General features: G+C 38.1%; 1 protein-coding gene across 1 annotated transcript; it reads left to right on the forward strand.

Annotated features, from left to right (window-relative positions):
• Positions 1-4,966: 4,966 nt before the first annotated feature.
• On the forward strand, positions 4,967-118,718 carry MET (MET proto-oncogene, receptor tyrosine kinase). The gene is made up of 21 exons (XM_043589318.1): positions 4,967-5,770; positions 31,752-32,968; positions 59,068-59,259; positions 70,744-70,878; positions 71,904-72,077; positions 77,235-77,395; positions 79,178-79,280; positions 79,391-79,527; positions 80,220-80,381; positions 81,412-81,511; positions 85,076-85,294; positions 90,962-91,108; positions 93,164-93,320; positions 93,523-93,663; positions 96,862-97,092; positions 99,019-99,099; positions 100,696-100,877; positions 105,808-105,917; positions 107,091-107,256; positions 116,272-116,408; positions 116,517-118,718. Exons 2-21 carry the CDS (start codon positions 31,766-31,768, stop codon positions 116,725-116,727), a joined length of 4,149 nt encoding a protein of 1,382 aa, XP_043445253.1. The 5' UTR covers positions 4,967-5,770; positions 31,752-31,765; the 3' UTR covers positions 116,728-118,718.
• The last annotated feature ends 25,461 nt before the right edge of the window (positions 118,719-144,179 follow it).

Consider the following 144,179-nt stretch of genomic DNA (forward strand, 5'->3'; position numbering starts at 1 on the left):
CCCAAGAAGAGCTAATCCATTTCTATTAGTGCCAAACAGTTTAAATTGAGAGGAAATGGATAGGCTCATTGAGAAATAATGCTATACAATGCTATATAAAAATGAAAGATTTTCCCCATTTTCTTTACCAAAATGCTTTTTTTTAACCAATTTGCCACAAGGTAAAAGACAAAAGAAAAAAAAATTAATACAACTTCTGGGAGGGAAGTATTGATAGCAGAAAGAATTGTAAGAGCCTTCTGGGACTTTCTTCTAAAAGCCTTTGCCTTTATTTTTCATCTCTTGAGAAGACAGTAACTCTCTAAAACACCTTCTTTTATTAAGACTCCTGACTCTATCATTTGATGCTTTGCTTCCTCTCTCACATTCCGTAGGTCCCCAAAGGAGGGCTCAAGGGTTGTAAAAACAGAAACATTGGGGAAAGAGCATTACAATTCCTTTTCACACTTGGGAGGTTTCAGTCCTGTACCTACAGCCGACCACCTGGGCCACCTTGACTGCTGGGGACGCTTGCTCCACCCAGCCTGTGCAGTGCTTTACAGATGGAACACCATAGGTGGTGCCAGCACCTTTCTTCTCATGGCAATATCCAGTCCTCAAAGTGAAGCAAACAGAGGGGTACCTATGTCTTAAGTTGCAGCTGACTTTGTGTACAGAGAAGAAAGGAAAATAGGAGGAAGCTTTAAGTTCGGCTGTTCCATGTTAAATGACCACATCATTCACCAGAGGCCCTGAGACAATTTATAATAGTTGCAATGGGAAGTGCAAGAGCTCTGCAAAGAGACAGCCTTACTTAGGTCAGTGGTATGACCCTGTCTAAGTTACCTGATCTCTCTGAGCCTCATTTCCCTGGATGTAAACTGAGAAGGATGATACCTCTCCTGGAGTTTTGTTAGGAGGACATAAGCAGAACTCAAACACATGATTGATACATGGTAGACATTTAATATGAGAGATAAATACATTATGCCTTTACTTGATTTTAGGAGAGAGGCAATAGGCTGGATGTGAAAATGAGCCAAATCTGTAACAAAACTGCAGCATCCTGTTGGAGATGGCAGATTTTTTTCATTTTTTCTGTGTCCAATTTCCTAAGCTTCTGAGTAAAACCATACTTGTAGCTTCAAGAGCCTAGCAGTTGTGTACTTGTCCTCAATATTGAATATGCTTAGTCGTATTTTTAGATAACTTAACATTGCCTGTTTTATTTTTAGAGAGCCCAGCCACAAACAAATGACCAATACAAATTGACATAAAAGCAGTTCATATTGAAAGTGCCCTGTTCTAACCCTTCGTATCTGGCATTTCCTTTTTTTTTTTTTTTTTTTAAGAGAGAGGTGGGTACATGTGCATGCAAGCAAGGGAGGGGGGAGAGGGAGAGACAGAATCTTAAACACCCCTAGCAAGGAGCCTGAGCTGGGTCCCCACACAAGCCTACGCAGGATGGATCTCACAACTGTGAGATCATGACCTGAGCTGAAATCAAGAGTCTTATGCTTAACCAGATGAGCCACCCAAGCACTCCTGGCATTTCCTTTCTTTAAGGCAAGGTTTCCAACAGTGTATTCCCTATTATCAATTTTACAGAAAACTGTTACTAAAGATGTTAAGAGGAAGAAAGCATGTCTTTGTTTTTGTTTTCTTCTGTTGTGGTTTTCCACATGAGTCCTCAGAATCTTCGATATTCTATTGTACATGAAGTATCTCTAAAAAGTAAGAGGAGTCCTACATCCCCAAATTGTATTTGTCTACAAAAATGAGTTGAGGAACTGTCACCTGAATTCTTCTTGTCCTTTTGTGGGGACATTTTCCATAGGCACAATAACAGGGGCAACGGGGCTGGGGAAGGAGGGAGAGCAGAGTGAGTGAATCCAAGAATAAATACTCTAAAACAGAAGTCACAAATCCTAATGCCTATAGGAGAAAGTGACCTCAAGATCAGAGGTAGGCTGGATGCATTACAAGACAAGATGGTAAGATGATGGCAAACTGCAAAACATATGTTCTGTCTACCACAATTCAAACTGCTAAAAAATATTCTGTGGGCCTGTGCATGTCTGTGGTTCCTACCCTCCACAGGTTGCCAGTGTGAAGCCTTGCTCTAAGAAAACTGCTTTCATTTTTATTTCAAATACAGTATCATGTGAATGAACTTAAAGAGAACCTTTGAAGATCCACATTTTAATGTTTTGAAGGGAGAGCAGAAAGGATGTGGCATGTTTAGAGCAGGACATCACTGTTCCTCTCAGTCTTGTCCATGGCTACCATTAGGCCCATCTCGGAGTTAAGAGATGGGGTCCTGTTTATAGTTTAGCACTGTGTGTTATCCACGAATATGTGGGTAGGGATGGCTCAGGCCTTTCAAGAATTTATATTTCATCAGACACTATTCCATGTGCTTTACTTAATAGCTCTTCATTTCATCCTCACAAACCCTATTACTATCCTCATTTTACAGATAAGGCACAGTTTAAGCCACCAGCCTATAGTTAGACAGGTATCAAGCAGCAGAACTGAGACTGAAATCCAAGGCTTTCTGACTCTAGAATCCACACTCTTTTTTTTTTTTTTTTTTAAGTAGGCTCCACTCAAACTCACCACCCTGAGATCAAGAGTCACATGCTCTACTAACTAAGCCAACCAGGCACCCCCTAAAACCCACACTCTTAACTACTATTCCAAACTCAGTCTTGGAGATGTCTTGTTCCCCATTTGAGAATATATCAGTTTTGAATGCTTTGGACTCCAGGTGTTGGAAATCCTGGCTAACAGTGTCTGGAACAAGCGTTTTCCCCAAAAAATAACAAATCTGGAAGCAGGGGTCTACTGGTATTAGTGCTATAGCTCAGCAATGCCAGAGCCAACTTCTCATGGTCACAAGATGACTACTTCTCGGCTGGGCATTATATATGAAATCAAGAAAGCAAGAAGTGGGAAGGGGTGGCAAGCTTATCAGATCTCTTTAATCGGGAAATTAAACTCTTTCCCAGAAGTCCCCAACAGACTTTAGCGTAATTTCATTACCAGAATGATATCATATGGCCATGTCTGGCTGCAAAGGAGTCTGGGAAAGCAAGTATTTCTCCTTTCTAACCCCAGGAGTGGAGGCAGGCAAAGGAATATCTGGTTGGGAACAGGTGCTGGCTTAGCCAGCCAACAGTATTGGCCACAGGAGTTTGGTTTGATTAGGAAAATACCAAAAGAACTCCATCATACAGTGTGTCACCCATGCCATGGACCCAAGGAAAGTTAAACAGCAACAAGTGAAGTTAGCCACAAAACGAAAATTGAACTTTAGAACTCTTATTGCCTTTTAAAAGTATCTGCTTCTGTCCATTTCCAAATATGTGAAATGACTTCTAACCCTTCCCCTGATCGAAACTCTCTGGGTAGTATGTAAAAACTAATTTTATTTTCACACACTCAGATACTTTTATGATGCTATTCCTAGTAAATGTTATTTTTATAAAATGTTATCTCCTTACTCATGATTAATAAATCAAAATGACAATTTTCAATACAGTTTCAAAAGTGGATTGAAATTTGTCAGTAACTAGGAACTAGGAAACTTTGGTGCTGAAGATACATAATACATTACTTAGGTTTATAATCTATTTTCTATTTTTTCTACTAATTTAATTGTAATTTTTTTCTCTTGTGTTTTTATCATGGTACACAAACTCAGAAAACCTGTTCAGGCAACTATATAATGCAATCTAAATATCCAGTTAACATATTGCTATGGAAACCAGGAAACAGAAACGACACTCTAGTCATTTCTTTGGACAACTATGGCTAATTGTGTGTGTGTGTGTGTGTGTGTGTGTGTGTGTGTGTGTGAATCCATTAGTTTATTCCTCTTTTATTGAAAGTCGGTACTGAACCCCAAATCTATAACTGAACTGTCCATAAATGGGACCAGTGCCCTGTGACCTATAGGTTAGCCTTTAATAACCATATAACCAATATGGTTATATAACCAATAACCATAGTCATACTTAAATTGCGCCTTGTGATATCAGGAAATCTTCAGTAAGCTTGCCAGGCTTCGGCCTTTTGGCATGCTGTGAAGAACACCTGACTGGGATTTGAGGGCTGGGTTCTAACCTCACCTCTTTTACTAACCAGATATGTGACCCTCAGGAACTTAGGCATTCAGGTTCCTCATCTGCAAAATGGTTCAATGCAGAGCTCTAGTATGACGTAATAGGAAAGTCCTTTTTCCATAAAATTGGGGAATCGTGAGGTAATTACTTTTGGGGATTGAAACTGCTTCTGCAGTCCCTGATAAAGTGCCTGGCACATAGTAAGCTCTCAGGAAAATGACAACTATTCTTATTTTACTTTTCTGTTTTTCATTCTGTAGTAAATGATTCCTGAGCCTGCACAGTGAATGTTGTTTAGTGCCGTGACTCAGTAATTAACAGATGCCATTATATGACAAGCCCTTAGGCCAGTCAGAAAGGAGACCTACTAAGACCTAACAGGCAATGCTGTTCCTTAGATTCTGTTACCTTTGCGTGTTTATTCTCTTGAAGGTTAATGTCAATTTTGGTAGTCAGGCATATGAAGTATAAAAACTTGCCCTAACACATTCCTAATACAATTCACCAGGCCTCACAAACCTTTTTTTTTTTTTTTTAATCATAAGATTTCAACGTTCAAGAATTAAACTTTTGTTCCGTTTTGCTTGTTCATTGCTGTTTGCCTAGTTATTTAATCAGCCTGTTTCCTGCTATGAAAAAAAAAAAAAAGTGAAAGAAGTTGAAGTTTCCTCAGGGCTAAACTCCTGTGTTGTTCTTCCTCCCAGAGAGCCAAGTTATTATATAGTAGGGGATAAACGTTGCATAACGAAATCATTGGGACAATTCTCCATCCACTCCTACCTCCGTCGCTAACAATGAATTCCTTGTCTCTGTGGTGTCCAACTCTTTCTCTACCCCGCTCAGCGCCCAGCGGCTGACGGAGCCGTGGGAGAGTCTGGCAACAGAGCGTCGCGCTTCTCCCGCCGGCAGCGCGCGGGGTGGGGTGCGTGGAGTGTGCGCGGAGTGGGCGCGCCGGGCGTTCCGCGCGTCGGCTGACGCTCGCCGCGCGAGCACCAGGAGGGGGAGACTCGGACTCGCTTATCTCCCGCTGTGCTAACTTCAAACTGCCCGAGCTGGCGGAGTTGAGATCTCGCGGCCAGGGCGAGAAAACTTCTCCTCCACCTAGAAAGTTTCACCTTGGCGGGGGCGGGGGAGGAGTGGGAGGAAACGCGACCCCCGCGGGGCCAGGCGCAGCGCGCGGGCGGCAGGAAGGGCGGGGGCCGATTTCCCCCTCTGGGTGGTGCCAGTCCCCACCTCAGCGGTCCTAGGACCGGCGGACCGGGCGGACGACCCCGCTCGAGGTAGACGGACACGTGCTGGGGCGGGCAGGCGGGCGAGCGCTTGGGTCGGGTCGCCTGCCCGTGCTTCCCGCCGGGACGCGCCCGGGGCAGCCGCGGGCCGCGCGCGCCACTGCCCGGCTGAGTCACCGGCTCGGTTGCGCGCGGGTGAGAAGGGGCGGAGGGAGCTCGGCTGGCTGGCAGACCGGGCGTTCGGCTCGGCCGCGCCGCAGGTGACCCGGACGCTCTCGCTGCCTGCAGCGCCCCGAGCGCTTTGTGACCAGATGCGGAACCCAGCGGAGGGCGCCAGCCAGATGCGGGGCGACAGCTGACCTGCAGCCGGGAGGCGCGGAGCACGCGGGTGGTCTCTGTGCGACTGACTTCTCCTCGGTTCTTGGACGCCTCGAGGTAAAGCTACAGCCCACTCCAGACCCCGCACCCCACCCCTCGGCCCCAGCGTTCTGCTCTTTGTTCCCCTTAAGAGACCTGAGTGCTGTTCCACGGGGCAAGACCAGGGAGGTGAGCAAGAGTTTAGGGGTTTCAGAAACTGAAGGGACGTGGCGGGGTAGAGGTGTAGAGTGGAGCTTTTCGTTTTAAGGGGTTGTTTCTGACGGCCACCTGTATGACTCAGGGGAGAGAGGGGCGCTGGAGTAAGGGGTGATGTATGACTGTTATGGCCGGGCAAGTTTCAAGGCGGTGACCTGACTCAGCCCTTAGAAAAGAGATTTGGTCACCATGTCCCAGAGTGATGCGGCAGGCGAGATTCGAGCCAAGTGCTTTTCTTGTTCCCAGCCCTGCTTTATCTATAACGCTTGAGGATCCTTTCAAGGGGCAGGTGTGTTTGTGAAAATCTGAATTCTTCATTTCTGGCAAACACATAGGGCTTGTGATCCATCATTTTCAATCGTACCTTACTTATCTCTTTGCCGGGGCTATATGGAGGGCATCTATCTTATTCGGGGAAATAGATTATAACCGGAGGTCGGGGAGTCTAGCTAGTACTGGTACTGATCCAATAATTTAAGTTCCAGTGAAAGTATTTTCACCGACTATGGATTGGTTTCCCATTTCATACCTTCTATGTTTTAAAAGGGCCATTTACTAATTTGGCAGTTGGAGAGAGTTCCAGTGGCTCACGCATGAATAGTTGCCCAGTGTATTTTACCTTATCACAGTTTTATGTTCAAAGGAGCTCTAGGGCTGAATGAAATATTGTCAGCCCTCTTAAGCAACATAATCAGGATACTATAATTGTCGGGTTAAGATGGGCGATGAACGTGAGAGGATTGTAAAAACTCACATTGCAGAGAATATAGACTATATGGACCCTCTACTGAATTTTAAGAAGAATGTTCACATTTTGTAGAGTTGGGTGGTTTATTCTGCCGTTTTCATCAGCCAGACATATGGACATTGCCATGCAAATGGATCCAGAAAAACATTATTTTCCTTTATAGCTGAACTATTATAGCTGACTAATGCATTTTTTCTGCATGAAGATGGTCTGAAAATGCTGTACATCATGTTTCTCTGTGCTACTGGGACATAAATTGTGTTTTTATGTAAACTGTTAAGTGGTGCTTGGATTACTTACATGTACGTAGCTTTCCTTTCAAGTTCTAAGCATATTGGGATTTGTTTTCACATGTAAACTTCTGTAATAGAACAGAAGTAAGGTGCTGTGGCTCCACTCATACACTGCAAGACTGTGGCGTATTCGAAGTTCATTCTTTTTAAACTGCTGAATAATACCAGTAACATTTATATTATTCCTAAGACATTTTTGTAGTGTAGACACAAAATGTGTCTTGAGTGCCTATAAAATACACTGGTGTTTTGGAAAATCTGTTCAAGTCTCAAACTTAATGGTGCATAAGTCTATAATTATTAACCTAAATATGTTTTGATTTTAACATGATGGACTGTATGGCATATAAAAGATGATCTGCTGAGTATTACTTTTTCAAAGATTGCTTTGTTCTTAATACATCACAGGAGGGGTTTACATTATATATACACTCCATGCCTTCAGAATTAATGGGTGAGGTTTATTTGAATGCTAAAGATATACAAGATTAACCGTAGCCAGTCAGTATGAAAGCTGGTAATATTTTCATGACTTTTAAAATTACAATAAAAGGAAATTGACCCTTTTCTAAGCAGGAGACATATACTTATTTTATAAATTCCCATTTAAGTATATGTCCCACTATAATCTTGAAATTTTTAAAATTTGTTTTAATGTGGGTTAGACTAAGAAATACATTTGAAAAGTCAATTTTCTTAGCCGTTGGTTAAAAAAATAATAATTCAAAATAGCATTGGTCTAATTTTCCTTTTACAAATCTATATAGTAGCCTCAAATAAACTTGTTCTCAAATGTAATCATCTCAAAAGAAAGTGAATAACTCAAAAGAATTATTCCTTTCGGACACAACACCTTTCTCTAGGTGGTTGCACCAGTGCCTATGGCCACACACCCATGAGGAATACACAGCTCTGTACACTCTGAGAGCACCTCCCATCTTTCTGTCCCTTTCTCCTCACCCCTTCTCCTGGGTTTGGTCAGAGTTGCTTCCAAACCCTCTGTACCCCCATTTTTCCACTCTGATTTCATGGTTTCTTCTTTGCTGTCATTAGGCGCACCAGAGCCAGCAATGCTGTCTTTTCCCCATCATCCCTAATACTTCCTCAGGCTGCTGTGCTTGTTAATGGGATACCAAATTTCCTAATTGTGCTGCCTTAAGGGAAGAAAATTTGAAGAATCTCACGTACCAGGAAATTAACCTCCTTTTACCTCCCTGGTGTATGTTGAAACTGGTATCTTTGACATAGAGCCCTCAGGGCAGTTTCCTCAAGGGCTTTGCTCTATGCAAAATAAATAGTAACCTCTTAGTAATGGATGATAAATATACTGACTAATGTCAATTTAGGATCACTTTGATTCTCTTTTCTTAACAGGCACTGAATTGCTGCCAGGCTTACATTTGCCTCACCAAAAATAGCTAAGAACTATATGTTGAGCGTCGTATGTGTTTGATACTAAAGAAACATTTTTTCAAAGGGAGAAATGAAATCTCTGCCCTTGAAGAGTTTATAATCTAGATATTCAGATAAATAACATATAAAATGGAACCAAGATCCATAATTATTAAGGGGACATAACATGAAAATGACATTAGAAATCATCCCATTTACTACTAAATAATAGACTTCTTTAAAAAAAAACCAAAAGATTGGAATTTAAAGACTTCTTAGAATTTTCAACCTATTTCTGAGCATGTTCTCTTTTTGAGACTACAACAACCTTACAAAATAGACGAGGCTGATATCAACATACTAACCTCTCTTTGCTATAGGCAAGGACACTGTGTTTGAGCCTAGCCTCCATGCTATCCTGACTGCACCACATAGCTTCTGCCCAGCCATCATTAAGGTTAACTGTTTGAAGCATTTTCCACTGAAGCATAGTTTAGGATTCTTAGGTTAGTGATAAGTGATGAATGTAACATTTCTAATTTCTGGAGTTTTTCTCACCTTCTATTTCTCAAATGCTCTTTTTTGCTCTTTCTCTTTTTGTAGTAAAGATACCAGAAAAAGCCTTCATTCATATGTGTGGGGCGTTCTGCTCCTGTTATCAGATAAAGAGCTGTGAGTAATTTTGTAATCTGTCCTACTATCAGAAAGCCCATTCTCAGATATCTCTTCAGCTGTGTTTAACAGTTTAGTATATTCCCCTTGGGATTTGTTTCAATAAAAACATCCAGTAAAATCTTACTACAGATCCTTTGCTTTTCGGAGAACAAAATGAAGAAAGTGTTTTTATAAGCTGTAAAATGTAATTGAGAGAAAAATCACACGTGTAGCATTTGTAGCAGGAGGTGTGAGAACAGTGGGGAAAAAAACCCCAGCTAACTGACTAATTGCATATCCAGGTATACATATTTCTTCTATGATTGTGTAAATTTGCACAAGTATATTTATGCAGGTTACTTATGTAGTTTTTAATTTCTGTAATAAATTATGTAGCTATAGGGAACCATAGAATTCATATTAAGGGCCTGTAGGGGCACCTCACTGGCTTAGTCGATAGAGCATGTAACTCTTGATTTGAGGGTTGTGAGTTCATACCCCATGTTGGGTATAGAAAGTCAGGTTCCTACACTCTAAGAATGTGATTGAGGACTTAGACATTCAGGATAATTTACTGAGCGCCTACCAGCCATAATTCAAGACTCTGGCATAGCAGTAGAGAATAAAACAGACTAAGATCTCTAACAGTATAATACTCTGTTCTATATTGAGGAAGGCAAACAATAAATAAAATACATAAATAAAAATGTGGTGTTTGTGATGTGGTGATAAGAGCTGCAAGGAAGCGGAGTGGGGACTGTCAAGCATAAGGGGATGGAGTGGTAATTGAAAAATTCAGTAGTAGAGTTAGAGAAGGCTTCACTTTGAAGATGACCTTTGAACTAGAACCTGAAGGAGATAAGAGAATGAGCCATGTGAAAATCTGGAGCATGGCTTCTGCTTTGCACTTCTTGGGAACGCTATTTTCATTTTGTTGTCTCTGGAATTGTGCAGTGCATAGCCCGCACAGCTATACTTGGAGTCCCTCATTTTTTATGGGAAGTACTTGGACAGTGCCTGCCATAGTTCATTGCAGTCTCAAAGGGGACGGTGAAGGAGTGGCCCACATCCCTTGGTTTATGGTGTATGGAAGAAGCAAACCCATGGTATTTTCCTGCATTCAGTTGGTCCCATGTCCACGTGCCATCCTTGATCAAGGTTCTTGCTCCATTCAGACAATTTTCCTTCTTATTTTCTACACTGTAAGCCTGGCCCAAAAGGATTTGTTGAGAGTAATACCCACAGCCTTTGTCTCAGATCCCTTCCATAGTAAATATTTGGAGACAGCAAAGGAGACAGTTGCTCATGGTATGCAGCCTCTGTTTGCTGAACACTTTTTTCTTGTCTCTCTCCTTTCTTTTCCCTTTCCAATGTTAAACCACTGTGTTGGATTTTCTTCTTCTTTTCTTCCTGCCCCTTTAAGCCCTGTCTATATCCTGTATCAAGATTTGCAAACAGGAAAAAAAAAAAAAAAAAAAGGGAGGGGACCTGTCTGGCTTAGTCAGTGGAGCATGCAACTCAATCTCGGGGTTGTGAGTTTAATCCCCATGTGGGACGTAGAGATTATTAAAATAAAAAAAATAAAAAATTAAAAAAAGATTTGCAAACAGGCAACCTAAATGAATGAAACTAACCATTTCACTAGGAATGACAACATGCTTAGAAAAAGCTGCACCTGAAAGGAGGCAGCCAGCATTTGGCATCATCAGAGTTGCTGTGGATCCCAATATGTGTCATGGACCCATGTGGTGGTGTCTTTCAAATTTTCAAGAGAAACTAGAAACCTTGCAACTTTAAAGTGTTGACTCAGCATCTTTAAAACACTGTGCAGGATACAGAGACAACAAGTCTGTGTGCCAGATTTGGACTCTGGTGGTTCTGTTTACAATCCTTAGCCATGACTATACCCGCCAAGTGGTCCACTGTATCACCTTCAGGTGTTATATTCAGCAGCATGCATGGCCGAAGAGTCCCAGAGCCACTTGTGCCAAGTATTTTATCTTCTAGAGTTCTCAGATTTGTCCTCCCTCTGGAAAATTAGTTTAGCAATTAAAAAAAAAAAAAAAAGGATAAGGGCACCTGGGTGGCTCAGTCAGTTGAGCATCCGACTTCGGCTCAGGTCATGATCTTGCAATTTGTGAGTTCAGGCCCTGCGTCAGGCTCTGTGCTGACAGCTCAGAGCCTGGAGCCTGTTTCGGAATCTGTGTCTCTCTGTCTCTCTGACATTCCCCTGCTCACACTCTGTCTCTCTCTCTTTCAAAAATAAACATTAAAAATTTTTTAAATAAAAAAAGATATAATTTATCACCTATTGACACATACTTAATTTTGTAAACTCATTAACCAGTATGCTTTCTATCAAGCTATGTATATTTGTAAACTAAAGGGCACTCTACTTTTTTCATTCTTAAAGTGAAACAATCTTTTTCTGAAACCTCAGTTCATCGTAACTGTATGTATAGATTTCATTTCCAAGTTCTCATTCAGGATAAACTCCCTCTTTGGAATACTGGTGCTTTTGCTTTGTTTTGTTTTTTTATATCTGCCTGAACTTCACTAGTTGTTATTTCTCTACCATTGAAATTCAAAATTTGCACTGCATTAGTTTCGAGTGCCCTTTAAAAGCCATCAGATCACTATTGCAATCTATTTTTCCAAAGGAATGAAAGCTCACAGGTTGTCCACTAACTTGTTTCCTTTAATCCTAAAATCTCAGTGAAATGCCCAGGCTAGTGGCCTTCAGGAAGGCCATTGTGTTAGAACGGAAGATTATGTACTGTATTTCTTCCTACTATTTTAAATGCAAATATAATATATCGTGAAACAGTGCACATATTAATATCAGTGGCTTTTTCCTGTTTTGAAGTGATCCTATATTCCCTGATAGTTGGATCTAAAATCCCAGTCCAATTTTGAAGTTGCACATAAGAAAACAGAATTGACTTGGAGGAACTGGAAAGTACTGCAATTGTTTCATAAGACCATGGGTTGTTTGTGATTTTTTAACATTTTATTGAAAATACCGAAAAGCATTCAGAGCTGGAGACCTTTGAAATATAGTTGACCCTTGAACAACACAGGGGTTAGGGGCACTGACCCCCTGCACAGTCAAAAATCTGTGTATCTTTTGACTCCCCCAGAACTTAACTACTAATAGCCTACTGTTGACTGGAAGCCTTACCAATAACAGTTGGTTAACACATTATGTTACATTTACTATATACTGTATTCTTAAAGTGAAGAAATGTTATTAAGAAAATGTTATTAAGAAAATGGTAAGGAAGAGGAAATACATTTACAGTACTGTGTTGTATAAGTGGACCTGTGCATTCCCAACTCATGTTATTGGAGGGTCAACTGTAATGTAGTTTTCACAAGGCAGAGAGAGAGGTAGAGTAAATTTGTTTAACAGAAGGCAGGTTGTCTCCTTTGAAGTCTAATCATGTGAGAAAGGAAAATCCAGCCAAGTTTGGGGTCCACAAGACAATTCAAACTATCTTCCAAAATAAGTTTTGCCTTTTCTTGAGACCACTATGTGTTTAGACCAATATTTTAGCTCTTAAAATTTAAACCTAGGAGTCTTTTAAAGGAAATTTAATCCATGTGTTTTTGATTCACTAAATCCTAAATCATTACCCATAAACTGTATGTCTCTCTAAGCTCTTTGATGTCTAAGAAATCTTTGAAGCCATGTAAGGCCTTTTTTGTTCCAGAAGAATAGGAAGTTGGTTTTTGCTAAGGGTCAGTAAACAGCATCTTCAAATATCTGAATTAGGTCTAAAATCTCATAACCGTAACAGAATGAATATTTGAACGAGTGCTAATACAGTTTTCTGATGCAATGTGAAAAATGTAAGTACTTTTAAAGACCCAGTAGTATTCAGTTGTAATCCTTACTAACCCCAAGGAAAATATTTTGCCAGCACTCCTCTTTCTATTGTAAAAAAAAAAAAGTAAGGTCCAAATATTTATTATTTTATCCTAACACACAGTAGGTACTCAGTAACACTTTTGTTGAATGTTAACTGAATGACGTTTTCTTCTGTGTAGAACCTTCCAGCTAATGTCAATCTTTCTATTCAGTATCAGTATCCATCTGTCATGTCTCAGAATAAATCTATTCTGAGTCAGTGACCTGGTTCGACAAATTTTTAAAATAAGCCATCAAACTAAATATATGACATTTATTGAAATTCATTCTGTACCATGAAGCAACTGCCTTGCAAAGAGTGCTGAAAATAGGAAGGCATTTCTAGGCTAATTAGATTAAATATTCAGTTGTTACCATATGCTTTCTGAAAATTGATTTTTTTTTCCCCCTTTTACTGTTCCTGCCATTCTTCCTCCCACCTTGACATGCTTACTGACTGAAAACTATGCATAGAAAAGGGCAGGTCATTTGTATCTATAAGCAAGTTCAAACAGGTTTAGAAAATGTAATGCTATAATCCTAAGTTGCCGTAACGTAGAAGGGAAGAGTTTTTCAACAATAATGAGGGTGTTAGGTTTTGCTCCAGATTATATAGATGACACATATTTAAACTCTATTGTGTGGAGAAAAACACCTCTTACTGTACTTAGACTTCCTGTTTTTGAGTGTATATTTTCTAGTAACTAGACTTCCCATATGGACTCAGCACAGATATGTAGCTTTACGTGAAGTTGAAAGGCACATGATTAGAGTACTGATGGCTGTGGAGACAGCAAGTCCTTCTCTCTAAAAGAAAGAAAGTAGTATTTAGAAGAAGGCAGAGTACTGAAACATGGGCACTGAGATCTTTCTTGATACCATGTTGTGAATTTCTAACTACTCCTCACATTTTGTCCTCAGAAAACATTGGGGTGACAGCATTTGGTGATTTCTTGTATCTTGGTGGAGAGAAAAAGGAAAATTGTGCTATTATGGTCTTTACATAGAGGTTCTTTTAGGTGAACCTGAAGGTTTACTGAATGCATATTCATTCCATCATTAAACTTGTTTTGAAACTTAATTATGGATAGTACTATATAAGGAGTAATTTATTTATATGGCTTATATGGTCATATATATAGAAAGAGACATGCTTAATTTCTATTTCAATGGTTGATCAAACCATTAGTAATAATCGTATATCAATATGTGCACGTTCATTTTTAGATGCTCTTTAAAACTCTACAAGTTCTCATAATTTGATAAGCCTTTATATTTGTATACTTGGGAAACTGTAGTTCAAGTTAAGAAGGTTTTTGTGATAACTCTCATGCAACAGATAGAGAAAAGAAATAATGAAGGAGAAGAGCTGGAAGTTTATTATTTTTGTTTTGTTTTGTTTTGTTTTGTTTTGTTTTGTTTTGTTTTGTTTTGAGAGAGAGAGAGACAGCACCAGTGGGGGAAGAGCAGAGAGAGAGGGAAAGAATCCCAAGCAGGCTCAGCACTGTCAGCATGGAGTCCAATGCAGGGCTCCAACTCATGAACCCATGAGATCATGACCTGAGCTGAAACCAAGAGTCAGATGTTTAACCCACTGAGCCACCCAGGTGCCCCCAAACCTGGAAGTTTTAATGGGTGTTGAATCAGTGAGGTTACAAGAGGGGAGAGATGGGTGGATACACTGCTGGGTCACGGGCTTGGGTGCAATGCTGGTTGTGAGGAGAGTGTCACATTAGGAATCAGGCTGCTGCCTTCTGAATAGGAAAAAGGCTGGGCACAACTGAGTGGGGAATCCAGGAATACTCACAGTAAAATGGTAGGACATGTGATAGGTAAGCAAAGTCTGAACTTCCTCTGTCACATGTGGTTTGATTCTAGGAGAAGTGAGGCTATCATTTGCCAGTCCTAGATCAGAACTCTTATTCAGTTCTACCCTCAGATACCAATAAGAATAGCAAGGATACGTAGCAGGAAATAGAAGGAACTTTTATTCTGAGTGTTGGAGACATGCTCTAAGCATTCTATTAGCTACTTGCAGACACTACAAATGAAATTCTGTATTCTCAGAAGAATTCATAGTTTTAAAACCAAATTTACAAGTATTTTACATGATGTTCATGACCAGAATTTTCTAGCATATCAGCTCATTATAATGCATCAGTTACTCTTGGGATCAAAGCTTATGGCCTTCGAAATTATATCCATAACTATTCTCCCTTGGAATACCATCTGCTGTGGATATATATTAGCTTTACTTTCAGATATTATCTTGAGGCCATTTCTTTGGGCTTTGATTACACAGAGTTCATGCTGGAGTGTATGTAATAATTACATTTGTTATGTTCTAAACACGAACTCAGACAGTGGTCTAAAGATTTGAGGAAAGCTCCTATCAAGGTCTGCCTTCACTTTTTGTCTTTTTCCTCCTCTGAGAGACTGAAGTGAGTAGATGTCACCTTACTCTGGTCTCATATTCAGACAGAACCCCTTCAGCTGCTGCTACACTGTCCAAGGTGAGTTAATGGACTGACCATTGTCTAGTTAAGATAGAGACACCAGACAAATAGAATCGTTTAGGGCCTACATGAACCTTTGGGCTTAAAATATTATTACCCTAGCTGTTTTTTTTTTTTAAGTGCTATTGAATTATATAAAGAAGCACCCAAAGTAAAGCTTGTTGACAGAAAAAGCGTCTTCCTAAAAGAAATAAATACACATTTTGGACTTTTCAGAAATTCACTTTCTGTCATGTCAAAATTAAGATACTTCTAAACTGTACTTCAGTTTTACTAACACATACTTGGATTATTCATTGAAATCTATGTCAGAATTCAATTGTTTTAAACATTCTTCTGCTCTTCAAAAAGCTTACAAAAAAGATTGTTCTTTAAATCACCAGAAGAGTGCAGATAAAACCCCAGTTTCACTAACGACAATGAAATGTGACAGCCCTTGAGTCTATGTCATAAGTTGATTAATTACTTTCCAAATGTTATTAAAGATTCTGAATGAGTAACTAGAGTGGTATTTAAGATCAAGCCTCCCTCACAATTCCTAAATGGGTTTTAATTTTCACAGTTAGATGATCATTATATCTGATTCATTTCTTTAACATCTTCAGATTGTTGGTTTTATTGAAAAGAGAGCAGAGTATCTGTTTCAGTGTGTTTTCTTTTCTCTGAAATTATTCCTTGTAGATTTTAATAAAACTGGTTTTGAAATAAAAATAATCAAATGCTAGCATTGCCCTTTAATAAAGGCCCATATATCTGATGAGTTATATAAACATTATAAGAATTCACTACCAACGTCATGATTATGGAACCATTTAATTCCCAAATCTATCTTGCTGACTGCTTGGACACTCAACTGAAATCAGCATTGTGCATTAGGATTAGTATCACCTCAAGAGAACTTTTGTTTTGGTCATTGCCCATTTTCCCCCATTCCCACAATGATTCCAAACTTTCTTTTGCTTCCTTTACTCTCAGTGTAATATCTCCCTTTATGGTTTGGAGAGTAAACAGAAGCCCAGATGGTTTCCATATACCCGTTATTACCTCCCTGTTTCTGTCTCAAATGATAAAATGGTCTTTTCACCCTGTGGTCTTGATTCTATTCTCCCACATCTTGGAGCACCTTGCTTCATCTGTCCCACCCTCCCTGCCCACCCCTACCATCTTTTAAAATCTCCCTCACTGTTTTCATTCAGCCCTTACTCAACTTGCTGCTGCTTCTAGAAAAAAAAAAAATCCAGACATTCTGATAGGGTTTTTACTATACATTTACCTTAAATATTTATCATAAGTATTCACTTCTATTTCTGCCTTATCCTTTAAATAAAAAATTCTTGAAAATAATTTCTAACTCATTGTCTCTATTCTCATTCATTAATTCATTCCACTCAAGCAGTCTGTTCCCATCCACCAAGAAGATGTCTTCACTCTAATAACCAGCAACTTCCTCATAGTGAAATCTGATGGACACTTGTTTTTATCCCAGTTGACCCCCCTGTGAGATTTGACACCATACATATTGCTCCTCCTTTTTGAAATTTCTAGCTTCTGAAATACCACTCAAACTTTTCTTTTTAGAGTTTAGATTTCAACTTTATATCTAAAGCTTGAATTCCTTCTTTCTGCATACTGAACATGCCTATATGTGATCTTACTTACCTCCATTACTTCAAATACACTGATGGACCAATGATTCACAATTGTCATGTCTGACTCTCTCTGCCCTAGACCACCATGCCCATTTATTAGCTACCTTATAGACACTTGCACTTGAATGACCAACAGATACCTCAGAGTTATTAACTGAACTGTTTTTTTGCCCCATAACTTTTCTCTGCCTATTTATCTTACCTTTGTTTTTGACACCAAGATAGATATTTTTTAGTCATCCCTGACTTCTGATTCTTCCCCTATGATCAAAATCCATGTTAGATCATTGTCACATAAATTTTATCTCTTTAATATCTTTCTAATCTAGTCTTCTTTTTTTCTGTTATATCCATACTGCCAGAGTCTTTGTACAGGGTCATTCTTTACTAATTCATTTCATTATCCATTCTTCAACAAATCCTTGCCAAGTGCTGTGTACTGCTAGGGGATAAAATGGAGCTTTTAGTCTAGTGGGAGTTACAAACAAGTAAATTACAACTCAACATAATAAAGTGTAACTAAGGATAAAGCAGGTTTGATATGTGAGCACATGGAACAGTTTCTACTCTTTCTAGAGGGTGAGAGAGGCAACAGAGAAGGCTTCCTGAAAGAAGTGTCACCTACAATGAGACTTGAAGAGAGAGTTAGTTAATCAGGTGAAGGTGAGGACAAAAGTGTTCCATAGAGAGGGATCCATATGTGCTGAGACCCAGAGTGGGAGAGCTCATGGCCTACTTCAGCAACTTGCAGAAGGGGAAAATAGCTAGAGCCTAGATTTCTAGGGGGACAATGGCAAAAGGCAAGGCTGGAGAGTTAAGCAGAAGCCAAATCATGAATGGTTTTTAACATGTGCTAAGGAGTTGAACTGCTTTTTTTTTTAAGTTATTTATTTTGAGAGAGAGTACACACACACACACACACACACACACACACGGGTAAGAGGGACAGAGGGAGAGGGAGAGGGAGAGAGAGAATCCCAAGCAGGCTCCACACTGTCAGCACAGAGCCCTACATGGGGCTCAAACTCACAAACTGTAAGATCATGATCTAAGCCGAGAGCAAGAGTTTGACGCTTAACCAACTGAGCCACCCAGAGCCCCAGGAGTCGAACTGTTTTTTTTAATTGTTTATTTTTCTTAATGTTTATTTTTCAGAGGGGTGGGGGAGGAGCATAGAGAAAGAGGGAGACACAGAATCCAAAGAGGGCTTCAGGCTCTGACCTGTCAGCACAGAGCTCGACATAGGGCTCGAACCCACAGACTGTGAGATCATGACCTGAGCCAAAGTCGGATGCTAAACCAGCTGAGCCACCCAGCCGCCACAAGTTGAACTGTTTTTAAACAGCAAAGTGACATAATCAGATTGTCATTTTATTTTTATTTATTTATTTTTTTAATTTTTTTTTCAACGTTCATTTATTTTTGGGACAGAGAGAGACAGAGCATGAACGGGGGAGGGGCAGAGAGAGAGGGAGACACAGAATCGGAAACAGGCTCCAGGCTCTGAGCCATCAGCCCAGAGCCTGACGCGGGGCTCGAACTCACGGACCGCGAGATCGTGACCTGGCTGAAGTCGGACGCTTAACCGACTGCGCCACCCAGGCGCCCCCAGATTGTCATTTTAGAAAGATATCTCTGGTACATTGGGTAATGGATGATCAGGGGCAAGAATAGAACAGGAATACCAGGTAGGAAGCTGTTGTAATCCAGGCAAGAAGTGATACCACCTTAAACTGTGAGTGGAAGCAGATGAACATGTTTAAAACACCTATGGAGTCAAGGGTGATGTCCTGGAAAAGTGGGAATGTTAGGCATTGAGATAGGATTTGAAGTGGTAAAATAAGTTTTCATGGGAAGAACATCTGACTGTTTCTTCTTAGTCTACTTTTCTCATTCACCTTCTTCTCCTCAGCCTCCTGGTTTGGTGTGCCTCAGCAGACAGGCTTCCTCTGCATTCTCTACACTCCTTTCCTTGGTGGTCTCATTCAATCTCATGGCTTTTCATACCACCATCGTTACACAGACAATTTCCCAATTTAAATCTCTAGTACAGACCTTTCTTCCCTAAAAAGTATCTCAAACATGAACAGAACTAAACTGCCTGATTGTCATACATTTCTGCCAGGCTTGGTCCACCCACCAGCTTCTTACTCCATGGCAGTAAGTGGTAAAATCATTGTCCCTGTTACAAAAACCAAAATATTTGGAGTATTCATGATTCCTTTTTTCTTGCACACTTTATCTCCAACTCCTTTACCAAATCTTCATAGCTCTGTCTTCAAAATATAACCAGAATTCAGCTACCTCTCATCACTCACTCCTTCCTCTCTAGCCCAAGCTACCGCCATCACTCACCCGGACTACTACAACAGTCTCCCAACTGATTTCATTTCTCCATTTTTGCCCTATCCCATCCCCCTGCCACCACCAGTCTTCTTACACACACACACAGTCAAGGTGATTCCATTCAAATATATTTACTGCCTTGCTCAACACCCACATTCACTCCAGTAAAAGACCCAGTCTCACAGTGGCCTACAAGGCCCTGTATGGTCTGATTCTTTGTCCACTCTGATCTCATCTCCCCATCACCAGAGTCCAGTGTTATTAACAAATAAGACACATCAGGCATGCTTTCAGTTTGGTCCCTCTTGCCTCTGCAAGAAAAAAAGAAATCTCTTCACATCTCAGATGGCTAATTCCTGTCCTTCAACTCTTTCCTTAAAAGCTACCTCCTCACTGGGGCGCCTGGGTGGCTCAGTCGGTTAAGCGTCCGACTTCAGCTCAGGTCACGATCTCGCGGTCCGTGAGTTCGAGCCCCGCGTCAGGCTCTGGGCTGATGGCTCAGAGCCTGGAGCCTGCTTCCGATTCTGTGTCTCCCTCTCTCTCTGCCCCTCCCCCGTTCATGCTCTGTCTCTCTCTGTCTCAAAAATAAATAAACGTTTAAAAAAAAAAAAAAAGCTACCTCCTCAATTTTTCAAAGCCACAGACCTTTCCCACCACCTTCCTTCTCTCTCTCTCTCTCTCTGTCTTTCCAGTAGTGCTCAACACTCCTCACGTTGTAACACACTACATGTATAATTTGTTTTCTGTATCTAACTGCTAGAAAGTAAGTTTCATAAAAGCAGGATTGTTTATTTTGTTTACTGATGTACCCCCACCCCACCCTAAGTACCTCACACATATTAAGGCCTTAATTAATATTTGTCAGATTTAAATAGCTTAAATCTGTCTTAAATAGCTGTTGGACATAACAAAACTCATGCTTGAGAGATGGATTTATGGACTCTGGAGATAAAGAGATGAAGATACAGATCAGGGAATCTTCACTGTTGTCAGTCTTTATCTTCAATTGCCTGGACAGATGCAGTGACCTTCTGTTGTGTCTTCTGGCATCTAGCTTTTTTCCACTCCAATCCACTCACCACATTGTTACCAAAATTGTCTAATATGTGTAATTACAAGTACTGTGCTCATTTCCATCTCCTGCTTAAAACCTTCCAGTGACTCTCTACTACAGATAAACTACAGATCCCTCAACAGGATGTATAAGACTTTCTATGATGTGGCCCTGGACTAATCTTTCAGTTTCGTCCATACCCAGCCCAGCCCACATAGTCTCTGTGCCAACTTCCTGAACAGCCCTGCACATTCTCCTCTAGGTGCCTGTGTGTGTGTGTCCTGCCTGTCCCCTGCCTCCACTGTGCCTAAGCAACTCCTAACTTGCAAGACCCAGCTCAAGTATTATCTCCATGCTAACATACTCCTTGGCTCAGCCTCTCGGCTACAATTAGCTGTTTATCCCTCTGTGTTCCTTTAGCAATGTGCACCTGTCTTCATAGCACTTTATAGCACAGTGGGGTGGGAGGCTGGGACTGCCAGTCAGTGAGCAACACTGATATGGTTGAAATGTTTTTGTTTTTGTTTTTGTTTTGTCTTGTCCTCTCCTTTCTCTTTCTGTTTCTTTCTCCCTCAAACACACACACACAACTCCCCCTTACACACAAACACAAATGCCCTGGATTATTTTTCCTTGAATTGATTAGTTATATAAACACAATCCTGAGCACAGTTGTTTTTAAGTTGTCCTAATGTCCTCACCTTTTGGTTTATTGATTTTTCAAGGATCCAAAGTATTTACTGAGTTTTAGAAATTGAGTTTTGTACCTACGTACTTATTTTCTGTACTGTTCTGTTTTTTACAAGGATAGCTTTTGCTTGACATTCTCTATCCCTTTAAAAGTATTTTAAGATTTTTATAGAAAGTTTATTTGGCTCTTTTATTCTCTGATTATATATTGAACTCAATGTAGTGATATTTATATGCTTTTAATTTTTCTCCCAACATTGTTAATTGCATTATGTTCAGCCAAGGAATCCACATCTATATAAAATGTGATAGGTTTGGCTATTCCTTCCATTCATAGTATTTTTATGATTTCTAAAAGTTTTTTCTGCTTTTCCTGAAAAAGACTATGTTATATACTGACAAAATTTATCTTGAAAAAGGTCCCTAGTTCATTCCCCTGGGAGAGAATCTACTTGCTAACTTTGATTTCCAAGAAAAGTACTCAGGTATGAGCAAAATAAAATTCAGACCTACCCGAAGAACTTAGTGAAATTAGTGTTACAGAGTAATGCCCACATCACGTGGATTTGACTGTATATTTCCAGTTTAGGCACCCCCATGCCTCTCCCATTGTCTCTCTTTCCCTAGGTGCTGGTTCCTCTTTACCTGACAGCCACCAGGACACAAATGGGATCTACTCACCACCACCATTTCTCACAACCATTTGATTTCTGCTTTAGGTAACACCACAGGAGGTTTCATCAGTTATATAGACCCAATTCTGAGCACAACTCCCCACACTTGGAATTCACCATGCCTTATGCTGGGGACATTTTCAAACACTGAGGAAGGGAAATATGTCTGATTCATTAATGAGTAATGTACCAGCTTCCTTTCTAACTGGTCTCCCTTTAGTGCTTCACATTCTGACTATTCAGTCAGGTTTATCGTATTCCAACCCTGTGCTTGAATACAACTGGAAAAAGTTGCTAAGCTTACTTTATTTTAACTTACATGCTTAGGAAGATGTTTCTCAAGTGAGATTTGTACTTTCTCATTATTCACTGTCTCCGGATTAATTGAAGAAAACCTGGTAGCACTTCTGCACAATCTAAACTATAAAATTACACCTATCCATTAGGCCAAAAATTATTTTTAAGTACTTTTATAGGATTTCAAGCTTCTTAGCACTTTCTTAACAGTGAAAGTTCAGTGTTCACATTTTCAAGGGTAATGAAACGTTCTTGTCTGACCTACAACTTATTAATGAGACAAAAGCCTTTCCAATCATTCAGAACTCTGACAATTCAATGTATTTTCTCAATAGGACTTTTTATAGTATGTACAATGTTAAAACAAATGTCCATTTATTCTTCTTTCCCAGAACTTGAATACTTTCAGCAATTCTTAAAAGGACAAAGATGTTTACTAACAGATTATGAATGTATGAAGGATAATCTTGAGAATATAATGAAATTCTATTCTTTTATCTGTATTCTTACCAGATCAGATTTGGACAATGGTCTCAGTCATATGTTACAACTAGAAAATGCACAGTTGGCTTTTTCTAACGCTATAATTCTATGATTTTCAACTTTAAAAATGTTTTTTGGAAGAAGAAAGGATGCAGTATTGGATAAGGATCTGAATAAAAGCACTATTTAGGTCTTTTTCAAAGAAATAACATTTGTGTAGTAATCAAGCCTCAATGTTTAGAGGAGCCCCTAAAACATTAATTAATTATAACGTGTGAAAATTATTATTGCACCAAGTTTAGTCTAACTTGTTTTCTCCTATAGCCACCTATATGTGATTTTTAGTAAGCTTTTTTGTTATAAATTAAGTATACAAATCAATCTAAAGATACTTTCTTTGTTCTAGAAATTTTGTGTCAATGACAGATTGCCTTATATAGTATAACTTTTCTCCACAAGCACACAAATCTTTTCCTTGATTTTAATTAAAAAAAAAAGAATTTTTACTCCCTTTCACATAATTATATCTTCACATGATATTTAAAATCACCCATTAGGAGCAGTTTACTGTGTAAAGTTTACTGTACAAATAAAGTTTATTGTGTACAGATAATCACTTTGAAAATAGCATGTTTTAGACACATAGCAACAAAACAACAGAAACAAAATAATCATATGCAGTTATGCAACATATATGTGCTATAAAAACCTTAAAAATACTGTTCTACTCCAATAGATAAATATGTTTGGCCAAAATCTTTTCAATCTGAATTCTGCTAGTAAAAAGGGTAGTTGTTCCCTGATTTTTCTCCATTTGCTTACAACTAGGATTGTCACATAAAATATATTCATGGAGGGGTGCCTGGGTGGCTCAGTCAGTTGAGTGTCCGACTTTGGCTCAGGTCATGATCTCATGGTTCTTGGGTTCAAGCCCTGCATTGGGGTCTGTGCTGACAGCTCAGACAGAGCCTGGAGCCTGCTTCAGATTCTGTCTCTCTCTCTCTCTCTCTCTCAAAAATAAACATTAAAAAAATTTTTTTAAATATATTCATGGGACTTATTTATACTAAAAAGTATTCATTATTATCTGAAATTCAAATTTAACTGGGAATCCTGTATCTTTATTTGCTAAAACTTCAGTGATGGTGTGGGTTTACTCTTCTTTAAAGTGGTAAAGTAATTTTTCCTTTTTTGTTGTTCTTCCTTAGAGTGGAAGACTTTACCATGGTCTTTGTCTTGGAGGGCAACTTAAGAGCGACTTCAGGAACTTGACAGGTTTAGAGAAAAACCACAAATGGCCAAAGTGTGGGAAAATAAGAAATAACAGTATTTAAACTGAGAGGATTAAGGTGATGAAATAGTCACCAAGCATTTGGAGTGGGCTCACCCACTAGACTGTGCCAAGTTCCTCATTTTTGATGAAGGCAGGCAAAAACTGGCTAAAACACAACTTAGGATAAGCATGATAGCCACATTTATTGAATGCCAATGTATGCTGCATGAGTGAATGCCAGTGTCTCATGATTTATCTTTAACCTTCATGGCCAACCCACAAGATGTGTATCATTATCCCGATGCTTTAGATAGAAACTGACACTTACAGTCGTAAGGTATGTAAGTGGTAAAGCCCAGATTCACATCACATCAAATTCTGACACCAAAGCCCATACTCTCTCCACTACACTTCACCTCTTTTCTAGTAGGTTTTATGAACTGTTGGGAAGACTGTTGTCAAACAAAAGAGTTTGTAAATATCAGACATAGGATTGACCCCTGAGTATTCAGATCATTTAAATGTGGTCATATTATAGAGAAATTGGATAGGCTGAAAAATCCTCAAGATTTCTTCTGTCCTCAACTTACTGTTAAAAATCATTGTCAAAGTAGTATCTGACTACATTAGATGGGATTTTTGACATGGCATATTGTTTTATCTTTCTAAAGTCAATTTAGGCTTTTTTGATGCTCATAACACTAGTAAATTTTTAGGTATAAGAATCCAATATTCAACAAAGAATGTTTTAAAATTTGCTTGCTCAACAGCCTGGTAGATCCATTCTTTTCAATTTCTTTTCAATTTAGGTTATACACTTAGATTTTTAGCATTTATCTTTCTGTCTTCAAGTCCACAGACTGTATACTTTTTTGAGAGTGGGAACTCTCAGTATCTAGATAAGTGCATGGTGTCCAATGGATGTTGACAAACATTTGACTAATATTGTGTGATATAATATGATTCATATACAGTGAATGTTTATAAATACAATATTTTAAATGACATCAGGAATCTCCTATTAGAATCTCTTAACTTTGCTTTTATGGGCCTACTTTTAAAGTTAATAGAAATAATATAAGTGTGGAGAAGGCTAAGAATTTTTCTTAGGATTTCACTCTGGCAAGTCCTCCTGGAGATTTAGCTATGACTGTTTTTTATGGCTGCAATTTCCTTAATATGGGGCCTCGGCCATTTTCCATCATCGTAAATCCCTTTTATATACTTAAAAGCAGGATTGAAATGTTTTCTGCTTTTTATATCTTGCCTCTTCACTTAGATACATTATTTCTGTCTTGAGGTTATATTATGTAAATATAGAAAAAATTTGGAGTTATATGGCAGGAAAAAACTAGTATACCACCTCAGAAATTTTAACTAATAAATGTGTTTCTAAATCCAAAGTGAAATATTTAAATTTTTTAAACGTTTATTTACTTTTGAGAGAGAGCCAGTGCACCAGTGGGGGAGGGGCAGAGAGGGGGAGACACAGAATCTGAAGCAGGCTGCAGGCTCTAATCTGTCAGCACTGAGCCTGATGCAGGGCTGGAACCCACAGACCATGAGATCATGACCTGAACTGAAGTTGGACACTTAACCAACTGAGCCACCCAGATGCCCCATCAGAGTGAAATATTTAATTATTCAAGTAAATAAGGAAACCATCTTTGTTCTTTGTTCTAATTACTGTAATATTTTACTTAAAATTGCTTTTATGCACTTGGCTTTGTGTTTGAATTCAGAGGTTTGTAGTATTTTCAACTGGACATTGTTTGGTGAGGACTTATTTAGGAGCAAGGAATAAAAGAATCGCAATGAAACTGCTGATGGAAAAAAAGAGAGAGAGAAAGGAAGGAAGAAAGATTTCACTGGTTTCCATTAGTTTTACACATGGTGGGCACAGAGGCTTGAACAATAACATCGAGAACTTCCCTTTCTCCATGTCTGGGTTCTCCTGTCACATGGGTCAGTTTCATGTTCAGTCAGGCTTTCTCCACATAATGGATGCCAAAGTTGGGCATTAGATGCTCTAAGTTAACATCATTTTTAGTGCTTGTGATCTTTGAAAGAGAGAGGTCCTCTCCCAGTATCTGTATTAAATCTTAAAAAGACTCTGATTGGTCTTGCTTTGGTCATGTGCTTATCCTGACCAAGCTCTGCATCAAAGGAAAAGTTCATTGAAAGGCCAGCTTGGTCTGCAAGCTCACCTTGTGGTAAGGAGGTAAGCCATATGATGACAGCCCCATTAGATAGAAGGGGGAGGGTTTTCAAACGAGTTGCCAGTAGTAGAGACATTGAGAACTGGGTAGGTAAAAACAAATGTTTACCAAAATATTGTGCTTTTGAATAAAAATATTTTCTAGGAAATGCAAATAATTTAAAACAGCTCAAATAAGCACGATACATGTTTTAAAAAATTAGAAACAAGAACTATGTTGCATGTTTAGTACATTTTACATAATATTTTATCTTCTATGAATCTCAGTTTCATTATCTGAAAACACAGGAATAATGCTTACCTTATAATTATGCAGACTCGAGGTGGGATGTAACTGACTGTACTGTAAACTATATAGTGCTATTTATGTAATTGTAAATTATTACGATTTTAAGAAAATCAGTTCCTAAAGAAAGCAAAGTTATCTCTGTCAAAGTCTAGAAATGTATTCCATTACACCTGTGGTATTTTTTCCTGAGATATCAGTGCTTGAATACAACACACATGTGCTTTGTGATCGGTTTTTGTTGATGAGGAGGACAGTAATGACAACAGCAGTAATAGTGATAGGCACAGGTGGCAACTCAATAAATTCTTCGAGAATTAAATATATTTCTGGGGAATGAAAAACCAATGTAAGTTAGTTTAATGAGAAAACTAGAGGCAGATAGATAGCAGACATAGTGGAGTAGTTTGTCTTAAGTTTAGGCTGAGCTGATATTCCTAGCTAACAGAGTAATCTCTTTAGAGGAAATACTCCTAAATACCAAGAGTTTAATAGCCAAGGTGCCATTCAGATAATTACTCCCAGGAAATGTTTTGCCAGTGAGATTATCTTAACTATCAACTGAAAAGAAATAAAGAAATGTTTTTTGGATGATTCATTTTCACCTGCTATGTGTACAATATGGTAACAGAATGAATTAGTCAATCTGTTTGAATCATCTTTACGTGTTCCTTTTAGTAAGGAGCTCAAAGTTGGTTAGATGGCTAGCACTATTTCAGAAAGAAAGAATAAACAGAAACAGTAAAAAAGTCATTCTATATTGAAAGCCTGATCCAGGCACATCACAGGAATAAATGTATCAAGACAAAAATGTATGAAAAATGAAAGTATTTCTGGAATCACTACCAATATAAATATTAAAATTGCTCACACATCCCGATCTGGCAGATTATATAGATAGAAAAGAAAAAGCAATATATGCCAATGCAATAGCATTGAAGTAGAATGTAATTGTAAAAAAACAATCTCAGAGTTGAAAATTATTACAGTTAGAAAATAACTTTTGGAGGTCATTAGTTCAGCCCAGGAGTGTGCTTATAAATATTTCATAATCTTCAGGGAAGGAAAAAAGCCCTGATTTGTAATGTTTGCCAATTTCTGTGGTGTAAATACTCCACCCAAGGTGGATTTCAAGATAGGTCACTGAACTCAGAGTTGGGAAGAGATGCACGCAATAGGCTGTCATGAGACAGAGGGCTCCAGCACATGAGGAGTTCAACACTATCATTTTGCAAATAAGAAAGCAGCTGAGGCCAAAGAAGTTGGGTGACTGGCTTTGGGTCATACAACTATTTGGCTGCACTGTGACAAGCAAAACTTAGTTTCTCCCCCAGGCTACACCTCAGGATTCTGGATGTGTTATGAGGAAAAGACCATGATTGATTGATGCCTGCCTGACTCCCCAAGCCTGGTTAAGCTCCCCTTCAGGGACCCTCATAGACCGTTCCACATTGAGTTTAAACTGCAGTCTATTTGTCTGTCTCCCCTACTAGTCTGAGATTCACTGATAATTACAATCACTCCCATATCTCAGATGAGTAAACAGAGGCTCAGAGAAGTTATTTGCCCAAGGGCCACACAGACAGCAAATGGTTTTAAACTTCGCAGTCTGTCTCCAGAGCCTGTGCACTTGACTATTCAACTGCCACTTATTTAACCAGCAGTGTCATCAGGCTACATAGCTCAGCAAGAAATAGTTCCAGAAGAAGGTGTCCCTCCTGCATTCCTTATGAAAGACAGACATTTCCTGGAGAAGATCTAGTCTAACCAACATACACCTTTGTTAATGGGGAGGAGACTTAATTAATTGAAATGATCAAGGAAATGGGATGTTTAAGTGTTCTCATTATCTGAGGATTAAACAGAAACCTGTATTTTAATTAAAAGTCCTATTGTTGACAATGGGCTCTAGCCCTGGTTATTTGCTTTAATTTAAAAAAAAATAACCTTTCTTTGATTTCTCAGTCTGAAATATGGCTTCACTGCTTGCTATCAAAAGAATGTAAAGAAGATGAAGAAGACTGGGTTAGCTAACTCCAGGGATATTCTGCAATGTTTTTTTCCCCCCTTAAACAGAAAAAATATCCTCCTTCCCTACTGGTTTTCTTATGATTTGCCTTCTCATCAAGTGAGATAACAACAAAGCCCATTAGTATATTTGTACATTTTCTTGGATTCTAGTTAATTGAGGTTTAGTACTTACTGTGAGTGACTTCTATACCAACTTTAAGATATGGACCTTATTTTTAAAACATAATTTAATACCTCAGATTAAAAACAAAAAAAGTTCGTTTTGAAGGCTCCTTCAGAAAGCCTAAAGGAAAAAGTCATTCACCCTCCACATTGCATTAATGGATATCAACTAAGGTACAAATTGGTTGTAATGCTTTTTTTTTCTTTTGTTAGTAATGGTTCATTTATTTTCTTTCTTTACTATATTTCCTAAAGAAAATACAGTGATAAATTATGTAGTAGGCTAATGTTCCCAATTTTAGAAGATAGACTAATACCATATCAAGAAGTTCATTTAATTTTCCCCCATAATATATTCTAGAAGTTTTAGACACATATTTATAGTTTGTTTGGAATTTAATTTTGTCTTCTCAGAGGAAAAATTGTTTTAAACCCTTCTTTTCCTCTACTTCTTGTCATTCCCCCCACTATTGCCAAAAATTTTCTAGTACGTTTCAAAACAATGAGAATTACATATGTAAATACCAAATACAACACCCTGCATTTATATATACACTGTATAACGGCCAAAGCTTTCAAAGATGAGATCTCTTTTTCATACTTAAAACAATTGTGTGAAGATATTGCACTCCAGGATCGAGAGGTGGATGAACTATCCAGAGTACTACAGCTAGGGAGGGAAGGGCAAGACCCAGGGCTCTGATTGTCTAACTTCTGCTCCAGTGCACCCTCTTCTTAGCTCAGGAAGCTGCTTCAGTACTAGTGAAGCATTTAAGAGCCTGGACAGATTCCTGTCAGGCAGACATGGGACTGAATTTGGTTCTGTGTGACTTTTGGCTAGTTTACTCATCTGGAAGAGGAGAATAATAATACTTTCTACTTCAAAGGGTGTTTATAGGGGCGCCTGGGTGGCTCAGTCAGTTAAGCCTCTGACTCAGTTTCAATTCAGGTCATGATTTCATGGGTCATGGGTGAGAGCCCTGCTTCGGGCTCGGAGCTGACAGTATGGAGCCAGCTTGGGATTCTCTCTCTCTCTCCGTCTCTCTCTCTCTGACCCTTCCCTGCTTGTGCTCTCCATTTTCTCTCTCTCCCCCTTTCTCTCTCTCTTCCTCTTCCTCTTTCTCTCTCTCTCTCTCTCTCTCTCTCTCTCTCTCTCTCTGTCTCTCTCTGTCTCTCAAATAAATAAACCTAAAAAGAAAAGGGTGTTTATAAAGAGTAAATCAGAGGGTTTAGCAGAATGCCTGGCACATGGTAAGCATTCAGTACATGTTATTGTTATTATTATATGGCTTATACCTCTTTCACTTCTTCACCTTAATGACACTTTGCTTTGCCCTCTGGTCCAACTAGAACTCTTTCTACTTGAAGAGAAAGCCACAACACATTGTGTTTTGTCTTAGGAGCTATTAAGCAATCCTTACTTTCATTTCCTGCTGACCTCTTTTTGCATGCCTTATTGTAGCTATTCTAAACCTCTTTCTCCAATCTGAAGAACCTAGTCCCTCTTCTGTAACCATTACTTTCAGTGATGGTCATATACCCTAATTTATTTTTAGAATGTTGAGGTCATATTCCCTGAACTCCCTCAGTGTCTATACTTATCTTCATCTGACTTATCCTCACCTGCTGTCTCAGAAAGAGTGATCTCTCTTATGTTCTATGCTCTTGAAAGTGCCTCTTTTTACTCTTTTTGGAATATTGCTCCAACAATTTTTATCTCCCCCATTTGCTTTCCTTGGGCTTCTCTGGGCTTACTACATGCAGTTCTCTGGGCCCTCTGGGCAGTTCTTCTGGCCATGCCATATTCTCTTTCCTGCCTCTGTATCTTTGCACACACTGCTCATAACCATAATAATTCTTAGTACGAATTATTCCCCCCTCTCTTAATGCTTTTAGCTTTGGTTAGTGCTATGCAGGGTATTATAATGCTGTGCATTCTTGTTATTTTTGTATGTGTGCTGTCTCTCAACCACACTGTAGGTTTACTGAAGAGTAAGTACCACATCCCATTTCCATAGTACAAGCACAGAGCCATGCACATACTAGTTGTTAGATTTTGTAGACCTAGGGTTAGTCTTTAGCATAGTTATAATGCCTAGTAAGTTTTTAAAGGTTCCTTTTGTCCTGTCAGAATTATGCACCAAAAAATGAGGGGAAAGAGTAATAGCTATTTGGTTTCTATTCCTTCTAAGTCCTCTCCTTTCTAACCTACCGCCTTGCCTTCAACTTTTATAGTTAGAACTAACAAGGTTTGTAACGTGTACCTTAAGTTTTTCAAAACTGAAAAAAAAAATACACTCGTTGAAAACTAGAAATACTTTCCATGTGCATACAATGGAATGTTAAGATAATGTGGGGTTTTTTTTGTTTTTTTTTTTGTTTTTTTTTTTTACTAAATAGCTTTTGACTTGGTAATAAACAATATGTTGTTTTTCTCTGCGAAATAATTCTAGGACTTTAGCCCTGAACATTTTATTTTATACATTTTCAGTTTGCTGTTTTTATGTTTCTAGTGATCTCACATTAAGTTAAGCATTTGTCTATCCAAAACAATAGGTCTGCTATAGCCAAATTATAACCATACCTTTCCTCTGCACACAAAATCCTATAAACAGCATGTGATCATATTGCTTCTAGAATTTATGATTGTTTTCTTCCAAAAGGAAGCTAAATTTAGACTAGTAATTCTACATGCTCCCAAGAAAACAATGCCTGCTGTGATTTCTAGAATAAATGAATCTGAACCACAGTTCCTTTACTTGACTAACTGAGAAGGCTTAAATATCAACCTAGTCATTAACCACAGATATTAAACCACATTAAACAACCAGCAAGCGGTTAAGAAAGAAACTTGCTGTTTCTGACTTTATTGCTAAATGAGTCTAACTTAGTTGCTGTATTGTCTTAATACAGAACATTGTTTGCATCTCATAATGGTTCTCTAAAATTACTCGTTCTGGCTTGAGTTCTAAAATTAAACTATGTGGAGTCATGTCCATCTGTACAATGCATCTTTATGTGAAACCAGCTAGAGTTTTTTGTTTTCACTTGATGTAAAAATTCCAGTTAGGAAGCTTTGTTTCTAATAGTTTAACTGGTATAGTTCTTTCAGTTTCTTTGTTTCTAATGACAACTAAACTGCTCTCGCCTTGAACATGTTTTGGCAGATAAGCTTCTCACCATGAAGGCTCCTGCTGTGCTTGCACCTGGCATCCTTGTGCTTCTGTTTACCTTGGTGCAGAAGAGCTATGGGGAGTGCAGAGAGGCACTAGTAAAGTCTGAGATGAATGTGAACATGAAGTATCAGCTTCCCAACTTCACTGCAGAAACACCCATCCAGAATGTTGTTTTACACAAGCATCATATTTACCTTGGTGCAGTTAACTATATTTACGTTTTAAATGACAAAGACCTTCAGAAGGTTGCTGAGTACAAGACTGGGCCCGTGCTGGAACACCCAGATTGTTTCCCATGTCAGGACTGCAGCCACAAAGCCAATTTATCAGGTGGTGTTTGGAAAGATAACATCAACATGGCTCTACTTATTGACACGTACTATGACGACCAACTCATTAGCTGTGGCAGTGTCCACAGAGGGACCTGCCAGCGACATGTCCTTCCACCCAGCAATACTGCTGACATACTGTCAAAAGTTCATTGCATGTACTCCCCACAGGCAGACGAAGAGTCCAGCCACTGTCCTGACTGTGTGGTGAGTGCCCTGGGAACCAAAGTCCTAATATCTGAAAAGGGCCGGTTCATCAACTTCTTCGTGGGCAATACCATAAATTCCTCTTACCTAACAGATCATTCATTACATTCAATATCAGTGAGAAGGCTAAAGGAAACTCAAGATGGCTTTAAGTTTTTAACAGACCAGTCTTATATTGATGTTCTCCCTGAATTCAGAGATTCCTACCCTATTAAATACATCCATGCCTTTGAAAGCAACCGTTTTATTTACTTTTTGACAGTCCAGCGAGAAACTCTAGATGCTCAGACTTTTCACACAAGAATAATCAGGTTCTGTTCTGTAGACTCTGGATTGCATTCCTACATGGAAATGCCTCTGGAATGTATCCTCACAGAAAAGAGAAGAAAGAGATCCACAAGGGAGGAAGTGTTTAATATTCTCCAAGCTGCATATGTCAGTAAGCCTGGGGCCCACCTTGCTAAGCAAATAGGTGCCAACCTGAATGATGACATTCTCTATGGAGTATTCGCACAAAGCAAGCCGGATTCTTCTGAACCAATGAATCGCTCTGCCGTCTGTGCATTCCCTATCAAATATGTCAATGAATTCTTCAACAAGATTGTAAACAAAAACAACGTGAGATGTCTTCAACATTTTTATGGACCCAACCACGAACACTGCTTTAATAGGGTAAGTCACGTTAATTTTCCACTTATAAATTATAAGGTATAAGTAGAGTAAGTAGCAGTCTGAAAAGAATATCAAGGGCTTTTTGGTGCTTGGTAAATGATCTTTTTCCAAAATATTTGTACATTCTTTCCAAGAAAATTTAAATATTGAATATTCATTTAATTGTAAAATCATAGCTTGAGAAAAAGTTAATGTTCTAAAAGAAAATATATTTTACAGTTTGGGTTTACATGTTTGTCAACACTTCATATTGTTTTTTTTTTAATGTTTATTTATTTATGAGAGAGAGAACACAAGGGGGAGGGGCAGAGAGAGAGAGAGAGAGAGACAGACAGACAGAGAATCCAAAGCAGGGTCCAGGCTCTGAGCTGTCAGCGCAGAGCCCCATATGGGGCTTGAACTCACAAACTGCGAGATCATGACCTGAGCCAAAGTCAGATGCTTAACCAACTGAGGCACTCAGGTGCTCCAACACTTCAGATTATTAAACTTATTTCTCATAGAAGTTTTAATAGTTCTAATCAAATTTACATAAACTGTAACACAATAACAGTTAAACACAATTGCTGAGATCCCAATGCAGTCTTTACAACATTTAGAATAAGAAGCTCAAGTTAATTTGTGGATTTTTGAAGGCATTTTCCTTATAAAGCCCCATTCACTCACTGATATACAAATAAATGCTTTATATTCTAGGCATTACATGAAAATTAACCAAAAACAAACAAAATAAATCTCTTCTAAAATGTTGATAAATAAAATATTTTTAAATGTGTGAATACACTTCTCTGAATAACTTAGAAAACTAGACAAAAGTTTTGCTCTCACTTCCTTCCTTTGGAACACGTATGGACTTTCTACTTGAATAGACATGTGTCTACCACCTTCTAGTTAGGTACTTTTACCTGGATGGTGTTTGATATTTATAAATATAAATGTTTTAATCAACGCTTGTTTAAGCCTACATGAAATGATACTTTCACAGGAGGTGTTGGGGACAGTCTCTGTTGCTTTGATTTAGATGTAGTAAAAACTACCAGCTATACTAGAGGTTTATCCTAGTAGCCATCAGATCACTCGGTACTAGAAGTAGAGCGCCAAAACAGGAGTTCATTATGGCCTTGGGCTTTTTGGTTTGGGCCCAGATTTGAACATATGAACCTGGCTACTCCTAACATAATGACCCATGGTGATCATAATTGGATGAACAAATAGTGTAGCTTTTCTATAGATGGTTTGACTTTGGAAATCCAAATCTCTCTACTCTAAAAGTTTTTAGCCTCAGAAAGAAGGTTGAAATTGTAAGCAGGAAGGACATTAAGCATCTCCTTGATGAAACAGAGTATATAATTTGCTGAAGGGTACCAAGGACATAGGAATTCAGAAACATTTGGTTCACTTTTGCTGAAATGTCTGAGATACTTCCCCAAATGGAAACTACAAACAACTTCTTATAAAGGTAGAAAATGCTGAGAAAATGAATTCATGTTTCAGTGAACTAAAGACATACCTTCCCTCCTTCCCCCTCCAAAGTCTAGGAATAAAAAATAATATGCATGCATAAATCCCTAGTAGGACTTATTTCTCCCTGCATCCATATCATATATGTCAGAAACTCTGTAAGAAGCAATAAAGATTCCTCATGAGGCTGCCCCTTTTCTTCACTAGAAAATACAGAAGAATGAAGGAAACAAAAGGACTTTCATAAACCTGAAATTAGGGGGGGGAAATGTAATATTAATAGCATTCCAGAGAAAATACTTTTTTGTATCCAATAAATTACATCAGAAACACGAGTTTTAAAAGATTCTATTAGAAGTTCCTCCAGGGCCTCTAAAGCACATGACTTTGCTATTTAAATCTTGTTCTGTTAAAAATTAAAAAGAGACTTTACCTTATGAGGGAATATTGATATCTCATTTTCTTATTTTGTACATTTTAGCCCCCCCGCTGTGTAAAATACTTATCAATTCTAGAAATTCTCAAAATAAATTTGAACTTTTTTTTTTATCCCTTTCACTCCTTTAGTATTTTCCAAGGGAAACAAAAAGTCAGGATTATCCAATGAAATTCAGGTCAGTTTTAGCATGCAGGAAAAAAATGCCCCAAATGCACCATTTGCACCTGAAATCATTATCATTCCCATTGCAAAATTCTTGTGGAAAACAAATGGGGCTTGCCAACATAGTCTTCCTACCAGGGAAGCCAAGTTTTGCACTGGCCAAATTCCATAAAGACAAATACCTTCCAACTTCTTCTACTTATTTGCCTGTTTATCTTCTCTGGTTACTAAATATCAAAATTCTTCTGAGAATGAAACTACCTACATTGTCAGTTTTCATACACCAATCCACAGAAAGAACTCAGATTCCCCCAATAATCAGCATACAGTCATTTTCTAGCTTCATCTTAAAATAAGGTCACCTAGAGAGCCTTTACTCACACAAAACAAAATGATTTACAAAATCAAACCTGTTTGGAAAGACCAAGCAATAAGATGACTCCATTTTGTCTTGGCAACTTTTCTTGGCAAGATATCAGGTGACCCTTCTAACAATTTCTTGGAACTGAGCTTTGGTTTTGGCATAAAGGTTGGTGAATAAACACATATATTATAGTTTTGTTATTAACATCTCTAATCCATCAGATCTTTATGGAGGGACTATTGTGTGCTCTGTAGACGAGGAAAACTGCAGTGGTAACCTTGTGCTAAGGCTTCTGCCCAGTCCTCAGTGTGTGAACAAAGCCATGGCAGGGGTTTTCTGGCCCTCTTTGAGCTTCCGCCATGTACAAAAAGAGTTTCTATCACAGGATCAGACAGAGAGAGTGCCAAGAAAGGGTCTTTTAAGTTGTAGGGGTCCAGCCAGTATATAAGCCTGACTTGGCTTATTTCAGATCACATATTAGGTTGCTTTTCCCACTCGCATTTTATGAAACAGGTCTATACTTCTCATATTGGTGACATCTCTAAAGCCCTCTTTTGAGTCATTTGATAGTTTCCAGAACACATCATCTTCACATCTAAGTTGTCTGTGCTTCAGAACTCTTTGATTCTGCATATGATGTTGTTTCTGGAAACTTATCCTAAGTCATATATGTACCCATTCATGTAATATTAGAATTGATTGTATCAGTTCTATAAAAATAAATTCTTGATCTTCACAATGTAACCATTTTCTATGTTGCTTTTGAGAATGATTCTTAAAGGATAGATACGTTTACAGTGATTTCTAGCACTTAGAATTATGAGATTAAATACCCACAAATAGGGGCGCCTGGGTGGCGCAGTCGGTTAAGCGTCCGACTTCAGCCAGGTCACGATCTCGCGGTCCATGAGTTCGAGCCCCGCATCGGGCTCTGGGCTGATGGCTCAGAGCCTGGAGCCTGTTTCCGATTCTGTGCCTCCCTCTCTCTCTGCTCCTCCCCCGTTCATGCTCTGTCTCTCTCTGTCCCAAAAATAAATAAACGTTGAAAAAAAAATTTTAAATACCCACAAATAATTACTAAATCTTTAGTCTTAAATATGTTACCACCTTTTTACTCATTCATCATTTGACCTCTGTAAACATCTTAAACTGGTATTTGATTAAAGTTGTTTTAGTCTAATGCATATTTCCTAGACAGCACATTATTATTCAAAATAAAATAATTGAGAAAATGTCCCATAATATGGAGAGTTTATAAATCAAATTTGGGTATAAACAGTATTAAAAATTCAGTTCATTTTAGATGGGATGTATACACAGTGGAATATTACTCAGGAATCAAGAAGAGTGAAATCTTGCCATTTGCAACAGCATGAATGGAACCTGAGTGTATTATGCTAAGCGAAATAAGTCAGTCAGAGAAAGGCAAATATTATGATTTCACTCATGTGTAATTTAAGAAACAAAACAGACGAACATAGAGGAAGGGACGCAAAAATAAGATAAAAACAGAGAGGGAGACAACCCATAAGAGATTGTTAAATACTGAGAACAAATGGAGGGTTGCTGGCAGGGTGTTGAGTGGGGGGGATGGGCTAAATGGGTGATGGGCATTAAGGAGGACACTGGTTGGGATGAGTACTGGACTGGGTGTTATATGTAAGTGGTGAATCACTAAATTCTATTCCTGAAAAACAATAATAAAATAAAATAAAAATTTTTAAAAATTCAGTTCATTTTAAGCACATTGATGGGACTCTTCAACAGTATTATATAAGGGATTTACTAGCATGACATTTACTCTGGTAGAAAACTAGAATCAATACACATTGACCCAGTTCCTTAAAAATGGGATCAATATTGAATAAAAGAATTTTCTTAATCCCCAATTCTCTAAAGATCCTATTCCCTAAATTATACTTACTAAGAGAATTGGATTAATACATTTTGGAAAGATTTTTAATCAGAGTTGAAATTAGAAAAAGAGTTCTTGTAATATCTCTTACCTAACCAGAAAATAACAATTACTACATTATACTTTTTCTTGCAATCCCATTTCAAAGTTTTGCTCCATATATAAGCATTTGGAAGAGTAAGAGTAGGCTTGTAGTAAAAAATATTTTCACCAACATCTTAATGACCAGTGATTGATCAGTTGAGGGGGAAAAGCATGCAGTTTGGTGCCAGACACCCCTGGATAGAAGTCCCAGCTTATTGCATATCAACTGTGTGACTTTTGCTGCATGACTTAACTCCTCAGAGCCTCAGTCTTCTTGTTTGTAACATGCAGAGAACAAAACCTACTTCACACGGTTTTGTAAAAATTGGGAATAATACATAGAGAGTACCTGGCACAGTTAAGATGACCATAAATTCAGGGCACCTGGGTGGCTCAGTCGGTTGAGTGTCCCACTCTTGATTTCAGCTCAGGTCATCATCCCAGGGTCTCAGGATCAAGCCCCATGTTGGGCTCTGTGCTGAGCGTGGAGCCTGATTAAGATTCTCTCTCTCTCTCTCTCTCTCTCTCTCTCTCTCTTTCTCTCTCTCTGTGTGTGTGTGTGTGTCTCTCTCTCTCTCTCTGTCTCTCTCTCTCTCTCTCTCTGTCCCTCCCTCTGCCCTGCTTTTACTCCCTCACTCTCTCTCTCTCTGTCTCTAAAATATTTTTTTTAAAAAAAGGAACCATAAATGTAGCTCTTTGGGAGACAACAGCATGGTCTAAAGGAACAAGACTGAAGTCAAAGAGATCTGGTCTGTACCTGATCATTTTATACCTGTCTGGTCACAAGAGCATTATTTAAATTCTCTGAACTCACTTTCTTCCATGCAATACCATTGGGAAGACAAGTGCAAAAATGTTTGCAAAAGACCCGAACTTAGTCCTTGGCACCTAACAAATAGCAATTATTATTGTAAGGAATATTGTAAGGAATTCTTTATGTAAAGAAAGGCAAATATAGATTATTGGATTTTCTGGAAGGGGTAAACTCTGGTTCTACTGCTCATGAAAGTCTTTCACTTACCTTCCTACCTGTTATGAGTGACCTACCTCCATAATACTTAATTCGTGTAAGTCCTTCTTAAAACTTGATTGTTCAAAAAAGAGAAAGGGAGAAAGAGAGAGGGAGAGAGGTGGGGAGTGGTGGTAGTTTGGAGAGGAGAGCCAGGCTAGAAGTTATAAGGTGTGCCCGTGTTCCCACTTTCAATTCTGACTGTCCATGGCACTATAAGATACTAAGCTTATGTAATTTAAATTATACTCTGCATTCAAGAATTTTCAGATAATGCTGTTTTAGAAAAAGTCAACTTCACAGGTTGTTTGTGTCAGGCTTCCTTGTTTTTTAAATATCATTTATACTCAAATTCAAAGAGTAGCCAACCACTTCCCAAAATAAAGGAAACTTAAAGTAGTAATTTTCCATCTCCGTTTCAAGGAGTGCCAAAGTTAAAGGGTCACCACTCAGAGCCATCTGAGGAAGAAAGCAAAATGATTAGAACAATTTTGAATGAAAACAAAATCGAAACAAGATGCAAACAAGGAATAATAGGAATAGGCAGAAAAATAAACATACAGTGATGTTTCTTTATTACTATTATAAAAATGATAGATGAGTAAAATTGGGTTACATTTAAGTTGTAATGGAAGAAAATAATTGCAGCTTTCCATCAGGAAACCACAAGGACCATTATTGATCTGTCATCCTCAGGGCATGTCTCGAAATATTTAATAAAATAAACAAAGATTTATAACTCTTTATAGGCCATGTATCTGTAATCTCCCACACACCGCACCATTTGAACTGGGAATGTGGAGTCAGTGTTACAAATAACATCCATGTAATTATACTGGTTTGGCATGTCTTATTTAAACAATCTAGCACTCTCAAGAGAGTATTTTTGTATTAAGGATGAAAAATGTGAAGTCGGATTTCAGGGTTTTCTTACTTTCTATGCTACGAAATGAGAGAATGTTATCCTATATGAAAAATGTTTTTGAGGATTCTTCATTCTAAACACTAGATACCTTGGCCTTAAGCCAAACGTAATAGCTACCAAAGCAAAATCTTGCAAAAAAGAAAATCCTTGAGGTATAATGATTCAGTATACTGTTTTAAAAATCTGAGTAGAAATTTGTTAATTTTACACTTGATTCCTCTCCTCCCATTAACTCGTTTATTCTCACCCAGGCTCAGGGAGTTGCTGCTCCCTAACTTACTTATTTGAATTCTATATGCTAACGTCCCATGAAAAGTAGCATATTGCATTATTTTATTAAAAATAATTTAAAATAATTTTCTTTCCAGAATTTTGTGATACTCTGTGAGATCACAGGGCACACCCAGAGGGTATTGAAAATGTGTTACAGTGAGCCATTAATATCTTCTACTCTCTCTCTTCCTCCTGCTAACCTTTCTTTAAACCATTTGGTAGCTTATTCATAGGTCCACCCCAGGAAAGAATGAAAAAGCAAGGGCATGACATTTTTATAAGATAACAGCAAAGAAATACAGTTAATGCTGAAACCATTATCAAAAACGTAGGTAGGCTTTACCTGTGGATTATATTGATCCATGATGTGATGAATGCATTTTAAATTAATTCTTTATTCTCAGTGCCTTTTGAAGCAGGTGGTATGATCTGTATTTTATTTAAGTAGTTGAGTTCTACATGGAGATTCACTTGGTAAAACTAATAATGTAGCAAACAATAAGGCATTCATGCAAAAAATAAGTCTTAAAGTTGGTTTTTGAAAAGCTGAAGTGTTAACAAGACAGTTCTAATACACAATATTTTCGTTGTCATACTGCTACATACTGTTATACTACTACTGATTAGAGGCAAATGAAAACATGTGGAATCCTGCATTTTGATAAAAATATTAACCTCCTTGAGTAATAATGGATTTTTTTTACTCAGAATAATATATCGAATTTTGTGTGTTACACCTTTACTTCATACTTCTGTCTTATCAGTCGTCATCCCACCCTGCCCTGTTATCTCCTCTAATAAGAAAAAAGAGGATCTGTTAGAATTTGGATGGAATACCCATGAGGAATTTCTCCCGTTGCTTATTCATGGATTGGCACAGATACCGAGTCAGTGGGCACACAGAGTCCAGAATGACTCAGTGCCCAGATAAGTGCTGTAAGTCACATCTCCAGCAGCCAGGGAGGGCTGTAAAGGGCTTCTATATCAAGGGAATAAAACCAAGGGCTCAGCTACTCTTGAAATCTTTAAGATTCCCTCAGTGTGTTTTGGGGTGTTTTGTTTGTTTGTTTTTGTTGGTGTGTGTGTGTGTTTAATAATAGTGAATGTGGTAAGTGATTCTGGGATCCTGGATACAGTCCAATTTGCTAATTATATATTTTTTCTAACTAAAATGTTCCAAGCTGGTTCATTTGCATATGAATTGCTTGCTGAGCAGTGTTGACTTCCTTTCTTAAAAGCCTTGGGGAAGAAGTTTACTGCACATCACCCTAAACCTAGGCTAATTTAGAACAGATGAAGTGTGTCTACCTTCTATATTTCAAAAATATTCTCTAGTTTTTCAACAAGAGGACAGAAAAACGTCTTACAAATTCATGCTGATATAGAATAAAGGCTATTTTCACCACTCTGTGCTCGCAAGTAAGGGGAAATGCCTTATGAATAGTGTAGCTGGAAAACAAAAATTAAAATTGTGAGTTCAGACTAAAGTCTGACCTCAGTTGTCTTATTTGGGCAAATCAGCAAAATGTTCATCAATCAGAGGACATTAAAATGGTAGGTGACATTTCAAATCATGCTCTAGGTAAAAAGGGTGAATTTAGGTCAGTTTTGATTTGTTAAGCACTCTTTTCTAGAGCTGATTTTATGAAAATTAAGTTTGCTAAATTGCCATGTCAAAATATATGGATTATTCATGATTTGCTTTAATTTGTGTCCATGTACCAGAAAAGTGTAAATTTGTATAATATTAAATTTTCCAGTGACATTTTTAATTTAAAATCTGATTAACACTTGCATGTAGCAACTGCTCTACTAACTTAACTATAGGTGAGGTGGTGCTCAGCAAGTGGGAAAAATGCAAAGATTAAATTGGTCTGTTAGCTTAGCGAATCAATAGTATTTAGTGCTAATGCATTAAGCAGATACAAGCACTAATGCAGTGGCAGTCAATAGCAAAAGCAAATATCTCTAAAAATTATCTTGACAGTAAAATGTGCAAATTTTTCCATTTTTGAAAGCTGCTTACATTACATGCTTGTTCTTTCATCTTACTTGTTTAAGCCAATTCTAGAAACCTAATCATTTTATTTAGTGCATAAAATGACCAAAAACTTGTGATCATTGTTTTCAGCAAAAGACAGAAAAAAGGTTTTATTCATGCAACCAAGATTCAACAAGAAATTCAGTAGATATGGAGTGCCTGACCTTTCAGATCTTATAGTGATGAATGAGATAGCCATGGTTCTTGTCTTTTTGAAGTGAACACACTAGGGGAGGGATGTCAATAAGAAGCCAGTCACACCAATAAACATATCATGATATTTTATGAAATATAGTGTGAGGGACATAAAAATCTGTGAATGTAAGCTAGGAGGAATATGTAAACGTAATAGCGTAGTCACAAAAGACCACCCTGAGGAGGTGAAAGTTAACTTTTACATAAAGCCCAAAATTTTAGAAGAAGCCATATGTCCTTAGTACAAGGCCAACTACTTATTTAATTAACTTATAATTATTACCTATTTCATAAACTTGAGGTCTTAACTACATGGTGCTGCTTTTAACCAGCTTTTTAAAGTGAGTTCTGGATATGAGTACATATTGTTTTACACTTAGAAAAACATATCGCAAGAGGTAGAACTGTGCCAGAGATTTTAACTTCTTTAACAGTTTGTTTTTTAAAAAGTTGTTACTGTATATAAAGTTTGTCTTTTCTTTGATTTCTAAGGGAATTAAGTTACTTTTCATTAAGTAATTCTTAGTATGAGGAAGATAATATGTAGATTTCTAGAAGCTAATGACATAATGTAGGTAACACTTACCTCCTCTCCTAGCCTGTCACCTTAATCAGCTTTGAAAAATAGAGGTTTCTTGTATCTCTCCACGTTGTTTCTTTCTTGTCCCTCTCACCTTTCTTCTGTGGCCAGCACTTGGGATCCTATGCAACAGAAGAATTTGCATTTCCTGGGGATGGAAGGGATTGTCCTGTCACCAGTAAATCCTATGACAAAGTGAATCATAATTCCAAAAACACACAAAGTAAGCTCTTTTGAAACTATCAAAATTATAAAAATTGATGGAATTTAAGGGAATGTGGTGCTGAGATGGGCCCCAATCATATTGTCTTTCTACAATCATATACCGTTCTCTGCACAACTGTCTTATTTCAGACCATTTCCTTCTCATGTGAATCATGTGCCCTACAGGGCTGAGGAACAAGTGCTCCTGGGACTCACAAGGATGTCATGAGCACCTACTGAATGTACGGGGGCATGTCCTCTAGTTAGTGCTGCCTTTATGTTGTTCTAATGCATTCCCTAACTGCAGACATTTTGCCTTTCTCTTTCATTTTAATCATATTGATTTATATATACATTATCGTGCAAATATCTAAATAAGTTTAAGGTCTTAGAGGGCAGGCAGTTTGTCATGGTTCTTTGTACCTAGGTATATATGCCTTGCAGACAACAGACAATAGTGTTGATTTTATTTGACAAAATAATTTGTCTTCCAAAAGAAATCTGTAAACTTATACAGTAAATAGAGACCATCTAAATTGCTGCAGTGTTTGGATAAAAGCCCTTGATAGAAATACACATATTTTTATGAGGGTCGTAAAAGGCACTGTTTTTGCCTTCCCCACAAGCCATGAAGATTTGAAATCCAAGTACAAAAAATACATGTGAGGAATCCAAAGGCATACTCACCTTTTTCTTGCTCACTTTGTTCACTTTTGTTTTGCTAAGAAAGAAGTGGAGTCTCCCATTGGAAAAGATGAGGGAACAGGAGGCATTTAATCCTCAGGGCTCGTTCCTGTGCCTGCAAGTCAGAGAGGTCATTGGCTTGCCCCTTCCTGAAGACTATAATTATGGCAAAGGGCTATATTTACTTTCCAGTAAAGTAACCAGAATCTTGAATGTAAGAGATAGTTTATAGGAGTACCGTTGGGGGGGGGGGGGGTGGGAGGGTGGATATACAAAACCTTAGGAAAGATAATGGGTGAGATTATTTTTCTTCATATATTCATTAATATGAGAAGGTCCAAGACTCTGGAAATGTTCTGAAGTGCAGTAATAGAGGTGAATATGAGGTCAAATTAGGTGATCCTGGTACTTAAGGAACTGAATTAAATAAATAAAGAAGAGGAATTTACAATAGAATATATCTGATGATTCATTATAATGTATCTGAGGATTCATTAATGTAAACTTATTTGTGGCTCCAACATCATGGTAAACAAGAATCAGTAAATGTATTAGTAAGAGTAATTGAGAAATATTTCTAATTTGAAAATACCAGTTACATTGGGTCTATCTAGAGCTGATAGGGAAAAAAAATGGGCAGTGTTTCTTACTCTCAACTAAACTCACTCTGGTTTCTGAGGAGTCATAACAAATGTATTGATTCCAAGTACAACTGGGCAGCCAAAACACAAGATCAATTCTGTTATTGGCCCAATATTAAGAATATTAGTCAGTGTTTGCAAAATAATGAGTAATATATAAATGGTAGTTTAACAATAGTACATATAACCTGTAATTAACACTTAAAGGTCAGGTTTTTGACATGCACAAAGAAGACTAAAATATGTGCCTGATTTAAAAAATACGTATTATGATGAATTGTGGCGATGATTATGGTATTTTATTTTTTTTTAATTTTTTAATGTTTTTTATTTATTTTTGAGAGAGAGAGAGAGAGAGACAGAGTGCGAAGAGTGGGACAGAGAGAGAAGGAGACAGAATCCGAAGCAGGCTCCAAGCTCTGAGCTGTCAGCACAGAGCACAACACAGGGCTCGAACTCTCAAACTGTGAGATCATGACTTGAGCCAATGTTGGACGCTTAACTAACTGAGCCCCCCAGGCGCCCCTATGGTATTTTCTATGTAGATACTTTTTTAAGAAAACAAAAGCATTAATTTCAGATTTTTAGGCAAACAGTGTTTTTTGTGATCCTGGGTATGTGGTATGGTGGCACCGTTGAAAATTTGAAGTTCACCATTTGTGGCACAGTTATAGATCACAGAAAAATAAACACCAGGACTTTACCACGCCTAACAAGAAAGCTCTTTTTAAAAAAAAAATCTTCAGGATCTAGACTAGTCATGGTGTAAACTATGTGATATTGAGTATCTTATGACCCTAATGATAAGATAACAATCCAAGTGAATGCAGATGAACTCCTAGAAAAGGAGAGATTATTAAATATTTGAAAAGTAAACATCTAAATTTTCATAAGTAAATATTAATTTAGTATTTGTGTGAACTGTAGATATTAAAGCTTTTCCTTCATTTTCTGGGCCTTTAGAACCAGCTGTTATAACTCCCAGTGCTTTTTTAAATACTCTATATGCCGAATATTCACAAACTGGCTAAGAAATAGTCAAATTTTTTATTTTCATTGCAGAAATATAATAAAATCTCTGTTCCAGTGAATAGCTGGATAATTATTTTAATAATGATATTGACATCACTTCATTTTATCTTTCTTGCTACTAGCAAGAAAGATAGCTTTTATTTTATACTCTGAACTCTGGCTAAATCACAAGTTAAACTGAACTATTGTTTGTTTAATGCTCTATTTCCTTCTAACCTTATTTTTGTCTCTCAACCTCAGCCCAGATCCCCAGTGGCTCAGGAAACCCTCAACTAGGATTAAGTAATAGTTTACACAACCTCTCTCATTCATTAACCCAAGTTGACATTCTTATTCTGTGTACCAGCCTTATTTAAGACTTTCTAAGCACCTTATCCTGGTTTTGGGTGCAACTAACAACACCTATTTAATCAAGGAACTTAATATTTCCAGAGAATCTTTCAGCCTATCTCAGCCTTCTCCATCAGCATGATCTAATTCAGCCTGCTTCTTCTATTCCTTCTTCCGAATAAAATTTGGTCTCATTTATAGTAAATGTGAAGTTTCAAAATCTTTACTTATTCTTTCTTTCTTTCTGCAGATACACAAAGGAGAAACAAAATTGTATGTTATCATTCCAGATAGATTTTGTTCTTTAGTATGCTGAAACGGTGCCAGTAAGATAAAACTAGATCTCCCTGGCTCCATTCTCATCTCCAACCAATCTAGTTGTCTCCAGACTGCTGCTGGAGTAACTAATCTTTCTTGAAAGCAAACCCATTTGTCTTACTGTGTCCCTTAAAATAATTTGAGGACTCCCCAATGGTTTTAGAGTAAATCCATACTCTTTAGTATGTATTCAAGAAGTGTCCTACCTTGGCCTTGACTATTTCCTGGTCCTCAAACTCACTAGTGTGCTGGATGTCTAATTCTCAGGGAAGAGGGGAGTAGAAGCCCCGATCTGTAGTGCTTGCCAATTTGTGTGGTGTAAACACTCCCACCAAGTCAATTTCAAGCTGCCAAGGTAAGTCACTGAACAGGATGAAATTAGGAAGAAATGTTCACAGTTGGGTCTGTAAGCTGGTACAAGATGGCTCAAGCACAGCACTGCCACCCTACCCTACCTTCAGCCTATCATCCTTTTTACAAATAACAAAAACAAAAACAAAAAACTGTCTTTGCAAATTTCAGCTATATAATTCAGTATTGTCAACTATGGTCACCATGTTATACATTAGATATTAAGACTTTTTTTTATTTTTTAACTGAAAGTTTGTACCATTTTACCAATGTCTCCCTATTTCTGCTGCCCTCTCCACCCGTCACCCCCATCACCCCCAACTGCTGCCCCAGCCCCTGGCAGCCAGTTTTCTACTTATTTCTAGAAACACAACCTTTTTTCCCCTTAGATTTCACATAAAACTGATGCAGTATTTGTCTTTCTCTGTCTGGCTTATTTCAGTTAGCATAATGCCCTCCAGGTTCATCCATATTGTGGCAAATGACATGATTTCCTTTTTTTTTTTTTTTTTTAAAGTCTGAATAGACATATACCACATCTTCCTGATCCATTCATCCATTGGTAGATACTTAGGTTGTTTCCATGTGTTGGCTGTTGTGTATAGTGCTGCCATTAATGTGGAAGTACAGATATCTCCTAGTGCTCCTTTTTTCCCCCCCTTGGATAAATACCCAGAAGTGGGATTGCTGGATCATATGGTAGTTCTATTTTTAATTTCTTGAGAATATCCATACTGTTTACTGGCTGTACTAGTTTACATTCCCACCAACACTGTACAAGGGTTCCCTTAATGTCCTTACCAACATTTGTTATCTCTTGTCTTTTGGGTAATAGCCATTCTAACAGGGTGTGAGGTGATACCTCATAGTAGTTTTGATTTGCATTTCCCTGATTAGTGATGTTAAGCACCTTTTCATGTTCTTCTTGGCCATTTGTATCTTTTCTTTAGAAAAATGTCTATTTAGTTTCTTTGCCCATTTTTTTTCTTTTTTTGCTACTACTGAGTTGTTTGAGTTCCTTGCATATTTTGGATAGTAAGTGCAATGTGAGTCAACCTGTGCGTTTATCAGATGTGTGTCAGCCTATCATTCTTGTAGTTCCCAGAATCCATTAGTGTCTCTCACAACCTTGCCTTAACACATATTATTTCATCTGCCTCAAATTCCCTTTAACATTGATTTTGTCAGGTTCACATTTTCTCCCAGTTCTTTACAATTCTACTCAGGCATTTCCTTCCCCAGGAAATCTTCTCTAGCTTTCCCCTAACCCTCCATTCTGGATAAGCTCCCTTTCCTGAGTACTCCAGTAGCACCCTTTGCTTATTTCTACCATATCTCTTACCACACTCTGTGGTAATATGTTCACTGGTTTCCTCATTAGCCCCTGAAGATATGAACTGTGGCTTTTATCTCCACATCCTCAGTACCTAACAAAATTGCTTGAACAAAATATCTGTTTATCAAATGAGCAAATAGTTATGGCACAGCCTCGTATGTCAAGTAATGTAATGAAATGCTGATTAGTAAAAATTATTTTTAGATAAAACAGTTTTTCATTTCCTCCCCCAAATCTCTAAAAACTAATTTATAGAATTGAGGAGTTTCCAAAAGTTAAAATAGCATGAAAGAAATTCTGGGAAGTGTTGGTCCCTTCCTTACACACACACACACACACACACACACACACCCACACACACACACCTTCCTTCATACACCAGTGTGGAATGAAGATGGATCAAAAAACAAGGAGAACAATGAAAGGAGAAGAAAAGATGATAGGGAGAGTAAATAGAAATTCCAGAGCTTTGTACTTAATCAAAATTGGGAAAACATAATTAGAGCAATTAAAAGGAGAAAGGTAGATTAACTTCTCTGCTCCATAATGCTTTTTTGAGCCTTTCAACAGTGTCCCTTTTAAGTGGGTGATGTTGTCTGAATGAGAGACTTTAGGCAAAATCTTCTAGTAGACATTGCTTGAGCAGTGGTACTAGTAGAGGTGACTTCCCATGAAGGTTGCTTTTTGAATTCATAGATTTTTCACTAACCACCAGTCTATGATTTCAAGTTGAAAATAATTTGTGGGTTAAGAAAAAGGAGTTAAGAGTGAAGGTCTTTTTCAATACCACCTTTACTGTGGCCATAATGGCGTCACTGCATATGTACCAAATAGATGCTTGGTGCATAGCATGAGCTTGGCCTTGATGTAGATGCAGAAAGATTAGAAGAGAGTTTGGTAGGGGCTTGTAGACTTTGGTCAGTGAGAAGGGTTACCCACAGATTGAGGTTTCTGATACACAGTTCTGGTTGGGAACAAGGGAAGAAGATGAGTAAAGAGGCCCACTGCACAATGGTAAGATGGAAAGAAGGATAAGAGGTGATGACAGTCATGGCAGGTTAGGATATAGACATGGGTTTAAACAAAATACTGGGGCACAATTGAGGAACTGTGGTTTCATCCATCTTTCACCTCAACTGGCCATCCTCTAAGACATTCATCAGCCTGTTTTCTATTGAGCGTGACACTGTTAGGCACATCAACAGACTACAGCTCTTATACTCTACAGAAAGAACTGCTTCTGTCTTATTACTTAGTGCAGGGTAACTAGTGTTCTGTGTTTTGAGTATCTCTTACAATTCAATGAGTAAGCACATTAAAATTTGTTTTCTATTAACTAAATAGAGAAAAGGAGAAAAATTCTATACACTAAGCATTAAAATTTGCTTCACTTGGAACAGCTTTCTTTATGAATCATTCTGTCACTCCTGGCTGTGACTGAAGTGAGGTATGAAGGCTGCTAAGCCAAACCACATGGACTTGGTCTGTTTTAGATCTGATTCACCTTGGGAAATGATGATAAAGAAGGAAACATTTTAACACGTAGAATTCCAGAACCCCTATCATATTAGAATTCAGAGTCTTTTGAATCCTGGGGATACCTCGAGAGGAAGGTGGATATGTTTTTATTTCATTTATATGTAAATGCATTTTTATACATGTGTATACACATGTACATAAAATACATTCTGCTCCAAATATTTCTTCCCTCTTCACTAATCCACCTTCTGTCAAGACCTGTGTCAGCTTTGGCCTCTGCCATGAGCAAAGCTGTTTAAGCCCATACTTGATCTTATCTTTTTCCTAATCTTCTAGCATTACCACCTGTACCAGTGTTTTCAGAATGTATCTATCAGTGATGTTCTTTGTGCTTTGCATTATTAGTTATTTTGTGTGTCTGCCTCTGGCACGACTCATTTCACTTAAACCTCAAAGCAATTCTGTTAGATAGATGTGCATTTTTCCATTTTACCAGTGAAGAAGTGAGGCTTGGTGATCTAAGTATTCTCTCTAAGTTTGCACAGCAGGTAAGGGCAAGGCCACTCCTGAGCCCATGCTCTTCTCCACTAGGCTAGGGTGGTTACCACTGGATATGACTAAGAAGGTGTTTGGGGAACCTTACTCTAAAAAGTTATGAAAGTGGAATTGAACAAAGACATTCTGGAATCAAGGAAATTAGATTGTGGGACACCAAGTGAGAGATTTCCTTTAACTCTATAGAAACATTTTTAAGAATTGATAGATGGATGTAAACAATAAAATAAAAGGAAAAGTCAAAGATGACTGAGACGTCCTGAAGGGAGAGGGTGGCTATTGATGCCATATAGAAATAGGAAGCCAGAAGAGGGAATTAGTTTGGAAAGAAAAGCAGTGAGTTCAAATGTCATTAATGGCACATTCAAACTTGGCCTAAAGGCAGTTGCAGAGACAGGGCTAGTCCTCAGAAGAGAGAATGCCGCTGGGTGTGTGAAGTTAGATCATCCACGAGGCAGCCTCCATCACCTCGTGAATCACTACTGTCGAGCCAGCAGCCTGTTGGCCAGATGCATGGTTGTATTGCATTCAGGGCCATCTGAACACACAGGGCCAGAGATGATGCCCTTTCTCCCTTCCTGGAGACAAATCAGCTCTTCTTTAACTGCCCCCCCCCCCAGCTTTGCTCCCCTGCTTGAGGTCTCTGGTTGTAATGAACTCCATGGCTGTTGAAGCAGTGCAGTAGGATTACTTCATCAAGGGGAGTTTGTGGCAGCACAAGTATTAAGGAAGCATCTTTCTTTTAAAACTGTGGCTGAGCACAACATGAAGTTGAGTTATCTTTGTAGCACAAAACGGTCACATTCTTAACGTTCAACCACACCACCCTAACAGTCTGGCCTTGCATTAAGGACCCCAAAGAAAAGGTCCTGCTCTGGCAGAGAGCTGACTTTTCTGCATTTTACAGACAATCAGGCTTCATGTTGACATCTTAGATATTTGAGTACAGACTCATAGAATTTAAATATGTCTGAAAGCAACATAAGCAGACACTGAAGTTCAAAGCTCTGTGCCTCTGCCTGCAGTCCACAGCACCTCCTTCCCAGTCCCACAGAAGAGAGAACAGAAGGAGAGAAGATGAATAAACAGAAGAGAGAACATGAATGAAATTTAGAGAAATAAGTTATGTGGAATTCCTGAAATTAAAGCAGTTGAGTATTTAACCAGCTATATGAAAAGTTCTACGCAAAGAGGGACTATCTATTCTGAAATACATATCCCCCAGAAAACCACTATTATATGTCAATAGAATTTGTAGAAAAGGTGATTATTAGGCGCCTGGGTGACTCAGTTGGTTGAGCATCCGACTTCGCCTCAGGTCAGGATCTCGCAGTTTGAGTTCAAGCCCTGCATTGGGCTCTGTGCTGACAGCTCAGAGCCTGGAGCCTGTTTCAGATTCTGTGTCTCCCTCTCTCTGCCCCTTCTCCACTCATGCTCTGTCTCTCTCTGTCTCTCAAAAATGAATAAACCTTAAAAAAATTTTTTTTAAAAGATGATTATGAATAAAATTTATATTAAAATGCTTCCGTTAGTTTCATCATGTACAAGAAGGAGAGAGGGCTGGTATGAGTGAACTGGCAAAGATTTTATAAAATAGTACGTTTTTTTAAATCTAGCCACAAGACTGATTTAAATTATCTATAGATGAGCTAAATCTGTCCTATAGATGAATTAAAGGAATCTCTATTTTAAGTATATCACATCCTTAATTATACAGAATTAAATGTAATTGCATATTCACTGCATGCATCATAATGTTAGTTAGGGAAAACAGTTTGAATCAAATACACTGAGGTATATAGCACTTCAGTGTTCATTTTATAAAAAAAATAGTATACGTCTGAGTCAGGTAAAAAAAACATTTGGCCAAGTATTCATGAAAAGGTAAAGAAAGAATAAATTATTGTTTCAAGACTTACAAATTGTAGAGTGGTTCCTAATATTTAACCCTATGACAGTATATAAGCCCTTGAGTTAAGGAAGCAGGTTTGTAATAAGTTTTTTTTTTTTTTTAAAGCAGAACAGGATGTTTACCATTGGTTCTCAGAGTGGATTTCATATTATTATTTTAGAAAAGGATGAACCTTGAGCAAGTAAATGCTTTTCAAACTTCTTAAAAAATGGGCATATGTATCCAGAATCTTTTCATGTGTTGGAGTAGCCTAAGATGATTGGGTGACTGTTTACTCATGACATCCTAAATATCCTGAGCAGTCCTTTGTTCCAGCAGCAGGCCAATGGCAGCTTGGTAATTCCAAGCCTAGAGGAAGCTTTGGAAAGCCATCCACAGACCCACAGCATGGTAGAGCCAGAAGAGAACTTTGGATTAATTCCCTCAACCCCTTCCTTTACAGACAAACCTAGGTAGGGGGTGAAGACACTGCTGCTGTGTGACCTAAGTTTAATCCTTGCCCTGCAGCTGCTGGTCTTTTGACCATGCAGTGCCTCAGTTTCCTCCTAGGATTGTTATGAATTAATATTTGGAAAGTGCTTAGAACAGTGTCTGAGGCATTATAAACACTCTGGACAAATGTTTTTTATATCAGTAAAGTAAAGCTCAGACTCAGAGAGATCAAGCTATTTGCCTAAGGTCATGCAACTCATCAAATCCAGCTGGGTAGAACCAGTCCTGTGCTGTAGGCATGCACATTCTTTTTCAGTGTCCTTAGACCATCCCTAGAATGTGAGTTTGTCTCAGAAATACTGTAGGAGCCTATAAGTAAGGAGTATGATGCAGTTGGATTTGGATTTGAAATCAACAGCTAGGGTTCAAGCTCTGATATTTACTGACAACTCTGTAAACTTTAGTTTCTTCATCTGTAGAAATGTAATGATCATAACAAATCCAATTTACAGACCTACTAAGAGGATCAGATGAGATAATGTACTTGGAAAACCATAACCTACTATGCAGATGATATTTAACATTACTGTGAGCTCCTGTGAGATGACAAAAGCCATGAGAATGTTTCAAATCTGCTTAGGATGTCAGAAAATTGGGGTGGGAGAGTTTGTAGTAGGCTGTCTCCACTTTTTCACTTCGCATTTATTCATTGGTAATTCCAATGAATTAAATTACCAATTAAATGAATTCATTGGTAATTCATTTAAAATTTATTTTTGTTATATTCATATATGCAAAAGACTCATGTTCTCTTTATGTGTGTGTGTTGTGTGTGTGTGTGTGTGTGTGTGTGTGCGCGCGCGCGTGTGTGCATGTGTGCAGTAAAACAAATACTGAGTTCTCTACCACCAGGCTTAAAAAAGAGAATATCACCAAAGCCTCTAAGTCCCCTGTATGTCCCACCCCAGTCATATCCCTCTCCTTCCCAGAAAAGTAGGTAAACAATGATTGCGAATTGTCTTTTCCTTGTCATTAGTTGCACTACATGTGTGTATATGCCTAAACAATGTATTAAGTGAATTTTTTTTCCTGTTTCTTTTTCCCTCTTGACTCAGATATCTCAAGCTTTATGGTATCTACTTATACCCATATACTGTCCATCTTATTCTTTGTCACTATCTCCCTCCCAGTCCACTAAAACATAACTTCTGTCCTTCAACAGACTTCGCAAGGAGAGACTTTAGAAAAGAGCCAGGCTTTAGGTTCACATGGCCAAGCAGTAGGTATCACTGACTAGCAGAAGCTGAGACATCAGCTGCTGAAGCAAATGCAAGAATCCAAGAATGGGAAGGGTCTTGTGTCAGGATAGCCACTCTTAGATTCATTTGGTGTCCTAGATGTCACTTGACGTTTCACTTTAATGGAAAAAAGACTTAAGAACAAACTAAGGCAGGTGTGGATACCATAGTAGGGAGTGCAGGCTTTTCCTGCAATCCTTTGGGAAGCAACTAAGGTTTTGAAGAAGAGAGTGACAGCTCATAACTGCTTCAAGGCAGATGAGATGGAGGACAGGAAGGCCAATGAGGAAACACTAGCCTAGGGCAGGGGTGCAGGAGTGGCTGGAGGGCTGTAGCCAGAGGTCAGAGGAATTGAGCAACTAGTTGGATGTGAGAAATGCTCAAGAGAGAGGCGTTGGTGATGACTGAAATTTTAGAATTACCTGGGTGGAAACATGTTAATGTTCATAAACCAAAATAGGCAATAGAGAGGAAGATTTGAGAGCCAAGCTGATTAGAACAGCCCAAAATGCTAGTGGTCATCTTTATGCCACTATCCAGAAAAAAATAATTAATTCCAGCCTTTCTCTCAGAAAAGCAATCAGGCGTGAGTGAATCCACATTTCCTACTTTGAAGGGTTGTAGGTTTTTTACATGCTGATTGATAACTTTTGTTGAATGATTCCAACTTTTTGAGAGGTACAATTTCCCTGACTTTGAGTTTCTCATATTTAAAATGAGGAGCTGGGGTAAGATGGTCTCTAAGGCCCTTTCCATTTTTGTAATTGTGCAATTCTTGCAACTTTGCCCAGAATAGTAAACAGTAGCAGAAGAAATTCATGAGGTTGAGAATCACAGAGAACTGAATTCTAATGACTGTTTCAGTTCTGATGCCAGTTCCAGCGTGAATCGGCCACTGTGGCCGCACCCTTGGCTGCTCTGAGTCTCCTGCTCCTGAAAACTGAAAACCTTACAGGGCTGTGCATCTGCTTGCACGTAAAAATGCCCAACTCAGTGCCTGGCACAGTGTAGGTAGGTGCAGGGTAAAGACAGATATCCCCCGTCCCTTCCTTTCTTCCTCCTTCCTTCCTTTGTTACCAAAAAGAGAGTTAGTCTGACTCCCCAACTAGTGCTGGGCTGAAACCTTTGTAGACTCTTCCTTGGTGCCCCAAAGCAGCTTTTACTAGAGAACTGCCTTCCACAAGCTATGCTCAGTTTTACCCCAAAGCACAGGGCCTCTTGGCTTTGAGGGAAACACGAGTGGCAAGGAGACCCCTGGAAGTAGATCTGTAGGTCTCCCAATCTCCACCCAATCACTCCAAATGCTGTACCCAGGAACTGTATGTAAAGTTGTGAGAAGAAGCCTCCCCATCTTCCCTGCACAAATGAGCAGCAAATACATTTCCTTTAAGGCACATAGTGACTCAGACAGATTTATGAGTAGAGAGCATTTTCCTACATTTGCAATGCTGAGAGCTTAAACCAGGGTTCCCTGAGAGTTAAAATTCTGTTCAAACTCAAAGACAACATGGGGCTCTGTAAGCTAGTTCCTGCCACCCTGACCCCAATCATTGAGTTTGTCAAGTTTCTCAGAAGGAAGAGACAAGGAGTAGTCCCCTCTCCTGCAGTGAATGCTGGAATGTTACTTTCTCCTAGAAGCTTGTGGCCCCAGTCCTTTCCTGCAGATCTCTGCTATGGAGAAAAATGAAAAAGAAAAAGGTTAGGAATCTGTGATTTATAAAATCTGAATGTCATTTGGATCTGACATGATATTTGCTTTTTAGCTCCAAATTACATAATTTTTCAAGATCAAGGAGTTCTGTAGATCCTATTCCAGCATTGTGCAATGTTTTTATACTTAGGAATTTATTTGGGGGAGGGGGTAGAGACATAATACAGTCAGTCCTTGAGGAGGTACCATTTAGAGACCTTACTATTTCCTAAAGGAGAAATCTAAAAGTGTAAATATACGTGAATATACATAAATGTGAATTGAGTCAGGTGCAGAGTTCTACATTTATGCCTTACATGTGAGGAAACAGACATACAATTCAGAGTTCTGGTTGTGTTACTTTCCCTCCATTTAAAAAAGATTGAGGACTTCTTGCAGGTTTGCAGACACTCCGAGGCCCATCTCACTTCCGTTCTCCCACTGGCCCAGTTCAGCAAGCAGACAACAAAGCAAGCTGGGTAGGCAGATGGACTTATCTCTGGGTACCTTGCAGATGCATTAATTTTTAAGGAAGCTATTATTAAATGCCTACTGTGTGCTGGGCACAATACAGGGCGGGATGATAAAAGATGAATGAGACCGTTTAGGGCCTCTTGTTGGTAGAAGCCTGCTACTAGTTTACAATCTAAGACTCTACTCCACATGCAGCAAATTGTTTTCATATTCCAATGAATCCATCATATCTCCACTAGGTCAAATTCGAGGCTTTACGTTCCCAGGATGCCGTCTAGACATAGAAAAAAAGTAAGAACAAGCAAGAAAAGGAACAAAACAACCACAGATACTGACCCTGAAGAGCAGTCACTTCTGAAATGGAATACTTGAAATGCTCTTTGATTTAAAACTAGTCTTTGCTTCTTTAAGCAGTGTCCCTTGGTTCTGACTATATCTGCAAAATGGATGATTGATCACCAATGGAAACTTAATTACCAATTAATCGGTTACTATTGAATTGCTGGTATGTCTCAGTTATCTGCTATTCCTCAGAGCAATCTATAGTACTTTAGTGAAGAAAAGCTTCTAATTAAATAGTGAAATAGTACTCATTAATATATCAAAATAAATGTCTAGAACCAGTACATTTCATTAATTATAAGAGTCAGCAGGTTTTGCATCTCTGAGACTCTTTGTTTGCTAATTTATTGCCACTTAAAATGAAGAAATATTTGTTGCTATATAAAACAGCATTGTAGATTATTTTTAACCATAAAAGTTAATAGATGTAAGAACTCAGTATTCCGTATGACTGACAGAAATTTGACATTGAGGAGTAAGGCTATTTTGCATAAGGATAACTGAATTTTTTATTTCACTTTGTTCTTAAACACTAAGTTGGTCTGAAATCTACTCTGACAGCTTTCTAATTATTATAAATATAATAGGACAATAATAGAGAATTCCTGATCTTCAAATAATTTTCCTTAACTTGAAACTACATACAAAAATCTGTAAAAATGAACTTTTTCTCTTTTTCTAACAAGTTAGACTTCATTTTCCTTGTTTATCCTCCTGCTTCCTGTTATCTGCCCTCCATTTACTAATTCCCAGATGTCTTATCAGTACAGTCAGGAGCCAGACACTCTATTCATTTCTCTTTTTTTTTTTAATTTTTTTAACTTTTTTAATTTTTTTAACGTTTTTTAATTTTTTTTAACGTTTATTCATTTTTGAGAGACAGAGACAGAGCATGAGTGGGGGAGGGGTAGAGAGAGAGAGAGGGAGGGAGACAGAATCTGAAGCAGGCTCCAGGGCCTGAGCTGCTAGCACAGAGCCGGTTGCAGGGCTCGAACTCACAGACCATGAGATCATGACCTGAGCCGAAGTCGGATACTTAACCGACTAAGCCACCCAGGCACCCAGCCTTGTTTTTTTTTAGCTTTTTTTTTCTAATGTTTATCTCTATTCATTTCTTATAAACTCTTTCCTGTACCTATTACTGAAAGAAAAAAAAAGCTTTAGTAATATTAGTTTACGTCTCCACACTCATTCCCTCTCTACTTATAATTGATTCATTTACTCATTCATTCACTTAATATTTATTAAAGATCTCTGTGTGATATTTCATCTACTACTAGCAATACCTTGGTGAACAAGCAGAGTCTCTGATGGCAGGGACTTCAGTCATAATCCACAAGCAAATAGTTACAGCTGTGAGTGCTATGACAAATAGGTAAAATGTATTATGACAGTCTGTAATAGAAGCATTTGACCTAGATATTAAGGTCAGGATAGGCCTCCTAAGGAAATGATGACGCACTAAGATCTGAAGGAGGCATAGCAGTTAATAAAATGAATGAAGGTGGAAGGATCACTCCAGGAAGAGGGAACAATATGTGCAAAGGCCCTGTAATGAGAGGACATATGGCATATTTGGAGAACTGACCAAAGGCCGGCTCCCTGGAGTACAGAGTGCAAAGGAGAACACAATGAGAATAATTCTGGAAAGTTCAGTAGGATCCAGATGATGAAGGGCTCATCAGACCATGTTAAAATTTTTGTCTTTTATCCTAAGAACAGTAGGGGGACATTCAGTGTTTTAAACAGAGTGATATGATGAGATTTGTGTTTTATGGGGGGAAAAAATCTGGCTGCAGTGTAGAGAATGGACCTGGAAAGAGATTGGGTGAGATCAGATGTGGCAGGTCCAATTTGGAAGCCATTGTAGTAGTTCAGGAAAGGGAGGGCATAGCTTGAATAAGGGTTGAAGTATGGAGGCAGAGAAAACTGGATGGATCCAGGAGATATTTAGAAACTGCAACTGATGAAAATAAGTGATCGACTGTACATGGGGAGGAATCAGAGATGACACCTAGATTTATGACTTGTGCATCTGGAGGAATGATAGAACCATCCACTAGGGTGTGTGGTATCATCAGATCAGGCATGAGGGAAAATGATGGTTTCTACTTTGATTGTGTTGAACCTGAGGTCTTGGAGACATCTGAGTGTGTATTTCATAGGCAATTTGATATATGCATGGTCAGCTCAGAGGAGAGGATAGGGTGGAGGTACAAATGTGTGTCAGCTAAATGGCAATAGACATCATGGGAGAGACAGAGGTTGCCTACAGAGAGTGTGAAGAGTGAGGAGAGGAGCAGCCTTAGGATGGATCTTTGAGAAACCCTGACGTAGATGGCCCTACACCAGAGACCAAATGTTGCAGTGTAAGAAGTAGAAGGAAAATCAGGACACTGAAGTGTCAAGGTGAAGGAAGGGATCCACAGTGCTTAACTGACATATATAATTGAACAATATTTTTAAAATTTTGCACTTGAGCCTAAAAGATAAATACCTGATTGAGTGGTAATTGCCTTTTAGTAAGTTAACTATTGCAGCATTTGATGTATGGTTTCTACATTTTTTTGAGCCTTTCACCATAATAATGACAAATACTTCAGTGGGATTTTCTGGGTGCTGGGTTCTATGGTAAAAGTTGTCTGTAAATTAGCTCATTTAACTTTTATAACAGCTATGCAAGGTAGGTACATTTCTATAAGTCTTTTGATTTTCCTGGGAGACTGAAATGAATAACCTGAATTTCACAAACACATAGAGGCTATAGGGTCTGTGTAAGGTAAATAAGCATGACAGACTAGGATTTGATGCAGAACTTGAGTCTGGGGTCTGTGTTCCGCTGCCTCCTGGTGAATTATCTATCAGCCACCACCCCCCGACCACCTCACTGCACACAAAGGTACACATTTTAAATTTTATTTTAAAATTGTATTTTAAAATATATAATGTATTATGTATGACTCTAACATTTATTATTATTCCAGTTGAAATCCATCTCATTGGACTTGCCTGCTAGAAGCACTGCCTTTTTATTTTTTTAATATTTATTTATTTTTGAGAGAGACAGAGTCTGAGCTGGGGAAGGACAGAGAGAGATGGAGACACAGGATCCAAAGTAGGCTCCAGACTCTGAGCGTTCAGCACAGAGCCTGACGCGGGGCTTGAACCCACAAACCGTGAGAACATGATCTGAGCTGAAGTCGGACACTTAACCAACTGAGCCACCCAGGCTAGAAGCAATACCTTTATGCCCAGGACTGGGACATCTATAGTTTTGTTTTTCTTTTATTAGCACCACTAAGTTCCATTTTTATGTATGTACATATTCAACCATGGTGCAAAGTGTGATAGTAAGGTTTACCCCAGTTAAAGTCTAGATACACATAGCAGCACCTACCAGTACTGGAGCCATGTAGGTCACTAGAATAATTTCTGCCTGTCTGGGGCTCTTTGTTTATTTGCATGGTTGTCCTTGCTATTCTACTCTGAGCTCTGAAAAGACACACTGAAAAGTTTCTTACCAGCTTGTTCGCATCTGACTCACATTAATTCTATGACCATATTTTATTCCAGACACTTTTGAGAAATTCATCAGGCTGTGAAGTGCGCAGTGATGAATATCGAACGGAGTTTACCACAGCTTTGCAGCGAGTTGACTTATTCATGGGCCAATTCAACCAAGTCCTCTTAACATCTATATCCACCTTCATTAAAGGAGACCTCACCATTGCTAATCTTGGGACGTCAGAGGGTCGCTTTATGCAGGTAAATGTTTTCTGAGAGTGGCTGTGGCTGTTTTACTTGGTATTGTTCAATTAGTTTGGTTTTGTTTTTACAGAAGGTATTTACAGATATTGTAAAGTGAAAATTACAGTAAAAGCTAGAGACACAGACTGAAAGCCAGACAATGAAGCCTGGTCCACTCTTTATGAAGTGTATAGCCTGTTTTTTTGTTAAGTTCTTGAAGCTTTCAGTTTAAATGTGGTTGCTTTAATTTTCTTGCCCAGAATGGTTTAGAATTTTGTTTGCTGTTGTTTTTTTTTTTTCCATTCATGATTTCTGTCACATGATTGGAAAATAAAATGAAACAATTAAAGCACTTCCAGGCGATGTTTTCCTATTTCAAGGGAAGCTACGGATCAAAGGAGAGCTATTGTGTGAACCGTGTGTCTCCATGAGAAGAAACATTCACATCATTGAGAAATATTGGCAGGAGTTAGGAAGGGACGTTATCATCAGGATCCCATTGTAACTCCAGCTCTCCTGATTCTGCAAAAGGATGGGGTCAAACACAAAGAAGTTCATATACTGGGGGGAGAAAAATCTGGACTTTATTAATAAATGATTTTAATGGATAGCAACAGTATTTCTATAAGTGAAAATTCACATTTCAGACTTGCAATTATTGTGTTTCCAGAATGCAAGAATCATAGCACTTTGCAGAAATTAAAATGCTCTTGTGTTGAATCTGTTTTCTTTAATAGTAATTGAGTAGTGCTTTCAACATGAGTTCTTAGTAGGATCTTGATTAATGCAGAATGACCAGGGTATCTATGGAAATGTTGACTTTTTACAAAGAGTAGAAATTTCTTCTAAAGAGAGATTCTTATTTCATAATAATCTGATGTAATTAACATCCTAATCAGACAGTGACTTCTGGTAAGCCAATTGAGGACAATGATGTTTTCCTATGACTTGCCCATCTGTACATCTTCTATCTGTATTCTTTTACAAAATATATCTTTTAAAATTACCATTGTGTTTATAGTGGTATGGATATCGGTCATTGCCATATTTTAAATCATGTTTTTCTTACACTAGTTGGATATATTGGAATTTTTTCAAAGTCATAAAATGTAAATAAAACCTTCCTAGCTCAAAACTAATCATATAGATCCCCTTATCTAAATGTTTCCACACTTGGTCTCCCCTCCTCCCACTGCTTCTAATTACTATACTTTTTCTCCCCTCCCCTTTCTCTCAGCCCAGTGTTCTTATTTACCCACCTCAGATCAGTTAGTTCTGTCTTAACTCCTCAAAATCTGAAGAGTGTAATCTCAGTCCCCTTCTGCATGCACTCTGAAGTATTTGAGTTATGGTCATATCTATTATCCTTGTAAAATATGTAATTCTGTGTTTAAATGTGTTTTTATTTGACACTGATATTATTGTGCAGAATTCCAAAAAAAAATTGAAGGAGGATGAAAGAATCTTGCATCTGTTGAATTCCTAAGGTGTTCACTATGTTGATTTGTTATCTTTATTTTTTTCTTTCTTTTTGTTCTGAATTGTTTATTACCTCATTCATCCAGTTTCATATTAATAAGCTTTCTATAGTCACTTTAGGTCTGATACTTTTTTACATCAAAAGGTTCCTGGCCTATTTCCAGATTCTAAAGTTCTAATAAAATCCCATTTTTAGATAGATCACTTTAATAACTGAGTAAATTCTGCTGTGTGACAGATTTTACCACCTAAGTGATATGTCATACATCAGTCTCATTGTGACAGAAATGCTGTGACACGTGTTTTATTCTTATCTCCCAGCATTTTCATAAAAGAAGCAATATTATCCCCATTATCTGTGCATCCAAAACATTAAAGAGGAAAATAAGTAAGTAGATACTTATTTTATGGAAAGTGCTGATATCACTGATTTTTTTTAAACCGTGTGGTTCTTAATTCATCAGATATCCACTGAGAACTTACTAACTTTGCTCTACTAGGCAAATAAGTGAAGCAAAGGAAGCAGTGACACAGAACCTGCCTTTAAGGAACTAAAATTTTAGTATGGGAGATAAGAACACGTACCTGATATCAAGACAGCAAGACAAAGACATACAGACAAAGGGCTATTGAGACCCACATATAGGATTCATTTCTCTGACACTTGTCCAAGAGAATTCCAGTCCCTTAAATTTTATGTAAATAAACCTAAAGCATTTGAAGGATCAAACAGTCAACATCACTGAAATCCAGTTTGTTTACAGCAAATAATGTTGGGGGAGGAGTCCAGTGGCAGCAAAGACCTAGGGAACTTCTAGCTTAAGCTAGCCAAGGAGTAACTGCGGACCAAGTTATGTAAATGTTTTGACTGCGTTAAAGTGCTAAATCTCTGGCCAGGCCTAATTTTCCTACAACTTGTGTTTTAGTAATACTGTGGAGTTTCTGTTATAAAATAGAATGGACATAATTTTTTTTCCAAAGGCAAGTGCCATATATGAAAAGGAACAGAAAAATGACTTTTACTTCCTTCCTATCCTGAAGCCTAAAGGCAGAGTTGCTTTGCAAATGTTTTCTCTCATGAATTTGCAGCTGTTTCTGCCTTTCCTATTGTGCTTATGTTCAGCTCTGGCTGGGAATACAAGCTTCAGCCCCAGCTGTTGGGTGCAAAGTGAATCAGGTATTTCACAGTGGTTATTTGGTTAGAAAGAATTATATTGTTTAGCTAACAATATTATATGTATGGAAGAGAGGACATGTTTGACATGTTTCTAACATTTAAACATGTGTAACTTATCTCATACAGGTGCAGATATATCTAAATATACTGATGTGCACATGTATTAGAGTCTTTCTGTAGCACCAATTCAACATAGATACAAATTTCTAAAACAGTTTTTATTTGTGTGATCACCCTCTTGGGATACTTAGAAGTAAAATAGTATGATAAGTATTATTCAAGATAGTATAAGTGAACAGGGAGAATGGGGCTTCTTACAAATTTTAGATGGGGAAGGGATGTTGAAAAGAACAAGGCTTGAGAACATTAGCACAATGTGCAGGGCTACGTGGGAGAGGGAGGACCGTTACTCATGAAGATCACAGGACTATTCACAGGGATTGCCCACGTCTCCCCTTCTGAGCTCCTCATCTAATCAGCTTGCAAAAATAATGCTTGCTTGATATATATATATAATTTTTTTAAAGCTCTCATATAAGGCCTTTAATCTCTAGATGCAAGGCATTGCTATTAAAATATTTGTGCCTGACTGTCAGGCCAGAGAGAGTGAGTATATCGGGTGGGTTGGGGGGAGGAAGGCACTTTCAATACTTTATAAGTTCAGTTCCACAAACATTCACTGGGCAGCTACCTTGTCTGTATACCGTGGCCACTGCCTGGGCACTGTCACAGCTGTCCCTGGGTTCTTTGGCATCATCCTTGCTCTTCTCCCATCCCCTTTTCCCCTCTCCCTGATTCTATGAGGCTGTTCCCACTCATCACCCCTATTCTCTTGTGCCTCTTAACTGGACTAGTTGGATCATAAGCAAGAAAGTTAAAAAGACAGAGGGATCACCTAAAAAGACATACTTTGCTTGTGATCATTACTTATGATCATTACTTAAAGGATTATGTTAGTAATCAGTAAACTTAAAAATAATTACACACTTCCAGTAAGAAGAATCAATTCATCTATTGACATCCTGTCTTCAAATTCTTTCAGTTCCTGTACCACCATCATGGTATGTCAATGCTTTTTGTTGGAAGCCTGTAGCATACATTATCTTTGGGATTACTGTTATTTTAGAATAACAAATGAATGATATGAGCATCCAGCAGAGACCCAGGCAAATAAACAACATTTCTCTTTAGGGATTGTTGATTTACTGGTCTCCTTTATAAAATGCTCAGATAAAATATCATCTGTCCTTGTTTTTAATGTGTACATCATTGATTTAATTATATCCCTAAAGAATGGTAGATTTGGTATATTTCTTTTTATTAAATGTTTATTCATTTATTTTGAGAGAGAGCACGAGCTGGGGAGGGGGAGAGAGAGAGGGAGATAAAGAATCCCAAGCAGGCTCCATGCTGTCAGTACAGAGCCCAATGCAGGGCTTAATCCCACAAACCATGAGATCATTACCTGAAATGAAATCAAGAATCAGGTGCTTAACTGACTGAGCCACCCAGGCGCCCCTGATTTGGTATATTTCTTTAGGAGAAAATATATTCATGAATTGTGAGACTCCTTTTGTTTGAAAAAGAACCCATTATAAATAATAATTTCAGACTTCTATCTATAACTAAAATTTAAACCTAGGGCATGTATATCTCCTAAAATGAATTCATGCATGCTCTTGAAATACATATATCTTATACACTATTATATGCATAGAAAATTAAAACATAAATATTTGAAACCCTGAGAAAATGGTAAGCTTTTGTTTGTTTTGTTTTTTGGTAGTAAGAAATAACTAGGATTTCTTGTTTGGGTGCTTTATTGACAGAGTAGAAACACATTTTAAAACATGAAGTATACGAATCAGTAGTTTTTTTTTTAACTTTTATCACTTCTAAAATTCAAAAACAGATATACTCTGTGTATAGATTGACAGATCCTACAATTACTGTATTTGGAGTATTGATTTGAAAGTACTAGGGGCGCCTGGGTGGCGCAGTCGGTTAAGCATCCGGCTTCAGCCAGGTCACGATCTTGTGGTCCGTGAGTTCGAGCCCCGCGTCGGGCTCTGGGCTGATGGCTCGGAGCCTGGAGCCTGTTTCCGATTCTGTGTCTCCCTCTCTCTCTGCCCCTCCCCCGTTCATGCTCTGTCGTCTCTCTCTGTCCCAAAAATAAATAAACGTTAAAAAAAATTTTTTTTTAAAAAAAGAAAGTACTGATTAATTTTTTTTTATATTTTCTAGTCTTTTTGGTTTTTAGTTGCTTGATATTTTTTTGCAGAAGTCTCAATCTGGTTTTGACTCATTTCAACTCATAATGATTCATTTTAAAAAATTTAAACACACACCCACATCAGTAGTGCAGCAATAAGGAAAATTATTGTGCTGTTTGTGTATACCTGGCTTTTGTAGTATCAAGTTGGTGTAGAAGCACTCATGCCCATTTACCAAAAAGAATAAAGGAAAGAAAGAACACAGTAAAGCTTCATTTAATTCGTCTCTTATCACCTGGTACTTTGTCTTACGACTTTTATTTCTTGAGCTGTCAGCACCAATCAGCAATTTCTGTTTCTCGTGTTGTTGTTGTTTGTTGGGTTTTTTTTTTTTCCATTCCAGAAAACTAGATGTTTACCTTGATTGAAATAAATGGTTCCACTCTTCATATCTGATTTCTTGCTATAGAAACACCAATTCTTCTCACATACTGAAGAAGATAGTAAACCTAAAGCAGGTGTCTGAACCAGTTCAGGCTACTTTAACAAATTTCCCATAGACCTGGTGGCTTAAACAGCAAATATTTATCTCTTACAGTTCAGGAGGCTAGGAAGTTCCAGGTCAAGATACAGCAGATCTGGTTTCTGGTGAGAATCTGATTCCTGGTTCATAAATGGCTGTTCTTGCTGTATCTTCACATGGTGGAAAGAGGGAAAGAGAGCTCTCTGAGGTCCCTTTTATAAGGACACTAATCTGGTTTGTGAGGACTCTGTCCTAATGACCTAATTGCCTCCCAAAGGCCCCACCTACTTACACCATCACATTGGAGGTTAAGATTTCAACATCTGAATTTTAGGTGGGCACAAACATTCAGTCTGTTGCAGTAAGCAAGACGCAAGAGGCATTAGAAGCCATACGTTGAAAATGCAAATTGAACTGTTGGAGGTTATGTAAATATCTGAAACGTCTAAAAACCTTACCCCTTCATCAAGACTTAAGTGAGTTTCTTATTTCAGGCCATTCATATATTTAGGCAATAGATATACCTTTAGGACCTACTATGTGCCCAATCCTGTGTTGGGAACTACAGTTAAAGCAGACCCACTCTAGATCCATAAGGTCACACCCAGTTACAACCCAGGCTGTTTATTAATGGTGTCATCTCCTCTCACATTTTTTTTCTTTCAATTCACATTTTTTTCTCATTGAGTTTCAAACTCCAGCAATTTGCATCATCTTTCATGACAAATGAAGTTTTCCTCATTCCCTAACAAAAGTTCTCTATTTTTCTTTGTTTTTAAATTAGAAATCAGTCTAGATGCTATCACAGGTTCCATTCAGTTCTATTTGCCTAGAAATTGAACTGTATATATTCTGTTCTTACAAAAGGAAAATTTACTTTGATCCTCAATTAGTATATGTGCTGCCAAAGCGAGCTCTACTTTGATCTTCAAAAAGCAGTGGGGCCCAGGGTGCCTGGATGTCTCAGTTGGTTAAGTGTCCAACTCTTGATTTCAGCTCAGGTCATGATCTCACTGTTCGTGAGTTCAAGCCCTGTATCAGGCTCTGCACTGATAGTGTGGAACCTGCTTGGGATTCTCTCTCTTTCTCTTTCTCTCTCTCTCTCTCTCTCTCTCTCTCTCTCTCTCTGCCCATCTCCTGCTTGTGTGCATGCTCTCTCTCTCTCAAAATAAAATAAACTTTAAAAAAAAGGCAATAGGGTCCAGGGAGTGTGCTGCATCTCCCACTCTGTTCTTCTAGTGAAAATCCACTTTTATTCCATTTTTTACCCCTTTCCCATCTCCAGCCTCTCTAGGACCTTGTTGTACAGAAGTCCAGTCTTATCCTGAGGGGATATTTAGGACACAGGTTGGGAGGCTAAGCAAGTGATACCCAGGTTCTCAGTCTTGGGTAGGAGGAATGGATGGGAGACTGTACATCTCGAGAAGTAAGCTTGCCTTTTACTTAATTTAAGCACACATTTGGCAGAGAAATGCAAACCAAAATCACAATGAAGGATGACTTCACACAACTATGGGTTGGCTATAAATAATCAAGAAAATGGAAAATAACAAATGTCAGTGAAGTTGTGGAAAAATTAAAACCCTCATACATTGTTGGTGGGAATGTAGAATTGTGCACACCTATGGAAAATGGTATGGCAGTTCTTCAAAAAGTTAAATATAGAGTTATTGTAAATCTGACATTTCTGCTCCTAAGTATATACCTGAGAAATGAAAATATATGTTCTCACAAGAAGTTGTATATGAATGTTGATAGTAGCATTATTCACAATAGCCGAAAATGGAAACAGCCCAAATGTCCCATCAGCTGCAAATGCATAAATAAAACATTCCTTAGGGAATATCCATATAATGGAATATTATTCAGCAATAAAAAGGAATGAAGTACTGATACGTGTTCTAACATAATGAACCTTGAAAATATTATGCTAAGTTAAAGAAACCAGTCACAAAAAAATCACATATTGTAGGATTCAGTTCATTTAAATGTCCCGAATAGGGAAATCTATAGAGATAGAAGGTAGATTCATGGTTGCAAGAAACTGGAGGGTGTGATAAAGAAGATGATAGCTAAGAGGTGTTGGGTTTCTGTTTGAGATAATGACAATGTTCCAAAATTGGTTGTGGTGATGGTTGCACAAACCTGTGACTATACCAAAAACCATTGAACTGTCCACTTTAAAAAAATGAAGAGAAAGCGACATACAAATATCCCATGTTGAATTGTATTCATAATTCTTAAGGAAAATTAAATTTTGAAACAGTTTAATCAAAAATAAAGCTCTATTAGCACCTGCGTGGCTCAGTTGGTTAAGTGTCCAGTTTCGGCTCAGGTCATGATCTGGCAATTCACAAGTTCAAGCCCCACATCAGGCTGTGTACTGACAGCTCAGAGCCTGGAGTCTGCTTCAGATTCTGTGTCTCCCTCTCTCTCTGTACCCCTCCCCTGCTCACACTCTGTCTCTTTTTCTGAAAAATAAATAAACAGTAAAGATTTAAAATAAATAAATAAATAAAGATTTTAAAATAAATAAATAAATAGAACTCTGTGCATGGGTAAGGGAATCTGGCCCTTACGTATTTGAAGATACATCATGCAGAATTATTTTACTGAGGTTTATGGATTTTGGAGCCTAACCACAAAGGTTTTATTTTATTTGTACATATGTTTCTTCCCCATGTCTTCTCCCATATCATTTGAGATCACAACCACAACAATCAAGTACATTTAGATTCCTCCCTAGTCCCTCACACCCAAACATATTAGTCTTATATTTTCAGGAGCATTAAAGAAAAAGGCGGGTATTTTTTGAGATAAACATTAAAAATTAGTTGTCAACGTAGTAGAAACTCAAAGATAATTGCCATTCTTCTATTTTATACTTACCCTAAGATTGCCAAGCGATTTGTCCTAAGAATTAAATTTAAATGCCAGATTTAGTTCTGTCCTTAAAACTATCTCCATGATGACCAAAAGGAACTTCTCATTTCTTAAAAGCATTGCTTCAGGGGTATTTTGAAGTTAAAGTGGTTATTCCATTATTTGGAATTCTAGCAATAAGATAAAGTGAGAAATTAATGATAGAAAAGCGTTCTTGGCATGTTACAGCAGTAGGTGTACCTGTAGAGAAAGAGCTAATGATCAACAAAAAGGTATTTACATCTGTGATATGACCTCTGCTTAAAATTCCAGGTATCTCACTTTTCCACACAGCCTTCCCATCTTCTCTGGTTCATCTCATTTTCTGTATGAAGCCCCACTCATCCTAGCTCATGCTCAAAAGTAGAGCTCACTGGCTCTACTAAATAACATTTCCTCTGTACCATCAAAAACTATTCAGACGTAGAGTCTTTCTCCTTAGGCACACTTAACTTGTGCAGCCAAGATTGCTGAAACAAGGAGGATTGGCAAGGCAAATATATTGGGAAATTTGTTTTAATGCTTTGACTCACAAGTGGCTCTTGAGAGCTCAGAGTTGAAGCTTTTTATTGGTATTTATTCTGGTGCTCCAAGAGTGTAGCAGTTGAGTGTTTAAGAAGAGGTCAAGCAGTCAGATTCTAGCATTAGATAAAGCTCCTTGGAAACCTGACTCTTGTACTTCCTAGCTAAAATTCTGTCTTATTTTCTTTATGGAAAATATTAGTACCTACCTTGTACGATTATTGTGAGAAGTAAACAAAATGTCCATTTAAAGCTCTTAGCAAAATGACTGGCTCAGTTACCATATATATGGTGCTCTCCAGACAAGAAGTCTTAGGGAATACACTAAATCAATTCCAGTTCCAGAGGTGCAAAGAGCTTCTTTATGAAAAGAGAGATAAAGGTTAATCCTTTCTGGGAAATGAACATTTGGATGGACTTCAGATATTTGATAAAGTCAAAGATGATGACCTCGTAATTAGGAAGGAATTGCTTATTATAGATGTGGGAAATGATATTAAAGAGAGCAAAAAACATAGGAGAAAAAAAGGGTACTAAGAGTTGATTGTTATATAGCAGGTCTGAATAGAATGGAAGCACAAGACAAAGAGAGGCAAAATGGAAATATTCGTAGGAAGTTCAGGGGGATGAATAATCTTCAGTGAAGTGGAAAGCACAGAATGAGGCAGAGAACAGAGTCTGGTTATTAAGAGAGGCTGGGGTTTTGTTTTGTTTTTGACATGTGTGAAAGATTTTTTTTTTCACCTTTGTAGTTGAAAGTGATTGGCAACAATCAGGGATATATGGAAAAAAAAATGAGGGTTGACAGATAGGAAAAACAAGTGGTGAGCACCAGAAGTGAGTCAAAATTGAAAAATTATATAACTGAAATATGGATAATTTGGGATGGAGGCTCTAGAAGTCTAATGTCCTGATAATTCTGCTTGTAACCTGCACCCAGCAGGAGGTAAGACTGGTAATCAAACTTCTTTTTACTTTGGCTACAAAAGTCACAAATAACTATTTGGCCTACATTTAGGAATAACGGTTCCCATCCTTTCCCATCCTGATCAAATGACCTGTGATCCATCATTTACTTCTGTGCAAAAATAGCCACCCTGCTTAATGGAGATGTTTTGAAAGTATTGCATGTTTGGAATAGAACATGTGTTAGAAAAAAAATGTCATGATGTTTAACTTTTATGACTGTATGTGAATTTGGTTAGTTTCTCTATCAACAACCCACTCTCTGGAAGCAAATTAGGTACTTTGGAAATCTTCCCAAATTGTTTCAAGCTACTTGACTCCCTGTGCTGAGGAAAAAATTTACTGCTAGCTCTCTAGGACATTTATATGTTGTATGTGAGTTTGTTAGAGTACTAAGCAGTTAATTTTCATTCCCATTTTACAGATAAGAAAGGTGAGGTAGAGGGAATGGTTATTTAATCATAACCTCACAGATGCCCATGTTTGTCCTGTGATTTCATACCCACAACAAATAAATACACTTTCAATGAAACAAAAAAGGATATTTGGGATGTCAGGCAATTTCACAAAGTCAGTTTCAAGCCCAGAGCTGCATGCAATAAGCCTCCTGCACCTCATGTAGATGCAAATCCACGGCCTATTAAGAATGAAAATCTTTCTGACCACTCTTTTTATTTTCTAATGTTTATTTCTTTTTGAGAGAGAGACAGAGTGTGAATGGGGGAGGGTCAGAGAGAGAGGGAGACACAGAATCCAAAGCAGGCTCCAGGCTTTGAGCTGTCAGCACAGACCCCGGAGTGGGGCTTGAACTCACAAACTGCGAGATCATGACCTGAGCTGAAGTCTGCCACTTAACCGACTGAGCCACCCAGGTGCCCTTCTGAGCACTCTTAAATACTCCTGAAGTCTGAGTGTTCATCTCAGATTGTCATTTGGATTTTATCCCTGGACTTCATTATTACTGGGTTCTTGCAGTAGAGAAGATGGTAATTATATAGCCTGAGAAACATCCCAAATTAGAAATACCTGAAAGCAAGAATGACACAAGTCCTCAAACTCCATTTCCAAGGCATTGTTAAAACCATCAGGCCTTATTGTAAAACCAGGCCAAGAAGAACTTTATAATCCAAGAAATAACATCTGATAGGACGATGGTTTATAAAAATGACATTAAAGTACCTGAAGGCCTATTTTGATCTCAGAAGATCTATAAATATGGCTTAAGAGTTAGCAAAGCTGGAACTAGATTCGGGTCTCCAGACTCCCTGTCTGCTAACCTTTCCATTACATCAAGGGAAGCTGCCCAGTGAGGAGGGGAAGGAAGATAGATTTAAAAAATAATCTGAAATCCTTGTAGCATAAGTGAGATCTTCTGTTTTGGAGAGAGTTTTGGCTCTTCCAGTTCCCCATACAATTGTGAGGATTTGTCTGCATGTGCTGGCTGATTGACTGAAAGATCTCCTTCTCAATAAACCGTTAAAAGATCATATGCAAAAGTCTGTCTTGGGGGTTCAGATGAACTGTCTTCACAGCAGGAGATTAGGAGATGTTGTATTGATTTACAATGAGATAAACTGTTGGGCCTTCACTTCAGATACCCACAAGCTCTCCTAATCTGTTATTAACATTATCATCCACATTTTCCACTTATATTTAAACTGAACTCATTGGACTAAGGGTGTTTGTGTTTTGTTTCTCAGGTTGTGGTTTCTCGATCAGGATCATCAACACCTCATGTGAATTTTCGCCTGGATTCCCACCCTGTGTCTTCAGAAGCAATTGTGGAGCACCCATTAAACCAAAATGGCTACACACTGGTTGTTACTGGAAAGAAGGTAAGCCCTGTTCCCACAGGGAGGTTCCAGGGCTGTAGTTTTTCCTGAGTGGATATTTAAAGCATGTATCATATGACCCTTTTTAAGTTTTGTTTTGGTCTTGGATTCACCTCTCCTTTCTCAGGTTATTTCTTGAGTATTCCAGAGATCTTCTGAAGCCAAGTTAAATTTTTATTTAGGAAGACTGGACCAAAGGGAGGTCCTCCTTGTAATGTGTACTACTCCTTTTGTCCTGTATTTCTCAATGAGAAAAACAAACATGCAGAATGAGAATTACAGTCCTAAGGGCAGACTCTAGTGCAGGCTGGTAAGTCCTGAAATGTACATTGGAACCTGACACCAGCCAGCAATCCCTCTTCCCTGAGAGGAGATGCATCTTGATGCTGAATGATGTGTAAACTTACTTAGAATTTCCCAGGGGTCAAGTGTGTTTTCCAGCAGCTTATATTAAACTCTCTTATGTTTTAAGGGGCGCCTGGGTGGCTTGGTCGGTTAAGCGTCCAACTTCGGCTCAGGTCATGATCTCACGGCCCGTGAGTTCGAGCCCCGCGTCGGGCTCTGTGCTGACTGCTCAGAGCCTGCAGCCTGTTTCAGATTCTGTGTCTCCCTCTGTCTCTGCCCCTCCCCTGTTCATGCTCTGTCTCTCTCTGTCTCAAAAATAAATAAACATTGAAAAAAAATTAAATAAATAAATAAACTCTCTTATGTTTTAAAATCACACTTCAGATAGAGCAGAATGTCCCTACTAAATAAAACTTCTAACATTGCATGACAGTACTTATGTTCCCTGGACAGTAATGGTAATGTTTATCACATATGTGCCAACAATAGAAGAAAGGAAGGAATTTGGTTTTTTGATTTAAATCACTTAACCATTATTATATTACATGTTTTTTACACATTGGTGCTATCTCTAATAGACTCTATACGATTATAGTTACATATATCTTTGGGGTATTTACTTTTCATTTAACAAACCGATAAAAAACCTCTCTGGAAGCTCTTTCCAACACTTTTCTTCACAGATCACAAAGATCCCACTGAATGGCTTAGGCTGTGAACATTTCCAGTCCTGCAGTCAGTGTCTTTCTGCCCCTCCCTTTGTGCAGTGTGGCTGGTGCCACGATAAATGTGTGCAACTGGAGGAATGCCCCAGTGGAACATGGACTCAAGAGATCTGTCTGCCTACAATCTATGAGGTAGGAATCTGTCAGCTCTCATGTATGTTTTTTGGTAAACATAAATCCCATTGATGAAAAAATTTCGAACTCAGTTTATTCATTTGGCTGTGAGACACCAGTGAAAACACCATCTCCCTCCAAGGTTTTCCTTCAAGGTGGTATTTGGGCACATCACCATGAGACCTGTACCTGAAGTGCTTGCTTCACACTCCCTAAGTAGTTCTCTCCTTGAGCAGTTGCTGTCCTTTAGTGCTTTGTGAATAAAAGAATGGTGGCTAGTGAGCAGCATGGCTCCCCATTTCCTTACCCTGGGACTTTTCCCTCCTGACTCATTTGACTCAGTGGTTTCCTCACCACCTACTTAATCTACCAGGTGTCCAGAAATGAGCCTCCATCACACACAGAGATCTGCTCATAGAATAACCCAGAACCTTAAGCTGAACCATGCAAGCTAGGGATGCCAGCCATGCAGGAGCAGATAGGACAGAAAGTTTCTTCCTGTCTGATGCATAGATGGTGGCCTTGTCTCACCACACATAAGACTGAAGGTTACCGGGGTGCCTGGTGGCTCAGTCAGTTAAGTAACCATAACTCTTGATTTCCACTCAGGTCATGATCTCACAGTTTGGGGGATTGAGCCCTGCATGGGGGTCTGTGCTGACAGCACGGAGCCTGCTTCAGATTCTCTCTCCCTCTGTCTCTTCCCCTCCCCCGCTCGTGCTCGCTCTCTTTCTCTCTCTCTCTGTCTCTGTCTCTCTCTCTCTTTCTCTCAAAGTAAATAAACTTAAAAACAAAAGACTAGAGGTTACCCCCAGGACAATATGGGAGGCAAGTAGTCATTGAACACTCATGGGTAGCTAACTCTCTCAAAGTTCCTAGAAGAACAGTATAGGTACAGCTGATGACTATACTAACATCTATACTCTGTGAGCCATTTCATTCGTTACTTCATTCCAAAAATATTTATTGAATACAAACCATTCTTCTAGACATTAAGGAGGCACTCTTCTAGACATTAAGGAAATGTAGTTGAACAAAAGTGCCTCCTCGAAAACTTAGCTTCTACTGATGAACTCAATTGACATTGTAGCCATGCTCTCTAGCTCTTTGCTGCCTTGTTTAAGCATATGTTTGGCACTATGAAAATCATCATGGCATTTTTTTAAATGTCTTGGTCCAAATATATTTTGCTTGAAAATAATTTTCTGGTGAGGACCCGATATGTATTTTCCCTGTCCACATATAGAACAGTTGAACTTTAGTAAATGATTCTTGTGAAAGATTCAAGTTAAAGGTCTCGGTCTCCTGGTGCTAAGCCCAAGTAAACAAAGTGTGCAAGTCAGAACGAGAACCGCCCCCCCCCCCCCCCCCCCCCCCCCGCCGAAGTGCATGGCTGTTTTCATTTAGTTACGGTTTGGGGCAAGATTTGTGCAGGGTGACTGGGTTTTAAACCAAATTATTTTCTGTTAGGTGAGACACAGTTATTAAGATTTAGTTTGATCAGTCAGGAATAAACTAGAAGATAGTAAGAAAACAAACTTAAATCTACATGCACTCTTTCTGTTGTCATTGTTTAGTATATTTGTAAAACCACATGCAATGTTATACTTTTTTAAACACACAGCCTTGGCAATTTGAGACACTAGAAATCTGAACTCAGCAACTCCATGAAAGAGATATGAGAAGAGTATATGTGATGTGTGTGTGTGTGTGTGTGTGTGTGTTTGCACGTGTGTACATGCAACTGAATTACACCAATTTCATTTCTTCAAAAGTAGCCAAACTGGTGTTTTAAATACAGAACATGGAGAACCTGTATAAGTAGAACATTTAATTTTGACCAATGTTCTTCCTTTTATGACTCATGAAAGCCATATTAAAATGGTGTTTTAAAATGACTAAATATCTTAGAATTTTCTGGAACCAGAGAATCTCTGACAGTGTTTAAATCTCCCTCCTCTCTCTCCTTTCCTAACTCCACCTTTCTGTAGTTGGTGATTTTTAAAAGGTTGCATTGCATCATGCACAAGTCAGTGAGGCTTGGGCTGTATGGTTAGGAGGAAAGTAGTGCAGCTGAGTCCATAAATCCTTTTCAGTTCATAGTTGTTAGGAAGATTTCATGCTGCACTAGACCGTGACAGTTAGCATTCTTACTGCAAAAAATAAGACAGATTATTCATCTATTTCTTATCTGTCTTAAATACTATGGACACAAAACCCAACTAGTGTATTGTTTTACTTTCCAATAAATGTAAGTTAACCTGCTTTTCAAGGTACGTGATGTTCAGTGGCTGAAATTCTTTGCACTGCCACATATGAGAGATTTCAGGATTGCAAACCCATTATTTTGTTTCACACATGTTATCTGATCTCATACTTAAAGAGCAAAGAGAAATGTTTCAGAAAAGGAAAAGCACTTTCCAATGTATTCTGAATTTATTAAGATAAAATTGTCATATCTTATAGGATTGAATTCAATCCCAGTGAGACAATAAAACTATTTATTAATTGATCAGAAGATTCAGATAAGAAGCAACAGCAATATCTTATGGGGCAGGGGGGTCATTCAGGCAAAACACTACCACCACTGTATTTGTGACTTTTTAAGTACTAAAGAGGCAAATTCTAATTTTCCAGGAAGGGTTTGTTGTTGTTTTAGTGTTCTCTTGTATTATCTTGATAGGTTTTGAAAATGTGATCATTTAAATCATTTCCACCTGTTGAAAGGGCACCAGCTGCTTTTGTGGCTCTTTCTCCCCTGTCCAGACAGGTGGGAGATCTGCATCTGTGGCTTTATGCTGGACACTCCTTTCCTTCCCACAGAGTTTCCCTGCCCTTTAGGATAACTCAGAGTTTGCCAGCTCATTGTTGGTTCTGTCCAAGGGTGTGTTGTCCAAAACCACTTCCTTCCTTTCCCCCTGGAAGATTGAACATTACCCCATAAACTAAGGGGGAAATGCTCGCATACTCCACTCTAGCATCTCAGCCCAGGGAAGAAAGCTAAGTTCAGCTGGCCTTTCAAATCCTGATCTACCATCTAGCAGACATTTTTATAATATTCATTTCTGTTTGCCAGTACACCAGCTGAACAACTCTCATTGTGTTTTCTCAAATCATCACCCATTCCATTCCAAGTGATGATGTATGTAGATGACAGAGTTCAGTTTTTACATAGAAAGGGGGGATCTGGGCAGCAGGATCAGGCCAACATCAGCCTTAGACAGCTGTTTTCTATGGGGAAGCCTCCTCCTTAAACAAGGGAAAGGCAGCTGTGTGGCTGCTTCAGGCTGAAGAGAGTCCGGAAGGGTTAGGTGTCTTGTTCTCTCCTACTGGATTTCTAACATAATAATAAATTTTTTTCTAGCAGTTCTTATTTGACTAGACATGGACGAGGTAAGTTTTCATGAAAGGCACAACTGTGTAATGGATTTTATGGGTAAAATAGCTATCATAAAAGCATTAAGCTAAGACTTTAAAGAGGTTTGGTAACAAGGGTAAGTTAAGACTTTGGTTTGCGATTATTTACTTGGGATGAATGGGAATGTTTGCAAATTTGAATTTTGCTAAAAGCCCTTCTAAATTGTGAAAGAATCACTTTTAGACTTTTACTAACTGGTCTTTAGCAAACACTTTTACTGGTTTTTGAGTTGTCTCTATGGTGGTGCTATGTTTTCCCACCATTGTACTTTTCCAGCACAATTTACAATATGTCCTCCCCAAAAGAGCATTTCCTTTCTCAATTGTAACAAAGCTGCTGAGGAGAAGCTTATTTTTAACTTAGAAATTTGTTTTGTTTTAATAGTTTTAGCCTAAGAACAGTTGTCTTGTAGACTTCATAAGCACCTACTGCTATCTTATATCGCAGTTGCCAAAGTTTCGATAATGAACTCATGTTTTACTTTCAACACACCAAAAGTGAGCCTGCAATAATAAAATGATGTATGTATTTAACATAGAACATGGGAGAGAAAAAAAGTCAGCTCTAGAAATGAGATGTAAAATAATGCCAAGAGAGATAATTAGAAACATTGCTACAATACAGATTACATTTGGGGCTCTCTCTAGTTTTTTTTTTTTTTTTTTATCTGTTTCTAATAGAAATAATATATTTATTTAAAATTATATCATTTTTTTAAATTTTTTTTTCAACGTTTATTTATTTTTGGGACAGAGAGAGACAGAGCATGAACGGGGGAGGGGCAGAGAGAGAGGGAGACACAGAATCCGAAACAGGCTCCAGGCCCTGAGCCATCAGCCCAGAGCCCGACACGGGGCTCGAACTCACGGACCGCGAGATCGTGACCTGGCTGAAGTTGGACGCCCAACCGACTGCGCCACCCAGGCACCCCAAAATTATATCATTTTTTAAAAGCTGGGTGTGTCAACTAACCAGCTTGTCTATAGAAAATAGTGACCATATTTAAAGGAGAAAAGAAAAATTCCAAATCAGTAATAAATGTGAGTTAACAAGTATAAAGAAATAGATTCACCTATTCATTTGTTAGTGCTTGGCACATAGCAAATAATTTATAATGAATAATGAATGAGTGAATGCCAGATATATATTGAATACCATCTTTGTGTTTGGTCTTATGATAGCTGCTGGATGCAATTATGAAAACACTGGACACCAAGAGGTGTTTTTACTGTGTGAATTTCTTCTCTGGGTGGGGAGTACCATAGCACAAGACTATAGCAAACACCCAGCTGGTGCATGGAGCAAGGCACTTATTGGTGCTTGGCTTCTAGGGCACATGAAGGATTTTTGATCAGAGTTTGATCTGGAGGCCCATGAAGGAGTTATAATGAGAGTTACAAACATGTAAAAGTCTGGGCCCAAACTGTGTCTATTCCAACCTGGAAGATTACTAGATAAATTCACTTCAGGGTGACCCACAAAGACCCTTCATTTCCACCCAGGCTGAATCTGCTTTCTGTCCCATCTCTGGATCTCCTGAAAACAGCTTTTATTCATCAGCATGTTAGGTAATTTTCATATTTGTTCCAGATTCCGTGAAACTTGTGACACTTTTTCAGTTTTGTTTTTTTGTTTTGTTTTTTTAGATAGTGGCAGGATAGAAGAATTTTAGACTGAGGATATATATTTTGTTTGTTTTGCACACAAATGAAGGATAATGTCTTGAATTTTTTTTAAGTTTTTGGTTGTCCTTTTAGGTTTTCCCAACCAGTGCACCCCTGGAAGGAGGAACGATGCTCACTGTGTGTGGCTGGGACTTTGGATTCAGGAGGAATAATAAATTTGATTTAAAGAAAACTAGAGTTTTCCTTGGAAATGAGAGCTGCACTTTGACCTTAAGTGAGAGCACAACAAATATGTAAGGATCTTAAAATGTTTTTCTGGGGTGTGGTTGGAAAACAGGTTGTGTTTCAGGATGAATGCTTGTAAAATTATCCCAAAAATCCATGTCTTGAGTTAAAAAAGGGTCTTGGCCTTGTAACATCCCTAGTGGAACTGTTTTGTTTTTAATCCTATTTACTTACCAGGATTAATAAAGAAGAAAGGTGACATTACCTAGTAAAGAAAAGAAGAATCCAGCATCTGGGAGTTTTGAAACCATTTTTGTTACATTTCTTCAGAAATTGTTTGGGTAGATTTGAAAGAACAGCACTGGCTAGTGTTGCTCCATCTTTAAAGTCTTCAAATATAGAGTCTCTGATGGCTTTTTCTATAAAAATCAGTAAACAGCTCAATATAGACCCTCTCTTCTAAATTCACTTTCTAAACCCCAGAAATGTAGTGAAGCAGCTCAGTCATATTTTTGAGAATTCTTTCTTTCTTTCTTTCTTTTTTTGATGCATTTAAATTTATCTTCAGTTGATATTTATTGGTACTGTAATGGAAAGGTATCTCATTTAGCTATTCCCAAATCCCAGGAGATAGCAATACCAGACCTGTTTTACAAAGGTGGGACCTGAAGTTCAGAAAGGTGGAGTGTAGTTTAGCAGAGGCAATCCAGAGAATAAGAGCTTAATAGACCTTCTAACTCAACTCTCCTGATCCAAGATACATCCTTCTTCTGCCATTTTCTACATGTACCTTCTATCAAATGTAAATCCCATAATGAACAGAGAATCCAGAAGTTTTTAGTTATCATTTAGTAATAACAATCAAACATTTCAAGTTTTATGGTTGAAACTATCCTATCAAGTGATTATTTTATACCTTGTAGAATTTCTTCCAGGGCACAGAGGTCTAAGTCTACTCATTTACTGAAACCAAAACGTCAAGTAATGTCATACTTGTTAATGGAAAAACAAATCCATTCTAGAAATCTTCCTTGTAAGTTCTTACTCCTTGCATTATATATTATAACCTGTAAAAGTGAAACATAACTCATTTTTCTTCTTTGAATAGTTGTTTAACAAAAAAAAATCATATTTATACTTTTTCAAGACTATAACATTATTAATTCAAAAAGAATTTTATGGAGAGGCACCTAGGTGGCTCAGTCAGTTAAGTATCCAACTCTTGATTTTGGCTCAGGTCATGAGATCATGGTTTGTGAGATCATGCCAGCACAGAGACTGCTTGGGATTCTCTCTCTGCCTCTCCCCTGCTTGTGCACTCTTTCTCTCTCTCTCTCAAAATAAATAAATGTTTTATTTTATTTTATTTTTTTAATACTTAAAAAAATAATTCTATGGAAAGTCTGTCACAATTTCATTATTTTTTAAATAATTTAAATACACACATGATACATGTAATTACAGAAATGTGCCTGTTGACATTCTTTAATGAAGAGATTTGGTTTATTTATTATTATCCCATTGTTTCATATGCTGTTGAAATATTTATCTTAAGAATACCAAACATTATGCCTACAATTTTAGAGGATTACACTTAGATTATTATGAATTTTTCAGTTTGTGAGGTCTGCACAGATGAGATTTAACTGTTGCTGTTTTGTCTGTGTGAAGTGTAATAGTACAGAACTAGAAATATACAATTTTTAGCCCTAATGCTTACCACAAAACTCTACTTGCTATTCAGAGTATCCAGCTCATCATAATTTAGAGCTAATGTTCCTTCATATAAAACAGCCAAACCAGAAAAAGCCTTTGGATTTGCAACATATTAAACTTTGGGTTTTTTTCAGGTTGAAATGCACAGTTGGTCCTGCAGTGAATGAGCATTTCAATATATCCATAATTATTTCAAATGGGCGAGGGACAGCACAATACAGTACATTTTCCTATGTGGTAAGTCTAAGCACTACAGTTCTCATGAACTAGGATATTTGGTACCAAATTTGTTTAGTTATAAAGTCAACAAGTTACTTTGTTTTGTTTTGTTTTTATTTCCCATCCAGGATCCTGTAATAACAAGTATTTTTCCAAGTTATGGTCCTAAGACCGGTGGCACCTTGCTTACTTTAACTGGAAAGTACCTTAACAGTGGGAATTCTAGACACATTTCAATTGGTGGAAAAACGTGTACTTTAAAAAGGTGTTGTGAATTTACTTTTTGTTGTATCAGTTAAGTAGGATTAGTATCTGTACCTAACAAATCAAGAAGAGATTGTTTTGTTTTGGTTTTTTTTGTGGAGGAAAATCAAGATGCATATTATTTACTCCCATACTGACAAAATTTCTTTTCCCATATCCATCTACCTTTTTGCTGACTTTTTTACCCTTCCATTATGTTTATTAATTCCACTTTTAAGTTTCATCTTCCCATCTACCTTCTCTACTGTTACATTACATCTTAGTATCCTAGCTATGCTGTGAGCTGTGAGATTCTGGTAATTGACAGTAAATTAAAATAAACATTTCCATCAATATTTACAATTAGATTAAATCACTTTGGAGAGGTGAGAAACATGGGGGAGATTGGGTTTAGAAAGAAGTTATGTTTCTGATTCTTAGAGGTGAAAGAGCTCAGTTTAATCAAGTACCAAAAAGATACTTTAAAAATTGCTTAAAATCCCAAATGTTCTGAAGTCAAAGATGGCTTGTCTATAACAAGGCTGAGTTTGGGATCCAGTCAAATGTAAATAGGCTGCATTAGAAAGAACTTTTTTCTAGACACATCTGGAAATTCTCATTTAGGAGCCAGTGAGTGATATACTTTTGTGCATATAATTCTAAAATATGTATATCTAATAGCTAAGGTCAATTGTCTTAATTTTTTTTGTTCAGTGTGTCAGATAGTATTCTCGAATGTTATACCCCAGCTCAAACCATTCCAACTGAGTTTCCTATTAAATTGAAAATTGACTTAGCCAACCGAGAGATGAACAGTTTCAGTTACCAGGAAGACCCCATTGTCTATGCAATTCATCCAACCAAATCTTTTATTAGGTAAGTAAAAGCTTCTGATGGGTGTAAGAAAATAATGAACATATGGATGATTTGTCTGTCAAATAGTCAAGAGGAACTGCAGTTCTATCTCTGGCTTTGATGCGGTTGCATTTCTTTTAAAGGCTGCCTTTCCAATTCAGGAGTGAACACTACATTCAGGTTCTGAGTACAATTTAATTTTATCATTGCTAGGTTCATGCCAAGAAACATTTTATCCTACTCTATTACGTTTTAAATGGATTTCAGTGAAATAGTTCAATGTGGCACCATAGTATTTATGCACTTATATACATGTCAATTCTGTACTAACTTCAGTGCCCAAAAGTAGAATTACCTATTTTTCCTTCCATTCTTCAGTGTTTTTTGCTCTGCCTACTTTAGATATAGCTTTTCCCTACACTAGATTACCTTTGAATCAGTATCTCATTGGATCCAGTTCAGTCTGCCTTGTTTCCATTAATTCTGCCAGTCTAACACAATAAAGTTCGTTTCTCTTTGATTTATTTTTAAGAGAGAGAAAAAATATTTCTTTTGCATACTTTGTGGCTAAAAAGAAAAATGCATTTCTTCAACTGATGAAATAGGAATTTTTAAAAATATTTTCAAGTTAAATAAGTTGTTTCCAAAGAAGAGTTACCACTGAACCTCTATTTGACTTTGGTTCTGACTATATCTTGCAATCACTACATGTGATTTAATTTAACTTATTTCTTAAAATATTTGGTAGAGAAAGAACCTCTCCTTATTGCTGTGTTTATTTTATTTATTTATTTATTTATTTATTTATTTATTTATTTATCTATTTATTTTGAGAAAGAGTGTGAGTGCTTACATGTAAGCAGAGGAAGGGCAGAGAGAAAAAAAGAGAATCTTGAGAGGTTCCACACTCTCAAGTGTGGATCCCAACACGGGGCTTGATCTCACGAACCATGATATTACAACCTGAGCTGAAACCAAGAGTTGGAATGCTTAACTGACTGAGCTACCCAGGTACCCCTCAATATTGCTGTTTTTCTACTTTATTTTTCAGTGGTGGGAGCACCATAACAGCTGTTGGGAAAAACCTGAATTCAGTTAGTGTCCTAAGGATGGTAATAAGTGTACATGAAACAAGAAGGAACTTTACAGTGGTAAGTCCTTTGAGTGATGGTTGTGCTTAAAGCTGTGCATCTCTTCCTTTACCACTGGTTTTCAGTGTGCAGAGGACATTTGGGTTTTGCTTCTGATTGCTAGTTCCCTTCCTTGCAGCACAGGTCAAATAGTATATTTTATTCAACAACTAAAATTATCTTGTCTCAGCCTAACATTGTAAAATGCACATATACATACAAAATGCTTAGACACAAATGATGAGAACCAACTTGAGGCAGTGTTTTTAAAGATAGTACAGATGGAAACTACGTCATTCCCTGTCTTAGTTCAGGTGCTACAATAAAAACCCCATAGACTGGGTGGCTTAAACAACAAACATTTATTTCTCGCAGTTCCAAAGGCTAGAAAATCCAAGATCAAGGTGTCTGGTAAGGGCACTGTTTCTGATTTGCAGAAGACCATCTTCTCATTGTATCCTCACATGGCAGAGAGTGAAAGAGGAAGCAAGCTCTCTGTGTCTCTTCTTATAAGGGCGCTAACTCCTTCATAAGAACTCCACTAATTACCTTCCTGAGGCCCCATCTCCAACTACCATCGTGCTGAGGATTAGGATTACAACATGTGAATTTGGGAGGGGCATAAACAGTCCATAGAATTCCTCTATCTCCCCCTTTTTTTAATGCAGCAGAGGACATTACCCCTATTATCCCTTTTGCTGTAATCTTGCAGCAGCATCCTTGTCTAAGTGGCAGGCACACGTATGTATGTTCTTACATCCCAGTGTAAGAACGGTGTTCTTACTGTTCTTCTTGTCCCTTTGATAGCATGTTATCAAGTAATGAGAAGGACCATTAGACTGATGTCCTAGACCATTTGTTGCTTGGTATTTCTCCACCTTCCCTCCTTTTATTTGCAAGGTCAGTCAAAATTTAACTGAATGCCTCCTTCAAAGTGACCTATTTTGTGGTCTAACAATTTATATAGATCATATTAAAGTGGCAGTTTTCATTTAGACTTTAGGAAGGTTGGAGTTATTTACAAAGATTTCATTTTTTTGTTGACATTTTTCTCTAATGTCAGATACCATAATCTAGTTGGACTTGTGCACTCAACTAAAAATGAAAGTTCTAAGTGCCCTCTCTCAAGCAGGGTCTTGATTGGGCAGGTGATAGATTGAATTATAGCACTTTCTTTTCTATTCACCATCCAATATTTCTTGAAGACTAAGGCCACAGTGTTCTTTAATTACAAAAACCAATTTGGGGCTAAAAATGTCAAGCCAAATCACCAAACAATAGGGTCACCTCCAATGAGATTTTTCTTGACCTTCTCAATCAGCCACATTGCATCACCTCTAAAGAGTATTATTAGATTTTTATCATATTCCTGAGAGATTGTACTCCAGGGAGTCACTGTATGAAGTAGAGAGCTTTAAAACCAATCCCCACACATGGCCACAAACAAAGTTAGAATACCACTGCTATTAATTTAAGGAACATCACTTCTTCACAGCCAAACAGAACAATTTTTCATTAACCAAATAAGAATACCCTTTTTTGGTGTTGGCATGGGACTCTTTAGAAATCTGAGAAATGATTAGCAATATCTAATTTATGGTGAGCCTAGGTTATTAAAATAATGGCTAAATTTCCTCCTCCCTCACCAGCATTATCATGACATGTAGAAAACCTTTTGGCTTTATTCATTCATTTGTAATCAACTTTTTAATTTATTTAAAAATCTCCTAGGCATGAGACATAAGAGTTCCATAACCCAAGGAAGATTCAAATAATGGTAGAAGATAAAAATCTTATCTCTACATATCTGAAAATATAAACTTCTATTGTTTTAGCCACAAACATATTAGCACAATAGAACTCTGCATTAGAATTGGACAAGAATGAAGAATTCTACTTGACTGTTGTTTATTGAGAACTACTTCATAAAGAAATGTGTGTTCTTCTGTGTTCCTTGGTGCTTATAGAATTTGAAGCTGAGCATGATGAATTGAACCCATTTATTATTTAACAAATAAAAACTCTTGGCCAGGTCTGATTTCAGTATACTGATCTAGCCATGATAATTTTTAAGTTCAACACACTCTAATCTTTTAAAATAAAAATACTAACCACCTCCTTAACAAAATTAATATTAATACACATTATATCCCAGAAGCCAGCAGTTTATTATATAGTTTTCAAATTTCTTGTTGTTAATAGAGAATTATTGTACTGGCAGTAACACTGTTCATTTCCATTTTTCAAGACGATAGGAATAAATAGCTTTTGGCATTATAATATGAATTTGATATAAAACTAACATTTTATTTCTATTATATCTATGTATCTGTTTTCTTTATCTGCTTACAGCATACATTTTAAAATATAGGATAATTTTTTTTCATTATTTTTAAAAGAAAATATCAAACACTAAATTTTGCTTGTGCTTTTTATGTATATCCTGAGTCCTTTTTCTATTGTGGGCATAAGTAATTGTTTTATCTCCAACTCTACTTGTCAAAGAAAAGGAAATCTAAGGATGTTGTTGCTTGTTTGTCTTTTCCTTGGGGAAAAAATACAACCATTTAACCTCATATGTGCCACTTTGTGTTGCTGGTTTAGTCTAAGCACAATCAAGAGGAAACCACATTTTCCAAACTTCCATAAATCAGAATTCCAAAGGGGAAGATTTGAAATGAGAGATGAAAGCACATGAAATAATAATAGCAGAGACTTTGTAAAATAGTGTAGGAAAAAATCTACCAATATAGAATACATAGAGAGAGAGAGCAAGAAGCCATATCGCATGGGAATTAAGTCAGTGAAGTTGAGCCAGTGTCCTAGGACTTATGTTCCCACTTTGCCCCTCAGAGTTGTGTGACCTCGTCTAATGACACTAGCCCAAAAGCTTAGTTTCTTCATCTTGTAAACTGTGGGTAATCATAGCACCTCTCAGAACCGTGAGAATTAAATGAGACCTGCCTGTAAAGTATTTTGCATAGAACCTGACACTCAGAAATTGAGGCTTAAAACACATCAAACAGATGACCCGACTACATAGCTAATTATAATGTCAGCAGTATGGTGCTTGGTAGTTGACGACAACATACTTTATACCATGTAGTATCACACACTTTAATTTCAATTCTTACTTCAGAAAACTGAGTCTCCTAGCAAGGGCTTTGCCCTGATTCTCATGGCTTAGTTTAAAGGTCTGATGTGAATCAAGGACTTCTCACCACACAAAGTCCAGCTCTCACTGTCCCATAGCTGTTTCATAAATGAAGAGGCAGTCCCTTCAGATGACTGTCTTGTCATCTTAAGGAAAATAAAAGTGACAGAGGGAGAGCCAGCTTCAGATCCATATAGCTTATTCAAGGCAAATGAAGTTCTGCATTCCTTTAAAGACGGTGTTATTTGGATAATATTGCATCTATCATACTTTCCGAAATGTGTTCTTTAACATTAGGAAGTTAAATGCGGGTTTTTTTTTCAAAAATTACATATTTTCAATTGATTGTCTAAAACAATGAAATGTGGAAGTTGCTATTGATGTTGTTTGGCTGTATTCTGTCTACAGTGGATAATTGTGTCTTACTATAGGCATGTCACCATCGCTCTAATTCAGAGATAATCTGCTGTACAACTCCTTCACTGCAACAGCTGAATCTGCAACTCCCTCTGAAAACCAAAGCCTTTTTCATGTTAGATGGGATCCATTCCAAATACTTTGATCTCATTTATGTACATAATCCTGTGTTTAAGCCTTTTGAAAAGCCAGTGATGATCTCAATAGGCAATGAAAATGTACTGGAAATTAAGGTAAGAAATGCTTAAAGATATTCTCTTAAATCATCAGCTTGAACTTAATTGACTTCATAGCTATATGAATAGAATTTTTGTACTAGGTCATTATCTTATACTACATCAGCAAATATCTAAACTCTGAAAAACAAATTTTTTTGGCATTAAGACTAAAAGGTAAGTGTAATCGTGGACTGCTTTTTAATGAAGCATTTAAAAATTGTTTCTTGTGTGTGTATTAAAAAGTAGCAAATGTGGGACACGATCTGTTAAATAGGCTGCCTGTAATGCATTATCTTGCTGATGTTATACATTTCCCTGGACACCTAAATGTGCTCATTATAATATAAAAGGTAAGAGCTATGAAAGTAAATGCATCAATTGTAGTTCTGTAGTTCCTTAGAATACTGGGAATTTTGTATCTGGGTATGGTCCTCTCTAAACTGATTTCTAAATGAGCTGGATTTCCTCTACCTTAGGAATATATTAGCCTCCAAATGTAATTTAATTGGAGAATAACAGATCGTTGTTTCTAACCCAGCCTGTTGCAACAAAGAACACTAAAGCCCAGAGAGTTTAAGTGGTTTGACAGGTGATGGAACAGTAGCAAAACAGACTAGAGTACAGCCCTCTTACATCACTTCAATCATTTTTACTTCAAGTAGTAAGTAATAAAATGGGCAAAATGATCAAGACTTTATCAATAGCCCCAGTCACATTTATCCTTCAACATATTGTTTTAGACATTCAGACTTTTTTTCCCTGAAAGATAGCCTGAATGCAAATATGAACAAACACAAAGTAATAGGATAGTTCTTGTTTACATGTAATGTAAGTTACTATAGATCATCTCACCCAAGTAATAATGTATTTCTACCAAAATTTTTCTGCTTTTTCAAAAAGATTTTATCCACAGCCAAATTCATGCACACGTTCATAGTCATGTAAGTTTACTAACCTTGAATTGTGTTTTATACAATAATTAAGCAAGCCCAGCATGAAATTAAATGGAAGCCTGCTTCAGTGAACAGCATGTTTACCACAGCAAAGTTCTTTCATCTGCTTCTTTAATTAGTTTTAGAGAAGGAGAAAGAGCTTTTATCACTTTTTTTTTTCAATAAAACTAATCTAGTGTGACCTTTTGCTTTCAACAATTACTGTGTTTGCCATTTGAAAGATTCCATTTGGTTTTTCTTGATGAAAACAAAGGTTTATTTGCAAATGTTTTTACACCCAGATAAAGACTATTTTTCTGTTCCTGTATCTCTGATGGAAGGATTAGAGATAAATGGTTCTTTATCTGCCCTTCCAAGCATGGTCCTATATGGAAGAGAAAACTTATTTTTCTGTAAATTAAATACCCATTATTCAATGTCCTACAAAATTGTTGGACCTAGAAAAACATGATTTGACATCATCCTCAGCCTTTCAGGGCTATTCCCAACATGGCCCAAGGGATCTCTGCAAATAGACGCAAAACACTTTCTTTTTTTGCTTACATACAGAATGATTCTTTTCTCTAACAAGTGTATAACATCTGTCATGTCACAGAATGGTAGTCTGGGGAGAGAAGGGGTGGTTAGAAGGGATTATTTAGGTATCATCATTCAGTCTTCTTCCATACTCCATTTTCCTTATATATAAGAGGAAATCTAAGATGGAAGATTTGTGTGACAGCTGTTTAACCCTTTATCAGTTTCTCAAGTAAATCACATTATACCTCTGTCTCTCTTGGGACAGAAACAAAGGAAAGCAAAGCATGAGAAAAGAAAGAAAAGGCCCTTCTGGACATGCAGTAGACTGTTTTTATCAAAAGAAAGGATGGCATTTTATTTCATGTTGTGTTTGTCCAATTACCATTCAAAACGTAAGTGTAAAGTAGATTCATATTCCATCAGTGAAAGCTATGGAGAGAATTATGTGTTTAGAGAGAGATTTGCTCCTTATTGCCAGGGAGAGTTCATGCTCCTCAAGCAGCCATACATACAAGAATTCCTTGCTAAAAAGAGATTGTGATAGTCTCCAGCCCTACTTGTGGGAACTGCCTCAGTCAGCAACTGGCCAAATGAGTACACCATGACCAAGAGGGTCAGCCAAGTGTGGATCAATAGAATGTAAGAGAGACCAAGGATCAATCACTCCTAAGAATGAACCAGAAATCCCATCGACGTGGGAAGTAGTTTAGGGCCAAGGTTTCAAGTTAGCCAGGACCAGTTGTGGACAGTGGTCATCAAAAGTAGACCTGTCTCCTTTGGAATACATACCAGGGCACAACATTTATGTCAACAGTAACTCACAAACTTAGTGAAAGATTAATTAATACATTACTTTGACATATATTATTTCATTTCAGAGTCACATAGACCTGTGAGGTTTAGAGGTCCAGTGACGATTATCCCCATTTATAGATAAGTAAACATAGGTTTAGAAGATTAGGTGATTTGTTGTGGGCCACCTAAGGAGCAAATAGCAGAACTAGGATTCACACTCAAGTCTCTTGATTTCAAATTTCGTCTTTCCACTAGATTTCAATGCTTTTCACATCAACTTTCATTTAATGTATACCAACATACCTTTCATAATAGAGAAACTTTTCTATTATATGGTTTGTAGATATCTATACAGTTCCTAAGATGAAATAACCCTAGACTCTTCAAACAGAATTGATTTTTTACATATTTGTGAAGAAATTCTATATTTTCCCTAATTATCTTATTACACGACTTTTTGTGCAAAAGTATATTTTATGGAAAGTCGAGAAGCGCAGTATGTAATGCTGGAACAAAGTCTGTCTGACACTGACCTGAGGATTTATGTTATTTTGGAGCATATTGATATATATGGCCATAGGGATGCTTCAGAAGTCCAGTCTGGAGAAGCCAGCTAAAACAGGAAAAGGAGGACAGGAAGATCAGAGGTTTTACAGTGCCCCAACTAGCTAACGAAGAAACCATTTTAATTTTGGTTCGTGCAGCTTTCCCCAAATGATCAGGAACCTTCTTCTGCAAATGTCTGTTAACATCCTCTGGAACTCAGTTTTTAAGCCTCTATCAAGGTTCTTTGGCCTCGTCCCTAAGCTGAGGGACTCCTATCCTCTGGATGAAGGAGGGATGAAATCTCTCCCTTCCTACCCCTATCTCCCCCAGTTCACTGATTTTCTCTTGCCAAGCTTCCTGGATCATTGCCTCTCGGGGCCCAGCCTGCACCTCACTGCTTTAGCTGTCTTTCCCAGACTCAATCTTGTGGCCACCTGGATGTGTGAAATCTTGTAAGATCCCTCCTGCTACAATGCTATTTTTCAAGTTTTACATACTGCTGCTCCCATCTGTTGTGTTCTGTAACCAGCTCAGACATGGATCCTGAGGCCTGAATCCTAGATGGAAACACTGTGTCACACCTGGCCAGAGTTGAAGAGGAAAGAAATAAGGAACATCCTAATATAACACATTAGGAGTAATTACTTTTCACTTTAGAAATGTATTTATTTTAACATTACAGTGAAAAGAAAAACTTCTTGTTTATCTTTATATTCTCAGTAACTGGACATGTGTCTAACACACAGCAGATGATAGGTAGAATTTGTATCAAATGGAATTGATTTGCTTCATAACCTAGTCCCTTCTTGAACCTTAGATCTCAATATGTAAAGCTAGAATGACAATAACACCTACCTCAGTGGGGCTGTCTTTACAAGATAAAGTGAGATAATTATAATTCTAAATTGTTCTATGTGTATAGGGAATTAAAAACCAGAAAGTTTTTTCCTGTGCTGCTTTATTTAAAAGAATATATTACCATTTTAATGACTGAAGACCTGGGCCAAATTTATAAATATGTTCTTCTATTTCATAATAGTTAGTATTAAATAATAAAAAGCAAATAATAAAAGTTCTAAACATATGCATTTTTCCCATAACTCCATAAAGCTATGTTTATTTTAAATGACAAAAAGTACCCTATACCTTTTTTTTTTTTCTGACTTGGGCCCATCTGCATATAGTAGTGGACTGCCAGTATCACTTTTCTTGGATTATAGACTTTTAAAACAATTGCACATACAGAGCTGATAATAATTACTTGTATGTCACTATTTATTGTATGTTCCTTACTAGGCACAAATGGAAAGGGGTTCAGTGTTTAGCTGAATGGTCTGTTTTTGTTTTAGAGAAACCTTTATGCAACATCCAAGGAGAGCCTGTGCCTAAAAGGAGCATTTGGAGTTCAAATGTAGTGTGTTCATCCCTTCCCCCAGCCTTCATTATTATCTAAGCAAGCAAGACACATTTTAGTCATTCCCTCATAAATCAAGCCCTTCAGCTCTTTAATCTCTTTTCTTTGTCATTCCCTGAATTCCCTCCAATATGTGAGTGAGTGCCTTACCCCTCCTCAGACCTAACCAACAAGTTGTCATTTGAAGCCCCAAAGTGACCTGTTAGATTTATGTGCTTTTATGTTGAATTGCCCTGTGTGGCTGACCTGGTTCAATGGCATACACACACTGCCTCTAGAAATATCTAGAAAATAGAAGCATACAGTTTGTCTCTATCCCATTTTATCTTAGAATCCAGATTTATGTTAGAAAAAAGTATTTCCTTCCATCTTCTTTTCCCAGAATGATTTCTGACCTACCAATCTATTGAGATCCATGTAAGACAATGTACATAAAAGCAGTTTGCCAAGTATTAAAGATCACATAAAACAAAGTAGCAGCACTGTAGTTATTACTGGCTGCTGTTTGTCCATGTTTTGATATATCTCCTTTTTCACTTTTTAGTAAATAACTGCACTTATTAAGTCTTGATATGAGAAGTTGTACCTATGTTTTCACTTCTTTTCCAAGGCTAACAATTGGTTTCTTCAACAAAATGTTGGTATTTTTTAAATGCTTTCAGTTAACTAAATATGTCAAGTTTCATATTTTTTTTAAATCCCCATGTAACTATAATTGGTCAGAATAATGTAATCATGCTCTCAAATCATAATGAGGGTCATACAGCATCTCACGGGACATTCTGTAAAAATGAATTTATTTATGTATAAGATTCAGCTGTGAAGAAAGGATGAAAAGAAACCACCCAACTCAAACACAAAAGGAATATATTAACATAGATCAATTAAATCAGAATCTCTGGAGATGGGACCCAGGCATCAGTTATTTTGTAAAGCTCTCAATGTGATTCTAAAAGTGAAGCCAAGGTTCAGTGTCACTCCATGAGGCAGTGTTAGCACAACTGAATCTCTAAATTACCTCCTTTATGCCAACCATTGATACCCACTAGACTTTAATAAGGTAAATTTGGTTGGAAAGGTGTGAAATAAGAATCTCTCCTTTGCTCTAAAATCCAATTTGATGGGAAAGCTGTAGGGGCTCAGTTCCTAGGGCATGTGACTCTTGATCTCGGGGTTGTAAGTTTGAGGCCCACATTGGGTGTAGAAATTACTTAAAAATAAAATCTTAAAAAACAAAACAAAACAAAAAGACTATAATGCTTTGAATCCTAATTAGTGCCCCAAAATGGTCATGCTTTCTTGCAACTATCCAATTCCCATGAAAAGGAATATCACAAAATTACGTGCCTTGGCAAACAACATGGCCTGTGTTTGCAGTATATTTATGTTCTTGCACAATTGTTAGCATTCCTACCAAACTGTGAAGTGTTAACCACCTCCTTTTTTCTCTTTCAGGGAAATGATATTGACCCTGAAGCAGTTAAAGGTGAAGTGTTAAAAGTTGGAAATAAGAGCTGTGAGACTATATACTCAGATTTTGAAGCTGTTTTATGCAAGGTCCCCAATGACCTGCTGAAATTGAACAACGAGCTAAATATAGAGGTGGGATTCCTGCATTCCTCTCATGATGTAAATAAAAATGCCAGTATAATTATGTCACTTGCATGCTTAAAAGAAATCATTAAAGCTCATTTGTGTGTTGGCTTTAGCTCATCAGCTCAGCCTTGATTCTTAGTTGTTATTTTAGAATTAGTGAGTTTTTGTTGCACTGTTTCCTTCCAAGCCTTCAGTGGGTGGATCTCAAAAGTCCTGTCTAGGGGTGCCTGGGTGGCCCAGTCAGTTAAGCATCTAACTTTGGCTCAGATCATAATCTCATGATCTGTGAGTTCGAGCCCCACATCGGGCTCTGTGCTGACAGCTCAGAGCCTGGAGCCTACTTCAGATTCTGTGTCTCCCTCTCTCTGACCCTCCCCCGTTCATGTTCTGTCTCTGTCTCAAAAATAAATAAACTTCATTTAAAAAAATTTTTTTTTTAACGTTTATTTATTTTTGAGACAGAGAGAGACAGAGCATGAATGGTGGAAGGGCAGGGAAAGAGGGAGACACAGAATCGGAAGCAGGCTCCAGGCTCTGAGCCATCAGCCCAGACCCCGATGCGGGGCTCGAACTCACGGACCGCGAGATCGTGACCCGGGTGAAGTCGGACGCTTAACCGACTGAGCCACCCAGGCGCCCCAAATAAACTTTATTTAAAAAAAAAAAAAAAAAAAAAGTCCTGCCTAGCCGTAGTCCCTCTCCATCATGCCCCACTTTTGCCAAAATTTATTGTAACTCTCAGGAAGAATAAGAGCACATCCAAGAGTGCTCTACCCCCACTTCTTAGCACCAGGAAGCAAGAGCCAACATCTAGCTGTTCTCCACAGTGATCTCAAATGCATGGACAAAGTAAAATAGGAAATAAACTAACTTCTTTCATGTTGCACCATGCAGCTCACACATTTAAAGTGTACAGTTCAGTGGTTTGGGGTGTATTACATTAATTTTTAAAATTGTGGCCACATGCATGTATCATTTTAACTATTGTTTAGTGTACAACTCAGTGGCATTAATTACATTCACAACATTGTGCAACCATCACCACTGTCTAATTCCAAAACTTTTCCGTCACCCCAAACAGAAACCCTAGAACCATTAAACAGTACCATCACACTCCCTCCTCTTCCCCAGCCCCTGGTAACCTCTAATCTATTTTCTGTCTTTATGAATTTGTCTATTCTAGATATTTTACTTATAAGTGGAATCATACAGTATTTGGTCTTTTGTGGCTGGTTTATTTTATTTAGCATGTTTTCACAATTCATCCATGTTGTAGTATGTGTCAGAACGTCATTACTCTTTAAGGCTGAATATTCCATTGTATAAATATATCACATTTTGTTTATCCAAGAATGAATGATTTTTAAAGCATTCCTGAAGTCTTCTAAAAAGTTATGAAATGGTCAGAAAGTTATAAAATGGGAAAGTACCAAAAAATTAGAAAATTTAAAGCTAAATCATGATATCGGAGTTTGAAATTAAAAAGGACCATAAATCCTAAAAATCATACCATGTTAGAGCCAGAAGGATCCTCAAAGGTTTCTTCAGGGTATCAAAACTGAAATAAAAATTTATACAACTTTATTATTCCATATGATTATTTATGTCTTAAGGAGAGTCTTCTCTGCCCTCTACCCAACCCATCAGGACAGAATCAGTGTCCTGTTGTCTCTGTTTCTTACTGTTTATTCATATTTCCAGGGTATATTTCACATTATATTATCACTTACCTATGTATTTGTTTCCCTTTCTGGAATTCAGTTCCTCAAGATCAAACTCTTTTTTTATTTATTTTTTTATCCCTAATATCTAGTTATAAGTGTAAACAGCTAAGCATCATATAAGTACTTTAGGAATCAGTAGCCCCTAATTATTTGAACAGAATTATTATCTAAAACAGAATTGAGGAATATCTTATTGCTCTGAAGGTAATTATGCCACTTGTAGAACACTAATAACCAGGTGGTGCTTTGGGTCCAAGGAGACTGTGAGTCAACCTGTGTAGTATATTTTGTATTTATCATTACTAAATTCTGACTTTTCTGTATTTGTCATTTTTAGTGGAAGCAAGCAGTTTCTTCAACCATCCTTGGAAAAGTAATAGTTCAACCAGATCAGAATTTCACAGGATTGATTGTTGGTGTTATCTCAATATCAATAATACTCTTACTATTACTTGGGGTTTTCCTGTGGCTGAAAAAGAGAAAGCAAATTAAAGGTGCATTTTTGTTGTTATTCCTATTTTCTTTAAGAGGTTACCTGAAGTATACAGTCATTACAGTTTAAAATTGCCGTAGATTCATGTGTGTTGTCTTATGTCCAATCCACAAAACCCATGAGTTCTGGTCACTGGGTCAAGGTCTACTGGGACCCATGATAGCCAAATCTTTAACAAGCTCTTTCTCTCTCTCTGTTTTAAGATCTGGGCAGTGAATTAGTTCGCTATGATGCAAGAGTACACACTCCTCATTTGGATAGGCTTGTAAGTGCCCGAAGTGTAAGCCCAACTACAGAAATGGTTTCAAATGAATCTGTAGACTACCGAGCTACTTTTCCAGAAGGTATATTTCAGTTTATCATTCTAAGAAATACCTATACGTATACCTCAGTGGGTTGTGGCATTGTTGTTTATTTTTGCTTTTCCCTTTATATTTTTATTTAAAAAAAAAAAGAAGCATTTACACCTTCTTTGGCCAGAGAATTAAGTTTAATTTGACATAGAATTATATGACTCTTATTTTTAAATGGACTCACTTATATATTACATTAGAGTTTGAGTCTTTAAACTTTCTTCTCACAAAAAGGTTAATTTTAAAATCATTTGAGCAAAGGTAAGTTCTTTATCAGAGTTCAATGAGAAGAAATTGTGAAGCTTTCTTTAACAACCCAGGAAGAGTTAAGATACAAACTTTTGTTTATGTAAGTGGGCACCGATGCATTTTTTTTACCTCTTAATCCTCAAACATTTAAATTATACCTCTCATATTCCTTTAAAGATTCCTTTAAAGGATTCTCAGTGAGCTATTAGTACACAGCCTTTTACCCACCAGCATTCCAGGACTTGGGTATATTCTGAGTCCTATCCAATAAAAACCTGCAATTATGCTATTTAAAAAGGAGTGGTTAGCACCATCTGCTTTGCAAAACACTAGACCTAATAATGGTAAGGTTAACCGGAGAATTTCACATTGTCTTATTTAAAATCTCCTGGTAAAAGCAAAATGTCTGTATTGTATCTGCCTCATTATCTTTAGAAGTTACAGGACGTGAGTCAAGTACAGCACTTCCCTGGTTGAATATTTACCATTGGACAAATAAAATGAGTCACAGATGATTGAGGATACTGGAAAACTAGAAATTGCTCATCAAAACAAGTACAAGAGCACTGAGACACTTAAAATTTTAACTTTTTTAACACTCATTGCCTCTTATTTTTTGAAGCTTATATTAATTCTGTAGAGATACATACAAATATTCTTTGCCTACATGACTCCATTTGCCTTTGAAAATCCATGCCCTTAACAACATGAACAAATAAAACCCAGTTTATATCTTTGAAATTTATATCTATTAGTATTTTATATTCATACTTAATAGCTCTAATCTGAGATCATTAAAATTCACAAGTAATTAAAAAAAAAGTGTTTAATCTTCCTTCAACCTCTTTCATCATTACCAAAAGGCTTGTCTTTCATCCTCTTTCTAAAATTGAACCTGAACCTTCAAGATGTGAAAAAGTAAAATAGACAAAAGAAGTTCATCCAGAAAGAAGAATGAGGAAATGCACAGCCAGCACCTAATGAATAGGCAGCTACACAGCTTTTCTATATATATCTAGTGGAGACAGCCTCCTCATCAGTCTTTTCATGCAGACCTAGAATTCTCGGTGGCATTACAGCAGAATCACACATTGATGGTTTAAATTGGTTTTTGAACAATTTCTATTGCTCAAAAACCAGAGGTTTTCTATACCAGAGGACTTTTTTCCTGTATCTTACCAAGGATTTCCCTCAGTCTCTGCACCCTTGAGAATTTAGAACTCTCATCTCCAGATGCAAAGGTTTGAGAAGTGAAGGTGAAGGAACTGAGCTCAGAGAGGCTTGTTTGCATTACCCCTTGGGGAAGTTTTGGAGAAGCCGACTCTAGGATTAAAGAAACCAGACACCCAAGTAGGCTCCCTTCTTCCCTCACCCATCCAACATTCCAGGTACTCACCTGATGTTCTGCATCCTTTCTTTAAGGCTGCATCTGTCTTATTTCCAGCCAGTCACTATAGCTATAGGTGGCCCCCAAAGCTTTTGTAGAACCACTATGGAGATTTACTGTTTTAGCCAAATTGATAATTAACCTAACTGCATTATGGAAAATACTACAAATGCTTAAACAGGGTTAGGAATAGTCAGAGTACCATCAACTTTCTTTTTATGCCCCTCTCTCAAGTTCTAATTTTCCTGGTCATTTGCAGACAAGCTATATTATATTTTAGTGCCAACAGGGACCCTCCCAAGCCGTCCCCCATCTCCCCATGTTATATGCTAATATATTTCAGTGCCCTACCTAGTTTATCTTCACATCAGTTGTAGATATGATGCCCTCTCCTTGACAGGTTTGAATTCCCAGTGGAAAGGGCAAAGTAACTAACTGGTGGCTTCTCTGCCCTGTTTCTCATTAAGAAATTATATTCTCAGCCCTACAAGATTCTCAGTGAGCTGTTAGTACACAGCTCTTATTTAAAAAAAGCTTCACCTTACAGTGGGAGACCTTGACTGAGACTCTTACAGAGCTTTGGTTGTAAAGATCAACAAAGAAGGAATGCTGATTCCTTTCCAAGTGCCTTCAACTAAGCAGTGGAGATGGCATACTAACCCATTTCTAGCCTTCTGTGAACAGCAATCACATTAAATCTGCTGCCATCACCACATAGGAGAGAATTTGCCACTAATGTGAAAAGACTTCAATTCCAAAAATTTGAGTATTATATATTTCTAATCATACGTATATATATATATATATATATAAAATGTCACCATACTATATTTTCCCTTGGCCAGGAATCCATATAGGTTTAGCAATACTAATTAATCCCATTAATAAACACTAGTCTGTCAAAGGCAAACTACTTTTGCTGCTTCCCAATCTTAAGAATATACCATATTATGGGGCACCTGGATGGTTGTGTTGGTTAAGTGTCCAACTTCGGTTCAGGTCATGATCTCGCGGTTCTTGAGTTTGAGCCCCGCTTCAGGCTCTATGCTGACAACTCAGAGCCTGGAGCCTGCTTCAGATTCTGTGTCTCCCTCTCTCTCTCTGCCCCTTGCCCGCTCATGCTCTATCTCTCTGTCAAGAATAAACATTAAAAAAATAAAAAATAAAATAAAATAAAATAAAATAAAATATATATATATATATATAGCAAATAAAAAATTAACCTCAAGCATGGCTTTTTGCTATATATAAAAAGAGGAAATGAAGAGGGTAAACAAAGTTTCAAAGTTAATGTCTAGTTTATTTAAACGAAAATTTATAAACATTGTTTTATAACTCTTGTATATATAAGCCAGTATCTTTTCCCACCTTATCATTTTTATTAAATCAGTTCCTTTGTCAAGGCTCTTTCTAGCCTCATTCAACAACTAAACTACCATTCCTTAAATTATAAAATTCAGAATTCATTATTGATTGAATTTGCTGCCCTTGTTGTAGTCTCCACTAAGTGAGGTTTTGCTATTGTTTTCTAGTAATTTTGCTTTGTCTTGCAGACCAGTTTCCTAACTCATCTCAGAATGGATCGTGCAGACAAGTACAGTATCCTCTGACGGACCTGTCCCCCATGCTTAATAGTGGGGACTCTGATATATCCAGTCCATTACTGCAAAATACTGTCCACATTGACCTCAGTGCTCTAAATCCAGAGCTGGTCCAGGCAGTCCAGCACGTAGTGATTGGGCCAAGTAGCCTGATTGTGCATTTCAATGAGGTCATAGGAAGAGGTAAGTATTTCCACTCAGCTTTTTGTTAAATACAGTTTTCCAGTAAGCATTTTATCTTCTCCCTTTGCAGATTAGAAGCTTAGACAATGGTGAAAGCAACTGAAAGAGCAGTGATAACAAGTACACTTGATTTCTGTTCTGCAGAAATACAGCCCTACAAATCATATCCAAGGGGATTTGCCCCCGTGCAGGGAGGCAATTTGATAATCTTGTAAACATATGAAAAATAAATCACACCCTTTCCTTGCCATTATCATGATGGCCAGTATAGTTTCTTGGAAGGTGTTGTTTACTTCTTTATAAAAATCATTAAATTTCAATATTTTTACTTATATCTTCCTCCAGTCTTTCTTTGCCCAGACAACAGTGACTAGCTCTATGAAGTCTTGGCTTATAGCAGTTTGTACACTGCTGGACAGAATCAAAAGATTGAATTTATAGCATTACCCTGATCTGAAGCAGCATATATCATCTCTACAGTGCACTCCAATTTCTTTATACAAAGATGATGAATATTTGTAATAAGCCAGCCAAAGCAGCAATAACAGTTTGCATACATAGTGTTTAAGGAATTATTTAGCAGGAAAAGAAACCAACCAGAAGCCAGGAAATGAACTGCGCTTTTCTCTTTTTCCTAAAAAACCTATGCCGTTGATACTAAATGGGCTTTTATTCTATACGTGCGACAAGAGGTAGCAGGCATCTGTCAGCATGATGCAGAGGAAGCTGATGGGACAGTTTGCCTTACATGAACACAAGACTTTCCCATTTTCCTGTGACCTCATCCATACCTTCCTCTGTCACACATTCCAGGTTTTAGTCCTTAGAGTGCTCCCTCTTCCTAACAGTAGCTTCACTATCAGCAACCCTGTTTTACATCAGGGTAATATTTAGTTCTATTACTGGCCTATAAATTCCAGAAGTTGCACCAGTTTTAGAGTATGCGGTCTCACCAATTACGTTCTATTTCTATTCATTATAAAATTAGAATTTTTAATTTTTATTAGTAAAGGTGCTAAACTAGCAATTATTTCTCTTAGGAAGTAGTAACCATTAATGATTCTATAAATATTAACTATTATTTATTTATACATTTTCCCAGTAGAATTTGAGCCCTCAAGAGCATAGGTTTTATTTTATTCATCTTCACTTTACGAGAGGGTAAGCTAATGCCTGACACTCGCACACTAGGAACTCAGGGAATCTTGGCTGGGTGGATGAATTAATTAATTAGGGCCTTCCACAGCTATCAGACGTTTGGCACCTCTGGGGAAAATTACTGCCACTGGATGAAAGGCTACCATTGGAAAGTGATGTGGCTAAACCCAGAGAGAACTAGATGAAATGACTCAGAGTGAATTTGCTTCATTTGGGCAGTTGCCTTTCAGTTTCTGCCAACCTGGATTACGTATTAACCAGTGACTAATGGGGGAAATCTTTATTCTATAATGCTCATCTTATTCCTAATGGTAACATTTTTATTTCAGTTTAGCTTACTGGAATATAGGGAAATGATTTTGTTGCATTTCTTCATGTGATAAAACTTTCTTCTCATATTTAAAAGATAGTATTTGATCCTTAAAAACAATAAATTTCTTTTACGAAGTAGATGTTACTCCTCTGTTCAGTGGTTCCACTGTAGTTGAATATTTTGCTTTATTAGCTTTTAATAAGAGTTATAGAACCTAGCTTTTTTTTTTTACCATGTATTAAATAATCATATAGCTTGTATCTTAGAGTGAAGTACATTATATCTACATGTTTTAACAGACACATGTAGTGGTACTATTAATTAAAAGTGTAAGAAACAATGCACTTTTTTGCCATGTGGAAAAAAGAAGGAAATGAAGATCACAAAGGGCTTCACAAGTGATGCTGCATAGTTACAAGTAATACAACACTAACCAAATTCCCTCTTTCATGTAGGACATTTTGGGTGTGTGTACCATGGGACTTTATTGGACAGCGATGACAAGAAGATTCACTGTGCTGTGAAATCCTTGAATAGTAAGTGATACTTGAACAGCGGAGTCACCTCCATGGTTTGCTAACTATTAAATAGTTCATAATAAAATGTTGATTTTGACCTTCTCTTGTGGAAAAATCAGCCCCTGCTGGAATTAGGGATCTAATCCTGAAAATTTGTTTGGTCTAAATTCTTTTTGAAATATTTCCTCAGAAATTATGTCTCAGAGCCCTCATACATAAGAGTATAGGAGCAGTGAGGTTCTTGGATTAACTGAGTGTCATGTAGCTATGTTTGCCTTATAACATTTGTTTTATGGAAACTATTGGAAGCATGTTGGCACATACGGTAATAATGACTCATTTTACCCAGAGGAATTATTATAATTATTTTTTAACCACAACTTTCATTAAAAAGATTTAAAAATGAAATAAGACCAACAGTAGAAAAATATGCTGGCAGAAAATTGTAAGTGTGGCAATATCTCATTTATCTGCATGAGGTATTCTACAAAAATGAACTTCCTAAACAAGTGATACTTACCCCCTTTTAAATGCTAGAATTTAAAAAAAAATTTAGGTGTTATTGAGAAAATGTTTTTAAGTGGAATGTATACTCTGTTCAAGAGACAAAGAAGCTTCTAGACATTAAGATTATTGATGACCTGGAGACGCAAGGAAGGCATAAATTACTCTTTTGTACAACCCAATGTACCCCTCATACTAAGAGTTTTCCTGGCTTCACCTTTGCCAAGAGGTTTCACATGTCAAGTCAGTGTGCTTGCCTTTTTGACCTATATTTCTAAATTTCTAAATTAAAGGGACAGTTTATATGAAACCTAACTACAAACTGTAATGGATTAAGTATGATTGTCAATAATATCTGCCTCACAAGACAGCACACTGCTCATTGTACTCAGAACATTCCTAACAGCAAGAAATCCTTCTCTGTCTCTGGTGTTCATTAATCTCTATTCTATCCACATGGACTCATCTCAGAATGCATTACATTGTAAAAGAATATCATCACTGACACAGATACTAGTCAGATTAATAAATCAAAGGTCATTAACCTTTCATCAGTGCCAAGTAGTGTTGGACCCTCAGGATCTCTCTCTGGAAATGAATAGAAACTGTTACACCAGAAAAAGTCTACTTAGAAACCATATGACAACGATTGGTCTTCAAACCCTCCTAGTCCAGGGATCAGAAAACTCTGGCCCCGTGACTGTTTTTATATATAATTGTCTGCGGCTGTTTTTGCACTATAATGGCAGAGTTGAGTATTTGTAGCAGAGACCATATGGCCCACAAAGCAAAAAAATATTTACTATCTGGCCCTTTCGAGTAGTTTGCCAACCTCAGCCCTAGACAGTCACTACAGAAATAGATTGGTCTGCTTCCCTTTCCTTTTTCTGTATGAGACAAACTGATTGCTAGAGTTTGGGGGTGACTTGAAGGCCCACTGCAGGGTGACATCATTTATTCAAACGTATTATTAAAAAACAGTCTGAGGATGAGGTGTCAGGACAGGATTCAGCCCTGTGGTTTTACATTCCATAACTCTCCCTATCTGAATTCAACCGAGTATTTATTGGTCCATAATGAAGTTAATGTCTCCACTGCTGGATTTCTCAGGAATCACTGACATAGGTGAAGTTTCCCAGTTTCTGACTGAGGGAATCATCATGAAAGATTTTAGTCATCCAAATGTTCTCTCACTCTTGGGAATCTGCCTTCGAAGTGAGGGGTCTCCACTGGTGGTCCTACCATATATGAAACATGGAGATCTTCGAAATTTCATCAGAAATGAGACTCATGTAAGTATATTACCAAGGTTATTAACTGGTAAACTAGCTATAAGCCAACGAGTTTTTCAAAATGTTGCTGTTTTGAAAATTTTTAAAAGCTTTCAAAGAAGCACATGTAAAATGTTTACGCCATTCAGCTATATAGAGGCTAATTCACTTGTACCTCAAAATCCCCTATCCTGGTGGGAAGATAATGGTACCTAGAAGGATTTCCCAGGGGCAATGATTCTTACCTGTCCTGCAAGCTGCCTTGATCTACCATCCCTCTGATAGGCACAATTAATCATTTTTGAGTGCCTACTAATTGCCAAAAACAGAAAGCACAAGAGACATAGAGGCAGAATGAGCCTCAGCCCACATGGGATTTTAACTCTAGAAGGAAAAACACAGAAGAACTAATTACAAATGAATCCCTTAGTATTCTTCAACCTTCACCCACTGTCCTAATTCAGGACCTTTGTATTTGCTGTTCCATCTGCCTGGAACACTTTCCCCAAGATAGCCACATATGTCACTTCTCATCAGCTTCAGCTTTTTGCCCTAATGTCATCTTCAAAATGAGGCTTTCCTGGCCTAAGTAATTGACCCACCTCACCCCCATGCCTCCTGTCTGTTGTCTCCTATCCGCTGCTTTATTTTTCTCCATCATACTTACCATCATCTGATACAGTAGGCCTAAGCAGTGTGCTACTGTGGCCATGAGCCATATGTAAAATGTGGCTAGTCTGAATTGAGATGTACTGTTAGTGTAAGTGTGCTGTAAATCCCAGGTTTTGAATATTTAGTATAAAAACAGAAAGGTAAAATATCTCATAATTGTTTATATCGATTACACGTTGAAATGATATTTCTTGAGTTGAGAAATATATTATGAAAACCAATTTTACCTGTTTCTTTCTACTTTTTTAATGTGACTATTAGAACATGATTGTATGTATGGTTTGCATTGTATTTCTATTGAACAGTGCTATACTGAACAATAAGCAAATACATAATAGCTATATAATACATGTATATATGGATGTGCACACACACACACACACCATTAGAATGCAAGCTTATGACAGTAGGGATTTCTGTGTATTTTGTTTATTGCTTTAGACTTAGCTCCTAAAGTGTGTTCAGCACATGGGCCTTCAGTCATATTTGCTGGATGAATGAGCTCAGGATTACAAAAGAGGTTCTTAGGTTCTTGCAAGTGAGAGTTTTCTTAGTGACATTTATGCCTAAAGGGTGAGCAAGTAAGTGGTCAGGCAGGAGGGAAGTGGAAGGAGTCCTCGGAACTGAAGACACAGGTGATCTCAGGCTTCTTCTTGTCTCCCGCATCCAGGCCTCTGGGAGTAAATGGAGTAACTTTACTCTTGATCAAAAACAAGACACATGGGGTCAGGTTCTCAAAAGAAATAAGCTCTAGGATAGGAAAGAAATATTTTGTGTTCAACCAAAAGAATGAAATACTCCCTAGCTGTGAATTTTTGCAGATAAGGTGAATTTACCTTACAAAGTGAAAGCTGCCCCGACAGATCCCACTTTTCTAATTTAACTTGTCATTGTCCTGGTGAGTTCATCTGACTGGACATGCTGTCTTCTCTAGAATAGTATTCCCCCAGCATTCAAGCATGGTAGAGATTTCCTATTATCCAGTACCAGGGCCTGTTTTTATGGTCCCGGGATACTATATTACAACCACTAACAGATACATTCTAAAAAGAAGCCTAAAACACAAGAAACTGGCCTCTCCACATGTTGTGTGCATTAAGGGGGCTGCAGCCCTCCTTGCAGGGCCCCTAGTAGCTGCCTCTTGAGCCCACAACCCCCACAGTGGCTGCTGAAGAAGAGATACCCTGTTCCTGAAGGCCAAGTACCAGCAGGGCTACCAGCCACAATGTTATCTGTGCGACTTCAGATATGTTTTTTGTGGTTTTTTTAAGTTTATTTATTTTGAGGGCAGGAGGCAGAGAGAAGGAGAATCCCAAGAAGGGATTGTCAGCGCAGAGCCTGATGCGGGGCTCAAACTCACAAACTGTGAGATCATGACCTAAGCCAAAACCAAGATCTGGACACTTAACTGACTGAGCCACCCAGGCGCCCCTCAGATATAGTTTTTATAGTTAGTTACTAAAGGAATTCCTCTGTCCACCCAATTTTGTGGATGAAATTTCTGGAGAATAAGATTTCCTGTTTTCTGTGTGGATCCAAGCCATTATAGTTGCAGGTTGTTACTTTCATACCAGTAGGAGGGCTTCTAATGTGATTGATATCACTACAGTGTGGGCTTTGGAGCCTAACAGATTAGGTTAAAATCCTAACTGTACCACTTACCATCTGAGTGGCTTTGGGTGATTTATTTCTCTCTGAACTGCTGATATTAACCATGTATTGCTTTATTTTTTTATGTTTCAACTTTTTACTCAAATTCTAGTTAACATATAGTATAATACTCGTTTCAGGTGTAGGATTTAGTGATTCTTCAGTTACATACAACACCCAATGCTCATTGCAACAAGTACCCTCCTTAATGCCCATCACCCGTTGAACCCATCCTCCCTCCCACTTCCCCTCCAGCAACTCTCAGTTTGTTCTCTAGTTGAGTCTCTTCAGTTTGCCTCCCGTTTTTTTCTCTCCATGTTCATCTGTTTTGTTTCTTAAATTCCACTCGTGATTGAAATCAGATGGCATTTGTCTTTTTCTAACTGACTTGTTTAACTTAACATACTCTGGCTCCACCTACGTTGTTGCAAATGGCAAGATTTCATTCTCTTTAATAGCTGAGTTATATTTTATGGTACATATATACCACGTCTTCTTTATTCATTCATCAGTATTGGACACTTGGGCTCTTTCCATAATTCGGTTATTTTTGATAATGATGCTATAAACATCAGGATGCATTTGCCCCTTCAAATCAGTATTTTTGTATCCTTCGGGTAAATAACCTAGTAGTATAATTGCTGGGTAGTAAAATAGTTCTATTTTTAGCTCTTTGAGGAACCTCCATACCATTTGCCAGAGTGGCTGCACTGTTTTGCATTCCTGCCAAATGTAAGAGGGTTCCCCTTTCTGTGCATCCTCACCAACATCTGTTGTTTCCTGTGTTATTAATTTTAGCCATTTTGACAGGTGTAAGGAGGTATTTCATTGTAGTTTTGATTTGTATTTCCCTGATGATGAGTGATGTTGAGCATTTCTTCACTTGTTGGTTGGCCATCTGGATGTCTTCTTTGGAGAAGTGTCTATTCATGTCTTTTGCCCATTTCTTCACTGGATTATTTGTTTTTTGGGTGTTGAATTTGATTAAGTTCTTTTTTTTTTTTTTTTTAAAGAGACCTTAAAGATGTATCATTTTCTTTTCTTCAACGTTTATTTATTTTTGGGACAGAGAGAGACAGAGCATGAACGGGGGAGGGGCAGAGAGAGAGGGAGACACAGAATCGGAAACAGGCTGCAGGCTCTGAGCCATCAGCCCAGAGCCTGACGCGGGGCTCGAACTCACGGACCGCGAGATCGTGACCTGGCTGAAGTCGGACGCTTAACCGACTGCGCCACCCAGGCGCCCCGAATTTGATTAAGTTCTTAATAGATTTTGGATACTAACTCTTTATCTGATATGTCATTTGCAAGTATCTTCTCCCATTCCATTGGTTGCCTTTTAATTTTGTTGGTTCCCTTCACTGTGCAGAAGGTTTTTATCTTGATGAAGTCCGAATTGTTCATTTTTGCATTTGTTTCCCTTGCCTTCAGAGATGTATCTAGTAAGAAGTTACTATGGCTGATGTCAAAGAGGTTGCTGCCTATGTTCTCTTCTATGATTTTGATAGTTTCCTGCCTCACATTTAGATCTTTCATCCATTTTGAGTTTATTTTTATGTATGGTGTGAGAAAGTGGTCCATTTTCTTTCTTTTGCATGTTGCTGTCCAGTTTTCCCAACACCATTTGTTAAAGAGATTGTCTTTTTTCCATTGGATATTCTTTCCTACTTTGTGGAATATTAGTTGACTATTTGTGGGTCCATTTCTGAGTTTTCTATTCTGTATTGATATATGTGTCTGGTTTTGTGCCAATACCATAATATCTTGATGATTATAGCTTTATAATATACCCTAAAGTCCAGAATTTCTTTTCTTTTTCAAGATTGCTTTGGCTATTTGGAGTCCTCTGGGGTTCAATACAAATGTTAGATTAACTGTGTATTTATGATGCTCTGACTTCTAGTGCCTTGCTGACCTTGGAGTGATGGCCCTTTCCAGAACTAGCCCCAAGATAGTAAATGGCTCATCTTCAAAGAGCAGGCCTTTTATAAGCAAACCAACCAATCCAAAGCCCATACCCCAATCACCTCCTTTAAAGAATTCTCACACTCTGGGACACTATCCACCTGCTGTAATCACTTCAAGGCCAGGTACCAGGCAACTGAAGACAGCCCCTACACTTCAGAACCTGCTGAAATTATTCAAACTAGCCCAATCCTAAATCCGCTTACCCTGCGTCACCCATTCTTTCCCATGGGAACCACAAAACAAGCTCTTGCCCATGTTTTCCAGTTGCTCCCTCTGCCTCCTAGACCAACCCCATTGCTTCCCTTTGTGGCCTCACTTGGCATGGTGTGCCCCCTCCTCTTGGGAATTGTGAGTAACAAGCTATCTTTTCGGTGGCAGTGGTCTTCCTTCTGTTAGCCCCACCATACCAGAATAATTTTAAAACACTTCCATTTCCTCATCTGGAAAACGGAACCTGCCTTATAGAAGTGTATAAGGATTAGCCAAAACTCACATAAGCATCTAGCCTGGTGCTTTTCAAATAATAGATATCTAATACATGATTGTTGTTATTAACAAGGCACGAGTTATTGCTTGAAACAAGATAATTCTTATAAACATTTCAGAATTCACAGATCAGTAGATGCTTAGCTTACGCGTTTTTAATTCTCTTTGATTGCAGAACCCAACTGTAAAAGATCTTATTGGCTTTGGTCTTCAAGTAGCCAAAGGCATGAAATATCTTGCAAGCAAAAAGTTTGTACACAGAGACTTGGCTGCTAGAAACTGTATGTAAGTATAAGAATCTCTGTGCCCACAGTCCAAATTAAGTGACAAGGAGGAATCTGTTTCCCACTGTTGAAGGCTAGTGAGGATGTTTTCTCTTCTTATGCAAAAGTCCTTTATTTCCGATATGTAAGCACTGGGATGTAGGCGGGGCTTTCAGGCTTTATCTAATGGAGAATTTAAAAGGAATTCTCCAGAGGGGGTCTTAAACAGCTGTTGTGTGCTTTTGCTTTTCTTTTCCCTTCCCACCAGTAGCCCCCAATGTTGTGGTTTCACACTGCATTAGTGTTTGGAAGGGAGAATTTGATCTTCAGCATTTTACAGTGAAAAGGAGAGGGCTGGTAACACAAATACCAACATATTGCAACTTCCCAAGACTGGATTTGAAGTCAGTCTGCAGAAGCCCTACCAAAAATGGTATTGGGGAATGAATATACAAAGAGCTTTATTTGTGTCTGGGTGCCTGGGCTGTATAATTCAACAGTCAACAGTTTGTAATGGATTCAGTTCTTCCCTCACATAACACTGATTCATGACTTATGGTATGTGTGAATGAGAGAGCTGTGCTATTAATTTCCTACCTTGGTTTTGGTCAATGTAACAACATAAAAGCCAGCTTAAACAAAGGATACATAGCCTCAGATAGCGGAAATTGATTTTTGTTGAGCCTTGCTGTTTTTGTTAGATGCTTTACTGTGTCCTACTTCTCTATTACCTCAGTGGTGAGATACATGAATTTTATGTGATAACCTAGCCCATTTGAGAAAGAAAAGGTAAAATAACAGTCCTCTATCATAATCCCTCATAAAACTGAGTATTACTAATAAATTGACAAGTGAAGATACACAATTGCTTGGGATAGTCAGTTGGCATATTTGATGTAGTAACAAAGGAAACCTAGGAGGGGGGTCCAACTTTACTGTTAAGGCAAAAGGGATTTTCTTATGCCACATCATTCGTAGATCTCTTTCCTTGGCCTGTTGAATTTGTAATGTAAATGTCAAGCATTTTTATTCAAGAATTCCATTGTAATTTAGCGTTAGTAGAGACCAGATGAAGCCCACCCTGCAGAAGTTATGGATTTCAAATATGAAGTCCTTGTTTTGACCTATAGATATTCAGCATCACTGTAAATTATTGTATTTCAGCCACCAGTAATGATTTTTGTCCTTTCTATAGGTTGGATGAAAAATTCACTGTCAAGGTTGCTGATTTTGGTCTGGCCAGAGACATGTATGATAAAGAATACTACAGTGTACACAACAAAACGGGCGCCAAGCTGCCAGTGAAGTGGATGGCTCTAGAAAGTCTACAAACTCAGAAGTTTACCACCAAGTCAGATGTGGTAATGTACTCATCATCCCTGACCGTCTCCTCTTTTCCTTTCATATCCAACATTTTTAATAGTTTTATGGCTATTTCATTTTTTCAAAAAAGGACACCTTCAACACCCTAATTTCAGTTTCTTCAGAGCTTGATTGTTAAACCAGATAGCCATCATATGTTCTCACAAATTCATTCATTTATCAAAAACATTTGCCTAGTACGGTACAACGCTAGGTCCTTAGGGAGCCCAGAGCTGAATCAGAACTAAACCCTGTCCTCCAGGAGCTTTGGCTCCACAGAACAGAGAAGGCATAACTGTCATTAGCTGTTACACAAAGTAGACTGGGATTAGTCTGGCCACTCATAGCTCCGGGACAGCTGCATTCCACCTGGAGAAATCTGAAAGCTATCACTGAGGCAGAACTGGCAGTGAGGGCATTATTCCTGCACCCAGCTAGAAATGTGCCCTTCTTGGCCACCTGGCTGGCTCAGTTGGTAGAACATGAGACTTAATCTCAGTGTCGGGTCTTGAGTTCAAACCCCACATTGGGCGGGGAACCTACTTTAAAAAAAAAAAAAAAAGTCTAGAAACATGCCCTTGTGTATCTACTATGGTCATCCTCTCATAGAACAAGCTTCAAAAAGCATACACCTGAGTGCCGAGGGTGGGAGAGACACCTGGGCAGCCACATTTTCCTCACTTACCTACCACCTGGTGGAGGAGGTGGTGCTTTTGTACAGGCCTTAAAGGAAGATAGAATGGGCCATGAAATAAATACCAATCCAGGTAAGCAAAGGGGCAGGAAAGTATATACATCTTTAAAGTTCTAAGGAAACAGTAAGGAGTGGGTGATTTGGCCAAAATGGAAGGCACAGAGGGAAGTTCTGAGGATAGATTGCGAAAAATATATTCATACTAGATCATAGAGGTTCTTGGAAAGCAAACTAGGGAGTCTGGAATTTATTCTCTGGCCATGTGGAACCTTAAAGTGTAATCAGAAACACTACAGCCTTTCTTTATTCTGTAAGATGTTCTGAGAGGAGTAGATGCAGGAAGATGAGGTGAGAGGTATAACTTGAAATAATACAGAAATTGTGGAACAGAAAAGCGAGAGCAGAAAAGGCATCTGAGAGGTAATAACAATATTAAGCAAGAAATTGATAAATTCAAAGATGAATGAAGTTATATGCTAGTACAGTAACATATGTGAAGGAACAGAGTAAAAACTTGTTGGAGAGGAAAAATACCAGTTAAGGCTTAAACATACTGAGTTTGATGTGGGAGTAAGACATCCAGGCAGAAGGGGAGGGTAGGTGCTGGGCATTGAAGAGGGCATCTTTTGGGATGAGCACTGGGTGTTGTATGGAAACTAATTTGACAGTAAATTTCATAAAAAAAAAAAAAAAAAAAAAAAGACATCCAGGCAGAAAGGTCCATCAGGCAATTGGAAATGTGGATCTACAGCTTGTACAACCTCATTAGTTATCTTATTCAACTTGGGCCACCATAGCAAAATACCATAGACTGGCTGGCATAAACAATAGGCATTTATTTCTCCCAGTTCTAGAGGCTGGAAGTGTGAGATCAGGGTGCCAGTGTGGTCAGGTTCCTGACTTGCACATAGCTACCTTCTCACTGTGTCCTTGTGTGGGAGACAGAGCCAGAATAAGCTCCCTGGTGTCTCCTCCCATAAGGGCACTAATCCCATCATGAGGGCCCCACCTCCTAATACCATCACACTGGGAGTTAGAGTTTCAACATTTGAGTGGGGGTAGGGGGTCCACAGTTCAGTCCATAGCAGAAGTCAAGGCTGGAAATAAGCCTTTTAGAGTCCAAAAACAATTACTCCGGAGAAACTACACATAGGAAATGAGGGGGAAAAGCAGAGAGGTAGGAGACCCAAGAGAGAAGAGGCCAGAGGAAGAGAAAGTTTCAAAAAGAAATAGGATACGGTCAGCAGGGTCCACTGCTACTCAGTGCACAAAAATGGTCTTGAAAACCGAGTAACTTGAATGATTTGGAGGTCTCAAGTGGCTGTTGAATGGAATAGAGTATACTTACTCTATCTGCACGTAGTAAGTCAGGAGGACTGTGATGCATAGAGGTAGAGAAAGATTAATTTTCAGTCCTTGGAGATAAAACTGAAAAGCGAAAAAATGTAAACTGGTGATATCAGTAAATGAGGTAGGCAAAAAAATAAAATTAATGGAGGGCATAGACTTCAAAAGAAAAAGGGTTGGCAGCTATTGAAAGATGACAGGGGACAGGGATCTGAGTGTGGCATTGGGAAGCAACAAGTCATCTACCCTCCCTCCTGTGAGTCAACAGATTTCAAAGACATTGTGGTCTTCAAGTGAAAGCAGTTTCAGTTCCTGAGGAAGTGGGGGAGACATTAAAGACTAAGTTGAGAGTGACTGGGAGTTTGTTTTCAGTAAATGTGTTACAGGGCATGGTGGAGGGATGGGACTTTGGGGTGGATAAGATTAATAAGAGGACGTGATGGTATATGCTGAAGTGTAATGCCTGAGATTATGATGCTGAAAGATTCTGAAAAAGATGAAAGAAGTGAGTGCTAAAGAGGTAGGCTGGAAACATGTTAGTGATGGTAGCAGGTGAAGGCATAAGGTAGGAAGAATTAACCTGTCCTCAAAGAGTATACATTTCATCCAGACTTAACTGTTAGTCTGCCATTAAGAACCAGACCAACTCATATAGCTCAATAAGACAACTCAGTTTTTAAAATAGGCAAAAGATTTGAATAGACCATCTACCAAAGAGATATATGAATAGCTAGTTCATAAGCACATGGAAACATATGCCTACACAAATACTTGTACATGAATGTTCACAATAGTATTTATTCACAATAGGAAAAAACCAGGAGCAATCCTAATGTCCATCAACTGGTAAAGGGTAAGCAAAACATGGTATTTCTATACAATGGAATAATACCATTCAGCACTATGCTAATCCATGCTACAACGTGGATAAACCTCAAAAATACTATGTCCAGTGAAAGAAGGCAGACTCCAAAGGTGATATGTTGAACAATTCAATTTACATGAAATTTTTAGAAAGAGGCAAAACTAAAGAGAAAAAAAAAAAACAGATCAGTGGTTGCCTGGGACTGAGGGTGGGAGCAAAGATTAACTACAAACAGGCATGGGCAACTTTCTAGGGTGTTGGAATTGATCTAAAAACTGAATTGTGGAGATAAGTACACTATCAAAATATTTACTAAACATCATGGGCTGTCCACTTAAAACTGGCAAAGTTTATGATATATATTATACCTAGTGAAGTTTTTAAAACAAAACAAAAAGAACCTGATGAAATTTTGAATGTTCAAGGCAAGAACTGTGACTCTGAGCTTTTAGACAACCACACACACATTACTAACCTACACGCACGCACACACACAGCACAGAGGCCACCATTTATCACATAGCAACTGTCACTCAGATTCTTGACTGTAGATTTATATAGGCTTCTGTATATGAAGTGCTATCTCTCTCCTTCTCATTGGAAGATACTGTATTGTACTACATAAGGGTGAGCCTGAGTAATCCAAATGCAGTGCTGCTTTGACAAATGGTTATTGATTACCTGGATAAATTTGCATTAACTTTAATTTGCAAGACAGGACAATCTTTTGAATGTTGACATGGAACATTTCCAAAAGTATGTGATAAGCTTTTATGTAGAGACCTACAAGCAAAACCTTGCGTGCTAGTAGAAATGTCCACTTTGTCACAAATGACCAGATGGAGTTCAGCTAAAATCTGAATTCTCTTGACCATTCAAACAAACTAGAAGTGTCACTATATTTGTAACTTCTCATATCCAGTGTTGTACAGTGTGCCACACTTAGTACAGGTGCTTCCATTAAAGTCAGTATTGACTTCTCAGTTGTTCAACCAGTTAACTTTTTCACCCTACTTCAGAACTTAACATTGTCCACCACTCCTTTCTTCTCAAAATTTCCTCCTCCTTTGGTTTTTGGGACACTGCATCATCTGGTTCCTCTTGCTTCTTTGTTATGTTTGCTTTAGCCTTAACAGCTCTCTTCCTTCTCTCACATCCCACATGCAACTGTCACTCAGGATTTTGGGGGAGGAGGGGTCTTTAGGTGCCAGCCTCCCTCAATAATTTCAACCATTCCCATCAACAACTACCTTTGAACCTCTCTTCCTGGATGTTTTCATCAGCATCACAAAGTCACCATGTTCAAAGTCCAGTTCTTTCCTGCCAACTGTCAATTCCTCTCCTCTTTATTTCTGTTAATGGTATCACCATTATGCAATATATCAACTCTTTACCCTTTTTAATGTACAGTTCTTCAAGTTTTGAAGGATGCATACAGTTGTATGACCATCACTATTGCAACTAGGATATAGAGCAGTTCCATCATCCAGGAAAATGTCCTTGTGCCTCTTTGTAGTCAAACCCTACCCTATCCCAAGGACCTGGAAAGCACTGGTCTGTTTTCTGTCTCTACAGTTTTACCTTTTCTAGAATGTCATATACAGTAAATCATACAGTAAATAGCCTTTGAGCCTGTCTTGTTTCACTTAGCGTAACACATTTGAGAGTTACCCATGTAGTATGTAGCAATGTATCTAGATGGTCTCCCTTTTTTTTAATTGTGGTTAAAAAAAAAAAAAACCATAAGAGAAAAATGACCATCTCAACTATTTTAAGTGTATGGTACAGTAGTGGTTAACTAACTACATACACATTGTTGTGCAATCAATCTGTAGAACTTCTTCTTCTTGCAAAACTGAAACTCTATATCCATTGAATAACTCCCCATTTCCCCCTCCCACAGCCTTTCTGGAAACCACCATTTTACTATCTGTTTCTAAGAACTCAACTACCTGACTACTTTAGCTACCTCATATAAGTGGAGTCATGTAGTATTTGTCTTTTATGACTAACTTATTTCACTTAGCATAATGTCCTCAAGATCCATTGATATTGTAGCATACAATAGGATTTTTTTAAGGCTAAATAATATTCCATTATATATATATACCACATTTTCTTTATTCATCTGTTGATGGGCATTCTTAGGTTGCTTCCATCTCTTGACTATTGTGAATAATGTTGCTATGAACATGGGTATGGAAGTATCTCCAGATACTGATTTCATTTCCTTTGAATATATACCCAGAAGTGGGATTGCTGGATCTTATGGTAGTTCTATGTTTAATTTTTTTAGGAAACCATACTTTTTTTTATAGCAGAGTAATTCATTCCTTTCTATTTCTGAGTGGAATTCCATTGTACGGATGTTCCACATTTTGTTTATCCATTCACCAGTTTGGAGGACATTCAGATTCTTTCCAGTTTTAGGCAATTGATTACACATAGCTGCAACTACTAAACATTTGTTTAATTGTTTTGTGTATAAAGGTTTATATTTATTTTGAATTAATATCTAGAAGTAGGATTACTGGGTTGTAAAACAAGTATATATTTGACTTTATGAGAAACTACCAACTGTTTTCCACAGTTCATGTATCATTTCATGTTCCTAGCAGTAATATGTAAGAGTTCTGATTGTTCAGCATCCTCACCTGCACTTGGCATTGTCAGTTTGGGATTTTTAGCCATTCTCATAGTCTGTAGTGGTGTGTCATTTCCTTTCCATTTGTATTTCCCAGATGACTAATGATGATAAGCATCTTTTCATGTGCTTATTTGCCATCCTTCTATCTCCTTTGTGAAGTATGTGCTCAAATCCTTTGCCCATTTTCTTTTAAGTTTTAGAGTTTTGGGTTTTTTAATTGGTTAGTTTATTTATTATTGAGTTGGTAAGAGTTCTTTATATATTCTGGATTACAGGTACATGTTATCAGACACAAGTTTTTGTGAATATATTTTTCTAGTCTGTGGCTTGCCTTTTCATTTGCTTACTGGTATCTTTCAAAGAGCAGAAGTTTTACATTTTATTGAAAATTTTACCCATTTACCAGTCTATAAAATTTTATGAATATATCCACTTTTTAATCAGTTGTGGTTTTTTTGCAAATTGTGGTGTATCTCTATTTACCCACTCCTGAATGCCCAGGCTGTCTCCATTCCTTGCTTGCCTTAGTGTCACTTTCTATCACTTTTTATGGCTCTAATAGTCTTTCATGTCTACTAATTGCTTTGATCTTCACCTTTGAAAAGTGAGGCAGAGATTCTTCAGAGGACCTCCCTGCTGGTGCTCAGATAATCAGGCTACGTGCACACAGTAACTGAAAGAATAGCAGAGCTCTCCTGTCTTGAAACTAAAACTAACTTCTTTCCATCATTCCTAATGCACGGGCATCGTGCACCTATCTCTCCTTCTCTTTCTCTCCCTCCTCTTCTCGCTTTCTCTTTCTTTCTCTCTCTTCCTCCCACTCCTACCATCTCCCCCAGCCTCCCTCTTCTAGTTCTGCCTCATTCTCCTTCAAGACCCCTTTCCCCACCATCCTGTCAGTTCCAAACTGTTCCTGGGGGTTTGAAATGCAGGTGGTACTATGGTTTTCCCAGAAGCTGCCTCCCCTTGACCTCTCCTGTCCAGTGAGTCTTCCAACCCTCCTCTGATACCCAGTCGTTGCCCAAGTCCTATAATTCCTCAGAAATGTACCCAACTGTGCCCCCTTTTTTTGTGAATTTGCCTTCAGACAAACCTATAGCCTAGGCTATGGGTTAGGAGACTTGATTACAGACAAGTAATCAGCCTCTCAAAACTTTGGCTTCCTCACCTTTTGTAGATACTTTAGTATCTACAAAGCCAGTTACATTACAGGGTTGTTTAAAGGATTAAATAAAATAATCTTTTTTAAAAAGGGCCTGAAGTCTGTTCCGGGCTTACTATATGGCATCTAATCTTTCCCACCACCTTAATTTGGGAGTTCAGTCTCATCGGGTTCTGGGTTGCCAAGATGTAGCAGCACCCCCACCAGACATTCTGTTCAGAAACCCCCCTATCTGGTCTCTTTATGTGAACCAGCATCTCCTATTTGTCTAAAGCATAGTGTTTACAGATGCAGCATGCTGGAGCTCAGCTGCATGTCCTGTCCCTTTCAGCGTAACCCACTTTCAGCACTCAAAAACCCCCACAACATGGTCTCATTTTTACCCTATCCATCCCTTGTCTCCCTCATCTACTCCATACATCAAGCAGAGTGACCTATTGTCCTTATGTAGTTCAGAAAAACACACAAGTACTGTCACCTCTGGGCCCATTGCCTCCATCCAGAACACTCCTCCGCCCTCACCTTCTGTGCACCTGGAACACAAATGCTCCCGTTCTTCAAGACCTGCTTTACTGTCGCTTTCTCCCTGAAGCCTTTCTCAGTACCCTACTGTTATCTTATTGACTTTTCACAGCATTTGTACATCTTTTCTATTTTTGTTCTGTATTAGTTATTCTGCCTTACTGTCCTGTGTGATAGTCAGTTGTGTCGTAACTCTTAACCCCGTTAAATCAGCCGTAGGCCCATCCACTAACTTGGAAAGTAACCTACTTGTACACCAAGGGTCAGTAGATACTTGTTAAATTGATTTAAACTTTAATGCATATTTTGGAACTTAAAGGTTAACACAGTGAAGTTGTCAGAAGTGACTCATAAGTGACTCAGGCTTTGGATACTTCGATTTTGAAAGGCTGCACAGGACAGCAAAGTTATCTAGTTCCCACCTGGGAAAGACTGTGTTCTCTATTTGGATCGAGGCAGTCAATGTCCTTAAAGGGCTCCTGCACTTGGACACATGCTTCACTCTGCTTTACTCTTCTCACTGAATGTTACAAGCTACGCTGCTTCTCAGTGTTAAGTTTTCCCACTCTACCTATCAGGTCTGGATTCCCCTTTCCCTCCAAGCCTCCTTGTTCCCAGAGCCTCGTTTCTCTACCCCCCCCCCACCCACATACTTTTTAGTCTGTCAGTGACCTAGATGTGTTTCTAAGGAAGCACTGATTTCCTGGGTCCTTGGCCAGGGGTGAACCGCACATGCCCAATTACTCTCTTTGTGTCATACTCACCTTGGCACACATCCAGGGAGAGATAATATGTATGACCTAGTATATTCTGAGTAGAGTGCTTTAAATCAAGAAATTGCATATTTAGTGCAGTTTAGTAGACCAACCAAGACCCAAGAGTCTATGAAGATAAAAAGCTTCTGCACAGCAAAGGAAACAACCAACAAAACTAAAAGGCAACCAATGGAATGGGAAAAGATATTTGCAAATGACATATCGGACCAAGAGTCAAGAACTCTTAAATGTTTATCCCAGTGTGAATTCACATTTATTGGGGGGATTTCTAGCAAGTCACTTAACCTCTCTGTGTCCCTACAATATTCCTGCAAAGTACTGATACAGCTGTTTTATATCAGTCTTGTACTTTAACGTTTTTAAATTACATTTATTTTATTGAAATTAGTTTTCAACAGAGAACCTTCTTGCCTAGCAGTTTTATCACTTCTGATTTTTAATATGGACTTGTACTTACACTGCCTTAGATTTTGCCTTTTAACATTAATGTTTAGATGTGGTTACATTTCTTTCTTGTTTCTTTGGGGTATTTTTTGTTTGTTAATAGTTACGTTTCTTAAAAAGTATTTATATTCATTCAGAAGTCAAAAAAATTTAAACTTTGGAAAGTTTCCTCTATCTTCTTCTTTTATGAATAATATAAAATTATAGTGAAACTATTGGAAAAGAGGATGAAACATGTGAATGCTTTGACCAGTGCTTTGACCCTGTAAGAGAAAACCTGAAAATCATACTGTACTAACTATAGATGAAGTCTTAATCCTCATGTGGAGTTCAGATATTCTTTTTAAAAACTTTATACTTATTTGTAATCTAAACCTTATCCAATTCTGGTATAAAGAAATCATAAAATGTGTATTACCTTTAAGGAAGATTTTGCCCCAAAGAGCAATAGTCTTGAATATACTAAGCCAAATTTAGTTATCAAGACCTTCTGGTCACCTTTCATGTTCGTGCGGTCACAGTTCTCACCTGGATTATCCCTTCCATTGTTTGACTAGTGGTCCTTTGGTGTGCTCCTCTGGGAACTGATGACAAGAGGGGCTCCACCTTATCCTGATGTCAACACCTTTGATATAACAGTTTACTTATTGCAAGGCAGAAGACTCTTACAGCCCGAATACTGCCCAGATCCCTTGTAAGTAGGACTTTCAACAGAATCTTCTGTCATTCCTGTATTCTTTACTTTTACAGAAATGCATGCCTTCATGATGTCTCTCATAGCATTTCTTCCTATTTGAAACAGATATGAAGTGATGCTAAAATGCTGGCACCCTAAAGCTGAACTGCGCCCATCTTTTTCTGAACTGGTCTCCAGGATATCAGCGATATTCTCTACTTTCATTGGGGAGCACTATGTCCATGTGAACGCTACTTATGTGAATGTCAAATGTGTTGCTCCATACCCTTCTCTGTTGTCATCACAAGATAACATTGATGGTGAGGGGGACACATGATGGATGGATACCTCACCAGCCCCATTCTGAGAAACATCATAGAACTTTCCAAACAGCAGTCTACATTTTGTTCAATGTTGTTGTTTTGGTTTTTTTTTTTCACTGCCTGGCCATTGAAAGGCCACCAGATATTTTTTGCTTTTGCCAAGATTGCACTATTATAGGACCTTATATTGCTATTTAAAATGAATGGATTCTAAGGAATTTCTTAGCTGACAGAGCACCAGAGCCAGAAGCTCTGTCCCGCAGGCCAGTGACCAACAGCAACCCTACAGCTGTGATGATGCTCCTGTGCATGGAGGCCAAAGCCTGAATTCTAGGTTGAAGTTTTTAAAAATCAGGATCCTACATGATTTCATATGAGGAATGGAAGCAATGAATTTTGAGGGCTTCTTGATCACATAAAATTCAGAAGAAGTGATAAAGTTCAGGACAGACATGGCCCCAGTACCAAGACACTCATTTAGAATTAAAGTGTTTCAAAGAACTTTCATGTGTTGGATGGTCACTAACATGTTTTATTACTGATGTTGCCTTTTGCCCATTCGGCAAACATTCCCTTTTAAATTTTTGTATACATTCCTTTTAATGGGGAAATATCCATAGGCAACACAGTCAGCATTTCAAAATGGCAGGACACAAATGTGTTTATAAATTAATAGGGATATTTACATATTGTACATAGATGACATTAAGAAGGTCCTCATAAAATAGCTTAGTCATAATGAAATATTTAGTTGTCATTTAAAAATCAACTGAGAATGATACTGTTCTTATGATTGTAGACATATAGATGGTTTGTCTGTATTTTTTTTACAACGACTCTGAAAATAAAACAAGTGATTTGTGGTAAGTGTTTTTAAAGGTGTAACTCAGCATGTTTTTAAAGCAGAATGCATCTGACTAAAAGGTTCATCAGTTCCAATCATGGCTCATGTAGGGCAAAGAAAGGATCGATGGACTAGAAATATTAGCCTCTTTCTTAGGTGGCAGCTTCCCACCCCACAATCGGAGGCAATAAAACTTTCTGGGAGTCCAGTTTTTCATTAGCACATGCTTTGTGTAAAGCAAAACGTATTTTACAGGAGAAAAAAAAGCAATTGAAAGTTCTGGCCATTTCACCTGGATGAATAGTTATTCTGGGCAGGACGTTTGTAATGTCTTGTTCTGTGGGATTTTGTGCTTACTACTGTATAGTGCATGTGGCACAGGATACTCTGTTTTTGTCAATGTAAACATTTAAAGTATTATATTTTTATAAAAATGTTTATTTTTAATGATATGAGAAAACTTTTGTCAGCCCACAAAAATACTGCACTGTGAACATTTCAGAAAAGGTATGTCAGACTTGGATTAGTAACAGCATAGTTCTCAATGGCTGTAAATAATGATAAGGAAATGTGCTGATTGCCAGTACACCCCACCCTCATTACATCACCAGGTCTTGAAGCCAAGGGTTAACACAGAAAGCTGTAAAGAGGGTGTGTTACACCGAAGCCCAATAGTAGAGCTGGGCTGACGATTACAACTTAAACTCTCTGACCATGGTGGAATTTACCAGAAGACACAAGGAATTGTACTGTAGAGATATACTCCAATTTAAACTTTGTTTCAGAAGTGTAAAAGAGTGATACCAATGCACAAATACTGCGAATGGTGGGTAACAAAAGAAAAACTCTGCAGAAATAAATATCTCTACTAATATCAAGAGGATGAATGCATCAGAACGGAAAGAGCTTGTGGAAGCAACCCATCAACAAGACCACACACCTGTATATATGCTTGAGAAAGCTGCAATGTGAAAATCATGTTTGCTATTTATAAAAATGTCCTTAGATTAATGTGTCTGGACAGACTGTGAGAGTAAGTGATTCTTCTAAGAATTAGATACTGTCACTGCCTATACCTGCAGTTGAACTGAATGGTACTTTGTATGTTAATAGCTGTTGTTTTGATAAATCATGCAATTAAAATAATGTATCATCTTGTTATTGAGAGTTGGTTATTGCTAGCCATACTTGATCACCTATCCACTTACATAATGAGAGGAAGCCTAAGATTGATTTCACCTGGCTGCATCAAGATCATCCATATATGAGAACCTTAGTTAATTCCTGGGCAGCTAAAAGAATTTGCATCCTTGAATCTCAGGAAGTCTCTGTCTTTCTGAGAGTGGTTTGCCCTGAGTTGCCAAATTACCTGCATTTCTCTGTCTTTCAATTGCTCAGAGCACCTGTCTCCTCCTTTTAGCATGATGTTCTTCCCTAGCAAGGTGCATCCTTGGACCAGAAGCTATGACAATAAAGCTGAAAACCCACAGTTGGCAGAGAGATAGATACCTATTTGAGTGTTGGAGGAGAGAGGCCTTTTTATCCCCTTCAAAGTACCCTTTCCATCTACGCTTGTTCCCACCATTCAGGAGCCCCCAGTTACTAGAGAACATAACCTTCATGTTATCTCCATGAATATTCTTGTAATGCAAGTAATTGAAAAAAATTTTTTTAATGTTTATTTATTTTTGAGAGAGAGAGAGAGAGAGAGAGAGAGAGAGAGCATGAGTGGGGGAGGGGCAGACAGAGAGAGGGAGACAAAGAATCTGAAGCAGACTCCAGGCTCTGAGCTGTTAGCACAGAGCCCGATGTAGGGCTCAAAGCCACAAACCACAAGGTCATGATCTGAGCCACTTGGACATTTAACTGACTGAGCCACCCAAGTGCCTCTGTAATGCAAGGGGATTCAATGGTGATATTTCCATCATCTAAAAAAAATCATGTGGCACTTTGGAGCAATATGATTTTTAAGACCCAAAATCAAACGGGTACCTATAAAATACAGTGGGGGCTGATTCTTTATGAGAGAGAATTCATTCCTTGTACATAAACTCCCTCCCAGCCAAGAAATGCTTTTCTATAAGAAATTCAATCAAAGAAAGAAAGAAAGAAAGAAAGAAAGAAAGAAAGAAAGAAAGAAAGAAAAGAAAGAAAAGTTCAATCAGATTCCATGCCCCTGAAGGACAAGAACCTGTCATCTTTATATCCCTAGTGTCTGGCACTTAGGAGATTCTAAAATAATTGCTGATCTGAAACCAAATTTTCTTATCCTTAATCACTTTAAAGTACCACAGACAAAGTTATTACCTATGTAGCTTCCATGGTATTTGGTGAGCAATGGCATGGGGAGGGGAGGACCTTTCTGGGGAGAGAAGATAAAAGGATCTTCTTTTACAAACTTTTGCTTGGTGCTCTGAATTTTTAATTACAGGATTTTTCACTTCACAATGTAAGCATCAATTGTATTTTTGTTCTTTCTGACCTGCATAGCAGATTGCAGATTCCTGCATTGTACAGGAATATACAACCTGTAAAAAGCACATCCAATGTTTGCAGACATCTCACATTATTAATCTACCCAATTGGGTTGAGGAAACAAGTTAGCATTATATATAAGAAAATGATAAGTATTTCATTTAATTCAACTATTTATTGAGCAGCTACAAATGTCAAGCACATGTGCTAGGTAATGGAGATTTAAGAATACAGCCCCTGCCACCCCAAGGAATTTAACAGAAGAGACAGACAAAATTACACAACTAGTGTATATTATAGCTATGCATTTCTTAGATCTAAAAAATACCTTGAAGAAGCATCAGAGTTTATAACTTGAAGTTTGTAACTTTTGATCCCCTTCACCCATTTCTTCAATCCTATCCCCCACTTCTGGCTACCATGAATCTGTTCTCTGTTTCTATGAGCTTGGTTTTGATATTCTTTTGTTTTTGTGGGGTTTTTTGTTTTTACAAATTGCACATATAAGTGAGATCATATGGTATTTGTCTATCTCTATCTGATTTAACTTCACTTAGCATAATACCCTCGAGGTCCATCCATGTTGTGGCAAATGGCAAGATTTGCTTTTTAGTGGCTGCATAATATTCTACTGTATATCTATATCACATTTTCTTTATCCATTCATCCATCAGTGGCACTTAGGTTGTTTCCATATCTTGGCTTTTGTGGATAACACTGCACAGAACATGCATATATCTTTTTGAGTTGCTGGGTTTTTTCCCTCTTTGGATAAATACCTAGAAGTGAAGTTACTAAATCAAATGGTAGTTCTATTTTTAATTTTTTGAAGAACCTCCATACAATTTCCCAATTGACATTCCCACCCAACCGTTCACGAGGGTTCCCTTTTCTCCACATCCTTATCAACACTTATTTTTTGTCTTTTTGATAGTAGCCATTCTAACATGTGTAAGGTGATAACGTCATTGTGGCTTTTATCATCATTGTGTTTCCCTGATGATTAATGATGTTGAACATCTTTTCATGTGTCCGTTGGCCATCTATGTATCTTCTTTGGAAAAATGTCTATTCAGATCCTCTGCCCATTTGTTAATTTTGTTTTCTGTTGAATGGTTGATTTCTTTATATATTTTGGGTATTAACTCCTTACCAGTAAATGATTGGCAAATAGTTTCTCCCATTCCATAGCTTGCTTGTTTGTTTTGTTGATGGTTTTCTGTGCTGTGCAGAAGCTTTTTGGTTTGGTGTAGTCCCACATATTTGTTTTTGCTTTTGTTGCCTTTGCTTTTGGCACCAAACTTAAAAACTCATCGCCAAGGCCTGTGTCAGAGAGTTTCCTGCCTGTGTTTTGTTTCAGGGGTTTTATGGCCTCAGATCTTATATTCAAGTCCTTAATTCATTTTGAGCTAATTTTTGTGTGTGGTGTAAGATAGTAGGCAGTTTCCTTCTATGTGGCTCTTCAGTTTTCTCACCACCATGTATTGAAAAAACTGCCCTTTCCCCATTGTATATTCTTGGCTCCTATGTTGTAAATTAATTAACCATATATGCATGGGTTTATTTCTGGGCCCTCTATTCTGTTCCATTGATTGGTGTGTCTATTTTTATCCAACACCATACTGTTCTGATTACTATAGCTTTGTAATATAGTACAAGATCACAATTTAAACACTCCAAAGTGAAGCCTCCTGGGCAAATAGATCAAATTCTGACCTATTTTGGGCAAACTACTGAACCTCTCTCAAATAGGTTAATCCTACTTACTTCACAAAGTCATTTGAAGACTAAAAAATAGTATGGAAAGGTACCTGGTACACCATAGTTGCTCATAAATTGTGACATTATTATTACCTTCAATCTTGGACAGTAAGAGCCCAGGTAACCTGTGGTTGATTAAAAAGGAAAATTAAGCCTGAGAGGGACCTTGTAGATGTTTAAATACAAATCCTTACTCCCTCCTTCATCTGATACCTGCTTTATACATTAGAAGCAGAGTTGTGATTTTACCTTTTCCTTCAGTATTAATGCGGGAGTGTGTGTGGACGGTGGGGAGGGGGAGCACATAAGAAGGGTAACAAGACAGTGACAAAATGGCGGCACCTTCCCTCTCAGTGCCAGACACCTGAAGAATACCTCCACCCCTTCTTCTTTCCTTAAACTCCCTACTATTTCTTTAATTACCTCTCTAATGACTAATTTCCTTTTTTCTTGTTTGGTCTTGAGACCTAGAATATACATGAGACATGAAAAAAAAATCTGTCTAAATTCCAGGAAAATTGCACGAAGGCACAATAACAGGAGTCACAATTCTCAGTATTCATGTCTAGAAATTATTACTGTTCTTTGTTTCACTCGAATGGATGGTTAATGATTATTCAGATTCAGGAAAAAGTGGGCTTAATACAGTATTGTTTTAGTTATATGATGTATGTTTGGAAGATAAGGAATACTTCATTAATATTATAATCCATCTGGATGACTAGACAGGTAACTACACAATTTAGACAATTTCAGGAGATAGGTATGCAGACATTATGCCCCAAAGTAAGAAATGCTTATTGCTTTTAATTCCATAAAATGTTTTTCCTTTTCATACTTGACATTTTTCTTCAAGACAATCTCAATTCCCTATCTATCAAAAATTGGAAATAAGTTCAGTCATAAACTGGTGAAATATTTCAGTGGTGAATTTAAGGTAATAAAACAGAGGCCTGCCCAAACTGTCCTTTGTTATAAATTACATCCAGAGGTCTAGATTACGTCAGCCTAAGGTATTGATCACAATGCTGAGAGGTTTATAACTACTATTGACTTAGCATGCGACCCAGGAGCAGAAATCTAGGAAAATTGCAAAAGCATATCTACAGTAATGAAAAGCCCATCATTAATAGAACTTACTATCCTGTCATCTAACTAGTGCTGTGTTGGCTTTAAGACAAATATTTAACAAATGCTGGAAACAGGATTCTCTCTTCTCCCTTTTCTCCATTGCTGGCTTCTGAGGTATTCTGATAAATGTGTTTCCCTTCATACCAACAAAAAGTATGGGTTAAAAAAAAACTGAAATGAATTAATTAGCCCCCCATAAAATTAGCATCCAAACATTCAAATAGCTCCTAATCCTTTAGTATTATTTTTTTCTTTTTTTACTGAAGAACGAATTCCCCAGATAGACTAATTTAGAATAGGACTTATGTCCTATTATCCTGGGCAGTGAAACCCTACCTGGTTAAGCATTCTGAAAACTAGTTAGTGTTAAAGAAGCAATTCTGGAATGAAAATGGATGTATATTGGATGCATAAACAGAATTTTTAATTTAAGTAAACTAGTACTAATTGGATATTATTTTGAAGCTCTAGATCCAGACTACAATGATAATTAATTTTTATCCTTGAAAACAAGTCCTTTGTTTTTATGCTTTCACTTTTTCACTGTCACATGCCTGCATTCTTTTCACCACATGAGTTCCAGGCTGGCAAAAACATCCACTAATCCTTAGACTTCTGGGTTGGAACGACAAAAATGCATAAAATCTTACCAGGCCAAAAGAGATCAACTTTAAAAATCTTTGGCATCCAAACATGTCAGAACTGTTTTTCACTGACTCCCCAAGCCATTTGTATTCCCCATTATGGTCCATGGGATCTATAATATCAGTTCCTACTTTTATTGGGCAGCCTGGAATTTTTAAGAACCATATTTCATTCACCTTTCTCGGTTGTTTATAATTTTCACAGTTGTCTTGTGAGTTTTCTTTCTGTCTCTAATTCTAAAAGTATTGGAAGTGGTAATGGACACACTGCTCTCTGCCAGCTGAAGCCATCACTTTGACGTTTGCCCCTATATCCTGGTGACATCTGTTCTTTCCATTATAGTCAAGCTGGGCCTTTCCTTCTGTAGAACTGTATCCAACAACCACCATATTTATCAGGGGCAACTTCTTGTAAACAAGAAATGCTAAATTCAGAGCCTTTGTGAAATCCTGCCACATAATGTCTGAAGTCAGTCACATGATCTTCAGATATTATTTCAGAAGTCCCAATAAAGAAAAATTGCAGAGAAACCCAAATATCCTATCAGGATACTTTTGCAAGCTGTTTCTAATTTTTTGTTGGACTAAGAGAATTAAACATAGGGAATTTAAATGAGCTTTGGTGGTAGCCGAAGGGTCTGTGAAAACACATGGGTAAAGCAAGAAGTCACTATCACATAGATACTAAAAAAAACATATTTCAGAAAGAAAATATCCAGTGTTAAAACTACATAGATATTTGCTTCTGAAAATGAACTTAATTGATAAAAATAATGATGATAATAATGATCTCATCCCAAGACATGTTACAGGAATTAATGACTGTCTGGCAGCTAATGGACTAAGGTAATACTCTCAGAAATTAGTCTTGCTTTAATGAAATGCTGTTTGTTTAGTAAACGAATGCTTGAGATGACAGAAGTAAAAAATCAGGGCTGCTACCATCAAGCCTGGTTGATTCACAGGGGGGAAAAAAGTTAATGCAAAAATGTGCCACGTGCTGCTCTTACTCATTTTTTTATTCATTTGTGATTCAGAAAAAGTACATATCCTTTAATTTTTTCTTTCATACATCTGTCTCCCACTTTTACCCCGGGGATATGTTTACTTATGGATTGTTTTATTGACACAGAATTAATCTGTTAAAGAAAATGGAACTCCCTCTAGTGCAAGCATAGCAAATTTAAAATTATGATCGCTTTGAATTATTTATTTTAAAAACTATGATGTGAAGAAAGTGAATCCTCCACGTGGGCTTTAGAATGTTGTCTCTGAATTATACTTGGCCTAGAGGTCTTTATACAACATCTCTTTCCAAGATTATTCTAACAACTGACCTCCTGATTCTATCTTAATATCCAAAACCAGCTGCCAAAATCATATAATATATCTGATTACATCATTTCCCAGCTTGAAAACCTGTGTCCATTCCTAGAGGGTCCCTGCATGAATTCTTTATGTTGTTATGTCATGTTTTGTGTTTTTTAAGTATGTATCCTCATGGGAAAACATTTTTAGACAAAAAGATATAAAGTGCACAGGAAATATCATCTGACCACTCTTTCACACCCTCTATCCTCACTTCCTAAAGGTAAACAACATTAACAGTTTCTTGTATATTCTTCCAGAAACTTCCACCTTGCATTGGTTCTAACTAAGCCAGGCACTTTCAGGACATCCTTCAAAAGCCTCCATTTTATTGATTAAACTATCATTCATCATAATCTGCTAATCAAGAGATTATCTCTCTACCTTTGTGACTTTTTTTTTAATTTTTTTAATGTTTATTTATTCTTGAGCAAGAGACAGAGAGACAGTGAGAGCGGGGAAGTGGCAGAGAGAGAGGGAGACTCAGAATCCGAAACAGGCCCCAGGCTCCGAGCTGTCAGCACAGAGCCCGACGCAGGGCTCGAACTCACAAACCAGGAGACCATGACCTGAGCGGAGGTCGGACGCTTAACCGACTGAGCCACTCAGGCGCCCCTACCTTTGTGACTTTTAATTTATACCAAAAATATCCCCCTTTTGGTATAAGCTGAATAAACAGGGCTAGACCAAACTATTTGGACTACCAACTGCACACGAATTGGCTTATAATTTGGGTGTCCCTTCAAACTGTTATTCTTGAAATATTTTCTCAATTTTTATTTAAATAGAAGATTGAAATTATGTTCTTTTAATAAAAAAATTAAAGAACGGATTTACTCATTTCCATTTAACAAAGCAGAATCAATATCCTAAAAAAAAAAAATTAGCAAAATATTGTACTTTTCTAAAACTCTAATTCTGTTTTGCAGTATTCCAACCAAACCAGCTTGGAAATCATAAAGGGTTTTAAACTTAGGTAATAAAAATAAATCACCCATTCCTGATATGCAGCATTCTGTGGCGGATTATTTTTAGAATTTTAGCTGACTGACAACTTTTAACTGACTGGAACTGTACTTACGTGTGGCAAATATACACCACAGAGATGGGTTGTTTACTGTAGCAAGTTATTTTGCTTCACTCCAACTGTCCTTTTGGCAGAAGTACACCCAACCTAATTTTGCCCGTTACATAAGGAGCCACATGTGGAAACCTGAATCAGCTGACATCATATTACTGACTTAATCCAGCCATAATTCAGTGCCCAGTGACCTGGCAGGCCAACCTCTTAGTCTCATTCTGGATAAAAGCGCTATAGCATGGAGGCTAGGTGGATACACTTTGGGATCGGACACCCTAAGTTTGAATCATTTCCACCACTTATCAGCAGTGTGATTTTGGACTAGTTGCTCAAACTTTCTAAGCCTCAGTTTCCATATCTAGAAGATGGAAATGCAAATGGTGACTTCCTCATAAAACTGTATGAGGGTTGACTGGAACAATACATGTATAACCCTCAATAAGTGGCAGTAATTATTTCTGGAGAGTTTGGTTTTATTATCATCATCATCATCATCATCATCATCATCATCATCATTTATAACCTGCCTTGCTCCACAAAAAGATTGAATGTGGAAGATGCTAGAATAAAATTACCATGAAACAGGTCCAAAGTTTTGGCACAATCCAGAAATATGTGAAGGTAAAAGGCATGAAAACAGACACAGGTTTTCCTCATCCTTTTTAGTAGTACCAGCCTGGATGTTAGGAACAATGGGCCCCTCGTCCAGTCTGACTTAACTGCTAGTGAGACCCTCGGTGTCAATCTTTTAAAGTTGTACTATTCTTCTCTATAAAGTATGAGGATAATTATATTCACAGTGTTAGCTATAAATACGAAATAATATAATAAGGTTTTAGACAAATATAAGTATTATGGTTATTCAATTCATCAAAACAATTTTTTTTATTTCAAAAGTCTGCTTAGAATTCATCTGATGTATAAAAATTTGCTCTAACAACCCCAGCACTTCCTTTGCTCCAGCATAATTGCTGGAGTTGTTTATAGAGATTTGGGCTTAGAATCAATGGGCTCAGGATTGGAGAAGGGCATGAAGCTGGCCGTGGGCCTCAGCACGGGTGTTCTGAACGCTCATTGCTAGCTGACCCTTAAACAACTCCCTGTCCTCTTTGGAGTTCAAAGTTTGGGGGTGAAATCACTGCCCCTTCTCAAAGATAAACAAAAATGCAGATCTGAAGTGGTGTCCTGAGCTAACATGAAACAAGTTGAGTTTGAATCTCATCAGGGCAGTGTTTTTCCAACATAATAAATTGCTCTTTGTTTAAATCAGAAACTGAATTCATTTTATTTTCCAAAATGGGCCCTGCCAGGTTTCCTTGATTTAATTGTATCTTTTTTGTCTGCTGACAATGGAAAGCAGAAGAAAATAGTCTTGGTTAGGAAATGAAATATTACCAAGAAAAACAGGCATTCTCACACTGTATGAGGTAGTTTTTCTTTTTTTTCACATTCAATTTTTTTATAAGAAAAAAGGTCTCTACCCTTTGAAACAACAGCATTATTGCAGCTACTGTTAGGTCATATCTACATGGCCCAAAAGAAAATGTTGGAAAGAAAATTAACTAGTTCATAAGGGTATGGACAACATTATTTTTAAAAGGAAATAGTTTTTCATACATAGAAAGAATAACAAATGATAGCAAAGAACAGTGAGAGTTGCAACACTTATTTAAATAACTCAAATAAAGATGTATGATTTTAAAGCATCTGTGGAGTTCAGGTAAAATCATTTAGAGGGAACACAAAATAACCAAATCATTACTGTAATTCTTCAATTTATTTAGCTAAAATAGCCCTTGCTTTAATAGCAGGAAAAAATTCAGTCCTGATTGACTGATATGGAGGTCTCGTAATGAAAGAATAAGGGTTTGAAGCAAGAAAAGGCCAGGTTTCCATCCCCAGCTCTGCCACTACTCACTATTTGCCAGGGAAAAAAATACTGGATTTTCATTTATTCAATTTTAAAATATCTCTGAGAGTCTTACATGGTAGGCACTGTTCTAAGGAAGAGAGATACACCAGGAAATATACTAGACAAGACTATTGATCTCATGGAGCACTTACTCCAAAGCAGGGGAAAAGATAAGGAAGGAAGGAAGGAAGGAAGGAAGGAAGGAAGGAAGGAAGGAAGGGAGGAAGGGAGGGAGGGAGGGAGGGAGGGAGGGAGGGAGGGAGGGAAGGAAAAGACAGGAAAATGGTTGGATAATGGCTGGGTGTATAGACAGGTAGATAGATACACAAGAGAGATAGATACACACAAGTTATTTTCAAATTGTTATAAGTGCTGTGAAAGGAATAAATAGGATAAAAGGTAAAGATTAAAATGGCTACTTGGCGTTGGGTGATTAGGAAAGGCCTCTCTAAGAAAGGAAAATGTGAGCTGAGGCTGACAGGTAAGAATGAGCCAGCAGTATGAAGGGCTGATGTGGAGCCATCAAGGCAGGGAGAACACCAAGTACAAAGGCTGTTTCTGGAGGCAGGAGGGAGCCTGTTGAAGGCCCAGGAAACAGACCTGCATGGCAGTAGTATGTTGAGCTGGATGGGGAAGAGTGATATGAGGCAAAGTTGAAAATGTAAACAAGTTAGACTTCTAAATGTGTGGGAAGCTACTGGAGGGTGTTAACCAGGGTTTTTTTAAGATCAGTCTAGCTGCCAAGTGAAAATAGATTGTAGCAAAGCAAGAGAAGAAGCAAGGTGGCTATTTAATAGTATTTGGCCTGAGATCATGGTATCAGGTGGGATGGAAATAGGATGGAGGCAGCAGAGATGAAGATAAGTGAACAGATTTGAGAGGCATTTTGAAGATGAAATGAACAGAACATGCTGATGGACTGTATGTGGATATGGAGGGAAAGGGAATGATCAAACTCAACTCTTAGATTTTTGGCTTACACAAATAGATGGATGATGTCACCAGCTATTGAGAGAAAACTAGGAGAGTCACAAGTCAGATCAAGAGTTCTACTTCAGACATTTCAACTTAAGATGCCTTTTAGCCAAAGAACTGAAAATGCCAAGCAGGCATTTGAATATGTAAGTCTGAAGCTTAGAGGAACAAAACCATCAACATTTGGTTGTATAAAGCCATGGAACCAGACAAGATCATCTAGGGGGAGAAGCTACAGAGGCCAAGGATAGAACTTCAGGGCACTTCATGTTTAGAGCTCAGAGAGATAAGATTGAGAAGTTACTTACTTCATTATAAAATACAAACTTATGGAAAAATTAAATAAAGTATGTATGCTTTGCTACTAGCTGGTTAAAGCTACTTAACAATTGTTAATTTCTTCCATTTTTTTTTAACCTTCTTTCTGCTCACTCCCACCATGCAAATATGATTAACCTCTGGTTCTAAAAAGAAGTGAGCTACTGCATACCCAAAGGAATAAAAACCTATCACTTCTTTCACCTCTATTTATCTAGGTCCCAAGTGAATATAATAAGCAAGCAAAGATCTTACCCTAACCAGTCATTATACATCATGACCGGTAATCCTAATGACAAGTCTCGTCTATGCTTCTGAAGAATTTCATTTCATTCTAATTGTTCTAAAGTTTCTATTACTAAATCAACACAAATTATATCCAAGCTTGTCTTCTTTCATTTTAAATTGGAAAGATGTTCATCCTGCGTTTTCCTGCTCACTTTGAACACTTTAACTCCTGCTTTTACTTAGATGATAAGCTTATATGATCGTTACTGTACTTCAAGCAAGTTCCTGAAAAAAAAAAAATGCTCCACAGTTAATCTAGAGTGTGTGTATCAGGACTGGGCTCAGAACACCCCAAAACAACTGTGGCTTAAATGAGAGAAGAGCTTCCTTCTCGTACACAAAACAAGTTGGAAGTCAGACAGTTGGGTCTGGTGTGGAGGCTACAAAATGTCATCAGGGACCCAGCTCCCATCTTTCTGTCTGCCGTCCCAGTGCATGACTTCTATCCTCATGGTCACCTTTGTGGTCCAGATGGCTTCCTGAGTTTTTGAAAGAAGAAGGAAAGGCTGAGTCAACATCCTTTAAGAACCTTTCTAAAAGGCCTGCAGAACTCTTCCACTGCTGTATTTGGCCAGAATATAGTCTTAGAGCTACCCCTAGATACAAGGGGTGACTGGGAAATGTAGTCCTTTACTTTTGGCTTCAATATGCCCAAATGAAAACCAGGGTTCTTTTAAGGAAGGGGAGAATGGATATGAATAGGCAACTAATAATCTTTTTTACAGTATGTATACAAGACCACTATCAACTAGTGTTTTTTTATGGAATAAAACACTGAAGAATCTTCTTTTTTGGGGTCACCTGGGTGGCTCAGTCAGTTAAGTGTCTGACTTCAGCTCAGATCATCATCTTGCAGTTTGTGATTTCGGGCCCCACATTGGGCTCTGTGCTGACAGCTCAGAGCCTGGAACCTGTTTCAGATTCTGTGTCTCCCTCTCTCTCTCTGTCCCTCCCCCACTCACACTCCGTCTCTGTCTCTCAATAATAAATAAACGTTAAAAAAAAAGAATCTTCTTTTTTTAATGATTAATCCAAAAAATATGAGCTGTCCCTGACTTGGCTATCCATCATGGGATCAAGTTTTATCCCATCTAATTTCAGCAAATTCAACATTAATGGACTGTAATTGTTTGATGGGGCACTTGGTCAGGCAATGCAGGTGATACAAAGATTTACAAATCTTTCCATAATTTACACTTGTATTAGAAAAGAAAAATAAGGACAGAAATCCTAACTGTGGTAGATTATTGTAATAAGCATAGAAATCAAGCAATTGGGGAATTCAGCATATAAGGAGATTCATTATGCTAGAAGGGCATTGAAGGAGGTTTTGAAAGAAGATGCACGTGCGTTGGGCCCAGATGGATAAACAGGAAAGGAATACTCCACTAGAGAGAGAGAGTCATGTCTGCAAGGAAGCCGGGAAAGTACACGAATGGTAAAGGAACAAGAGAGGTTAATTTGAATATAATACTTGGGGAAGAAACAGTAGTGTGTCTACTGATAATAAGCCTGAGCGAACAATCAACTGCAAGCCTCCCCTGCCTACCTTTCTTATCTTCTCATGACCCTGGTTAGTATGTTCAGAAATTCAAGGACGGGGTTGGGTAATGGAAGGATATAATCAGGATTAAAGTGAGTTCTTTGTCCTTTTTGGCTTCCAGTCCCTCAGCGTGGGTCATGCCACCCCACTCCTGTCCTGGGTGTGACCCATCCAGAACACTCTGTGCCGCTGGATGTGATGCAATACGAACGCTGCACAAGGCGGCTGCCTCTCTTGTAAAAACGTAGCATATGGTCAGCTACACAGCACTGCAAAAAAAATGTCATGAATAAAAGAATTGCATGGCACTCCCGGAGCTAAGGAGCATGCATGCTCCAGGAGTGTAGAGGACTCAAATCATGAAAGGCCTTTAAGGTGTTGGGAAATGGGGAAGGACAAAAGGCTTTCAAAACAGAGGGGCAACAAGATCAGAATTCTTATTTGGAGTAGTAACTCCAACAGCATTGGTTGGAAGAGGAAATATTTTAGAAGCTCAGTGAAGTGACTATTTCAAGTAGTCTAGGTGACTAGAGCAGAAACTACAGCTGTACTGAAGGAGAGTGACAATAGGTCAGCATCCTGCGATCACGTTGCACTGTTGCTTTATGCTTGTATTTGATGGCACAATTGTTTACAACCCTTCTCTTTCTTCTCTGCCTTATCATTAGTGTTACTTTAGAATAATGAAGCCTGTTCCATCCATTAACTCCACTAACATTTGATCTCCCCACGGATTGAGGTTAAAAATTAATTACTCTTCCAACATATTGATTACATGACTATAAATATAAAAACAGAACTACAGAGCAACTACCGGGACCTTTGTTTAAATAGCATGTTTGCTCTTTTTAAAGGAGGGAATTAATGTTGAAGGACCTTGGACCTGGAGGAACATACAAGAAAAGCAACGCTACAGTGCCATCTAGTGTCGACAACATTTTTTAATGCAGCATATCAAAGAAAGGTAGGCATTTATCTATGTTTGCAATTTTCTCCTGTTGAAAACTAGTCAACGTCTGACTAGTCAGAACCAAATTCTCAAACTACTTTTACTGCTTTCCATTTGGATATAGATCTGGATTTTAGACAAACAAAATATTAATTTTGAAACTGCATTGTGAGAAGGGTTTCAGTTCCACTTCTAGATTGTGATAAGTCAACAGAATGGGAAGACATTATTCTCAGCTTTGCATCATCCCTGATACAACCCCCTCTTTTTAACATTCTAGGAAAAGTCCCTGAAGTAGAGCTAGCTTTTAATTTTCTCTTTTCATCTCTTTAACTGTTTCAGACTATTTCACCTAATGAAAAGTGAAGTCATAACATTTCATGACTTAAAGGATGAATAGGATGGAAGAGGTTAGGAACTGGTGTTAAAATCTCTTGCCGTGGAAATTCCCTGTTACTGGGGTGGCTCATATATCAGAGCACTGCCTTCTGTAGACATTAAAATTCACTTTGTTTCGTGTCCCTAATACTGCCCAGCCCTTGGGAAGCACGAATCTGACATTATATTAGGCAATTCACGCTGACCCAGTAACTCAAAGCTATCATCACTGGTAACTGAAAGTGACTACACTCCAAAAGAAATAGAGCCTAAGGTCACAGTTGTAAATCTTGCCACAGGAAGGCCAAAGATTATAATCTTTATACCAAGTGCTACAGATTCCTTTCTGCTGAGCAGACTCATATTTCAAAGACTTTACTAATCTGAAACCTATAGGCGGTTGTGACAATAGCAGATATGGTTTAAATGACATCAAACACACATTTTAAAGAAAAGTGGTAAATCAGTGGGAAAAAAGCAATTGCATTTATTTATATCTGAGATTCAGATTTTTTTAGTGTTCGGATTTTATCATTCCAGCTTTGCACTATACTGAAATCCAAGTATGATCATTTGTATGGATTAAAAGGCTAACATAATTAAATCATGGTTTGTTGAGGAGGTATATGATCCTATATCAGCATACGTCTGTATAATTTGTAAGCTGATTCTGTGTTTGCTATGATTATATAGTAAGCAAGGGGGACTAGTACAGTTGGAGCTTTGTGCTGTTGAGACCAAGGTCAGAGGTTTGATTCCTAAACAGGACAAACAGCTTCGCTGTTGGGTGCCTCGAGACATCTTATCAATATGCTTCCTCAAAATCAATGGGTTTTGGGAGATTCAATGTATGAAGTGGCCACTGCTAAAGAAAAACACTTTTAAAAATCTGTTCTTGTTAGACTTTTTATTTCATAAGCAACGTATGCCTGTGTGCCGATTAATGTCACGAAGTAATTTTATAAAAGCTCACATTCTTGCAGGCTAACAATCCCTCCCACTACTACTAATGTGTTCCAACAGATTCTCTCACCCCCATATTCTCATGCCTCTTCATATTCATAGAAAGATATACATTTATGTTGATATTAGGGTTTTTCAATAAAGATAGGATCATGCTAAGGACATAATCTGCGACAGGATTTGTTTTCACTTAGCAGTATGTCACAGGTATTCCTTCAGCTTGTAACTCAGTCTTTTTGTTGCCTAATTTTCTGCAAAATGGGAATTTAAAATTTCATGTAATCATTCCCCTCTTCATGGGCATTAGGGTTGTTTTCAAGTTTTCTGTTTTGTTTTGTTTAACATTACAAACAATGCTGTCCAAAATATACATGTAATCTAATATATCTGCCTTTTATTCTGTGACACAGTCCTAAAAAGACAGAAAAAGCAATAGATAATTGATGCATCCTCTAATATCACATTACATTAAACATATGAAATTGAAAGATTTCTCCTTAGACACATAATAAGTCCAAGCATGTGTCATATCAAAAAGGCATGACTACAGGGGCGCCTGGGTGGCTCAGTTGGTTAAGCCTCCGACTTTGGCTCAGGTCATGATCTCGAAGTCCGTGAGTTCAAGCCCCGCGTCGGGCTCTGTGCTGACAGCTCAGAGCCTGGAGCCCGTTTCAGATTCTGTGTCTTCTTCTCTCTCTGACCCTCCCCCGTTCATGCTCTGTCTCTCTCTTTCAAAAATAAAAATAAACGTTAAAAAAATTTAAAGAAAAACAAAACAAACAAACAAAACCAAAAAGGCATGACCACATCTGTCCCATGTCTGAAATTCTGGAGAAAAAAAATGAAAATGGAAAAGGGCAACTCTTTATGTTGATACTGTGATGTTCAGCATATGCTCTGCCAAAACATTCTCTGCGGGGATTTCATAAGATGAAGCAACATTAAGTTCTGACCTGTGCTCTGCAATACAGTTATGAGTTAAGTAAGAATCTAAACAAGACATCCTTGGCCTCAGATGCTCCTTGAAAGAGCATTTCAAAAGAAAATGATTTCAACTTGCTTTTCTAAGATTGGTCTAACTTGAACAATAGGAAGACCACCAAGTCGCAGCTGGAAGAACGGAACCCAAGGGCTGGCTTAGTCACTTTTTAATAGCCAGCATTTATTGAGGACTTACCTTGTGCCAAACATGATACAAAATTCTTTCCATGGATTAATACATATGATTCTCACAATAACCTGACGAGGTACATGCTATTATTGTCCCCATTTTATAAATGAGGAAAATGGACACAGAGACTTAGGGAACTTGCCCAAGATTACATAGCTAATAAACAGCCAGACCAGGAATCAAACATAGACAGTGTTCCTCTAAGAACCCAAGCTTTTAATCAACGTTCCATAAGTGGATAACCTTGAGCCCTTTTCTTCCTAAGACTCAGATAACTTATCTCAAATATGAGGGTAATAAACCTCTTCTACCTATTTCCCCAGGTCATTTTGAAGAGTGAGATCATTATATGTACAAGTCTCAGTAAGTGATAAATCATTACAGTTTTCAGGGGTTTTTTCCTGGTTCTCAGAAATGAGAAAGATGAATTCTAAGTGAAATTTTAAAGTAGATGTCCCTTTTTAATAGAAAGATTGACACTTAGGCAAATCGCCTGGCATTGACCCTACAACACTGTTGCACTTTGAAGCTAGGTATGATGTCCTTTTGGTAGAAAATGTGAGTGTAGCATGTGGACTGCGAAGAGTCAGGGCTACAGGTCCCACAATGGTTTCAGCCCTTATCCACTCGACAACATAGTCGCTTATCCTTCATTCTTCCCTCCTGTAAAACCTATTCCCTGTCTCACAGGTCATCTAAGTAGCACACCTAATGTGCTTTGCAAACTACCAACCAACAAGCTATTGTGTGTTTTACTGCCCTGTCAGAGAACTGCCATGTACAACTTAACCCAGAGTCAGAGAAGGAAAGGATATCACTGGCAGGGAGACGGCCCCAGTTACCTTGGTGCCTCAGATTTCCTCACCCCCATATTCTGGGAGAGCCTGACGTTGATGACCACGGGTTTTGTCATTTTATTTTTCAGCCACACTTGACGGGGGCTGTTTCTTTCCCTTCAGTGCCTGCCACCCACAGGGAAATTACCTGCTCGTTAAACCTTTCATTCAAGTACCCATATGTTTATTGAGCATCTCCCATGTACCTAACATTGTGCTAATTGTGGAGAACACTGGGGATACAACAGGAATCAAAATAAAGCCCCTGCCTTATGGAACTGACATTCTAGAAGGAGGCATAAACAGAACGTAAGCAAACAAAAAAATTAAACAAATGATAATAACATGAGATAAGTGCCAGAAGGAAACCAGGAGTCATAGTGAGATGATGAGTAGGAGGGATCCACTTTGATTGGGGTAGCAGTAAAGATGCTGAAGATGGCGACAGGCAGACAGATTTAAAGTCTCTCTTGGGGCGCCTGGGTGGCGCAGTCGGTTAAGCGTCCGACTTCAGCCAGGTCACGATCTCGCGGTCCGTGAGTTCGAGCCCCACGTCGGGCTCTGGGCTGATGGCTCAGAGCCTGGAGCCTGTTTCCGATTCTGTGTCTCCCTCTCTCTCTGCCCCTCCCCCGTTCATGCTCTGTCTCTCTCTGTCCCAAAAATAAATAAAAACGTTGAAAAAAAATAATAAAGTCTCTCTTAAAGGCAGAACCAACATAGCTTGACAGATCTGATGTGAGGGGTAAGCAAAGAGAGAATTAGAAGATGACTACCAGATTTCTGCAACAGACAATTGACAGGATGGGAAATTGGAAGAGGGGTTGTGGAAGTCAAGATATATTGGCATATGTTGATTTTTAAGTGCCTGTAAGCCATTTAAATGTCAAGTTGGGGGGTATATGGGTGGCTCAGTCGGTTAGGCGTCGGACTCTTGATTTCAGCTCAGGTCATGATCTCACCATTTTTTAAATCAAGCCCTTCATCGGCCTCCATGCTGACAGTGTGGAGCCTGCGTGGTATTCTCTCTATTCCTTTCTCTCTCTGCCCTTCCCCATGCATGCTTGTATGTGCTCTCTCACTCCCTCTCTATCAAAATCAATAAATAAACTTTAAAAAAAAAATGTCAAGTTGGAAGTATGATTCCAGAGCACAAAGGAACGTTTTGAAGAGAAAAATTGGGATGTAATGAGCTTATCAATAGTACTTAAAATAATAGGAATCCACATTATGAACTATTTGATGTTACCTTTCCCTTGGTTATTGACATTTTAATTAATAACAGAGAAGTCTGAAAAACTTTCAAGAATGGATTTTTTTAATCCCTCAGGAAAACTATTTCTGGTCAAGAAATCGAGAGGGCATCTCTGGAAAATCACATCAGTGGGGTGCTCTGCTACTATGGTAGAACTATGGAGCAATGGAATGAGGTTCTGTGGCTTTCAGGACATTTCTTATCCTTTTCATCTTCCTCTTTTTTTTTATGGGGGGGAGGGGTACAAGTGAACAAGGGCAGAGAGAGAGAGAGGAAGAGGGAATCCCACGAGGAGCTGAGACAGAGAAATAGAGGGAAAGAAGCATTGTTCACCCAAAGCAGGGCTCAAGCACCTGAAGCAGGGCTTGAACCCACTAACTGTGAGATCATAACCTGAGTCAAAGTCAGATACTTAACTGACTGAGCCACCCAGGCACCCTCGCCTTCTATTTAGTTATCTAAACAGTGAAAATTAAAATACCTACTTTGTAGAATTGTTGTGAGAATTATAAATACTATATGCAGAAATGCCTAGCACAAGATAGTGTTCAGAAAATACTAGCAACATCACATTTCTCTTCTTCCTTGTACTGTTAGAATATCTTAAAAGACCCAAACTCTATGTCCACACTTCATTTTCTCAATTCACTCTAATCAAGTTCCTTTTTTTTCTTAATTTTTTTTAATGTTGATTCTTGAGAGACAGAGAGAGACAGAGAGACAGAGAGAGACAGAGAGAGAGCGAGCATGAGTGGGGGAGGGTCAGAGACAGAGAGATTGGGAGACACAGACTCCGAAGCAGGCTCCAGGCTCCGAGCTGTCAGCACAGAGCCTGAAGCAGGGCTCGAACTCACGAAGTGCAAGATCATGACCAGAGCCAAAGTCAGACACTTAACTGACTGACCTACCCAGGTGCCCCTCCAATCAAGTTTCTTATCTGTCCACTCCACTGGATCTCCTTTTATCAAAGTCACCAGTGGCATTAAGTCTGTCTTCATTTTGTATCACATCTTCATGGCATTTGACCCAGGTGATCACTCCTCCCTCAGTGGTTAGCTTTCTTCTTGTGACTTCAGTGACACCATACCATCCTGGTTCTATCTATGTCACAGAAAACTCCTTCTCCGTCTCCTTTGTTGGATCTTTTTTCCCAGCTCAAATCCAATTATCTCAGGTTCGGTCCTGGAGCACCATTTCTTTTGTGGCCTCACTCCTTCCAAAGTAATATCCAGTCCTGTGGTTTTAAATACATCTATACATCTACAATATTCCAAATTTACATCTTCCCTTGAATTCCAAATTCACATATGCAGCTACTCACTTGACATCTTCATGTGATAAGCACCTTAGGTTTAACAAATGAAAAATAGAACTCTTGACCTCTCCCACTCAAGTCCTCCACCATCTTAGTAAAAGTGCATCATCATCCACCCAGTGGTACTCTACCAAAATCACCCTTCAGAACATGCTAATGACTCCATTTCCAAAATATATCCACAATCTGTTTCGTCTGTGCTGCCAAACCCCAAGACCAGGCCACAGTTGTTTCTTACCTGGACTACTGCTCAAGTGGTCTCCAAGACTCCACTACAATCCATTCTTCCATTGTAGCCAGAGTGAGCTTTTAGAAACATAAATCGGGCCATGTCACTTTCGTGTCTAAAATCTTCCAATAGCTTCCCATCGCATCTAGAAGAAAGTCCAAGTTGTTTACCATGCTTCATTGAGGTTTCCATGATGGAGCTTCAGCTTCTGCTCCAGCCCATCTCATTCTACTCACACCTTTAGCACACTACCAACCGCCTCACCAGGCTTCCTTCTCTCCTCTGCACGTGTTTCCCCTTCAGAATCTTGCCCTAGCTATATCCTCCACCTGGAACCCCTTGCCTCAGATCTTTTCTTGGCTGACCCCTTATCATCGTTCTGCAAGGCCTTTCCTGATCACCTAGTCTAAAATAGCACTCAGCCCCTCAGTCATGCTCTGTCACATAACCCTGCTTTCTTTTCCTTTGGTGATTTATAACTATTTCAAATTATTGTTCATCTATGTGTTTACTTCTGTATTATCTGTCTCCCCTCCATTTGATTATAGGCTCTAGGAAAGCAAAGTCTGATCTCTTTTATTCATCCCTGTGTCCTTAGAATGTAGACAGAACCTGACACACAATAGAAACCCAAGAATACGTGTCAAAGAGTGAGTGAATGAACACCACTTACTATTGTTCTGCCTATGTACAAACTGAGACTTGGGTGCTATGGAATACCGTCTTCTACTTGGTTCAACTTTTGCTCCTTGGCCTATTCCTTCTACTTTATCTAAATGCCTTCTCCTCTCATTCTCTGCTTCACCCACATTTCAAATGTCAGTATTTCCCAAGGCTCAACTAGTTATTAAATGTTCTCTTTTACCTCATCTTCTCCTGCCCATGTTGACTGCCTTACCTCAGGCTCTCATCATGTTTTACCTTAACACTAAATAGTCTCCTACTTGGTCCACCCCCTCTAGTGTTACCATTCTTAAATCCAATATCCACTTCTGATAACATACGCATTTCTGTTAATAGCTTTCAGAGATTCTGCCTTTTCTACAGACTCCTAAGTAAGATGGAGAAAGGTACCCTGGGACTGGATCCCCCTGCCTTCTATGAGCATCACAGTTCATGACTTCCTCAGATGTCAGTCCAGTCCAAAATGACTTTTAAATGTTCTCCAACTTTCACTTCTTTGCTCTGGTGTAGACTGTTCCTTCTGCTAGAGATGCCTTTACATCGCCCTACCACTCCCATCTGTGTGTTAAAATCATAATCTTCCTTCAATACTCAACTGAGGGACCTCCTTTTCTGCAAGATCCTCTCCAGTCTATCAAATCCACATTGGTCCTTTTTTTGCTGTACTGTCCCTTTAACAAATACATCCTTTTGTTACTTTTCAAGCTATGTGGCAATTATTTATTTGCTTGATGCATATTGTCAGCTCAATAACAGGAACTATGTTTTATCTTTGCATCTCTAGCACTCTGCCTGGAATATAATTAAGTGTCATTAGTAAACATTTGTTGATGAAGAAAAATAAAGAAACTAAAGACAATGTATTCAGCCACTTAATAAACATGCATTATAAACAGTAAGTTGTATATCCAAATCATTATTTTAAAAGCAGGTTGTACACTATTACTCTTCAGCATTTACTAGAAAGGAATGATGGAAGAATAAAAATTATGTACAGTTAAGCCGTGAATAAGGCGGGGGTTAGGAGAGCCAACCCCTACACAATGGAAAAGTTTATTTTCACTTCCTGAAAAGTTTATTAATAGTCTACTGTTGACTGGAAGCCTTACCGATAACATAGACAGTGGATTCACACATTATTTCATGTTATATTATTATATACTGTATCCTTACAATAAACTAAGCTAGAGAAAAGAAATGTTATTAAGAAAATCATAAGGAAGGGGCACCTGGGTGGCTCAGTCGGTTAAGCGTCCAACTTCGACTCAGGTCATGATCTCACAGTTTGTGAGTTCAAACCCCACATCGGGCTCTGTGCTGGCAGCTCAGAGCCTGGAGCCTGCTTCAGATTCTGTGTCTCCCTCTCTTTCTGCCCCTGCCCTGCTCACACTCTGTCTCTCTCTCAAAAAAGTGAATAAGCGTTAAAAAATTTTTTTAAAAAGGGAAAATCATAAGGAAAAGAAAATACATTTACAATATTATACTATAAAAAATCCACGTATAAGTGGACCCGCACAGTTCAAACATGTACTGTTCAGAGGTCAAGTGTATTCTGAAACCCTGCTTAACAATTTAGGTCAAAGCTCAGAAACTTGGAAATCAAAGTTTTGAGAACTTTTTGTCACCCCTGTGCCTCTTCCCTCCATTTGCCCCTTCGAAAATGGCCAGTTAACAAAATATTTGTCATGCATCTTATTATTGCTTTGATTTAAAAAAAAAAAAAAGCCAGCAGTCTGCTTATTATGAGAGCTCTAGGTTATTTTGGAATTCCTGAACCAAATATACAAATCAGTTCTTTTAATAGTCCTTGGAAATACAGAGCAACCGAGCAGATGCTGAAAGAAAGGGAAAAGCTTGATGTTCTTTTGGTGGGGCCTGAAAATACCATGAACGCTAATAACCGCTAGAACTGTTGGACTGCAGTCAGTGTTAACAGTAGAAGTACACTATAAACATAAGCCTCTTTTTTTTTTTTTTGGCTTGTATTCTCTAAAAATATGTGAAAGACTAAAATAGGATATACATCGAAACTGTACTATAAGGCCTCTGCTGCTCAAAAGACAGCAAAACAATCTTCCCTTTCTCTTAAGGCCGATCCTACCTACCACTAAAATTAGCATATCATCTTTATAAAACCCCTGTTAAAAAGCACGTAGGAAGGTTTCTTCCATGAAAAAATTAATTCTCATTACTCGATTGGTTCTACTGGTTTGTCAGATTTTCAGAGAGAGAGCAGTCCCCAAGAGGTCAGAAGGATAAGAAATAGGAGGTTGTTGATAGAAAAGCCTGAAAAGGGAAGGACAGAACTAGAAGCAAAATTCAGTCTGCTTTTGACTAAGGCAGGCCCTGGTGTTGGCATAATGATGTGGTGGTTAAAGTTGCACTAGAAGGAACCAGAGCAAAGGCTTCCTAAAGGACACTGGGCGAGAGTTAGGCTTCAACCTCAGGACTCTCTGGGGCTCAGTCCCCACAGAAAAGCAGTCTTTGTTTTGTGCTTAGCTTGCAGTGACCAAGTGAGAAGTCCTGAGCTAATGAGCTACAAAAGCATCGTGGACTAAAAGCACTATATGAGGCTCCTAGCTGGGGTGGGCTTCAGGTGTAGTGTCTCCTGTGAGTCTTACCAGACAAGACCACCCTGCACTTGCATTTTTAATGAAACATGTGAGAAAAGTCTCAATAAAACAAGATTTCCTACTAAAATGTCAGAATTAGGGGGGGAAACCACAGTATTGAAATGTTTTGCCAGCAGAAATGTAAGAAACAATGTAAAACACAAAGTTCTTTAACTGTACCAGAGTGGAATAGACCCCATATCCCACAGACTCCAGTAAGAACAGCATGAAGTCAATAGAAATGCTACAAAATCAGAATGGTAGGTTAGAAGGGCCATGAGGACCCATCATCCCTGAGGTAGAAACAAGTGGCAATATCAGAGGCAGGAAGTGGAGAGATTGAGGGCTGACCAGGAAGAAGTTGTTAGATTAAATAAATTCTTGTTGCTAGATACAGAATAGATTCTAATATTGTTATTAAGAGTAACTACCTACTAAAACTTTTATTTATAAAGGCACATTAAAGGTTTAAAAAAGCTATTACTAGCTACCTGGAAAAAAACCTGCTTTATAATAAATTACATATATAATAATATATATATAATATTATACATAACAAATATATATATTATATATAATTATATATAAGATGCATAATATATATAACATATATATATATATATATATATATATATATATATATATAAGAAAACTACTTTACAATAGTAAATTGATGGTACCAATACTTATTACATCAGCATCTCTCAGTATTTACTTTTTTAGGGCTGCCATAAAGTACCACAAACTGAGTGACTTAAAACAGAAATGTATTTTCCTACAGTTTGAAATCAAGGTGTAAGCAGGTATATGTTCCAAGACTAAGCAGAATCCTTTCCTGCCTCTTCCCAGCCTCTGGTGCTCCTTTGTTTCCAGCTGCATTGTTCCATCTCTGTGTCTATCATTATGTGGTGTTTCCCTGTGTATCTTTCTTCACATAACATTTTCCTTTCCTTATAAGGACACCAATCATCCTGGTTTAGGAGCTACCCTAATGACCCCACCTTAACTCAATTGCATCTCCAGAGACCTCATTTCCAATTAAAGTTATAATCACAGGTGCTGGTGCTAGGACATCAACATATCTTTTTGAGGGACACAATGAAACTCCCACAACAACCCAGATCCTTTCCTTTGATCCAGCCTCCAGTGGAATCTAAAATAGGCCAAGACCTAAGGTAAAATTGTCCCAAGATCTAAAATAAATTTATCCCTCAAACCTTGCCACTCTTAAATGCAAGCTGACATTTGTCTTTTACCTTAACTAAAACTAGTATCTACTAGGTAATCTTATGGCATTAATCTTATGGGATCCATTTCTAAAGTACCTTTACTTTTGATTAACACATCATGTAAGTGGATAAATACTTGATACATTTGTAATTCTTTTGTTCTGTGTGTCCCATTCTTGTATGTCTATATTTGACTATGAGCTCCCAGGAGGCAATGACTGATTAATGCTTCCTGCCCTTTTTTCCTGTCAAGCTCTTTAGAGGAGTTCCTACAGCAGAATTTTTTGGATTCCCAAAGATATAATTCTTTCTTACTTTGCAGCCTGGCGAGGTTGACACTGAGTCAGGGTGGGTTCACATGCAGCCACACACTGTATTTGGAACCTCTTTCTACCTTCTAACTTGGACTTTGACCTAAGTACTCTAAATGTAACAGACTCTCTACTTCTTGATGAGGAATTTTATTTCAGATGGCCCATTGCCCTTCCTTTAATCTGGCTTCCCTAAACCCATCCTCCTGTGAATGCATCAAATATTTCTCTATATGACTGAACACCAAATATGGCCATGAAGCAAATTCTTTCCGCTGACACTCTGGGGAACCAGACAAATTAAGACATATAGTTGAAAATTTGTGTAAGTGGCCCCGTGAATATTTCCTTCATCATCATCATTATCATAATCATCCCAGTCATTGTTAACATTTATTGAGTGCTTGACAGTTATTTTCTCATTAAAATCCCCCATAAAGGAGGTCCTTTATTACCCCGATTTAACATATGCATAAGGAAAACTGAGGTACAAGGACATTAAGTAACTTGCCCAAGGTCACACAGCTGCCAAGTGGCAGAGCACAGGACTTCATGGTGTCTGAGGAAGCTTTATCTGCTTGAGGACACAGGACTCCAGGAGCCTGTTACCTAACTTGACACACTTGCAGCTGGTAGCCGGGGCCCGTGTTGCAAAGAAAAGTCATACGTATAAGAAGAAAAGACCAGTCGTGTGGTATTGGCTACAGGTTATAAAGTAGTTAGTAAACTCCTATTTCAGTAGGGAAGCAGTGCTTAGGCAGAAGTAAGTGGGGAGAGGAAGAAAAATGAGTGACCTCAAATGGCGCTCCGAGAACGCGCTCCTTCTCCAGACAACTCCAGCTTGCTCTTTGCCTAATTAGATGTGCTTTTTCTTCCTTGTTCTTACTTCACTTTACTTCTAAGGAATAATTTAGGTCCTTAATTATACCAAAAATGTCATGCGTGAACCAATACATAATAATTAGTAGGAAGGTGGAGAAAGAGGGAAAAGAGAAATACTAAGGTTAAAATAATAGGAATATTCTTGCTAGAGAAAACTGAAAGGAAAGGGGAGGAGAGAAGAGGAAAGCTGTCCTCTGTTCTCACTTCCGGAAGTGAACAACGGCATGTAGGAGCCAGAGAAGCATGTAAGCCAGTTTGTCATTTCTTCTTTCTTCCTTCCTATTCCACAAAATGTATTTATACAACAAATTCAAA

Source organism: Prionailurus bengalensis, chromosome A2, assembly GCF_016509475.1.
Source record: "Prionailurus bengalensis isolate Pbe53 chromosome A2, Fcat_Pben_1.1_paternal_pri, whole genome shotgun sequence".
Lineage (NCBI taxonomy): Eukaryota > Metazoa > Chordata > Mammalia > Carnivora > Felidae > Prionailurus > Prionailurus bengalensis.

Bases quoted from the DNA above. Each gene is read 5' to 3' on its own strand.
- MET (XM_043589318.1), top strand. From the start codon at position 31,766: ATGAAGGCTCCTGCTGTGCTTGCACCTGGCATCCTTGTGCTTCTGTTT. The intron at 70,879-71,903 runs GTAAGCCCTGTT...TTTTCTTCACAG, and splicing joins TGGTTGTTACTGGAAAGAAG to ATCACAAAGATCCCACTGAA. The intron at 93,664-96,861 runs GTATATTTCAGT...TTTGTCTTGCAG, and splicing joins CCGAGCTACTTTTCCAGAAG to ACCAGTTTCCTAACTCATCT.